Source organism: Triturus cristatus, chromosome 10 (assembly GCF_964204655.1).
Source record: "Triturus cristatus chromosome 10, aTriCri1.1, whole genome shotgun sequence".
NCBI lineage: Eukaryota > Metazoa > Chordata > Amphibia > Caudata > Salamandridae > Triturus > Triturus cristatus.
This window is the reverse complement of record NC_140593.1, coordinates 187,258,449-187,402,627: the sequence shown is the minus strand read 5'-3', so window position 1 is coordinate 187,402,627 and position 144,179 is coordinate 187,258,449.

The window sequence follows — 144,179 nt, the reverse complement described above, 5'->3', positions numbered from 1 at the left end:
TACAGATATCTTTCACTTTCCTTCTATTTTTTCAGCCTTCCTCCTGAGGTCTTAGTGGCATGAGGGTTGTCTTTTTTCCCCAAAATTGTGATTTTTTTTTTGTTTCATTACTCAGGCCTGCACTATGACAGCTTGTGTTTGCTGGGCTACAGGAGGGACCTACATGTCACTTGGCCATGGGGTCCCTGAATGGCATTGGACACGCCTGATACTGCATGGCCGCGGGTGAGTATTGAATTGAAGAGGTCATTTCTAGTTGCTGTGGCACTGCAGTTCCTGGGAATGTGAGAAACTGGTTCTTATTCCCTCAACACAGCACATAATATCATAACCTACTTGGTTCATCGCTGCTCTCCCTTTGCTCCATCCTTCTTCCCCAAACTCCTAAATAAATGCATAATAGCTATGATATTCCTTGTGGACTTTAAGGATTTTTTTTTTGCATTTTCTCCGCATTGTCCCAAAGCATTTTAATGGACAATAAAACATCGAACAGCTTGATGGATGACTGGTTCAATTAAAGGTCTGTTAAATCCTAAATATTTGCAGGAGGTACAGTTCAGCTTCATTCCTGCATTCCTGCATTCCTGTTTTATAAAACTATGCTTTGTTATGTTAATGTCATATTAGACCTTAGACTGAAATGGTTTCTTTGTCGTTTCATATACAGTAAGGACAAGTGAGAGGTGAAATACATGTGCCCCAAAAAAACCTGCAGCTGGTCTTGCCACCAGCTGCTTTCTTCCATTATGTGTAACTGCACACCAATAGTGTAAGGGAGCCCCTTGAAAACAAAAAGTGTCCACACTTACACTTGATGTGTCTTCACAATCTCCACTGGCAGGATCAAAGGACTATGAGATGAACACATCTGACAAAACTTGCACGGTTTGATTCCAATTCTAATAAAGAGTTCCAGAGCCCTTTTAATCATTTGTATATGTATTCATTTGTCAGTAAACAGATTTAAAGTCCCTGGATTAATAGTCAATGCGCTACATATTTTCCAGTATTAAATGGCTGCACGGTCATAAATTTACAACTGAACTCTCACTGAAAGTGCATTTTATTGAACAAATACAATATGGCTCTAACAAAGAGTTGTACCATGTTGGAAGAGTACGCGCATTGTGCCCAGATAATATTTGTAAATGGGATTCCTGTTGTTCAACTCCATACACCAGCAATACAAACACTTGAGAAACTTTGTAAAGCTGTCATCGTTGTCACAACAAACGCTATTGTCCTAGGTCCCTAACTTTATTTTCCTGATACATGGGATTTTTTTTAAATTTGAGATTCAAGTTGTGACCAGCATTCCAAAGCTATGATTGATATTGTGCATTAGGAATATCCTCAATGTAACACAAAAGAAGTGGTTGGTGTGAGTGCCAACTGCCCTTCAATTGACAATCACACAATGGCATGAACAGCCTTCATCATGAAGATGGCTGACTCATGAAGGAGTCTTCCCAGGTCATTCTTTCCATTGTGCTTCTGGGTTTTGTTTTTAACTTCTCTCAGTTTTAAAGCACGCCTACCTCCAGATGCCAGTCACCAACGCGCCCCAGCAAATTATCTTGCAAACAAAGGAACCTATTGTTAGATTACTTCCTTTGTATCTGGCTTTGGGATAAGCATTTTCAGCAATCTTCTAGTTCGTATTTGGGTGTTTCTATAAGAAATACGTTTTGTTTTATTCCCACTTTGATATGTGGCTTCTCAATTCCTCTTTGTCTTCTCGGGTTCTTTAAGACACATAGATTGTGTGTGATATTCTGTGGCACATGCATGACTCCCTTATCAGCCTAAAGAACTCCTAAACTTTCCTTTTAATTACTCCAGGCTTCATTAGTGCACTATTCAACATGATAGATTCTTTCCTACCACATCCCTAAATTTCGAAACCCATGTTTGCCTGTCTTCATTCCTTCCAGATCAAAGGGACTTGAAATCAAGTGGTGGAGTCCAGGTAGATATAGTTGCTTATGTGTGTGTGACTCCTTTGGCCAGACTGCACTAGTACCCTTTGAGTAGACATCTGTGGGGCTCCAGAAGTCCTGCTTTATATGTTTCCTAGTATGACCATCATTTCCAGTGGGGACTGGTTTAAACTTACAAATGAAAATAAATTGCCTCCCTCCTCCCAACCTCTGTGATGATCATTACAGCCGTAGATTTGATGAGATGAGGACACGTTAGGGTCTGCCTCAGTTCAGTGCACATGGAGTGCCCTCGAGACAACTTCTTCATTTAATTGAGTGATGTCAAATGATAGTCATGTTTGATGATATTCCAGTCTTCATTTCAAGTCCTTCCGTATTTCACAGCTGCTTTGTGATATGTCAAGAATTAGCTAGCTACTAATTGTGGACAATGACGTATTTGGCTTGCCATATGGGGCAAATGGTGTTCTAGAAACATTTTAGTATTAATGGCATTCCATTTGCTAGTAGTAGATAAATGTTGATGCATATCAAATCAATAGAATCTTCCAGGTCTGCCAAGATTATTTACCTCCACTGTTTAATGTTTTAAAAAGACTTTCTGAGGATGGAGATTCTGCAGTGTATTATGAGCACGTCTTGGAAGCATTCTCTAATACCCAGATTATCAAGAAGAGATGGGGATAGCTCTGCATTGATTGCAGGTTTCTTGTCACTTTGTTCTGAGTTGCACATTTGCTAATTTTCTCTAACCGTGGGGTTTCTGGACAATAATAGTAAAAATCAAGTTCAAGTAATGCTCAAACTAACTCTCTGGCCATGCATGATATGGTAACTCTGCTAGATTACTTGGCAGTGTATACAGAGAGGTAATTTCTCTCCTCAACCATCTCCCTTTATGTTTAGTGCACTCAGCCTGCGGTTTCTGTACTCAGATTGTTGGCGAGGATGATGTGCCATAAAGCACAAAGGCCCACATGCATCAAAGCAAAAGCCAGTCGCAAACGGGCAGATTCTCAGAATCTGCCCCTTTGTGACTGGGATTTTTGCATTTGGGATGCTTCATCCCAAATGCAAAAATCGCAATTTAAGGAATCTCTAAATTGCGATTCCTTAAATTGCTATTGCATTTAAGGAATCCCAAATTGAGATTCCTTAAATGCAATGCATGAAAGTTTAAAAATTTGCGATTTCGCTAATAGGGGGAGCAAATTACCATGAAGTTGAACCAGTTTAGACAAATAGCAATTATTTATCTTATCAAAACAGGACCAAACCAACAAAAATCCCACATTCAGATACCAAAATATGACCTTTAAAAAGTAAAAACGGTCTGTCCATACAAAACTATGGATGCAACACTTTTAGCATAAAGTACATTAAATGTGCAAACGTACAGCACGAAAACAGGTGCAGGGAAGGTGATGCACCGGTTCCTTACACCCTGGGAAGGTGATGTGCCAATTCCTTGCTCCAGGGGAGGTGATGCGTTGGTTTGTTACATCAATGCAGGGGCAGTGATGTGTCAGTTCCTTACCGGAGAAGAGTTAATGTGTTGGTTTCTTACTGAGAGGGGAGATTATACATCAGTTTCATACTGGAAGCCCAGCATCTATGTAGATTTGGTGCACAGGTGCGATGCGTGAAAAAATCCAGGCGCTACGGGTCTATGCAGCAGCTATCCAGGTTCATTATTTTCCACCGCAGTCAGATGATGCGTCGATTTTCCGGACCCACAGCAGGGCCTGCATCAGAGTCGGAGCGGTAGTTTCAGACTTTGGAGACTCAGTGCTCGGAACTCGGGCTGTGGCAGTTTCTTCGTCCGTGGGCAGGCGTTGCATCAATATTTTCTGCTGCACCTCAGCAATGCATGTGTTTTTCAACCGCACAGCAACTTGCAGCAGGAAAAATAGTGCTGGAAGGGTGATGCATGGAATTTCAGCAATAAGAGCAGCAAAACAACCTCCAAGGGCCCAGAACTGGAGTTGGCACCACAAGGCAGGTCAGAACTCCCGGCAGTGGAGTTCATGGATGCTGCAGGTGAAGGATTTGTGTCCCTGAGACTACTTAACACTAGGCAAGATCTACATCAAGCCCTTGGAGAATCTACTCAAGCAGGATACACAGCAATGTTCAGTCTTTGTCCTCTCAAAAGCAGAAGCGGCAACTGCAGGTCAACCCAGCAAAGCAACACACAGCAAATGGGCAGTACTTCTCCTCACAGCTGTTCTCTTTATCAGACGTTCCTCTTGGTTTAGAAGTGTTCTAAAGTTCTGGGGTCAGGGCCCCACTACTTATACTACTTTCAGCCTTTGGAGTGTACAGGTTTCAAAGAAAGTCTCTCTTGCTTACTAGAATCAGTTCTGTCCTCGCTGGTCCAGGCACACTACAGGAGGTGGAGACAGCATTGTGAAAGGCCCTATTCAGGTGTCAGTGACAACTCCTCCCACCACTCTAGCTCAGAAAGACCCATCAGGATATGCAGGGCACACCTCAGCTCCTTTTGTGAGAGTGTCTGGAGTGAATGCACAAACAGCTTCTGTCAGTCTAAACTAGAAGTTGATTCCAAAAGCAGGCAGAGGCACACACAATTTAAAAACAATCTTCCCTAAAAGATGTATTTTTGAATTCTGAGTTCAGGGAACCTAAACTCCAAATCTCTACCTGTTCCCAATCAAAAGTTGCACTTGTTAAATGTCACAAGGCAGCTTCAATGATAGCCTATGAGAGAGCTACGCCTTGAATAGCAAAAAACGAATTTGGCAGTATTTCACTATCGGACATGTAGAACACACCAGTACATGGCCTACCTTTCACATACACTGCACCCTACCCATGGGGGGCCTTGGGCCTACCTTGGAGGTGACTTAGGGAAGGTTAGGACCTGGCAAGTGGGTGCACTTGCCAGGTCAACGTGGTAGTTTAAAACTGCACTCACAGACACTACAGTGGCAGGGCAGAGACATGTTTACCTGGCTAATTATTTGGATAGAACAACCAGTGCTGCTGGACCACTAGAAGCATTGGATTTACAGGCCCGGGGCACATTTTACTAGTGCTTACCAGTAAATCAAATATGCCAATTATGGATAAACCCATCATGAATACATTTAGACAGGGAGCATATGCACTTTAGCACTGATTAGCAGTGGTTAAGTGCCCAGAGTCCTAAAGTCAACAAAAACAGGGTCAGAAAAATGTGAGGCAAATAGTTTAGGGATAAACCTGCAGAAAGGGCCAGGTCCAACAATTGGGATCTGGGACATCGGGAGTAAAAGGCCTCAACCCCCACAGTTGGGTCCAGTAGCTCCTGCTTGCCTCATGACCCTCTGAAATGGGTTCTGACATGGAGAGATAGTAGTGCTAAATTTCATCAAATGCAATGGATTCATTTTTTCACTAACAGAAACGTTTTCAACATGGCTTAAATGCTGTTACTTTTTTCGTTTATTTTGAAGGTATAAAGAGTTATGAAGTAAATGTTCACATTTTCAGAAAGTTGAATATCATTTTTTACAGCAATTAATCATGGTCAAGGTCAATGACTGAAATCTGCTGGAGATTTTTTACTACCGCAAAACACCATATCAGCAACCAAAGTCTCAACTTACATCTAACCACATTAGGCCCTTTATCATGTGATGACCCCCACGCAACACCCACTTAATACTAGCACTTTTCTCTAGATCACCAATCTTGGAGCCCCCACACTAAGTCCAAACACTGTCCAGCTGAACCAGACCTATTTTGACTCCTATCTATTTGCAAAAATTGGCCTCATTAATACTTATTCAGTCTTAAAGCACAGATTAGTAGTCCATGACTTCTTAACTGACTCCAACTGTGGTGTCTTTGGTCTCACTAAGAATTGTTTCCGAGAAAACTACATTACCTGTCTCAATGAACTAGTCCAACAGTGCACAAAATCACCCTAAAGGAGAGTGAGGGGAGGAGGTGTAGCCCTAGCCCAGGCCACTGACTGACCTGCACTGCTATCCCCAAAAATATATATCTTGTTTGAGTACACAATTGTCCATTAATCCCAACAAGTCTTTCCTCCTGAGCCACAGTCACAACTTTATAGAAGAACGTCTGGAATTGACAGTCCACTGCCAGGACAAATATAAGATCATGGATGATTTCAAATTATGAGTTGACAGAACAGACGTAAAACTGGCAACAGACCTCACCAGGAACATGCAAGAATTTGTTTTCTGGGAAATAGTTAGCAGCCCAAAACATCCAGGGCACAAACTGTGTCTTATCCTTATGTACAACCTTGAAACCTCAAATGTATCCACACCATCACAAACAGAGTCAGACCATTCCTTCATCGGTGCTAACCTCTCCAACCTTACTCAAAACACACAGCTTGAAATTCTAACAACACCTTAAAGCCCCTGCAGGAACTTGAAAAAGTATGAAATTGAAGTATTGAAGTCAATGTTGGGCAAAGTTTAAGCCTTGATACCCATCACATCCCAATCTACATCCCTCCTAAACAATCCATCTTTCTTAGCTATTTTTGCTCCTGCCACATCTGGCACATCCAAAGAAGGCAGCAAAACCATCTACTTGTGGTTCAATGGTGAATATGACAAACTGAAATACAGCAACCCAAACCTTAAATGCTAGTTGCCAAATCTAGGTCTATAGAGCAAAAGACATGTCGCAATATGCAGAGAACGGGCTACTACCAGAGAGCAATCAGAGTAGTCAAAAAGGCCTACCTCATGAAATGTATTACTGAGCCACCAAACAATTTGCAGGAGGTCTGCAACATTAACCACAAATTGGCCAACAGTGAGTTCTGAACTGCCACCCATCTCCCCAGATAAATACTGCAACGGCTTACCTGCGTTCTTTATACATAAAATCTCGAAAATGCAAGCCATCTCCAGCACATATACAACACCTATGTCCCAAATAGGTGCGGAAAACAACTAGTTTCAGGGGACTGGAGAACAACTGTGAAAAGGTAGGATAGGCTGGTAAGTGATTCTCTTTGGCAAGGAGTGGAAGACTGTCCTACTTTGTGGATATAATTTATATCACCGGTATCAATATCAGTCTTTTACAGCCCGGCGAGCAGTGCTCAATTTGAGCCGGTGCTTTCCAGTGCTTGGCACCCGTACTTAATTGTGAACACCAGCACTATGACAGTCTGCCACATTAGAGATGAGCAGAACAACAAGTGTTTATTAATTCAATATACAGGAAAACAAGTAATTCTTAACACCCAAGCCATTCTTATAGCTTTGGGGGCCTGGAATAGTCTAAAAAAGTCACAATTGGTAATGGCATAGGTACCGTCATTGGCAATGCTGGCGAGGCAAGGGGTGGTTAAAGCAGCAGCGGCCTACTGGCGAGGGCCCTGGCACATTTTTTATTACAAATTAAGCACTGCCTGACGAGCTGACCGTAGCCACTCTTGGGAAGGAGTGTTCACATAGCCCGCTCCTCCTGTCTGTGGAGCCCAGTGCTTGGTCTCAATCCATGTACACACATTATTGTTATGTGTGCTAAGATGAGGTCTGAAAAGTCTTCATTTTTCTATTTAAACTCGAGGCAGGAGCACACTCTGCCCAGAGCCGTGCAGGGGTCTTTCTCTGCCACATCAACCCTGCAAGACAGGAGTCCTGTAATACTCGAAAAGGACTTAAAACTGTCATTTACTCTACATTCATGTATTGGTGAAAGGGATTCATCTTCACTTCGTCCTACAGCAGAGAATACTTCATTTTCACATTCACAGCAACAATTCATTACAAATAGAAGTGACATAACAAGGGATGGGCCAAGTCATAAGAATATCCTCTCACATATGCGTAATGTTGCTGATTTTTTTTACTCCATTTCTTTGGTCATCTGATTGAAAATTGTACTTGGCGACATAAATGGCATAAAAATGTATTCAAAATAAAAGTGAGAAACCAGTTTGAGCTGAAAGTGTCAAGCAACTCAGGCACACATTCGTTTCTTTTTTGTGAAAAGCATTTTATTTGCACAGAAACAATTCCTCGCCCATGTATACTTACAGTTGTTATTGTTGGTAAATAAATAATGATAAAATGAAATGCGTGCACTGAGGGTGCTGCAGCCCGCCCAGTGACGAAAGGGTTCTGCAGCCTCTACGGTAACAAAAGTGGGCTTGAGAAATACGAATACTGGATACTGTGCCAGACCCAGAGGCATGAATGCACTTTACAAAATTCATAACTGTCTCTAAACCCTATTGCTTTTAAGCCACCATATTTGGGAAATTGTATTTCAAAATGCATTATTCTCCTTTCTAAATTCTTTGTGCCCTCTTGGAGGCGTCTGTCTGTTCACACAATGAAACCTGGTACTGGTATTAAATGAAACACTTTCTGTAGTTCAGCCCTGGCTTTTCAAGTGTTTGGCTGGACTATTTCACGTGTTAGTAAATGTTCATATACAGTCAAATTATAATAGCACCAGCGCTATGGACCAGGATACAAGAAGAGATGGTTAAAGTGCCCCACAGTTAGCAGCATCCATTTCATTGTTAGCTCGTCGGTGGCTTGCCTGCCCTATGGTAGTGTGGCCAGACTCCATATGGACGCTATTATTGTGCAGGCGAGTGTGTGATGGGAGAATACACGGGCATTATCCCATCATAGAATCATAGATGGACCAGAACGGCATGGATGCGAGGCAGATGGAATCTCTTCAGCACTGCTCTCTGATGAGCTGGAGAGCCCGGGGCGAGTCTGGCGTCCTTGCACGGGCGTTTTGAGCAGCATCCTTGGTAAAGAGGTATCTGAACTGTAGTCTTTGGAGGGAGGGAAACAAGAATATAGTGTGTGCTTTCAGGTATGATGTCTCAGGCGGGCCTGAGGCTGCTAATCACTTAAATCTGCTTTTAATCAGTCTCTCACAGAAGCAACTTGATTGTGAATGACAGAACAATCACTGGGAGAGGACGTGGCGTAACGGCCAGAGCTGATGAGCTTGGAACTAAGGAACCAGGGGGCATATCAGCAAGCTGGCGATGAAAAATTATCGCCGCTTTAGCGTCCGTTTTCGGACGAAAAGCGGCCATAATTTTATCGCTTAATCATCAAGGTCACGCTAAGGCGTGATTCCTTGCTTTAGCTCCCTTTCCCATAACGCCCACCTTTGCATCTCTAATGAGATGCAAAGTGGGCGTTCCGTCCCAAAATAACTGGAGAAATGTCGCTAAGCGACATTTCTCCAATTATCAATGGAATCGCTAACAGGCACAGCGATAGGAAAAGTAGCGCTAACTACAGTTAACGCTAATTTCCTTACGCCTGCTTGCACCCTGACGTTGCCATTATATCCAATGTAAGGTGGATACAATGGCTAAGTATGCCCTGCCTTTTCAGCAAGCGATAATCTCACTTTTGGCTGTTAGTGCGAGGAATTTTATCGCTTTTGAGATAAGCGTTGCTGATAGCACGCTATCTCAGCGATAAAATTCCACGATAGCCGTCGATAATTATCCTAGTGCTAAGTGCGCTTAGCGATAATTATCGCCGGCCCTTGCTGATATGCCCCATAGTTCGAGTCTGGCACCAGCTCAGCATCCTGTGAATCTGGGCAAACTACTTAATCTCTCCATGTCCAGAAATGAACATGCCCTGGTGTAAAGTAACTGGTGCTCATGTAAAGCGCGCCAATACCTTCAGTTCCAGGTCGTGCTGTATAAAACGGCAAAAAAAAATCAAAACGGAGAAAATGAATTTGACCGACAAAATGTGGAACATTCAGCTAATAAAATGTGTTTGGGATTGTTCCAGTATTCTAGTACAGCTGTTCTTAACCCTTTAACGTCTGTGGACCCCGAGTGAAACACTACTGGAACACGGAGATGCCAAACAAAGCAATTTCTTCGATTTCCACTACACAAACAATATACGCCACATGCTCACGTTATGAAGCTTTTATTTTAATTGGCAAGACAATAAAGTACAACAAATCTAATTTTCAGGTTTAATGGGACGTTTGCAGCTTTTCAAAATGTGACTTTATTTCTAAAAGATTAAAGCGACATGCCATATACCAACATATGACTTTGTCTTTTTTGCTGTTAATCGATGCTCTGGTTTCTTTTGGCGCATACCAGTGGTACAAGTGAGGCACCTACCATCCATACTAGATTCAGGTAGCTGTACTTGAGCAGGTCCCATAAATGAAGCTAGTAATGCTCCTCTGCGTCCCTTATCTTGGTGAATCGTTGTGCACAGGTGACTTTGACGAGTATTGAGGAATGTGGGTGTATGGCTTCTCCTGAGATTAAAGTATGTGTTCTTACTAGTGATGATCATGGCACTACATAGGCCACTCCCAAAATCTCAGCTAACAATGAACTCAAGCTTGGGAGCCTGGTTGAAAATATGGTTCCTTACAAAGGGCCTCATTATGATGTCGGTCGGACGAGCGCCCGACTACCATTGTTTCGGGCTAGAGATCATACGACAAGGAGTCAGCAGTCCCGACAGCCCAAATAGGAAATGACTGCCGTGCAGGCGGTCGTAAGCATCCCTTTTTCCAACGCGGCTTGTGTTGCGGCCCGTAAAAGGGCCACAGCACAAGCCACAATAGAAAAAGGGATGTTTTTGAACATCCATGCACCGTACGCCAGGCACACAGTGCATGGATGGTTGGGGTGGCACCGCATGTGCCTAGCAGAGTCTTATGGGGGCCCTGCTAGGGGCCCCTAAAGTCCCTTTCAGACAGCCTTCCCATGGTGGTGGGACTGCCATGAAAAGGCAGACAGAAAGTGACATTGTAATCCCTACGGCGGTGCCTGTGCAGGCTCACACCCCATTGTAGGGACTACGGTCCGACTGACACCCCACTGGGCTCCTTGAGCCTTTCGGAGGGGTCAGTCCTTCCTCTGACCGCTGCGGTCTGACCGACTGCATCATAATGTGGCAGTCAGACCGCAGCCTCAGATGTCGGATGAACCTCCACCGACGGCCTGTCGGTGGCTCTCCGGCAGACATAAATTAGGCCCAAAGTCTGAATGCAAATTATGCACATGACCTTTTAGAGCTAAAGTCTAAATGACATGAAGGAATGACTGATACGTTTTATCTAGGGAATAACACATGGAAGTCGATATAGCCTTTTTTATTGATTAAGGTGGCATAGTGGAGCAGTCCTATGCATTGCGCGCGTGCCCCCAAACCTCCATTAGCTCGTTGTCTTCAGTGCATGTGTGAAGCACGGCCCCCTGATCCACAGAAACGCTGATCTGGCTTTCAGGATGTCCAGGAAACCAGGTGCCCTGGAGCAAAACTTTAATCTCGCAAAGAAGAAAAAAAATAGAAGACTGCAATTTCAAAGCCCTCATTACTGTCTGAGGACCTTCATTATTGTTTTGTTCCCACTGACTTCCTCTGCAAGAAGCCACATGTTCTCCCCCCACCCCAAACACACAGCAGAAGTTTATTAGTCTCTGCAGACGGCTTACTGTGTGAGTAAGATGCTCAAGCAGGACTTCCATGGCAGGAAATGGATGTGGGGCAGACATGTTCTCAACATCAAAGCCAAACCTGGAAACCACTGATAAGCACAAAATACACTTAAGAGTTTCCTGCTAATAAAGAATTGTGAAACCTTTGACAATGTGGAGATAATTGTGCTAAATGATACCCCCCCCCCCCCGCAAACCAGTTTATAAACTTTAAATCATTGGAGGTCAGTACTAAGACATACAAACCATTCTTCCCATTCAAAGTAGTGCTTGATTTCCCATGCTTCAGTTGCCTATCTACAGAGTGGTTTCTACTTAAAAAGTGTTCTTGATTATACTTCAAAGTCTATTAGAAGCCCAAAAATAACACTTATTTAAACATAGAGGGCCCGATTAATTATTTCTTCCACAAAGCAACACAGCATTCAAAGATGCTGTTCTATGTTGCACAAGGAGACGAAAGCAGCATAGAGCCATATTTACTAATACAAATGTCCTGCTGTGGCTCTCCTCCCCAATGCTCTCACGTAAAGAGGCCGCCTAGTGCCCCTCACAACCTGTGCACCCAGGTGCAAAGGTGCATGCACCCTGTATATCAAAGGTTTTATACTGAATGCATACACTTCCACCACAAAATCCTATGCCTAGACAATTTGTGTAAGATTCCATTCATTGGATGCCGTACAGCACATCACATCTGCAATGTCTGGAATTCTTGGAAAAATTCAAGCTTGTCTCTAACTTTGCGCCTGCTTCAAGGAGGCATTATGTTTTTTGCAGTGCCCCTTCCGACTATCTTAGTAGAGAAGGCTTCTTGTCAAAAACCATGGGCGTTTGTACTGATCCGCCCAACAACCACCAATGTTACGTCCCATTGACGCAAAGCGGTGCAATAGCACAGAGGAAATGGCACCTTTGCAGTGCAAAATATCTTTAGTTCACAAAAGTAAAAATCTGTCTCAGACTTTGTGCCACTTTACGGCACTTTACATCACTTTGCGTAGGCGCAAAGTCTTGATAAATCAGCCCCTAAGTGTACCAACAGCTGCACCTAACTTACTGCCTATAACCCGGTGATTTGATGATCGATCTTTTATGAAGTACGAAGGTCTTTGGCATTTCTTCACCTTTATTAACAGATCACTTATGCCTGCGAGTCATCATTGTCAAAATGTTGCAGAAAGTAGCTTTCATAGAGATAGTTTTGTAAAATCTTCCACTGGTCTCTCATTGTGCTCAAGGTTTGTGCTGTTACTTCAGCTGCCCCTAAGAGTTTGTTGTAGGGCTTCATTGATTATTCTGTGGCAGTTGTAAGTCCAAATGGAGTCTTAACATCAATGCTATAATCAATGCATGCTCCACATAGTATTTGTGTCCGCTATGGCTTAGAGGCCTTTGAGTTTGTTGTCATTCTCAAACTTCCATCTGATCCCTTTCCAGACAAAAATGGTCAAAGATGAACTCCAGCCAAGGGATGGAGTAAGTCATCTTCCATGATGGAAGAGGCGTGGATCACCAGCACAGTTGTTGGTGATGGAGGGGAGAGGCTTTCTCCAGGCAGAAACATGAGTTCCCTGCTCCCCCCCCCCTTCCCAGCCCCCTCCCTGCCCCAGGGGACAGTGATATGCTACACAGAACCCCAAAGATTGGGGACAGGATCCTGGATGAATTGCATCTGGCAGTCCAAGTATGACGCCTGGAACCCTGGGCTTGCTCCAGGCTCCCAGACAAGCTACTCAGAATGTCTGTTTACAGCTGGAAAACGGAAAAGTACGTCCAGGGGGAGATGTAAAGCTCCACCCTGATTTTTGTACTTTTTGTTTGTAAATATGTACTTAGATTAATCGCAGGCAATATATTTTATGAAGTCATCTTCAAAATATGGCAGGCATCCGGCCATCCTGAACCCTACGGTGTCAGAGGAAACAGAGAGGCATTTATCAACATATAACTAAATAAATGCATCCTTCATCGAGCACTATACTCGCCAACGCCATTGTATAGCGACACAATATTAATTATATCTCACACCGATCATGTTTCCTTACCATTGCAAAACTCGTACCTCTGTATATTTGTTATTGCTGCAGGTGATACTGAAATTAATAATTATTATTTCATGTATTTCCATCCTCAGCACATGTACATTACATTTATATGTACAGATTGCTTAACGAATAAAGGTTTTTATAAGAAAAATAATGCCGAATGTCTGTAATATAAGGACTAACATGGAGAAAGAGAGACATTTTATTAGAAAGTGACACATTCCTGGTTGTGAAAGAAACTCAGTTCAAGGGCATCTAAACTGTGCATGTGACATGCACAGACACACAAACTGACTGCATCTGCTAATGCAAGAGCCAAACACATCTCTGTTCAGATGTTGCAGCTCAAAGTCAGACCTTGTATCCTTGCAAGTGATGGAATCTTTCCAGATGTTTTCAGGAATGTGTCTGGACATCCACCCCTTGTAATGTTTCAGAAACATCTGGTTTTGTGTGTGTGCAGAACAAATAGGTATCAACAGCGGTAAAAGGTTGACATCATCCTAAACGAACCCTAAATCATGAGTTCTTTATGCACATTGTCCTAAAACATATATCAATAATCCTAATTTCTGAATACCAGATGTTGTTTTGTATAGTTCCTGCACCAGTTCTATCAAAATCAACTAATAGTGTTTCTGTAATATCCACGGTTCGTGGGCAGAGCCAGCTTTAACTCTAGTATCCATCAGAGCTCTGCGGCTGACCAACAGCCTGAAGGAACAGCTGAGGAATGCTTCTGAAAATCATTTTGACAATTTCTATGAGGTAATCAGTTATTGGATTACAAACGACTGGGAGCACACCATGAGAAACATCTACACGGTGTACATATCTAGGGCTTAACTCGCGCTTTACTACAGCTTAGAAATCGCTGAACGATGTGAATTTGAAAACTGAAGGGAAAAAACACTAAGGGAAAAACAAACCTTTTCAAACAGAGAGAAAACAAAAATAACGTCCGGAAAAAGAAGCAAAGAAATAAAGGAGCAAGCAAACAAAGAAGGAAATAAACTACCCACTTAAGCAAAATAAATAGCGGTAGCAAAACACTCTGGCCCCGTTACATTTCGAAGCTGGCGTTAGCTGTGCCGGATATAGACAGGGGCGCAATAAATGAGAAATACCGAGCACAACATGGTTTGTCACCCATTTTTTTTTTTTCTGCATGGTCTAATACAATCAGCTACAAGCTGGTGTTAACTGTCCGTGCAATCAAAACAGCATGTGCTCATTTTATAGCGCACAAAAGTGAGATAAGGACATAAATAAATATAGTTTTTTTTAGCATTTGTGTTCCGATCTAAGGGGCATATTTACAAGACAGGCAATAAAATTATCGCCGCTTTAGCGGCAGAAAACTGCCGCTAAAACGGCGATGATGGGCTTGATAATATGCTCTATGGAATTCCAATTAAAACCCATGTTAGATGTCCTTCACATCTAACATGGGCTTCAATTGGAATTCTATAGAGCATATTATCAAGCCCATTATCGCAGTTTTAGCGGCAGTTTTCTGCCGCTAATGCGGCGATAATTTTATCCCCTGGCTTGTAAATATGCCCCTAAATGACTCTGGAAGCCTTGCTTACAATTAAATGCTGCAATAAAAACAACTTGATAGTGCAAGAACCAATTCTTTACACATACCACATTGTAAAAGTATGATAGGTCATTGCTAAATACAACAGACGTGTCTGAGGATGCACAGGAGCTGCATGTAGCATCTTTGCAGATACAGCAATGATAACATTACAAAGGATGAAGAATTCCTCACTGGAGGGTACCATCTGCACTGGAGGTCTTGTAAAGGAGTCTAAAGGGTAACTAGGGCGAAGTATTACATTATATTTTCTCTCAGAGAAGCAGAACATATCCCGGGGAAAAAAGTAAGGGCAAATACCGTATTCAATCTCTGGGGCAGATTTCCAAGCCCCTTGCGCCACTTTTGCGTCACTTTTGCGTCGCTTTTACGATGTTAAAAGTGACTCAAAAGTGGCGCAAGGAGCTTGTAAATCTCCCCCTCTGTGTTTTGATGACGAATAGGAAACTGTGCCTGTGGGCCCCTAGTCGCCACTAATGTTTATGGGGCAGATCTATATCGGAGATGCGCCACTTTTATGCCGCCGTTGCGTCACTTTTGTGACGCAGCGGCGGTGTAAACCCTGCGCCACGTTGCGCCATATTTACATCGTGACGCATCTATGGAGATGCGTCACGATGTAAAGCACTGCGCCACGTAAAACCTGCGTCAGGTTTCACGTGGGCGTGTCAACAGAGGGGGGGGCGTTCCGTCGCAGGAACGCCCCTGAAAAGTGACTCAGTCAAATCTATAAGATTTGACTGAGTCACTTTCCCAACGCTGATGCGCCAAAACTCTGCGCCTGCTTGAAGCAGGCGTAAGGCTTGACGCACCATGTTAGGGATAGGGTAGGTTGGAACAGTGCTGGAGTTGCGTCGCGCTTGCGACGCAACTGAAGCACTGCGCCAACCTTACGCCATCGGATGCGTCACGTATCTGTTTATTCCTGCGCCATGATGCGCCGCATTGTAAATGCGGCGCATCATGTGTGGCGCAAGGGTAAACTTGCGTGACGCATCATTCCTGGCGCATCCTTGCTGATTTGCAGGGATGCGCCAGGAAACATAAATCTGCCCCAAAGTTTCTCTATTTTGCTTTTAGAGCCTGACCATGATCTGAAATTAAGAAATACCGAAAAGATAGTGGGGTTCCTGAGAAACACTGTTATCAAAAGCAACATATAATCACCTACTGAAAGTACCATATTTAAAGGACTCTGTGGGTCAATTTACACAACATTTTACTCTGGTTATTTCACACCATTGGTGGTAAGGTACAGGAGTGCCTGCTTCAAACACGTTTTACAGCCTCATTGTGAAAGCAGGGTTCGCGAGCTGGTAATGTGTAACAATAATGTGGCAGTTTTTGCACGGCATTTGCTTGTGGTGATTATGTGCTCTGTTTTTTTTATGCTGCTGTATTTTTGTGCTGACTTCTTGCAAGATGATGTGTTGCACTGTGATTTTGATCTTGTGTTCTGATTTTTTTGTTGCGCCGTTATGTTTTAATTGTGCTGTTATTTTGCTTTTTGTGTTACATCCTGTTGTTTACTTTAGTTATGTCAGAGAATACTGCCACATTTCCAGACAAAAAAGCACATACCATTAAAATTCCCCTGATAAACAATCATTTACCACTGTCTAACGTGGAAAAGTAGTGTTGCTCCAGATTTTGAATATTTAAGGCAACAGTCAGCCCAAAACTGTGGCAACACCATGGAAAAGACGACATTTTTTTGTTCCATAAAATTTGAAAAGAAAGGTATGAGAAATACATCCACAGCAGGGCTGAATGTTGAAAGGCCAGTGGCAGGTGGAGAGGTTACAGGAGAAGGTCAAATAAGGTAAACTGATCAAACATTATATAGCAATAAATACATGGGACATATAAACAGTAAAGAAGCTAGCTGTTATGGTATCATTGACATTTTCAAAACAGATCTCATTGGTGGTTGCATTAATTGCTCAGCTGCTGACGCTTTTCCACCCCTAGAGCTGAGCCATGTTGTTTTATGTTTGGGAAACTTCACACCTAAGCTTTCACAGCCTTTTTTACACACAAGGTATCCAGGTAAAATGTGCCTCATCCCCCCCCCCCTCCATTTTGGGGATTCTAACAATACCCAAGGTATGTGTATTGCCTTGGGGGTAACTGAGGCAATTTAGAAGGGGGAGGGTTAAAAATGGGAAAAGGTTTTGCTCCAGAAAGTGTATTTGTTTTCTAAAAGTGGCATCAACAATGGTTTGCTGTGCTAAGATCACCCTCTTCCCAGCATTCAGGAAGCAGCAGTGTTGTCAACAAAAACAATTTTTTCCACAGTTTTTTCATTTTTGGAAGTCGTCATCTTTTGGTATTTTCTGTGCTTTTAACCTACTTGCAGTTTGCTGTGGAATGTGGTGTGAAATCTTTGGTGAATATAGAAAGCTATACATTTCTGAAAACTAGACCACATTCTCACTTCAGCAAAGGATCATTTGTGTAAATCTCTAAAGATTTTCTCATAGCAAGTATTAGTTTGAATGAAAACCTGATTTAAAAAAAATAGGAAAAAAGAAATAGCTGACATTGTTTTTCATCTGTAAATCTTAGCCAATTTACAAAAGTAATATACTATTACATCCGTCAGACGCTTCTCGCCACCGATATATATAGTGTGCTTGTAGTCTAAAAACAGGCTATACCCAGAGCCAACAACTGATGTGCAGCTTATAATGATTGAAGAATAAAAAATAGTGTTGAACGAAGCCCATGCATTTAAAAATATTTTTTTAAATCCCCATTACTTTGAAATATAATATGACTTGCATCAAAAGAATGGTGTGATTCATATGTATGTCCCAGTGGCACTGTCTTTCCAATACCCCTTCCCGAGACAGAACTGACCAATGCCATTGTGCCACTACATCAATCTGCGCCCCAGGAACTTTCCCATCTCCTGTGATTCATCCTTCCTTTTCCTCTAAACCCACACCCTCCTTTTTCTCTTCATGGCCACACATTTCCAGCTTTTCCGCTAATACCCAACACACGTTACCTCCCCTGAATCGTTTCCCTTTCTCTGTCCCAGAAGTAGGACACAACCTCACTCACACCTTGATCAGCTCACCCAGAGTCTAATCATTTCCACTATTCTACACAGCTTAGTCACAGTGTATTGGTTCAGACATGCCACTCTCCCCATCTTACCAGCTCTCATGTATAGCATGAACTTCCTAGATCACAAAAGTGTACCTGTGCAAGCTAAGGTTACTACAGAGAGCAATAATAATTTAAGATCCCCACTGCTACTCAGAAGAATGTGGTCTCTCTTAACCTAAACGGTGTCTCTAGTTTCATACAGCGAAAGAAAGTCTTATATTAGCTAAACATGAAGTACACCAATATTGCGTTTCTGCAGGAAACCTATCCGTCCACATTATAAGTTCTGAAATGTAAGCATGATTGAGTGGGCGGGGTCCAGTACACTTGTTAAGGAGTAGGCTCACAGTAACATCATCACAGGCTACTTAACTGTTCCAAAAGATGTCATGTTGACATCCAAATCAATTTGCTCTCTGCCAATTAAGGTTAAAAAAACCTGGATATATGGAGTGGACCAATATATCTTTGCTAAAATGAAAATTATGACCGCAAACGTCATTCTAGGCATGATTTTTCAAGCTCCTCATGGAATTTGATCACATTAAAACCATCATATGTGGGAACTGAAACATAGTTCTGGACTCATTACTTGGCGAGCAGATAGGGCAAATGCGACCAACAAGCGGGCCTTCATATTGTAATGGCAATTCATAGCCTGCCATGTGACTGATCATGATTACACTTTTTGTCACATGCCCATAGCTCAGTGTATCGGACTGACCACTTCCTGTTACACGTCTGTGTATTATCAGATGTATGCAGCTGCAACATCTTTGAGGGAGGGCTGATGGATCATGCACCTATTCAACTATCATCAGACTTTCTCCTGCTAAGCGCATCTCCAGCACAATGGCAGTTGAGGGTGATAAAGAAAGGGACACCAGACAAAAAAGAACACTTTAATGGACATATATGTGAATGCATAGAAAATAATAGAAATTCCGTCTCCACCACAAAGATTGCATAGTAGGCAGGAATGGTGACATGGAGAGACCAGATAAAGCAAGACTCAGCAATGGCCACATGAAAGCATTGACACAGATTTAAAATAAGAAGCAGACCCCCATCTTGCGGTATACACTACAAGTGGCCAAAACAGCTTTGAATACACTATATTCCCAAGTTGTTGAACCTGCTTTACTGAAATTGGAACTTTGATATTAAGAGAGGTGAGAAGGCTGAGCTCTTGTTAGGAGCACATCTAAAGTAAAGCAAATTTTATCATGAGATACCAGCTATTAGAAAAATAGACAGCACGGATGTGACAAACCCACGTGCCATCACTGAATACTGCACTGACTATATGAAATTCCTCTGCGACTTGAATTGACTTGACACCACTACTATGGAATAAGAATTCCTGCAACAATTGACTACCCTGTAATTATCTGCAGAATGCAGAGCCATAGTTGAGGGAAGAATAACCGTAGACGAAATTGCAGATGCAATATCTACCTGCCCTACTGTCAATCTCCTGGGAAATATGGGTACCCTGAATAATTCTACAAGATCATCAAACCATTATTAGTTCCACTCACATAGGGTCTACAAGGAGGCAAAAGCGTCTGATTACTTGGAATCCATAGCAAAAAAAATTATAATGTCTCTGACACCTAAGCCTGGGAAAGTCCTCTTGAATGCTTGGAATGTCATCAAATTTTTCTTCTAATTGTGGATGAAATCAATCTCAAGAGAAAACTAGTCACAAGACTGAAACATGTAATCCTTGACTTGATGCATGAGTCCCAAGTGTGGTTTATGCTGGTGTGTACATCTAGGAACCATACTGTAGACTATCACACATACTATGGATCACTAGAGACAGCAAAATTAAGCCTTTGCACTCTCATTGGATGAGGAGAAGGCATTTGGCAGGGTGGAATAGGAAGATCTTTACTGCACTCTTGATTGGGTGTGCCTGGGCAGGAGTAGACACAGATATCATTGCAAAAGTTCACAGGCCATATAGGGACCCAACGGCACAGGTGATCAGTAGGAAACATTTGTCACATCCAGATTCACCATAGTACATGGCAAGGCTGCCCTCTGTCACCTCCATTGGTTTTTTTCCACAGAACCTCTGCCTGCCTCTGTCTGTGGAGATCCACGTCTCTCCAGATGATAGTGCTGGCATTGAGACTCCATATGGCTCTATAAAGATGTCTATCTATGTCGATGATATATCGTTAACTATCACATATCTTTAAATTTGCATTTCATTGATAATGTCCCTCATTTGCACATTCATCCAGTTTTATGCGTATAAATTGTACTGTGATAAGCTGAAGCATAGCACCTTAACCAGAAGTGTGATTAAAAACAATATACAGGGTTACCCTATCAAATGGATTCCAAAAAGACTCAAATATCTAGGTTTTGGGTGATCAGGCTTCCTGTACATAATCTTAACCCTTTATTATCCCAGACAAACAACAACTTTACCCAATGGATCCAGTTGAATCTATCACTATGGGTGTGAGTATAGTACCATGCACACTAAAAGTATGACATTCCCCGTCTGTCACTCCAAAAAGTAATACTAAACACAATTGACTCAGACATTAAAATATTTATATGGGGTGAAGCCCAACTCAGATTAAAACCAAGCTCCCTCTAGCCATTCTCCATCAGAGACTTGTGTCTTCCAATATATGACACTATACAACTATGCATTTAATTCATCCTAAGTAGCCTACTTTTTAACCAAACGTTCGACAGTAGCCAGTGTGGCTTACCATGGCGGTCACTCTCCTCCATGTACTGAAGGGAAACTGTCATCGTACAGACCCAATGTCTGACCCATGCATGGTGTGAATCTGACAATTAAAAGCACATCATGCTACCCAATCCATCCTTATTTTGCACACCATGCCGGCTCAGTTTGGACCCAGAGATAAGCAAATCAGCCTTGACCCTGCTCCAATGGGAACAGAGCATGCCCATTAGCCAAGCCAGGTGTCCCTGAACCGGTACACCAGCAACCCAGGAGCAGTTTGGCCCTACTAACCAGGTATAGCTCGGTTCTAGTGACAATCTGTACCGAGCTGAAGAGCTCTACTTTGTGCAAAACTGGTCCCGAGTTGCTTGTGTTTCAGTTCCAGGAAGACCTGGCTTGGCAGTTTGGACTGGACTGTTTCCATTTAGGATGAAGATTGATTTGCATATAGCTGCGTCTAAACCGACGTGGCATGGTGTGCAAAATAACAATGGATTGAGATGTAGCCCTGAGTGATTACCAGTGCCTGAGGTTAATTCAAGCATTTCATCTATCACTTTTTTGTTTACTTTAGTGTGACACCCTAATTGAGACGAGTATGCCCAGACATGAATCCCATGAACACTATGTCACTGAAACCAAGCTATGCCTGTCTGATAAGCTCTAAGTAGAGTGATACCGGTCCTGGGTTGCTTTTTTCTCTGGTTCAGGGAGGACCTGGCTTGGCTGTTCAGGCTGTACTGTACCCATTGGAGCAGGTTCAACACTGATTTGCATATAGCCGGGTGCAAACTGAGGTGGCATATTGCACAAAACAACAATGGATTGGTATGCGACTCAAAATAATTACCAGTGGCTGAGATTAATTCAAGCATTCCATCCATCACTTGCTTGTATACATTCTTGTTTGGGGGCATGGCAAGTGCCTTGGCAGGTCACCCTCACCCTTTTTAAAAACTATTTTTTCCCTGGTGTCTAGGGAATTTTCTGCTCTCCCGACAGAGGATACCCTGCACCAGGAGAGCAGAAACACTGTTTGGCTCATGCTGGGTTGGGGGCATGCCTGGGTGAACTTTTTGCTAAACCCTTTCAGCTTTTTCTTACCATTTTTCCCTGGTGTCTAGTGGGCTTTCTGCACCCCTTAGGGTGGGCAGATTGGGGGTAAATCCTCAATCTTCCCTCAGGTGAGGCAGAAATACTGCTAGGCCTATCCAGGAGTGTGGGCATGGCATGATTTCCCCCTTTTTTCTGACCACTTTCCCTGTCTAGCGAGCATTTCGACACCTTGAGGGGACAGAGTGTGGTAAATATCCCCATACCCCTCACAGGGTGGCAGAAACACCATTAGGGCTCTTTTCGGGTGGTGGCATAGCCTAATGTCAGGTAGGCCTTCCACATACCATCTTTGTTGACAAAAATGTGCTCCCTTGTGGGATTTTTGGTCCCTTGGGTGGAGGTGATGAGGAAAAATACTTCAAACGCCCTCCCCTGATGAACAGAAAGACTGTTCAATATTTTTAATGGGGGGACCACTTGGGGGAGTTACTCCCTTTCCCATAGTCTAAGTGGTGGATCCCTCCTTTGGGACTGTGGTCCAGGCAATCTCCATGCAGGCAACCACTTGGGATAGGTGTCACTGAAAAGAGTACCTTTCCATCAGTTCTTTTTGCACAGAGATCAGTTCTGTGGGGAAGAGTTATGCCCCAAGAAACTACAGAACATTGCTCACTGTCATATTAGCCCACTGTGCTCTCTCCATGTCTCAGTAAACAAAACAATTAAAGAAACTTGGATACGAAGGAACAACTTCCATAGTGTCTGAACTTTCTTTTGAAAAAAGAAAATGCTTCTGGTGCTTACACCAGAAGCAGATTCTCTGGCTGCATCTTGACGAGACATTGTGACATTCTCTGCACTGCAGAAGTGACATAGTGAACACGAACTTCTTCATCCACTGCTCTGAACCGGTTAATTGTGATGCAGTCCGGTAAAAGGCATATGTTTGACATTTAGGGGCTCATTATGATGGCGTAACGATCGCCACCGCTGAGCCGCCGGTGGCGACCGTTACGCCATCGGAACGAGTAATCCCCCCTGCCATATTATAATGGTGGGGGTATCGTGGAGGATGCAAAGTGCATCTGCCGCTTTTACGTTGGTCAGCAATCGTTCCGATTGACGGCTGGGCGGTCTTGGGCCACAATATGGTGACGGTGCCTAGCAGGCATCGCCATCCGTATTAGGATGTGTGCAGTGTAAGGCCTTTCCATGGCAGCGATGCCGCCATGGAAAGGCTGGCGGGGATTTGCTTTGGGGGCCCTTTGCGGGCCACCGGAGGGTGGGGGGTTAGGGGGTGCACTTGGAGAGTACCAATGGTACCCCACTCCATTTCCATGCACAAGGTGGCAGGCACCGCGCGGTGCCTGGCACGTTGTGCATGCAAATGCACAACATGGCAATTTGGCATTGCGGCGGGTGCTGCTGTAAGCAGCACCCGCCGCAATGTTAAACTGCAGAATGCGACTGCCAGGGTGGTGGTCGCATCCTGATTCGCGGTACGGGACCGCCGCATTTCTGGCGGCCGGTCCCAAAACTGCGGGAATGGAGGGTGGCCTCAGGTCCACCCACCATCCTAATTGACCCCATAGTCTCAAAACTCCTTCATGAAAACAGCATTGCATCTTAGCACTCCATTAACTATTATGAGTTAATAACTTTAAAAGTATTTTTACGGGGGCGTGGCCAAGATGGTGCGGTGAGCGGTCGCCTTCTCTGTGAGCTACCGAGACCCTAGGCCCCTAGACCGCGTTTTTTCGCAGAATCTCCCCCTGTTCTGCGGGGAATTCGCGGAAGAGGTGGTGGAGTGCCAGCGGATATCTTTTGGAGCCTGAAGTCCCCGGGAGGCGCCTCTGGAGCCCAGCAGAACGGGCGAGGAAAAGAGCGGAGTGGAGGCGAAGCCGAGAGCCGGGGCCTGCCGGCACAGCCCGGGATCGTCACCTAATTGAGGCCCCGGGCCCAGCAGTACGGGCCGCCGCTGCACGGCGGTGAAGCTTGGAGGAAGGCTGCCGAAGGAACCGAGTGGTGCGGGCCGTCTTGAAGCGGCCGGGGGCGGCATCGGGCCCGGGTGCATACATCGCTCCCCTGCGCTTGGCCGTAGGCGCGGCCGATCCGAGAGGCGGTCTGGAACCCGGATGAAGCCCCGGCGGCTGCTGGTGAGAGACGGGGAACCGGCGGTTGAGCAGCGCCAGGCGGAGGACTCAGCGCGTAGTAGTAGGAGGACGCTGCGACGGACAGAACCTCTCACGAGCACGGAGGCCTTCCCGGAAGGCAGAAGGTGAGGTGGCTGACCGGAGGAACCACGGTCCCGGGTGAACCTCCAGCCCCTAGGGAGCAGCGATACCTCGGAAGAGGGGAGGCAGAAGCGGGGGCGGCGGGGTTCTAGCCCAAGGCGTTGGTGCAGAGCAACAGCGGGGAGAGGGAGCGGTGGTTCCGCGTGCGGACGACCAGGTCTTGGAAACCTGCTGCCTGAAACCGAAGAGGGAGCTTTTGGGAGGGGCAGCCCAGCCGATAGCAGAGAGAGTGGGGGTGGGGGACCCCCCCGGCGGCTGTTCCCCTGACCGACTGGCACCGGAGGGAGAGCGTGGAGTGGACGAGGGCCCTGGGCTCAAGACGAAATAGGGCCTGGTGCGCGTGGATGAAACTGAGGCCTGTGCGTATCCCAGCAGCTGGGCCCGGACACTAGCAGGCGGTCGCTCGGCGGCGCCACCTATAGGGGGCCCGAGGCCGGCCGCGCATGGACCGGAGCAGCTCGCGGGGCCTTAGAAGCTGCGGTGGAAGAGCGGAAGCTGGTCACGGGGACTCGTGCCCTTGAGGGGGACCTGTTGCTTGGCGCGCGGAGCCGCCGGGGACCTGAGGAAGGAGCCGCCGAAGGGTGTAGGAAGTGGACGCCGCCTACGTGGCTTGAGGGCGGCAGAAGAGGAAAGAGGGCCTCGCGGGGTGCCAGTGACGCCGACGGCTCGGGCTGCCTTGCATCCCCACAACAATGGCAGGCAACAAAGGGGGAAAGAAGGGGGAACGCACTCTCCCCGAGCTACTTGGCAGGCACCAACAGAGAGTGGACAGGGGACAGCCGTCGCCATGCTCCTCCAGGGGCTCGCAGGAGGCCGGCGGGGGGGAGCCTCCAGTCACCAGGTCCTTCATGGAGTCCCTCTTTGGCTCCCTCAGGGACGACTTCCAAACATTGAAAAAGGAGGTGGCCGGTGAAGTGCGGGAGATGCGACGAGAGGTAGATGGCCTGGGAGAACGTGTGGCCACCGTGGAAGGTGCAGGCCAGCGGAGAGTCGAAGAAATCGAACAATTGCAGCAGGAGGTGCTGCGCCTCAGGGACCAACAGCTAGACCTCCAGGCGCATAACGAAGATCTCGAAAACAGATCCCGGTGGAATAACATTCGGGTCCAGGGAATTCCGTCCACAGAAGAGGGGACAGACATTGCGGGTTATCTACGGGGCCTGTTTCGGGAGGTCTTGGGGGAGTCAGAGGACTTCCCCATCTGGATCGATAGAGCACACAGAGTGGGGCCGCAGCGAAGGGCATCAGCACCACCCCCGGATATTCTGGCCTTTCTTCCAGACTTTCCGCTCAAAGAGCGCATCCTAGCTGAAGCCCGGAAGCGGCAGCCCTTGACCTTCCGAGGACACCCGGTCGCCCTCTACCAGGACTTATCTGCCATCACGCTTCAGAAACGCAAAGCATTCAAAATCGCTACTGACTTTCTGAGGGAGCATGAGACGCCCTATGCCTGGGGTCACCCTTTTCGACTTATATTTCGGTGGAATGGCACTATGCACCAACTACGCTCCTTGCAAGAGACATGCGGGGTCCTGGGCATCACCGCGATGGAGGACGATGCAACTACGCAGCGACGGAGGCGCTCTACAGGGAATGGCTGGCAGCGGGTGTCAAGGTGACGCTCCCACGAACGCTCCATGAGGCCGGATTCACCCACCATTAGGGCCAGCATGGACAGCGCGGTGCTCGGAGTGGCCAGGGACACTGCCCCCGGCGACGTAGCACTGACGGTGTAAGAACACTCCGGGGGGAGATCATCATAGCCAACTTCATACTGCAGGTTTGGGGGCTCGGGGGGGGGGGTGGGGACGGTGGCTGGATGTCCACTTAAGTAATCTACCACGGACTTGTTCCCTTTGGGACTTGACTTGGACTATGGTGTGCCGGGGTTCGGGGTTGGGGAGGGGAGGGAAGGAGAGGGGGGATCCAGGGTTGTTGGCCTTGTTGGTCTCCTTTCTCAACGGAAGAACACAAAGAGTCCGCCTACCACCGTACAAGTCAGAGGCCACCGAAGTCATCTGCGGCGTCCCTCAAGGATCCTCACTGAGCCCGACTCTCTTCAACGTCTACATGAGCCCTCTCGCGGCCATCGCACGCCAACACAACCTCAACATAATCTCCTACGCCGACGACACCCAGCTGATCCTCTCCCTGACCAACGACGACCCCGCCGCCGCCAGAGCCAACCTGCACGAAGGGATGAGAGAGGTAGCCGAGTGGATGACGACGAGCCGCCTGAAGCTGAACTCAGATAAGACGGAGGTCCTCATCCTGGGCTCCACGCCCTCCGCCTGGGACGACTCCTGGTGGCCCCCCGCCCTGGGCACCGCACCCAAACCGACAGACCACGCACGCAACCTGGGTTTCATCCTGGACTCCTCCCTCTCCATGACCAGGCAAGTCAACGCCGTCTCCTCATCGTGCTTCAACATCCTGCGCATGCTTCGGAAGATCTTCTGGTGGATCCCCACGGAGACCAGGAAGACCGTCACCCAGGCCCTCGTCACCAGCCGACTGGACTACGGCAACGCACTCTACGCCGGAACCACCGCCAAGATCCAGAAGAGACTCCAGCGCATCCAGAACGCCTCAGCCAGACTCATCCTCGACATCCCACGTCACAGCCACATCTCCGGACACCTAAGAGACCTGCACTGGCTCCCGATCAACAAGAGAATCACCTTCCGCCTCCTTACCCACGCACACAAAGCTCTCCACGACCAAGGCCCGAGCTACCTCAACAACCGAATCAACTTCTACGCTCCCAGACGCCACCTCCGATCCGCCAGCCACGCCCTCGCCACCATCCCACGCATCCGCAGAACCACTGCTGGAGGAAGGTCCTTCTCCTACCTGGCCGCCAAGACCTGGAACTCCCTCCCGGCCGACCTGCGCCTGACCCAAGACCACCTCTCCTTCAGGAAGAAGCTCAAGACCTGGCTGTTCGAGCAGTAGCGGCACCCCCCCCCCCCCAAGCGCCTCGAGACCCTACGGGTAGGTAGTGCGCTCTATAAATTTCCTTGATTGATTGATTGATTGATTGGCATGTTGCCGGTGGGTGGGTTGGTTGGTAGTTCGGGGGTTTTACATGGGTTGTTGGGGGGGGAGGAAGGGTGGCCTAGGGGTTGGGTTGGAGTGTGGGGGGGGAACCAGGAAGGGAGGGGGGGTCGTCCAGTGCATAATCGGGGTTCCGGCCGTGGCAGCGGCACTCATGAAACAGACTCTGGGTCTACAGAGGGCCTGCGCTACCCCTACTGTCCTTCCACATGCCGCCCACAACTCTTAAGATTGTGACGCTTAATGTCAGGGGCCTCAACAACCCGGTTAAACGGCGCGCTGTGCTGTCCCTGTTAGAAAGCACCCAAGCGGACATTTGTCTCCTTCAGGTGACTCACCTCTTGCCCCGGGACTGCCTTAGACTACGCTCACACAAATTCCCGACACAATTCTTCTCGTCCTGCAACACTAAGACAGTGGGGGTGGCGATCCTGGTAGCCAGGAGTTTTAGAGGAGAGGTCCTCCACAAACACGTGGAACAGAAAGGCAGGCTGTTAGTCTACAGGTTTAGAGTTGGGGGTCCCCCCTTTACGATAGGGTCCCTCTACAGCCCGAACGACCAACAGGAGCGCTGTCTTTGCTCAGCACTGGGGGATGTCACGGCTACACAGGACAGGCACATTATACTCGGAGGTGATTTCAATATGGTCTTTGTTGGACCCGGCCTCGTGGCGTGGTCCCGAACCCTCCTACCAGACTAGACGGGGCTACCCGAACCCTTCGGGGTCCCCCTGGATTGTACCCCGCTACCCTCCAGCCGTCGTGACGCGACCCGCCTCTGGCCTCGGTCCCCGCGAAGCCCTGACCTCATGGCGCCAAGACCTGACCGGAGGGGGTCGTGTGGCCACTCCACAGCTTCCGGAGGAGGAGAGTTTCGATGGGGCCTCCAGCCGTCCCCCGACGCCTGGTTGCGATCGCCCTCCGGCCTCCCTGGGCGCTGGCTCCACTCCCCGCTGGGTGTCTGGACGCTCTTCTCCCGGCCCCTCCGACCTCCCCAGGTGCGAGGGTCCGGACATCAAAGGGCTCCAGACCTATATCTGGGGCAGCCCAAAACCAGGACGGCAGTTGTATCCTGGAGTCGAGAGCCCTGCTGATCGGATCGCGGCTGACCCTACGGAGAGAGACTCATTGCCTGGAACTTGGAACTCGAGCCCTGCTGACTGCGACGCGGCTCCCCCTTGCTGAGAAGAAGACCCTCACGGAACATCGGAGCCCTGCTGACCTTGTCGCAGCTCGACCTTGCAGAAGTAACCATCGGAGCCCTGCTGACCTCGTCGCGGCTCGATCTCGCAGAAGTAACCATCAGAGCCCTGCTGACCTCGTCGAGGCTCGACCTCGCAGAAGTAACCATCAGAGCCCTGCTGACCTCGTCGCGGCTCTACCTCATCGAGGCAACCCTCCGAGCCCTGCGGACGACGCCCAGGCTCCCGAAAAACCCCCAGCTCAAGGATTGAGAGCTGGGCGCAGGGTGTTCCCGTACCAGGCTGGTACTGAGACTGTCCCGCTACCCCGTCCCTGAACGACCCTGAGACTCTTTGGGATCCCTCAATCCGCCTGTAAATATTGCCACAGAAACCTGCCTTTTAAATACCGATAAAGACTTGTGAGAATTGATACCCTTGTTGTGTCCCTTTGTGGTGGTGGGGTTGCTTGGCTGGTACGATCATAGGAGAAGGACCTCACCCAGGAGGCTTCTCAGCGGCGCTCGGCTACTTTCCTACGGAACGGTGGCTCTCAGGGTGGTCAGTCCGACACCCTCTGACTCCCCAGAGAGCGCCCTTCTAACAGTCTTTGACTCAGCTCTCGACAGATCCGCACATCGCTCACCGCAAGCCGGGGAATTCTCGTCCGGGTGCAAGGCACAGCTGACAGATATGGACCTCCATGACCTTTGGCGTCGCATGCACCCTACTGATAGGGAATATTCTTATTACTCCCACGCACATAAAACTTATGCGAGGATGGACCACTTCCTGGTCACAGCACCGGTGTACACCCTGGCCACTGCGGCAGAGATGGGGGTGGTCTCACTGTCGGATCACGCCCCAGTTACCGCCACACTTTTTTTGCCGCCGATCTCATGCCAACCTCGGGTCTGGCGTCTACGGGACACCTTACTGCACAGAAAAGCGGTGGCCACGCGCGTAACGAATACGATTCGGGAATATCTGTCCCACATTCCCGGGCGACCCAGTGGGCTGCTCTGAAAGCGGTACTCTGGGGGGAATTTATTGCTATCTCCTCAGCGGACAATAAAGAACGGCGGCATAAGCGAGAGGAACTTACCCAGCGGGTCCGTGAACTTGAGCAAATGCATTGCAGGACGGGAGCTCCCCGGATCTGGCGGCAGCTCAAGGAAGCGAGAAAACTCCTGACGGCCTTGGACATGGATCGCGCGGAATACGCGGCTTTGCGTCTGACGCACGCCTACTACACGGGGGGGACAGATGTGGCTGGCTGCTGGCGAACAGGCTCCGGGTGACACGACAACAACAGCTAGTGAGGGCAATCTCCGACCCCACGGGATCGACGGCCACGGAGGATGCCCATATAACTGAGACCTTTCGCAGGTTTTACGCCGACCTCTACGCCGGGGATCCCCCGGATGAACCCGCAACGGTGACGTACCTGGATTCGGTCTCTTCCCCTCCTTGGCACCTTCGCAGGCGGAGGATCTTGACAGGGATATACGAGTCGAGGAAGTGATATCCGACATTGCCAACCTTAAGCATGGCAAATCCCCAGGGCCGGACGGCTATACGCCCCTCTTCTATAAGACGTTTTGTGCGACGCTGGCCCCGCTCCTCATGCGCCTTTTCAACACGTTCTCTGAGCCGGGTGCCATTTCGCCGGACCTGTTGCGAGCTTCTCTTGCGGTTATCCCCAAGCCAGGGAAAGACCGGACGCAGTGCGGTTCTTACAGGCCGATATCTCTTTTAAATATAGACCTCAAGCTATACACCGGGATCCTGGCAGCCCGCTTGGCCCCCCATCTACCGAGACTTATAGACCCGGATCAGGCGGGCTTTGTCCCGGGACGGCAGACAGTGGACAACACCAAGAGGATTACTCATCACATAGAAAAGGCATCGCGGATTCCAGGGGAGAGAATGTTGCTCTCGGTGGACGCAGAAAAGGCGTTTGACCGTGTTCACTGGCCTTATCTGGAACGGGTGCTACTGAAGGTAGGGATAGGGGAGAAGTTCCGCTGTATGATTCTCAACTGCTACAAATTGCCGACGGCGGTGGTGCGGGTGAATGGCTATAGCTCCAGGAGTTTTGACATCGAGAGAGGCACGAGGCAGGGATGCCCGTTGTCGCCTCTACTCTTCGCCCTATACATGGAGCCCTTTGCCCAGAGGATACGTCACAACTCAGCAGTGAAGGGGGTGAGGTTTGGCGGCTTTACTCATGCCATTAGCTTATACGCTGATGACGTTATACTATCATTGGAGGATCCGCTTTATGCCCTTCCGGCCTGTATCGAGGAGTTGACCTCCTTCGCGGCGGTCGCGGGCTTCAAGATGAACAGGGGAAAGTCGGTGGCCTTGGATATGTCTCTTACGCCAGCAACCAGAACCTACTTACAAAGCCTTTTTCCGATAGTCTGGTCGACGGATCTGGTGCCCTATCTGGGGATCCAGCTGGCCCCCACCTTGCCCGCTATGGTGACAGCTAACTATGCCGCCTTAGGCAGAAAGATTCGGAAGGAAATAGGCCGGTGGGACCGCAGCACCCTTTCGTTGTTGGGCAGAATAACGGCCGTTAAAATTACGGTCTTGCCTCAGATTCTGTATTTGTTTAGGGCGCTTCCGCTGCAGCCGCCGGTTGGATGGACTCAGAAGATGCAGTCTGACCTGGCATGCTTTATATGGCAGGGCAAGAAGCCCAGGATGAAGAGGGCACTCTCAATGTTGGCACCGGAAGCCGGGGGACTGGGAATTCCGGATCTCCGTAAGTATTTTCAAGCGGCGCAGTTGCGCTATCTGGTGGAATGGAGCAGGTGGGAGTCTGACAAGCATTGGCTCTTTCAGGATCAGGCGGTGGCGGAAAGGAGGTGCCGTTCCTGCGCAGGGCCCACCGCCCCGCAAACCTATATGCCTCCTTTATCACGAGGGTACCTCTGCGGGTATGGGACACCACCAACGCCACGCACGGCCTGACGACATTCCCTTCGCCTCTAACGCCCCTGGTGGATAATCCTGACTTTACCCCGGGACTGGAAGGGGGGGCCTTTGATCACTGGCGTGAAGCGGGGTGTAGGGCCTTGTGCCATATGTACGACTCGGAAGGGGTCATCCCCTTCACGCGCTTCCGACAAGAATACACGCTCCCGGAGACCGAGAGGTTGCGTTACATGCAAAGTTCGCCATTGGGCGATGCACCCTCAGGTGCGAGAGACGGCTGATAGGAGATTCCTCCCTTATGAACACTGGCTTCTATCTCACACGTCCGATGCAAAGCTAATAACTGACCTTTATCAGTTTCTCCAACCACCCTCTTCACACTTCTATAATCCAGGGAGGGAGCGCTGGGAGAAGGAATTGGGAAGGTCCCCGAGTCATAAAGAATGGGAACAGGTAGCATACAGAGCCAGACACTCGGCATATCACACGGGCCTCACTGAAACCTTCACTAAAGTCTCGACATACTGGTATTATACCCCGGAATGTGTACACGACATGGACCACAGTAAAGATGACACCTGTTGGAGGGGTTGCGGGCGGGTGGGTACGCTGACGCACGTTTTATGGGACTGTCCCCTCCTCGACTCCTACTGGAAAGAGGTGATAGACGATATTGACTCCCATTTTGATACTGAACTGCCACGCCTCCCAGCATATATATTATTAGGTCTCCCGAACAGGTTGATGTATCCTTTAAAATCCCGCAGAGGTAGGCAGATAGCCATTGCGCTGGGATCAGAGATGCAGAACATTCTCGTACACTGGCACTCCACTACACTCCCCACGGTTACGGGCTGGCTCCATAGATTGTGGCATGTGCTAGGAATGGAGAAAATGTCACTTACAGTGGCAGGGGATGCGGAGCAGTTCATCGACCTCTGGCAGCCGTTTCAGTCCTTATTGGTCACAGAATTCAGGGAACTGTTCTGCCCGAGATATCTTCGACTCTTGCGGCTTACCATGCTAGAGGACTCGGCCTCCTGAATAGGCTCGGAGCAGGGATCCCTAGGAGGTGGTGACAGGAAAGGGCGGGGATGATCTGAACTATGCACTGGACGAGGAGAGGGTCGGGGAGGGGGGAGTTCAGAAGTTGGGGTTCCGGAAGGGTGATTTTGGGGGGGGGAATTTGTACTATTGCTTAATCTTTTCTTTCTGAGTGTCATAACGGTCTGATGTTTCAGTGGAATATTCTTTGAAGGGCCTCCCGCCCAGTACAGGGCCTTGACCGCCACGTTCTGACACCTTTTTTGGTTTATATTTTTACATTGCCTGTATTAGTACACCTTCTTAATAAATAAATAATATGTTTTCCATTATTATAACTAAATGCTTAACTGGATATATTTATGGATGCTAATTGTTGATCATTTCAACATTAACAATCCAACTATTCAAAGAGTAGCACAATAATAAAGGCAAAGAAAGACAATGGGATAATGTTTGGAATCACTTTATAAAATATCTGGAAACCTACTGAGTAATCAATACAGCTGACAGAGCAGTTTAAGCTTTCATTTCACAAACGGGATTGTGTTTGTAGCTTCTTTCAAAGTCTTGTTACAAAAAATAGTGAAACATTAACATACCATTCAGAAAAATGCAAAGATTTAACAGATGTGTTGTCTGCAGGTAAAAATGAGCAAATCAGTACTGCACGAGATCTCATGTTCTCAAATAAGAATGAAAAACTCTGTCCATGAGTGTATCAAAATAAAAAGTAAGTCAAGGCAAAGTGCTATAAGTACTGTTGAAGTCTAAGGTCTGCAGCAAATTATTGCTCATGAATCATGTCCATCATGCAAGACATTGGTAATACACAGCATATTGCATTTTGCACACAAATATGTGTGAAACTGCAAAAAACTTTCCCCCTAAAAAAGTTTCCCACCTCAGCTCATTCTTGGAAGGTTTTGGGTGATTTGTCAAACGGGCCCCAAATAAAGGGGGAGGGGGGCAAATTGATTTTTCATGTTCTCGTAGGAAACATCTGTTGCAGATATAGAAAAAGAATGGCTGAACGCAAATATTCTGAATTAAAAAGAAATGTTAGAACTTTACTCAGAAAGCATGCTTTTTGTGATTTGTTGTAAATCTGTTCAGCCGTTTGAGAAATTAGGGGTCTATTACAATGTCGGGTAGATCGACACCGCCCGTATGGCGGTGGCGATCCGCCTTGCATTATACACCCCCCGCCACCCATTTCCCACCCACCTTATTACTATAGCGTGGGACAACGGTGGACGGATAGACCGTCTGCCGGTTTTCCGCAGGTCGACCAGTTGACTGGGCGGAAAAGGGGCTGGATATGAACACTGCTATCCATATTAGCATACAGGCGGATAGGTGCCTTTCCATGGCTGCATTGCTGCCATGGAAAGGCATGCAGTGCATGGCCGTGGGGGCCCGTTGCAGGTCCCCAGGGTGTTGGGGGGTAGGGGGTGCACATGGGGGGTACCTATGGTTCCCCCCTCTATTTGCATGCACAACAAGGCAGGCACTGCGCCAAGCGTGTGTGTGTGTGGTTGTGTGTATGGTTGTATGTGTGTGTGTTTGTGTGTATGGTTGTGCATGTGCATGTGCATGTGCATGTGTGTGTGGTTGTGTGTGTGTTTGTGTGTGTGCTTGTGTGTGTGCTTGTGTGTGTGGTTGTGTGTGGTTGTGTGTGTGGTTGTGTGTGTGGTTGTGGCTGTGTGTGTGGTTGGATGTGGTTGTGTGTGTGTGTGGTTGTGTGAGTGGTTGGGTGTGGTTGTGTGTGTGGTTGTGTGTGTGTGTGGTTGGGTGTGGTTGTGTGTGTGTGTGGTTTTGGTTGTGTGTGTGTGGTTGTGTGGTTGTGTGTGGTGGGGTGTGGTTGTGTGTGTGGTTGTGGTTGTGTGTGTGTGTGGTTGTGTGTGTGGTTGTGGTTGTGTGTGTGTGTTGGACAGGCCACATGAAGGGCTTGCTCCCTCCCCGCATGACAGGGCCCAAGCCCCGGCCCTCCAGGTGTGTGGGGGGGAAGTTACTCGTCTGTACGATCGCTGGAGACGGCTCTCCCCGGAGACCTCTCCCCTTGTCCTCGGCCGACCCTCCCGGTCCGTCTAACATTGGTGGCAGCGGTGGGATCCGAATCAACGCGTAATCGTACAGAGAGTAGCACACCCCACGACAAAACCACAATGTCAACCAAAGAGAGCGGATCCACCGAGAAATTCCAGATGGAGAAATTGGAAGAGTACAGCCATCGTGAATTGAAACAATTCTGCATGGAACTAGGCATTGCTACCACCGGCCTGAGTACCAAAGACGATTTCAAGCACGCCATTGAGTCGTGGGCAGAAACCGGGGCCGCCAGATCCCCGGACCAAAACATTGCAGCATAGGAGAGGAACACCACGGCTCCCGAGGAGCGAAGAACGGGCCTCTCGCAGGAAGAGATCCAAGAGAGAGAAAAAAACAGACTACATGAGTTAGAAATGGCACGGCTCAAAATGGACGGGGAACTAAAATTAGCCGAGCAAAAATTGAACCTAGAGCATCTGCGGCTCCGAGAAGAACGGGAAGAAAAACAGAGGCAGAGAGAGCTCGAAGAAAAGAGATTAGCATACGAACACGAGCGCAAACTGGCAGAAATAGACCTACGGAAGCAGAACAAAGAACCGGAGGTGCCCGAGCGACCGCGCACCCCGGGAGCGACAGAAAAGAAAGTCCACATCCCCAAGGATGTCGTTCGAGAGTATGTCCGAGATGACGACATACAACAGTGGTTCAAGGCCTACGAGATCGCCATGACCTCCCACCGGATCGATCGAAGTGACTGGGGAGCCGGTCTATGGGGGAGGTTCGTCAATGAAGGCCGCGATGCCCTGCTACAGCTCCCAGACCATCAGATGTCATCCTATGACCACATGAAGGCTGCCCTCCTCACCCGATATGGGCTCACACCCGAAATGTACCGCCAGAGGTTCTGAGATTGCACCCGGATCCCGGGTACAACTTGGGTGGAATATGTCAACTATTTCAGCCGAGCCTTCGAGGGTTGGATCAAGGGAAGCCACGTAACGACCTACGAGCAACTTTTTAATCTCATGGTGTGGGAGCACCTCTCTAACAACTGCTTCGTCGAGCTCAGGCAGCACCTCCTCGACAGTAAATTGACTGACCCACGGCAACTCGCCGCCGAAGCTGACCGGTGGGAAAGCACCCGAGTGGGCCGGAGAGGGCCACACGAACAGAACTGGAACAACCAAGGTCAGCACCGTCCCCGAGGAGGAGGAGGAGGCCAGGGACGAGGAAGAGACACCGTCCCAGCCGCTCCCGCTGCCAGCACCCCGCCCCCGGCCAGCCGGGGCAACCCCCCGATGCGCCCGGGGTTCCGAGCCAACGTCACGTGTCACCGATACCAGCGAGTCGGCCACTACGCCAATGACCCGAACTGTCCACAGAACCAAACTCCGAGAGCCCGCCAGGTAGCTGCCGCCGCCCTGGGGGGAGAACAAATCTCCGAAGAACAGGAAGAATACGAGCAGGCACAACAAGAGTGGGAACCGGCCGCCATGGTTCTAGCGTGCCTAGGGGGAAGAGACATGGTCCCGCGGGCTCCCCTACCCGCCAACACCAGAAAATATAGTCAGTGGGTGAACATTAATGGACGCCGGGCCGAAGCACTACGTGACACGGGGGCCAGTGTGACGGCCGTCCGCTGTCACCTGGTAAAACCAGAGCAGATCCTGCCGAACATTCTCTGCCCCGTCCGTTCAGCTGACAATTCGGAGAGTCTATGTCGGATGGCCTGCGTCCCCTTCGAATGGGGAGGAGTCTCCGGCATGTTGAAGGTGACGGTCCGGGATGATGCCCCCGTGGACTGTCTCCTGGGGAATGATCTTGAGAGTTCCCCGTGGGCCGCCGTAGAAAGAAGAGAACATCTGGGGATGTTGGGCCTCCCGGACTGGGCGTGCGTAACCACCCGGTCCATGGCCGCCCGTGCCATCCCCCAACGAGAAGAACCAGAATGGCCAGCACCTCCTCCCCCGATCGCTCCAGTAGAGGACACCGACTATACCGACCCCCCAGAGCAAACCCCCGAAGGGGTCACTCAGCCCCAGGACCTTCCCGACCTGGCTCAGTGGCGTCAAGAAGGGGGGCCCACCCAGGAACAGTTCCGTCAAGAACAGAAGACCTGTCCCTCCCTCGAGGGACTCCGCCAGCAAGCCCTCGCCCAAAGCGCAGGGGGATACCACCGGAGCCCATTGGATCTATTGGGACAACGACCTATTGTACAGTGAACAGAGAATCGCGGAGTTAGGGGCCAGTCGAGTGCTGGTGGTGCCCCTCCGTTTTAGAGACTTCCTGTTAAATTTGGCCCACGATGTCCCTCTGGCTGGACACCTGGGCCAGGACAAAACCTACAGTCGCCTGGTGACCCACTTTTTCTGGCCAAAGATGAGAAACGACGTCCTCAACCACTGCCGGTCCTGCCCCACGTGCCAGGCCAGCGGGAAGAGCGGCTGCAAACTCAAAGCACCTCTGCAACCCTTCCCAGTTGTCACCACCCCGTTCGAGAGGGTGGGAATAGACATTGTGGGGCCCCTGGACCCCCGTACAGCACAAGGACATCGGTTCATCCTGGTACTGGTGGACCACGCCACCCGCTACCCCGAGGCTGTGCCCCTGCGAACTGTGACAGCCCCGGTGGTCGGCCGGGCCTTAATGGGGATCTTCTCCCGGGTGGGCTTCCCCCGAGAAGTCGTCAGCGACAGAGGCACAAACTTTATTTCGAAGTATATGAAGTCCCTCTGGCAACAGTGCGGGGTCACCTACCGATTCACGACCCCCTATCACCCTCAAGGAAACGGACTAGTCGAGCGGTTCAACCGCACGCTCAAGGGAATGATTGGGGGGTTGGAAGAGCCCCTCCGTCGCCAGTGGGATGTACTACTTCCGTGCCTCCTCTTCGCCTATCGAGAAGTTCCCCAGAAGTCCCTTGGCTTTAGCCCTTTCGAACTCTTGTACGGGCACCCTGTGCGAGGGCCCCTCAGCCTAGTCAAAGAAGGTTGGGAGATGGCCCCCCTAAAGACCCCTCCAGACGTCTTCAAGTACCTCCTGACCCTACGCAATCAGACCGGGCGATTCAGAGAAATGGCAAAAGCGAATCTTGAGGCCAGTCAGGAGGACATGAAAAAATGGTACGATCAAAATGCCTCCTCCATCGAATTCGAACCTGGCCAACAAGTGTGGGTGATGTCCCCCACCGAACCATGTGCCTTGCAGGACAAGTGGACGGGGCCCTTCAAAGTGGTCGAACGCAAGAGCCCCGTCACCTATCTCATCGATATGGAATCTCCCCGGAACCCCCTCCGGGTCCTCCACACCAACAGACTCAAACCCCACTTTGTGCGCTCGGAGCTCAGCCTCCTGATGGCTACAGACAGTGGAGCGGAAGAAGACTCCGAGCCTCTCCCTGATCTCCTGAAGACTCGGGAGAAAGATGGTTCCGATGCCCTCACCCCGGAACAGCGCCAAGGCTGCCGGGACCTCCTGCTGCAGTTTGCTACCTTGTTTTCCCTCACCCCAGGGGTCACCCCCTGGTGCTTGCACGACGTGGACACTGGGGACAGTCCCCCTATCAGACACCGGGCATACCGCGTACCAGATCAGGTGCGGGCCTGCATCCAAGAGGAAGTATCAAAGATGCTCACGCTCGGGGTCATCGAGCCCTCGGACAGCCCCTGGGCCAGCCCGGTCGTGCTGGTCCCCAAAGCTGCTGCCCCCGGCACCACTCCTGAGCTCCGATTCTGCGTCGACTATCGGGCTTGAATGCTGTCACCAGAACCGACGCTCATCCCATCCCCCGAGCGGATGAATTGATCGACCGCATGGGGGCTGCCCGCTACCTCAGCATCTTCGACCTGACAGCGGGCTACTGGCAGATCGGTCTCACACCCCGGGCCCAAGAACGATCCGCCTTTTCTACCCCCGATGGCCACTACCACTTCAAAGTCATGCCCTTCGGCATGAAGAATGCCCCAGCTACTTTTCAGCGACTGGTGAACCAGGTCTTGGCGGGGCTCGAGGAGTTCAGCGCCGCCTACCTGGACGATATCGCTGTGTACAGCCGCCACTGGTCCGACCACCTCCACCACCTCCGAGAGGTCCTGCAGGCCCTCCAACGGGCCGGCCTCACAATCAAGGCCAGCAAGTGCCAAATTGGTCAGGGGTCCGTGACCTACCTCGGACACCAGGTGGGAAGCGGTCTGGTGGCCCCTCTGCAACTCAAAATCGCTGCCATCCAGTCCTGGCAGCCCCCAGTCATGCAGACCGAGGTCCGAGCCTTCTTGGGGCTCACCGGCTACTACCGGCGGTTCGTGAGGGACTATGGCAGCATTGTGGGGCCCCTCACGGGACTCACATCCAAAAACCACCGAAGAAGATCAACTGGACCCCAGACTGTCAAGCGGCCTTCGAGAAGCTGAAAGCCGCCATGTGCACTGCCCCTGTGCTCCAGGCCCCCGACTACAGTCGGGAATTCATCGTGCAAACAGATGCCTCCGACCATGGCATCGGGGCGGTCCTCTCCCAGCTGAACTCCGAGGGACTTGACCAACCGGTGGCCTTCATCAGCAGATGCCTCCTGGCCCGAGAACAGCGCTGGAGCACCATCGAGAGGGAGGCCTTCGCAGTGGTGTGGGCCCTCAAAAAGCTCCGGCCCTATCTCTTCGGTACCCACTTACGGGTGCAAACAGATCATCGACCCCTGCAGTGGCTAATGCAGATGCGGGGGGAAAACCCCAAACTATTGCGTTGGTCCATCTCCCTGCAGGGGATGGACTTCACTGTGGAACATCGACCGGGCCAAGACCACGCCAACGCAGATGGCCTGTTACGCTTTTTCCGCCTCGACGAGGAGAGTCCCCAAGAGGATGGGTGACTCTCCCCGCCTTCAGCTGGGGGGACGCATGTTGGACAGGCCACATGAAGGGCTTGCTCCCTCCCCGCATGACAGGACCCAAGCCCCGGCCCTCCAGGTGTTACCCACAGAAACAACCCGCACCCCGTCTCCAGACGGGACTCCTGCCCCCGGACATCTCTGTATCATGGGGCCGAACCACTACCAGCTCCCTCGCCCGGACCGGCCGCCATCTTGGACACTGCACCACGAGGCCGCGTGGCCTCAGCTCGACCCTAACCCTGGGCCTGGCCAGGCCCCGACATCCCGGCACCACCATCCACCCAGGAGGTGAACGGACCACTTGGCAGGTCGATGGGAGAAAAAAGTGTCGATGGCTCTCCCCCGCCAGGTGCCGATCGCCCCCCAGCTCCCCCGGGCACTGGCTCCACCCCCCTGCTGGGTGTCTGGACTCCCTCATCCCGGACCTCCCGACCTCCAAGTGCGAGGGTCCGGACATCAAAGGGCGCCAGACCTATAACTAGGGCAGCTCCAGAGCAGGAAGGCAGTTGTATCCTGGAGTCGAGAGACACCGAGAAGAACTCATCCTTGACGGACTACCGGCGCTGCCGTAGCCCTGCCTTGTGAACTATCGTCCTGCCTGCTGGCGCTGCCGCGGCCTTCTGCATCCTCCATCCTCGTCGGGACCTGCTGGCGCTGCCGCGGACCGTTGTAACTACCACCTTCGTTGGGACCTGCTGGCGCTGCCGCGGTCCGTTGTAACTACCACCTTCGTCGGGACCTGCTGGCGCTGCCGCGGACCGTTGTAACGACCACCTTCCCCGGGACCTGCTGGCGCTGCCGCGGCCCGTCCAGCTAGAACACCGAGCTCGAGGATTGTGAGCTATCCATCATATCATCGCATCTACCAGATTGGTAACCAGACTGTCCCGCTACCCCCTTTCCCCACCAAGAGACTAGAATCGAGGGGACCCCTGAGTCCAGACCTCCTTGTACCATTCTATCGTACCTAAGAGATCTCTTATAAAGAACGGTAAACCTTATCCTTGTGTGGTGTACATCTGTGGGGGGGAAGTTACTCGTCTGTACGATCGCTGGAGACGGCTCTCCCCGGAGACCTCTCCCCTTGTCCTCGGCCGACCCTCCCGGTCCATCTAACAGTGTGGTTGTGTGTATGGTTGTGTGGTTGTGTGTGGTTGTGTGTGTGTGGTTGTGTGTGTGTGTGGTTGTGTGTATGTGTGTGTGTGTGTGTGTGTGTGTGCGTGTGGTTGTGTGTGGTTGTGTGTGGTTGTGTCTGTGGTTGTGTGTGTGGTGTTGGGTATGGTGTTGGGTGTGCTGTTGGGTGTGCTGTTGTGTGTGGTTGTGTGTGGTTGTGTGTGTGTGTGTGGTTGTGTGTATGGTTGTGTGGTTGTGTGTGTGTGTGAGTTTATGTGTGTGGTTGTGCATGTGCTTGTGTGTGTGCTTGTGTGTGTGGTTGTGTGTGTGTGTGGTTGTGTGTGTGGTTGCGTGTGTCATTGTGGTTGTGTGTGGGTGCGGTTGTGGGTGTGGGTGTGGTTGTGGGTGCGGTTGTGGGTACGGTTGTGGGTGCAGTTGTGGGTGCGGGTGTGGATGTGTGGTTGGGTGTGGTTGTGTGCATGGGTGGTTGTGTGTGTGGTTGTGGTTGTGTGTGTGTGTGTGTGTGGTTGTGGTTGTGTGTGGTTGTTTGTGTGTGGTTGTGTGTGTGGCTGTGTGTGTGGTTGTGGGTGTGGCTGTGTGTGTGTGGTTGTGTGTGTGGTTGTGTGTGTGGTTGTGTTTGTGGTTGTGGTTGTGGTTGTGTGTGTGTGGTTGTGTGTGTGGTTGCGTGTGTGGTTGTGTGTGGTTGTGGGTGTTGTTGTTTGGTTGGTTGTGGTCGTGTGGTTGGTTGTGGTTGTGTGTGTGTGTGGTTGTGGGTCCGCTGTCACCTGGTAAAACCAGAGCAGATCCTGCCGAACATTCTCTGCCCCGTCCGTTCAGCTGACAATTCGGAGAGTCTATGTCGGATGGCCTGCGTCCCCTTCGAATGGGGAGGAGTCTCCGGCATGTTGAAGGTGACGGTCCGGGATGATGCCCCCGTGGACTGTCTCCTGGGGAATGATCTTGAGAGTTCCCCGTGGGCCGCCGTAGAAAGAAGAGAACATCTGGGGATGTTGGGCCTCCCGGACTGGGCGTGCGTAACCACCCGGTCCATGGCCGCCCGTGCCATCCCCCAACGAGAAGAACCAGAATGGCCAGCACCTCCTCCCCCGATCGCTCCAGTAGAGGACACCGACTATACCGACCCCCCAGAGCAAACCCCCGAAGGGGTCACTCAGCCCCAGGACCTTCCCGACCTCGGCTCAGTGGCGTCAAGAAGGGGGGCCCACCCAGGAACAGTTCCGTCAAGAACAGAAGACCTGTCCCTCCCTCGAGGGACTCCGCCAGCAAGCCCTCGCCCAAAGCGCAGGGGGATACCACCGGAGCCCATTGGATCTATTGGGACAACGACCTATTGTACAGTGAACAGAGAATCGCGGAGTTAGGGGCCAGTCGAGTGCTGGTGGTGCCCCTCCGTTTTAGAGACTTCCTGTTAAATTTGGCCCACGATGTCCCTCTGGCTGGACACCTGGGCCAGGACAAAACCTACAGTCGCCTGGTGACCCACTTTTTCTGGCCAAAGATGAGAAACGACGTCCTCAACCACTGCCGGTCCTGCCCCACGTGCCAGGCCAGCGGGAAGAGCGGCCGCAAACTCAAAGCACCTCTGCAACCCTTCCCAGTTGTCACCACCCCGTTCGAGAGGGTGGGAATAGACATTGTGGGGCCCCTGGACCCCCGTACAGCACAAGGACATCGGTTCATCCTGGTACTGGTGGACCACGCCACCCGCTACCCCGAGGCTGTGCCCCTGCGAACTGTGACAGCCCCGGTGGTCGGCCGGGCCTTAATGGGGATCTTCTCCCGGGTGGGCTTCCCCCGAGAAGTCGTCAGCGACAGAGGCACAAACTTTATTTCGAAGTATATGAAGTCCCTCTGGCAACAGTGCGGGGTCACCTACCGATTCACGACCCCCTATCACCCTCAAGGAAACGGACTAGTCGAGCGGTTCAACCGCACGCTCAAGGGAATGATTGGGGGGTTGGAAGAGCCCCTCCGTCGCCAGTGGGATGTACTACTTCCGTGCCTCCTCTTCGCCTATCGAGAAGTTCCCCAGAAGTCCCTTGGCTTTAGCCCTTTCGAACTCTTGTACGGGCACCCTGTGCGAGGGCCCCTCAGCCTAGTCAAAGAAGGTTGGGAGATGGCCCCCCTAAAGACCCCTCCAGACGTCTTCAAGTACCTCCTGACCCTACGCAATCAGACCGGGCGATTCAGAGAAATGGCAAAAGCGAATCTTGAGGCCAGTCAGGAGGACATGAAAAAATGGTACGATCAAAATGCCTCCTCCATCGAATTCGAACCTGGCCAACAAGTGTGGGTGATGTCCCCCACCGAACCATGTGCCTTGCAGGACAAGTGGACGGGGCCCTTCAAAGTGGTCGAACGCAAGAGCCCCGTCACCTATCTCATCGATATGGAATCTCCCCGGAACCCCCTCCGGGTCCTCCACACCAACAGACTCAAACCCCACTTTGTGCGCTCGGAGCTCAGCCTCCTGATGGCTACAGACAGTGGAGCGGAAGAAGACTCCGAGCCTCTCCCTGATCTCCTGAAGACTCGGGAGAAAGATGGTTCCGATGCCCTCACCCCGGAACAGCGCCAAGGCTGCCGGGACCTCCTGCTGCAGTTTGCTACCTTGTTTTCCCTCACCCCAGGGGTCACCCCCTGGTGCTTGCACGACGTGGACACTGGGGACAGTCCCCCTATCAGACACCGGGCATACCGCGTACCAGATCAGGTGCGGGCCTGCATCCAAGAGGAAGTATCAAAGATGCTCACGCTCGGGGTCATCGAGCCCTCGGACAGCCCCTGGGCCAGCCCGGTCGTGCTGGTCCCCAAAGCTGCTGCCCCCGGCACCACTCCTGAGCTCCGATTCTGCGTCGACTATCGGGCTTGAATGCTGTCACCAGAACCGACGCTCATCCCATCCCCCGAGCGGATGAATTGATCGACCGCATGGGGGCTGCCCGCTACCTCAGCATCTTCGACCTGACAGCGGGCTACTGGCAGATCGGTCTCACACCCCGGGCCCAAGAACGATCCGCCTTTTCTACCCCCGATGGCCACTACCACTTCAAAGTCATGCCCTTCGGCATGAAGAATGCCCCAGCTACTTTTCAGCGACTGGTGAACCAGGTCTTGGCGGGGCTCGAGGAGTTCAGCGCCGCCTACCTGGACGATATCGCTGTGTACAGCCGCCACTGGTCCGACCACCTCCACCACCTCCGAGAGGTCCTGCAGGCCCTCCAACGGGCCGGCCTCACAATCAAGGCCAGCAAGTGCCAAATTGGTCAGGGGTCCGTGACCTACCTCGGACACCAGGTGGGAAGCGGTCTGGTGGCCCCTCTGCAACTCAAAATCGCTGCCATCCAGTCCTGGCAGCCCCCAGTCACGCAGACCGAGGTCCGAGCCTTCTTGGGGCTCACCGGCTACTACCGGCGGTTCGTGAGGGACTATGGCAGCATTGTGGGGCCCCTCACGGGACTCACATCCAAAAACCACCGAAGAAGATCAACTGGACCCCAGACTGTCAAGCGGCCTTCGAGAAGCTGAAAGCCGCCATGTGCACTGCCCCTGTGCTCCAGGCCCCCGACTACAGTCGGGAATTCATCGTGCAAACAGATGCCTCCGACCATGGCATCGGGGCGGTCCTCTCCCAGCTGAACTCCGAGGGACTTGACCAACCGGTGGCCTTCATCAGCAGATGCCTCCTGGCCCGAGAACAGCGCTGGAGCACCATCGAGAGGGAGGCCTTCGCAGTGGTGTGGGCCCTCAAAAAGCTCCGGCCCTATCTCTTCGGTACCCACTTACGGGTGCAAACAGATCATCGACCCCTGCAGTGGCTAATGCAGATGCGGGGGGAAAACCCCAAACTATTGCGTTGGTCCATCTCCCTGCAGGGGATGGACTTCACTGTGGAACATCGACCGGGCCAAGACCACGCCAACGCAGATGGCCTGTTACGCTTTTTCCGCCTCGACGAGGAGAGTCCCCAAGAGGATGGGTGACTCTCCCCGCCTTCAGCTGGGGGGACGCATGTTGGACAGGCCACATGAAGGGCTTGCTCCCTCCCCGCATGACAGGACCCAAGCCCCGGCCCTCCAGGTGTTACCCACAGAAACAACCCGCACCCCGTCTCCAGACGGGACTCCTGCCCCCGGACATCTCTGTATCATGGGGCCGAACCACTACCAGCTCCCTCGCCCGGACCGGCCGCCATCTTGGACACTGCACCACGAGGCCGCGTGGCCTCAGCTCGACCCTAACCCTGGGCCTGGCCAGGCCCCGACATCCCGGCACCACCATCCACCCAGGAGGTGAACGGACCACTTGGCAGGTCGATGGGAGAAAAAAGTGTCGATGGCTCTCCCCCGCCAGGTGCCGATCGCCCCCCAGCTCCCCCGGGCACTGGCTCCACCCCCCTGCTGGGTGTCTGGACTCCCTCATCCCGGACCTCCCGACCTCCAAGTGCGAGGGTCCGGACATCAAAGGGCGCCAGACCTATAACTAGGGCAGCTCCAGAGCAGGAAGGCAGTTGTATCCTGGAGTCGAGAGACACCGAGAAGAACTCATCCTTGACGGACTACCGGCGCTGCCGTAGCCCTGCCTTGTGAACTATCGTCCTGCCTGCTGGCGCTGCCGCGGCCTTCTGCATCCTCCATCCTCGTCGGGACCTGCTGGCGCTGCCGCGGACCGTTGTAACTACCACCTTCGTTGGGACCTGCTGGCGCTGCCGCGGTCCGTTGTAACTACCACCTTCGTCGGGACCTGCTGGCGCTGCCGCGGACCGTTGTAACGACCACCTTCCCCGGGACCTGCTGGCGCTGCCGCGGCCCGTCCAGCTAGAACACCGAGCTCGAGGATTGTGAGCTATCCATCATATCATCGCATCTACCAGATTGGTAACCAGACTGTCCCGCTACCCCCTTTCCCCACCAAGAGACTAGAATCGAGGGGACCCCTGAGTCCAGACCTCCTTGTACCATTCTATCGTACCTAAGAGATCTCTTATAAAGAACGGTAAACCTTATCCTTGTGTGGTGTACATCTGTGGGGGGGAAGTTACTCGTCTGTACGATCGCTGGAGACGGCTCTCCCCGGAGACCTCTCCCCTTGTCCTCGGCCGACCCTCCCGGTCCATCTAACAGTGTGGTTGTGTGTATGGTTGTGTGGTTGTGTGTGGTTGTGTGTGTGTGGTTGTGTGTGTGTGTGGTTGTGTGTATGTGTGTGTGTGTGTGTGTGTGTGTGCGTGTGTGTGTGTGTGGTTGTGTGTGGTTGTGTCTGTGGTTGTGTGTGTGGTGTTGGGTATGGTGTTGGGTGTGCTGTTGGGTGTGCTGTTGTGTGTGGTTGTGTGTGGTTGTGTGTGTGTGTGTGGTTGTGTGTATGGTTGTGTGGTTGTGTGTGTGTGTGAGTTTATGTGTGTGGTTGTGCATGTGCTTGTGTGTGTGCTTGTGTGTGTGGTTGTGTGTGTGTGTGGTTGTGTGTGTGGTTGCGTGTGTCATTGTGGTTGTGTGTGGGTGCGGTTGTGGGTGTGGGTGTGGTTGTGGGTGCGGTTGTGGGTACGGTTGTGGGTGCAGTTGTGGGTGCGGGTGTGGATGTGTGGTTGGGTGTGGTTGTGTGCATGGGTGGTTGTGTGTGTGGTTGTGGTTGTGTGTGTGTGTGTGTGTGGTTGTGGTTGTGTGTGGTTGTTTGTGTGTGGTTGTGTGTGTGGCTGTGTGTGTGGTTGTGGGTGTGGCTGTGTGTGTGTGGTTGTGTGTGTGGTTGTGTGTGTGGTTGTGTTTGTGGTTGTGGTTGTGTGTGTGTGGTTGTGTGTGTGGTTGCGTGTGTGGTTGTGTGTGGTTGTGGGTGTTGTTGTTTGGTTGGTTGTGGTCGTGTGGTTGGTTGTGGTTGTGTGTGTGTGTGGTTGTGGGTGTGGTTGTGTGGTTGTGTGTGTGGTTGTGGTTGTGTGTGGTTGTGTGTGGATGTGGTTGTGTGGTTGTGTGTGTGTGGTTGTGTGTGTGTGGTTGTGTGTCTGGTTGTGTGGGTGGTTGTGTGTGGTTGTGGCTGTGTGTGTGTGGTTGTGTGTGCTTTGTTGTGTATGTGTGGTTGTGGTTGTTTGGTTGGTTGTGGGTGTGGTTGTATTGGTGTGGTTGTGGGTGTGGTTGTGTTGGTGTGGTTGTGTGTGTGTTTGGGTGTGGTTGTGTGTGTGTGGTTGTGTGTGTGTGGTTGTGGTTGTGTGTGTGGTTGTGTGTGTGAGTGTGGTTGTGTGTGTGGTTGTGTGTGTGTGGTTGTGGTTCTGTGTGTGGTTGTGTGTGTGGTTGTATATTTGGTTGTGTGTGTGGTTGTGTGTGGTTGTGTGTGTGGTTCTGTGTGTGTGGTTCTGTGTGTGGTTGTGGGTGTGTGGTTGTGGGTGTGTGGTTGTGGGTGTGGGTGTGTGTGTGGTTGTGTGTGTGTGTGTGTGGTTGTGTGTGTGGTTGTGGGTGTGGTTGTGGGTGTGGCTGTGGTTGTGTGTGTGGTTGTGTGTGTGTTGGTGTGGTTGATTGTGTGGTTGTGTGTGTGGTTGTGTGTGGTTGTGTGTGTGTGGTTGTGTGTGGTTGTGTGGTTGTGTGTGTGCTTGTGGGTGTGTGTGGTTGTGTGTGGTTGTGGTTGTGTGAGTGATTATGGTTGTGTGTGGGTGCAGTTGTGTGTGTGGTTGTGGTTGCGGTTGTGGGTGTAGTTGTGGGTGCAGTTGTGGGTGCGGGTGTGGATGTGTGGTTGGGTGTGGTTGTGTGCATGTGTGGTTGTGTGTGTGGTTGTGGTTGTGTGTGTGTGTGGTTGTGGTTGTGTGTGGTTGTGTGTGTGTGGTTGTGAGTGTGGTTGTGGGAGTGGTTGTGGGTGTGGTTCTGTGTGTGTGGGTGTGTGTGTGGTTGTGTGTGTGTGTGTGGTTGTGGTTGTGTGTGTGGTTGTGGTTGTGTGTGTGTGGTTGTGTGTGTGTGTGTGGTGGTTGTGTGTGTGGTTGTGTGTGGTTGTGGGTGTGGTTGTGTGGTTGGTTGTGGTTGTGTGTGTGTGGTTGTGGATGTGGTTGTGTAGTTGTGTGTGTGGTTGTGTGTGTGTGGGGTTGTGTGTGGTTGTGGTTGTGTGGTTGTATGTGTGTGGTTGTGTGTGTGTGGTTGTGTGTGTGTGGTTGACTGGTTGGGTGTGGTTGTATGTGTGTGGCTGTGTATGTATTGTGTATGTGTGGGTGTGGTTGTGTGGTTGGTTGTCAGTGTGGTTGTATTGGTGTGGTTGTGGGTGTGGTGTGTGGGTGTGGTTGTGTGTGTGGTTGTGTATGTGGTTGTATATGTAGATGTGTGTGTGTTTGGGTGTGGTTGTGTGTGTGGTTGTGGTTGTGTGTGGTTGTTTGTGTGTGTGTGTGGTTGTTTGTGTGTGTGTGTGTGGTTGTGTGTGTGTGGTTGTGTGTGTGTGGTTGTGTGTCTGGTTGTGTGGGTGGTTGTGTGTGGTTGTGGCTGTGTGTGTGTGGTTGTGTGTGCTTTGTTGTGTATGTGTGGTTGTGGTTGTGTGGTTGGTTGTGGGTGTGGTTGTATTAGTGTGGTTGTGGGTGTGGTTGTGTTGGTGTGGTTGTGTGTGTTTGGGTGTGGTTGTGTGTGTGTGGTTGTGTGTGTGTGGTTGTGGTTGTGTGTGTGGTTGAGTGTTTGGGTGTGGTTGTGTGTGTGTGGCTGTGTGTGTGTGGTTGTGGTTGTGTGTGTGGTTGTGTGTGTGTGTGTGGTTGTGTGTGTGGTTGTGTGTGTGGTTCTGTGTGTGTGGTTCTGTGTGTGGTTGTGGGTGTGTGATTGTGGGTGTGGGTGTGTGTGTGGTTGTGTGTGTGTGTGTGTGGTTGTGTGTGTGGTTGTGGGTGTGGTTGTGGGTGTGGCTGTGGTTGTCTGTGTGGTTGTGTGTGTGTTGGTGTGGTTGATTGTGTGGTTGTGTGTGTGGTTGTGTGTGGTTGTGTGTGTGTGGTTGTGTGTGGTTGTGTGGTTGTGTGTGTGTGCTTGTGGGTGTGTGTGGTTGTGTGTGGTTGTGGTTGTGTGAGTGATTATGGTTGTGTGTGGGTGCAGTTGTGTGTGTGGTTGTGGTTGCGGTTGTGGGTGTAGTTGTGGGTGCAGTTGTGGGTGCGGGTGTGGATGTGTGGTTAGGTGTGGTTGTGTGCATGTGTGGTTGTGTGTGTGGTTGTGGTTGTGTGTGTGTGTGGTTGTGGTTGTGTGTGGTTGTGTGTGTGTGGTTGTGAGTGTGGTTGTGGGAGTGGTTGTGGGTGAGGTTCTGTGAGTGTGGGTGTGTGTGTGGTTGTGTGTGTGGTTGTGGTTGTGTGTGTGGTTGTGGTTGTGTGTGTGTGGTTGTGTGTGTGGGTGTGGTGGTTGTGTGTGTGGTTGTGTGTGGTTGTGGGTGTGGTTGTGTGGTTGGTTGTGGTTGTGTGTGTGTGGTTGTGGATGTGGTTGTGTGGTTGTGTGTGTGGTTGTGTGTGTGTGGGGTTGTGTGTGGTTGTGGTTGTGTGGTTGTATGTGTGTGGTTGTCTGTGTGTGGTTGTGTGTGTGTGGTTGAGTGGTTGGGTGTGGTTGTATGTGTGTGGCTGTGTATGTATTGTGTATGTGTGGGTGTGGTTGTGTGGTTGGTTGTCAGTGTGGTTGTATTGGTGTGGTTGTGGGTGTGGTGTGTGGGTGTGGTTGTGTGTGTGGTTGTGTATGTGGTTGTATATGTAGATGTGTGTGTGTTTGGGTGTGGTTGTGTGTGTGGTTGTGGTTGTGTGTGGTTGTTTGTGTGTGTGTGTGGTTGTGTGTGTGTGGTTGTGTGTGTGTGGTTGTGTGTCTAGTTGTGTGGGTGGTTGTGTGTGGTTGTGGCTGTGTGTGTGTGGTTGTGTGTGCTTTGTTGTGTATGTGTGGTTGTGGTTGTGTGGTTGGTTGTGGGTGTGGTTGTATTAGTGTGGTTGTGGGTGTGGTTGTGTTGGTGTGGTTGTGTGTGTGTTTGGGTGTGGTTGTGTGTGTGTGGTTGTGTGTGTGTGGTTGTGGTTGTGTGTGTGGTTGTGTGTGTGTGTGTGGTTGTGTGTGTGGTTGTGTGTGTGTGGTTGTGGTTGTGTGTGTGGTTGTGTGTGTGGTTGTGTATTTGGTTGTGTGTGTGGTTGTGTGTGGTTGTGTGTGTGGTTCTGTGTGTGTGGTTCTGTGTGTGGTTGTGGGTGTGTGGTTGTGGGTGTGGGTGTGTGTGGTTGTGTATGTGTGTGTGTGGTTGTGTGTGTGGTGGTGGGTGTGGTTGTGGGTGTGGCTGTGGTTGTGTGTGTGGTTGTGTGTGTGTTGGTGTGGTTGATTGTGTGGTTGTGTGTGTGTGGTTGTGTGTGTGGTTGTGTGGTTGTGTGTGTGTGCTTGTGGGTGTGTGTGGTTGTGTGTGGTTGTGGTTGTGTGAGTGATTATGGTTGTGTGTGGGTGCAGTTGTGTGTGTGGTTGTGGTTGCGGTTGTGGGTGTAGTTGTGGGTGCAGTTGTGGGTGCGGGTGTGGGTGTGTGGTTGGGTGTGGTTGTGTGCATGTGTGGTTGTGTGTGTGGTTGTGGTTGTGTGTGTGTGTGGTTGTGGTTGTGTGTGGTTGTGTGTGTGTGGTTGTGAGTGTGGTTGTGGGAGTGGTTGTGGGTGTGGTTCTGTGTGTGTGGGTGTGTGTGTTGAGGAAATATGAATTTTGTGATCAGTTATGTCCCCTATCGTAGACCCCAACGGCTCCATGTGCATGCTATAAGTACATGTATGTTCCCTCCAGTTCCAGTTATGAAGACGCAAATACATGTGCGTCCTCCGTCAACATGTCCTCTTTCAGATCCGCCATGAATGGGTCAGATATTCCATTCCTAAGTATGAAAGGCCACCGACTTTATGTGGTTCACTTTCCACATTTTACAGATTCAGGCGAGTAGGCCCTGAATTCTGCCATCAAGCCTTTTCCTGCCTTCTGCCTCCGAGAGCTCCAGTCTGAGCCCGCATCTGTATCCATGAACTTTGTCCTACTCCCTGCGCGGCTAACGGTGCCTGATATAGCCTGTTGCTTGCCAAAAACTGTATTTCACCTTCAAGATTATCTGCTCCGCTCCTCATCCGATGCATTCCTGTCTAGTAGTTTAGGTAAACATTCTTCCAGCTACCGTGCTAAGGGCCAGGCCTCGCTGTCCTCATGCAAGTAATTCATAGCCCCTGTTACCATGGAAGATTCCTGCCCCCTCGCATCTCATGTAGACACTTAGACGCTTGTACACGCACTAACAGTCAGTATAGAATAGATTTCATCCTAGAGACCTTTCCTAGTGGATAATACAGTTCTTTAAACATAAGATATTAGATATGATTTTGAATTAGGTTGACATGACCCCCCAGACTTCTGTCTCCACATGTAGAGCTAAATGTCAAGTCCCCTTCACCCTCTAGTTGCACGTCAATCACACGTCATGCGGCTGCGCGCGCATCTCTGCCAAATATTTCTGCTGACATTGCAGGATTCTCTTATGGTTCCACCCACTTGTGACATCATGTTTAATGACGTATTTAGTTACGCCTATGTTAACGCCTTTTTTTCATTACGTATGTATATCATATCTGTATTATCAGCTGTTACGCCTCTTGCATCTGTCTTAATGTAATGCTTTCCATATAAATACCATTACTTGTCAATAATGTATTGCCTTCCCTTCCTGAACTTTCGTGGTGATGGAATTTGAAGCCTGCAGTTCGAACTGTAATTCCTTTGTAGAGGAATAAAGCCTTTTAGAACCTCTAATACCACGGATTCTGCCTCTTATATTTACTGAGTTATTCTTACTAGACTTTACCGCATAAAAAATAGTACCGGTAATGAAATATTTACCACATAAATTGGCGCCCGAATAGGGACACTTTCTCATCTCACGCGCCGGAGGTGCGTTGCAGGCCCGGTCTCCTGCCACAGCTGAACGGACAAAAACGCGTACCTGCAGGATTTCCTGTATCTCCCTCCGGCCAAGCGGGGGTGACTGAGGCTGCGATCAACACCCAGACGAGGCGGTGAGAAGTGCGAAGTATCCCGACCAGAGCCTAGCTGAGAGAGCAAGATCCGAGGTATACAGAGGCCCACCAGGTTCCGAAGTTCCGAGTCCAGTCGAGTCGAGTCCAGTCCGGTCCAGTTTCAGTTCAGTTCCGAGGCCTTCCGTTCCGAGCTACCCGGTGAGTACCATTGCCGGGGAGGCATTTAAACGTGCACATAGTCTGTGCCGGTCAAGACGGGTTTGGGTACACAAATCCGGTCTGCACTGTTTCAGCAGTGTATCTGTACTGTTTAGCAGTATATCTAGTATGTCTTGCATATAAATAAGTATTATCTAGTGTCAGTATTATGTCAGTAACTAGTTTTCTATTAGTTATCATCGTTAAATTTAAATGTTAAATGTTTTAATACGTTCTATACATTGTGGTGTGAATGACTGTTCATTATTGTGTTTACTGTATTAAGTGTGTTCAAAATTAAGTAACCAGATCTAAAAATGCCGCTCTTTTCGAAATTAAGACAGATCAAAACTAGAAAAGGGGTACTCGAAGAAGCTGTTCCCATCCCACCTAGGGACACTCCAGGGTACTTTATGTATCATAAACATGGCCTAGATGCCGTATTATTTCTTGATTTATGGGTGGACTACACCAAGGATTTACCAGAGAGTCAGAGATGGCCCGCAGCGGGGACCTGGGATGCAGATTGCATCATGAGAGTAGAAGAAGAATTATGGAAAAAGAAAGCCAGACAGTCACAGAAAGATGCCATTGAATTATGGCGTAAAGAATCATATAGACGTACAGAAAAAGCGCTCAGACAGGAAGAGAAAGGTAGGGAGAATTCAAATAAAGCCCGAGAAAATCTATTAATTGAGGAAGGTACCCGAGTAAAATCAGAACAAGTAGATAGACAAAGAAACACTCTTATGAATGGTATGTATCCTCTTCTGGCCGAAGGGTTACCTAAGGCTACTCCGGAAATATCAAAAGACTTGACTCCTCCATTGCTCCCGATAAAAGCGCATCCCAAAACACATCCTAAAACAGCAAAGGACGTTTTCCTTTCCTCCTATTTAGATGACGTAGCTCCCGAGTATGCTAATACCACAACACACACACCGCTTGCCGATGGTGTCCAACATCAAGAGCATCCGTCTGTATCCCCGCAACAACAAACTCCTACGCCCATTCCCACAGGTCCATCCGTTTCTACTGTTTTTCCCGCATCTACAATTTCTATCTTACGTCCAACGAATCCTTTCTTGCCCAGCACCTCAGATGGTGCTACAGGAGGTACGACAGACATATTTGCCACACCGCCGCGAAATAAACAGACCCTTAGAGATTTAGCACTCCAACGTACACCCCAACTAGCGACATCCGACATGTTTAAAGAACATCTTGTGGATTGTAGATACGATCCAGTGCCAGGTAAACAGGACAGATTACTAATATCATCACTACGTATACGACGAGCTACATTGTATTTAATGACGATACCAGGAATGGTTGAACACCTAGACAATATATATCACTTTGTCCAAACAGGGCGAGGTCCAGAGAGTATTAACGAAGCTATGGAATACCAGAAAGTGGATGTACAAAGACAACTACTACGTTTTTTCATAAATTGCGTGATTAGGAACCAAGACAGGCCTGGGGCAGATCATGATACCATGCAAAAACTTGCCAAATGGGGTCAGAACATATCAGACGAGAAACATGATAAACAGGCGTGTATAATCGCCATGTATCGAAAGATCCGCAAGGAAGTAGAACGAATACATAAAGAAAGACGAGAAGCAGACAGAATTGAATCAGAGGGAGAGGAGGAGCAAGAATCAGAACAATTAGAAACAATAGCTTACGTAGGTAGAGGAAGACCCCATAATAATACTAGAGGCTTTAATGATCCGATACGTCCGATACGTCCAGAATGTAATAGACATTTTCAAACCCCTATGTTAAATACAAGGTCCCCTGAACACCTATTCCAAGCCGCTGATAAATTACTCCGAGATCGAAGGGGGTACCACATGCTCGATTCCATGGACGAACAAGAATTAGCCAGGTCAGCAGTACAATGGGCTGACAGTCCCAGCAAATACAGTGATGATGCACTAGCACACACGTTTCTGAATCTTGCCCCAGACGAACAGCGTTTAGCTAGTATATACATGATTCAACACCTCCTTATATTATATAAAAGCCAACACTCCGATCCTGGACCCTTACCTGACATATTGACAGAACTACTCACGAATAAATGGAGAGGGTCAGGTACTGATTTGATTAAAGAAATTCTAGAATTTCGAAACCAGTATATAGCTTTCGTGTGCCCAGAACACGTTCCAGTTCCCACTATGGGAAGAAAAATGTATCACAGAGATAGACTGAATCCGTTACGCGAAGTACACCCAATCAGAGGTGAAGGTAATAACTTTACACGCGTGTTTGTGTACACGCCTATAACTAAAATTGAATTATTAGAAATGAAGAAAGTAGTACCCAGCCATGACAAGGATCCAGCAGGTTTCCACCGTGAGATAAAAGACATGTTACTCATGGGAGAGTATACCTACCCCGACATTATGAAAATACTGAAAGTGTTAATGCCTGCCGGTGTTTACGAGAAACTAAAAGAAAAGGAATGGGAGGTGGGAGACCAAAAGATAGATTGGACAGCATTAGAAAACGAAGAAAAGGCCCGAGCTGCAGGAGCAGGGCTTGGGGAAAAGACTACAGCACTACCAGGATTACTAGTGCAGGTACTGCCACGTTTATTAACTACGAAAAAGGAAGACTGGGGTGCAATCTCAGCCTGTAAACAAAAGCAAGATGAAGACACTAGTGATTTCTATTCCCGATTTGAAAAATGTTTTGGTATAAATAGTGGCATAAAAGCAAGTAGCGAGTCATATCCACATCTGTTTGTGACAAAATTAGTTGAAAATTCCCTGCCACAAGTTAAGAATAGAGTATTGAAATTCGAGAGTACCTGGCAAGGTAACACCCCGTCACAGATGTTACAGATGTTACAATACCACCACAATAGAATTAGAGAAGAACAAGAACATGAACAAAGACGTATGAAAGATACAAAAATGAAAATACTTGTTGCTCAGTCAGTTCCAGCTGATGGTCATCAAAAGGGTGATTCAACAGGTCCAGTTAAAGGGACATGTAACTATTGTAAACAACAAGGTCATTATATACACGATTGTCCGGTCCTGAAACATAATATTGCCACAGGTAGAACCCAGGAAAGACCACGTCCACCTAGACAGGATCAGAATCAACAACAAATCCCTCAGCATGCACAACCTAGGTCAGCTCCGCAACAACTAGCTCCGCAACAGGCAGCTCCACAACAGACCGTAGCACCACCACAAGCGCAGCCTATTGCTGCAACACAAGCAACAACGCAACAGATGTATCAGTATGCACAAGCAGATTATCCCGATTGTCAGCGATACACATGAAATAGCCTAGAGAGGGAAGTTGGCTTACCCCTTATTGAGGTTCCTGTAGATCAAGAGGGACCTTATGTACATAGTGAACTATTAGGGGAAGACAGAAAGTTTTTACTTGATACAGGGGCAAGCAGAACAACTATACGACGCAGTGAAGTTCCAGGGGCACCCCTCTCAGGCTCACAAAATATTTCCCTTGGATTCTCAGGAAAACCTATAATTAATGAAGTAACGCAACCCCTTCCACTCACGGTTGGTCCATTGACACGAACTACAGATTTATTGCTTACTAAATCATGCCCAGAAAACTTGTTAGGTATAAAAACATTGAAAGCTCTAGGAGCTATAATATGTTGTTCTCCGGAAGGAGTACGACTATTTTTACGTGACTTTAAAGGTCACTACGTGTCCAGAGACATGGATCACCGGCTGCAGAATTTACCTACACATTTGTGGGCACAAGGCCCAACTGATGTTGGTTGCATGAACATTACACCATATCGAGTCACACTAAAAACAGGAGTAGTACTACCACGAATGCGACAATATAAGTTACCACCAGATGCTGTTGTGGCTTTGCTGCAAATCATTGACGAGCTCATTGCACAAGGAGTGGTTGTCGAAACCGACTCCAATGTATGAAATTCCCCGATAATTCCGATTCTTAAAAGAACGGATCCAAAAGCACCACCAGTATATCGATTAGTTATTGATCTGCGCGAATTAAATAAATGTATTGTACCACAATACCCTGTGGTCCCAGATATCTCTTCATTACTAACAGCTATTGACTCTGAAGCAACGTTCTTCACTGTAATTGATCTCAAGAATGCTTTCTTTAGCGTCCCAATAGATCCGGAAAGTCAATATCTGTTCGGATTCTGTTTAAATGGACGAAGTTTTAAATTCACACGCGCACCTCAAGGATTTACAGAAAGCCCCAGCATCTATAGCCAAGCACTGAAACGAGAACTTGACAGTATCCACATGCCAGTTAACATTGCCTTGCTTCAATATGTCGATGATCTGCTGATCACCGCCCGAAGCGAACCTGAATGTGAAACAGCGTCACTGACGGTTTTAAAATTTCTGGCCGATAAGGGGCACAAGGTGTCCCCTTCTAAGCTGCAATTCTGTGTCCAGCGAGTTGTTTACCTTGGGCACTCGCTGTCCAAGGAGGAAAGACAGCTTACACCTGATCGCATCCAGTTAATCGCTAACATGCCACCACCCAAGACACAAAAGGAGGTGCGGGCTTTTATAGGTCTCACTTCATACTGTAGGCAGTGGATCCCTCAATATGCATTTCTAGCAAAACCACTCATCCAGTTGACAACACAGGAGGCAGCCACATCGACTGTCCTCCCTTGGACTCAAGAACATACACATGCTTTTGAAAGCTTAAAGAAAGCTTTATGCCAAGCACCTGTTTTAGCAACACCATGTTACAGTAAGCCTTTTACACTATTTGTTACAGAACGCGAAGGTACTGCCTTGTCAGTACTCACTCAGGAACAAGCAGGATCACACAAACCATGTGCTTATTTCTCTAGTACATTAGATCCAGTAGCTCAGGCTCTTCCTGCGTGCCTGAAATCAGTGGCAGCAACAGCTTTAGCAATCAGACAAAGCAATGCCATAGTGTTAGGACATCAATTGACAGTACAAGAACCACACGCAGTAGAGGTTCTCTTGAACCGCACACAAACACAACACTTGACTATAGCGAGACTCACCGGTTACGAATTGACATTGTTTCAGCCACACATAGAAATCAGACGTTGTAATACATTAAATCCTGCCACACTGTTGCCAGTAAATGGAACAGATCCATTAGCACATGATTGTATTGAAGTCATTACTATCACAACGAAACCCAGACAAGACTTGACAGATATCCCTTTATCAGATCCAGACTTGACATTGTATGTAGATGGTTCATGTATGAGAACAAGTACAGGAGAGTTAGTGGCCGCTTACGCAGTCACAACAGACACTGAAGTCATTGAAACAAATTGTATTAACACTTTGTCAGCTCAGGCAGCAGAGCTCATCGCTCTGACACAAGCCTGTACTCAAGCCAAAGATAAGAAAGTCAACATATACACAGATTCACGTTATGCATTCGGAGTCGTCCATGACTTCGGCGTACTGTGGCGAGAGAGAGGTTATTTAACTTCTCACGGTGCCCACATCCAACACGGACCCCTCATTCAAGCCCTATTAGACGCGATTCATCTACCTACTGCAATATCGATTATGAAATGCAAAGCTCATACAAAAGTTACCGATATCATTTCTCAGGGTAATGACCTAGCTGACAGAACAGCTAAACAGACTGCTCAGAACCAGACTCATACAACTGACGCGACGAAGACAATAGTTCCGACACCAACACATTGCATGACAGTTAAGGATCCCGCCCTTGATATAATTGACATACAGACACATGCTACACCAGAAGAAATAAAGAAATGGACTGAATTAGGAGGGATCCAAACGGATCAAGGATGGATGACGAAGGAAAAATCTATATGGTTTCTTCCCGACTCCATGGTCCAAGTCATCATTAACACAATACATAGTCCAGCGCATCTAGGAGAAAAAGCTATGCTAGACAGCATTCAACACATTTGGTTCAACAAACACTTGCGAGCAGCAGCCAAACAGAAAGTACGTACCTGTATGATATGTTGTCAGTTTAATCCAGGTAAAAGCATCCCCGTAGAGCAGGGTGGATTTCAACCTCCCGATCATGCTTTTGAAGTCCTCCAGATGGATTATATCCAGATGGAACGATGTCGAGGATTCAAATATGTTCTCGTAGTTGTCTGTGCTCTTTCCCGTTGGACAGAAGCCTACCCGGTTTCAGATTACACTGCCCCGACTACTGCCAAACAGTTAGTTCGAGAATTCTTCCCACGGTGTGGTTTGCCACGTGTTGTCTACTCAGATAATGGCCAGCCATTCTCATCCGAACTAATGAAACACGTTTCACTTTTGTTAGGTTACCAATGGAAATTCCACTGTGTCCGACATCCCGAGGCAGCAGGTCTCGTGGAACGCCATAATCAGACTCTGAAAATTAGATTGTCCAAAATATGTAGAGAAAAAGGTGTCGATTGGATAGTAGCCTTACCAGTTGCGCTCTTTTACATGAGAATGGTAGCACATTCTCGAACAGGGCTATCCCCGTACGAGGTGATCTTCGGTAGACCACCAAATATGTGGGGGACGCCTATACCTCGCAAAATCACTGATGTTGACTGTAATATGCTGACAGATTACCTGGCTTCCTTGATGTCTGCACTACAATCTTGTCGTTCACAGGTAGCTGCAGCTTTTCCCGATAACACTGAGGTGAAGCCCCATGACGTGGTTCCAGGTGACCTGGTTCTGGTACGGAATTTCGACCGGAAGACCCAACTGGAGCCTAGGTGGAAATCGCCTAAACTCGTTCTACTAACAACAAGGACAGCCGTGAAGATCGAGGGACGTAAAGGGTGGTTGCACTCGAGTCATATCAAGAAATTTTATGGACTACCGTCCAGTGTGAACACTCAGCCCTGCATTCCCTCACAGACAGACCCAAAGCTCCCCTTGGTTGAACAGACAAAAACTGAACTTTATAAACTGAAATTAAGGTCTAGCAAGTCAGACAATTTGATTGATTAAGTCCTCTCCAAGGTGAATCGGTTGAATTTGTCTCTGACATGTATCCTCTAGACCGGAATAGAGAAAGAAATCGACAGATGCAGCTTAAAAAGCATGCGTATTGCAAATCACTTCGTAGTCATTGCACAGTAACATTATTAATTTTGTTTTTTCTAAGTTTTTTGATCATTATAACTAGTATATTGCTTCATATGTATTACCCTATTTCTAAGCGTGCTTACAATGTTACTGCTGAACATTCTTTTAGCGAATTACCTCCGCATGAGTTGTCCTATAGATTTGCGCTGCACAACAACACATTCATTAGTATGTTACATCATTCCCATCAGACCAGCAATGCTACAAATTGTTGGATATGTGGCCGACTCCCTCCCTATCAGAACTATAAGGGAGTTTTGCCCCTCTTTCCGTATCCGTTCACACACAATGGCTCCTGTGGAGCATGGTTTAGTTTGATTAATTCCCTAGATTCAAATTCAGTAGTTTATCAAGACAACTGGGTATGGGGAAACCTGAACCTAGTTTTGCTTAAAGTCTGCTACCCTAACAAGGAGGGACTTCCCAAAAGAACAGGAACTGATCTAGAAAATGAAGTATATGGATTGGGTAATTTTACACTTAACCTCATGATCCTGAATGTTGAATCCGAAGCTACGCCAATCTTGCCCGCTATGTCAGTATTCCCAGTTAAAGGGGAATTATGTGTAAGAAAGAATGGTTCCATACACATGGGCCATAGTAAATGCACCACTGTAATAAAATTCAGTGATCAAGGCAAGTCTACATTTAGAGCTTCCCGTCATTCCTACTTCATATGTGGCCAGACCGCATATATACGTCTACCTCTAGATTGGGATGGTACCTGTTACATAGCATTCCTCCTGCCACCTGTTTTCCTAGCCCCTCCTGATTATCACAGAAATACCCATTTAGTACACAATAGACAGCAGAGAGATCTCCCGATTGTCGATTACACTGAAACAGCATGGGAGCAATACACAGATTTCAATAAAGGTTTCTTTCCTTATATAGGTACAGTCACTAATAGTAAGCTGATACGTAGATTAACTAGAACCCTTGAAGCAGTAGTGAACGAGACTACTTCCGCCTTAGGCAATTTAACAGAAGAGCAGTCTGCTATGCGGATTGTTGTGCTTCAAAATCGTCTTGTCCTTGACGTCATCCTGGCTGATAGGGGCGGAGCTTGTAGGGTCATCGGATCAAGTTGCTGTGTTTTCATACCAGAAAATTCGCCGTCAGTATATAAAGCCATAACTCGCCTTCATAAGATTATAAGCCAGATACACCAGAGTCCAGGCACCTGGACTTGGTCCGGTTGGTTCTGGAGCGTGTTGTCAGCCTGGGGATGGAGGATCCTATCCTTCCTAGGTATTGGCTTTCTCATACTATTCAGTTGCTGCTTATGTCTACAATGTGGGCCAGCGATTTGTGGTCTGTGTGCCACATCGTGTATCCCGCATCCAAGTTTTCGTTCGAGATCCCGGAAGAAGAAAGAAGAACAAATGATGCTATATGAACAGATCGATGGATTGATGAAGATCGATATCTCCTGAGGGTCCGTAGGGGACAAGGAGGGAATGAGGAAATATGAATTTTGTGATCAGTTATGTCCCCTATCGTAGACCCCAACGGCTCCATGTGCATGCTATAAGTACATGTATGTTCCCTCCAGTTCCAGTTATGAAGACGCAAATACATGTGCGTCCTCCGTCAACATGTCCTCTTTCAGATCCGCCATGAATGGGTCAGATATTCCATTCCTAAGTATGAAAGGCCACCGACTTTATGTGGTTCACTTTCCACATTTTACAGATTCAGGCGAGTAGGCCCTGAATTCTGCCATCAAGCCTTTTCCTGCCTTCTGCCTCCGAGAGCTCCAGTCTGAGCCCGCATCTGTATCCATGAACTTTGTCCTACTCCCTGCGCGGCTAACGGTGCCTGATATAGCCTGTTGCTTGCCAAAAACTGTATTTCACCTTCAAGATTATCTGCTCCGCTCCTCATCCGATGCATTCCTGTCTAGTAGTTTAGGTAAACATTCTTCCAGCTACCGTGCTAAGGGCCAGGCCTCGCTGTCCTCATGCAAGTAATTCATAGCCCCTGTTACCATGGAAGATTTCTGCCCCCTCGCATCTCATGTAGACACTTAGACGCTTGTACACGCACTAACAGTCAGTATAGAATAGATTTCATCCTAGAGACCTTTCCTAGTGGATAATACAGTTCTTTAAACATAAGATATTAGATATGATTTTGGATTAGGTTGACATGACCCCCCAGACTTCTGTCTCCACATGTAGAGCTAAATGTCAAGTCCCCTTCACCCTCTAGTTGCACGTCAATCACACGTCATGCGGCTGCGCGCGCATCTCTGCCAAATATTTCTGCTGACATTGCAGGATTCTCTTATGGTTCCACCCACTTGTGACATCATGTTTAATGACGTATTTAGTTACGCCTATGTTAACGCCTTTTTTTCATTACGTATGTATATCATATCTGTATTATCAGCTGTTACGCCTCTTGCATCTGTCTTAATGTAATGCTTTCCATATAAATACCATTACTTGTCAATAATGTATTGCCTTCCCTTCCTGAACTTTCGTGGTGATGGAATTTGAAGCCTGCAGTTCGAACTGTAATTCCTTTGTAGAGGAATAAAGCCTTTTAGAACCTCTAATACCACGGATTCTGCCTCTTATATTTACTGAGTTATTCTTACTAGACTTTACCGCATAAAAAATAGTACCGGTAATGAAATATTTACCACAGTGTGGTTGTGTGTGTGGTTGTGGTTGTGTGTGTGTGGTTGTGTGTGTGTGTGTGTGGTGGTTGTGTGTGTGGTTGTGTGTGGTTGTGGGTGTGGTTGTGCGGTTGGTTGTGGTTGTGTGTGTGTGGTTGTGGATGTGGTTGTGTGGTTGTGTGTGTGGTTGTGTGTGTGTGGGGTTGTGTGTGGTTGTGGTTGTGTGGTTGTATGTGTGTGGTTGTGTGTGTGTGGTTGTGTGTGTGTGGTTGACTGGTTGGGTGTGGTTGTATGTGTGTGGCTGTGTATGTATTGTGTATGTGTGGGTGTGGTTGTGTGGTTGGTTGTCAGTGTGGTTGTATTGGTGTGGTTGTGGGTGTGGTGTGTGGGTGTGGTTGTGTGTGTGGTTGTGTATGTGGTTGTATATGTAGATGTGTGTGTGTTTGGGTGTGGTTGTGTGTGTGGTTGTGGTTGTGTGTGGTTGTTTGTGTGTGTGTGGTTCGGTGTGTGGTTGTGTGTGTGTGGTTGTGGTTGTATGTGTGGTTGTGTGTATGGTTGTGTATGTGGTTGTGTGTGTGGTTGTGTTTGGTTGTGTGTGTGGTTGTGTGTGTGTGGTTGTGTGTGTGGTTGTGGGTGTGTGGTTGTGGGTGTGTGTGGTTGGGTGTGGTTGTGGGTGTGGTTGTGTTGGTGTGGTTGTGTGTGTGGTTGTGTGTGTGTGGCTGTGGTTGTGTGTATGGTTGTATGTGTGTTGGCGTGGTTGTGTGTGTGGTTGTGTGTGGTTGTGTATGTGTGGTTGTGTGTGTGTGGTTGTGTGTGTGGTTGTATGTGTGGTTGTGTGGTTAGGTGTGGTTGTGGTTGTGTGTGTGGTTGTGTGTGTGTGTGTGGTTGTGAGTGTGTGGTTATGGGTGAGTGTGTGGTTGTGTGTGTGGTTGTTTGTGTGGCTGTGTGTGTGTGGTTGTGGTTGTGTGTGTGGTTGTGATTGTGGTTGTGTGCATTGTTGTGTATGTGGTTGTGTGTGTGGTTGTGTGTGTTTGGTTGTGTGTTTGGTTGTGTGTCTGGATGTGTGTGTGTGGTTGTGTGTGTGTGTGTGTGGTTGTGTGTGGTTGTGGTTGTGTGTGTGTGGTTGTGGGTGTGGTTGTGGGTGTGGTTGTGTTGGTGTGGTTGTGTGTTTGGTTGTGTGTGGTTGTGTGTGTGTGTGGTTGTGGTTGTGTGTGGTTGTGTGTGTGTTGGTGTGGTTGTGTGCGGATGTGTTTGTGTGTGGTTGTGTGTGTGGCTGTGTGTGTGGTTGTGTGTGTGGTTGTGGGTGCGGTTGTGTGTGTTGTTGTGGGTGTGGTTGTGTGTGTGTGGTTGTGGTTGTGTGTGTGGGTGTGGGTGTAGTTGTGTGTGGTTGGGTGTGTGTGTGGTTGTGGGTGTTGTTGGGTGTGGTAGTGTGTGTGGTTGTGTGTGTGGTTGTGTGTGTGGTTATGGTTGTGTGTGGTTGTTTGTGGTTGTGTGTGTGGTTGTGTGTGGTTGTGGTTGTGTGTGTGGTTGTGTGTGGTTGTGGTTGTGTGTGTGTTGTGTGTGTGTGGTTGTGTGTGTTGTGTTTGTGTTGGGTGTGTTGTGTGTATGGTTGTGGGTGTGTGTGTCGTTGTGTGTGTGGTTGTGTGTGTAGTGTTGGGTGTGGTTGTATGTGTGATTGTGTGTGTGTGGTTGTGTGTATGGTTGTGTGGATGTGTGTGTGGGTGTTTGTGTGTGTGGATGTGCATGTGCTTGTGTGTGTGGTTGTATGTATGGTTGTGTGTGTGTAGTTGTGGTTGTGTGTTTTGCTTTGTTGTTGTGTGTGTGGTTGTGGTTGTGTGTGGGTGCAGTTGTGGGTGCAGATGTGGGTGCAGTTGTGGGTGCATGTGTGGATGTGTGGTTGGGTGTGGTTGGGTGTGCTTGTGTGTGTGTGGTTGTGTGTGTGGTTGTGTGTGTGGTTGTGGTTGTGTTTGGGTGGTGTTGTGTGTGGTTGTGGGTGTGGTTGTGGGTGTGGTTGTGTGCGTGTGGTTGTGTGTGTGCGTGTGGTTGTGTGTGTGGTTGTGTGTGTGTGGTTGTGGTTGTGTGTGTGGTTGTATGTGGTTGTGGGTATGGTTGTGTGGTTGGTTGTGGGTGTGGTTGTGTGGTTGTGTGTGTGGTTGTGTGTGTGTGGTTTTGTGTGTGTGTGGTTGTGTGTGGTTGTGGTTGTGTGTGTGTGGTTGTGTATGTGGTTGTGTGTGTGTGGTTGTGGGTGTTGTGTGGCTGTGTATGGTTGTGTTTATGTGTGTGTGTTGTTGTGTGTGTGTGTGGTCGTGCGTGGTTGTGGGTGTGGTTATGTGGTTGGTTATGGGTGTGGTTGTGTTGGTGTGGTTGTGGGTGTGGTTGTGTTGGTGTGGTTGTATGTGTGGTTGTATATGTGATTGTGTATGTGGTTGTGTGTGTGGTTGTGTGTGGTTGTGTGTGTTTGTGTGTGTGGTTGTGTGTGTTTGGTTGTGGGTGTGTGTGTGGTTGTGTGTGGTTGTGGTTGTGTGTGTGTGGTTGTGGGTGTGGTTATGGGTGTGGTTGTGTTGGTGTGGTTGTGTGTGGTTGTATGTGTGATTGTGTGTGGTTGTGTGTGTGGTTGTGGTTGTGTGTGTGGTTGTGTGTGTGGCTGTGAGTGTGTGTGTGGTTGTGTGTGGTTGTGGTTGTGTGTGTGTGGTTGTGGGTGTGGTTGTGGGTGTGGTTGTGTGTGGTTGTGTGTGTGGTTGTTTGTGTGGTTGTGTGTGTGGTTGTATGTATGTGTGTGGTTGTGGTTGTGGTTGTGTATGCGATTGTGGTTGTGTGTGTGGTTGTGGTTGTGTGTGTGCTTGTGTGCGTAGTTGTGTGTGGTTGTGTGTGTGTGGTTGTGTGTGTGGTTGTGTGTATGGTTGTGTGTGTGTTTGAGTGTAGTTGCGTGTGTGTGGTTGTGCGTGTGGTTATGGTTGTGTGTGTGATTGTGTGGTTATGTGTGTGGTTGTGGTTGTGTGTGTGTGTGGTTGTGTGTGTGGTTGTGTGCGTGTGGTTGTGTATGTGGTTGTGGTTGTGTGTGTGTGTGTGGTTATGTGTGTGTGTGGTTGTGTGTGTGGTTGTGTGTTTGTTGTGTGTGTGGTTGTGGCTGTGTGTGTGGTTGTGTGTGTGGTTGTGTGTGTGTGGTTGTATGTGTGGTTCTGAGTGTGTGTTTATGTGTGTGGTTGTGTGTGTGGTTGTATGTGTGGTGTTGGGTGTGATGTTGGGTGTGGTATTGGGTGTGGTGTTGGGTGTGGTTGTGTGTGGTTGTGTATGTGTGCGTGGTTGTGTGTGTGTGTTTGTGTGTGTGATTGTGTTTGTGCTTGTGTGTGTGGTTATGTGTGTGGTTGTGTATGTGTGTGGTTGTGGTTGTGTGTGTGGTTGTGTGTGGTTGTGGTTGTATGTGGGTGCAGTTGTGGGTATGGGTGCGGTTTTGGGAGCCGTTGTGGGTACGGTTGTAGGTGTGGTGGTAGGTGCATGTGTGGATGTGTGGTTGGGTGTGTTTGGGTATGGTTGTGTGCATGTGTGATTGTGTGTGTGGTTGTGGTTGTGTGTGTGTGGTTGTGGTTGTGTGTGGCTGTGTGTGTGGTTGTGTGTGCGGTTGTGTGTGTGGTTGTGGGTGTGTGTGGTTGTTTGTGTGGTTGTTTGTGTGGTTGTGTGAATTTGGTTGTGTGTGTGTGGTTGTGTGTGGTTTTGTGTGTGTGTGGTTGTGTGTGTGTTGTTGTGTGTGTGTGTGGTTGTGTGTGGTTGTGTGGTTGGGTGTGGTTGTGTGTGTGTGGTTGTGTGTGTGGGATTGTGTGTGTGGTTGTATATGTGGTTGTGTGTGTGGTTGTTTGTGTGGCTGTGTGTGTTTGTGTGTGGGGTTGTGTATGGGGTTGTGTGTGGTTGTGTTTGTGTGGTTGTGTGTGTGGTTGTGTGGTTATTGCGTGTGTGTGGTTATGGGTGTGGTTGTGGTTGTGTGTGTGTGTGTGGTTGTGTGTATGTATGTGGTTGTGTGTGTGTGTGTGTGTGTGTGGTTGTATGTGTGTGGTTGTATGTGTGGTTGTGTGTGTGGTTGTGGTTGTGTGTGTGTGGTTGTGTGGTTGTGGTTGTGTGTGTGGTTGTTTGTGTGTGGTTGTGGTTGTGTGTGTGACAGTAATACTAAAAGCATCTCAAAATAAAGGAACAGAAACATTGAGTTTGTGGAAAGAGAAAGCACGTTGTAATTCAAACAGGCGCAGCAAAGCATTTACACAACAACAAAACAAGATCACTTAGCGAAGACTGAGTGCTGATAATGGATACACACAGCCCATCATCTTAAGAGTTCGATTGTAGCCAATGTACACTCAAACCTGCCTCCTCCTTGTGAGTTGCACCCCATATTTCATGAGTTATAACTGCTGCACCCACCATAGCGCTTTGACACAACCACAACCAAAACTGCGCACAACCACACACACAAAACCACACACACAAATACGACCACACACAACCACACAACAACACCCACAACCACACACACACAGAACCACACACCCACAACAACACACACAGAACCACAACCACACACACACACAACCACACACACACAACCACACACACAACCACACCCACAACCACACACACACGACCACAACCAACCACACACCCACAACCACACCCACAACCACATACAACCACAAACACACACACACAACCACACACACACAACCACACCCACACAACCACAACCACACACACAACCACACACACACAACCACACCCACAACCACACCCACAACCCCCCACTCACAACCACAACCATGCACACACAACCACACACACAACCACACACACACAACCGCACCCAACCACACATCCACACATGCATGCACAACTGTACCCACAACTGCACCCACAACCGCACCCACACCCGCATCCACAACCGTACACACACACAACCACAACCGCACACACAACCACAACTACACACACAACCACAACCACACACACACACAACCATACACACAACCACACACACAAGCACATGCACAACCACACACACACACACATACACACAACCACACACACACAACCACACACACAACCACACACAACACCACACACACAACCACACACACAACCACACACATAACCGCAACCCCACACACAACACACACACAACCACACACACACACACAACCACACACACACACAACCACAACCACACAACCACACACACAACCACACACACACACAACCATACACACAAACACACACACAACCACACACACAAACACACACACATACAAACACACAACCATACACACAACCACACACACAACCACACACAACACCACACACACAACCACACACACAACCACAACAACACATACAACACACACACAACACACATATAATACACACACACCCACACACACACAACCACACACAACCACACACACAAGCACAACCACACACAAGCACACACACAACCACAAACAACCACACACACAACCACAACCACACACACAACCACACACAACTACACACACAACCACACACAACAACACACACAACCACACACACAGACAACCACACACAACTACACACACAACCACACACACAACCACAACCACACACACAACCACAACCATAAACACAACCACAACCACACACACACACAACCACATACACACAACCACAACCACACACACAACCACACACAAACACATCCACACACAACCACACACACAACCACATCAACACACACAACCACACACACAACCACACCAACACACACACAACCACACACACAACCGCAACCACACACACACACACACCCACACACAACCACACACACAACCACACCAACACAACCACACCCACAACTACACACACACACACAACCCCAACCACACATAATGGATACACGCAGCCCATCATCTTAAGAGTTCGATTGCAGCCAATGTACACTCAAACCTGCCCCCTCCTTTTGAGTTGCACCCCATATTTCATGAGTTATAACTGCTGCACCCACCATAGCGCTTTGAGATCTAAAGCGCTACATAGGTCTAATTGATTAACCAGTCGCCAATATGCTGTGCTTTTAAAGAGAATGTGCCAAAAGTTTCCCGCTTCCTCATCATGTCCTCATGAAAGCGCCAACGAAAGGACATGAAGCAGCCGCTGCTATCAGAAATAAACACTGTGAACGTTGTCCAGTTTCACAGTAACATTTCCTTAATGTTCTTTAAGTCACAGAACAGTAATACTAAAAGTATCTCAAAATAAAGGAACACAAACATCGAGTTTGTAGAAAGAGAAAGCACATTGTAAGTCAAACGGGTACAGCAAAGCATTAACACAACAACATGTTCTTTGATGTTCTTTGAACAAGCACATCAAAGGGGTGCCGCGAAAGTGATTGCGGGTGAAAGTGAAAGTGATCGCGGGCGCTTAATGAGCATGACGAGGTTTGCCATATGGTGCCTCTGCTCCTAAGCGCACGCCCGCGCAAATGCACTGTAGCTCTAGGCTGGCCATGGTAGCATTTTATGAGCCCTCACTAAAAGTCTCGCCAGGCCAGCGCATGCGCTGGGTCAGGCAAGACCTAAAAAGGGCAGACTCCTACTGTTTTAATTTTGGTGGACAAGGTTCCGGGCGGTTGGCATAACATAATAAATAGTAGGTTGGGAGGGGAGACATGTGTGTCCCCCTATCAAAGCCCATTTCAGCCCCCAAGGCCCCATCTCCCAGGGCTTTCCAGTTGTTAATGAGAAGGGCTATGTTGTGCCCTCCCTGAGATGATTTCATCTCCAGGGACTTCATCCCCGGAGCCTGAAATATAACTGCGTCCGGGAGACCCCATCTCCCGGGACATTGTGCATTTCCTGCACGCCAGATTGTGGGCAGGAAAAACTTCTGTGCTCTCACCTGGTGGGAATGGAAAGGCTCCAGTTGGGTAGGAGAATAATGTTTCTCCCTGCCCGTGCTTTAGTGGACAGGGAAACACAGAATTGCTCCCGCCCAGCAGGAGAAGAAAGGAAAGCTGAGTGAAAGAAAGCCAGTTACTGCCATACTGGGGAAGGGTGCAGGCAGGCAAGAGAGAAGGCAAGGCTAAATGCCTCCTCACAGGGCCCCAAATGCCTCATAATGCTGTACTTGTCATAGGTTGGAGGAGGCACACACCAATAAAAAAGAAAAAGCAGAGCAGTGCAAAAGATGTCTCCTCGCTCTGACTTTATTAAAAAAAAAAGAAAAACAAATAAAGGTGTGGATGCCCCAGGTGGGAATGGAACATCCATATTAAAAAACAATATACAAATAATAAGTTGTGGCCTTGCCAATTCATTTATAAAGCAGTTAATTAAAAGTTCACTGCTCCCTTCCGGGAACACCTCATAATGCCCCGTGTGGGCTTTGATAAGAAATATTTTTCTTGTGGTGGTACCTCAAGAATGAGCAAAGGCACCTCATTATATTTTTACTTTATGTTAAAAAAACTTCAGAGATTCAATGAAAAACAAAGGTTAAAGTGGCGTTATAGTTAGGTCTGTTAATTATATCTTACTTTACATTAAAAAAACATAGAAAGTCACTGAAAAACGTAACATTTTTAACTATAAAAATCATTGACATTAGCCAGTTAAAGTTAATTGGAGTAACTATAACTCGCGCCCTCACCATGCAGTCCTTATGAGCGCACATGTTGCATAACTTATGACATGTTCATAGATAATATCACTGATGATATTTGACTTCACTGATGAAAGCGCTGTGCATGGCGGGAGTGCAAGTTATAGTTACTTCAGTTAACTATAAGTGGTCAATTTCTTTTTTAGAGTTTAAAACATTACTTTTCACCTACCTATAGCATCACTTTAGCCTTTGTTTTTTTCAATGACTATATGTATGTATACAGACACAAATACACACACACACAAACCCACACACACTCACACAAAATCATATCCAAATGAGCAGATAAATCATTAAACCGAAAACAGGATGATTTGTAAAGGTCACAAGTACCTTGGGATGCAATATAGAAACATTACACATGTTCCCCACTTGTATTTGTCATTTGATGAGGGTCAGTCAATTTATGTGATTCTGTTGTTGCAGCTTTCACTGTATTTAATGCATTAAGACTTAAATTCCAGATTTCCCTAAAATGGTTGTTTCTAGCTAAAAAGGATGATCATAATGTTATCAGATAATGTGCCACTTACCCTGTATGTGTGCCACAAAATGTAGATAACTGTTGCACAGTTTGTCCCCCATGCTTCATAATCCTAGATGGCTTGACAATTATAAAGCTATTCAAGAGGACTTAGGGGATGACTTAATGCTCATGAAATTGCATTGCGTGTATTGTTATACCACTGAATTTAAAGCAATAAAAGCGAGCAAAACATATATCAGTCTAGGAATAGGAAAATATGAGTCCAGACATATAAAGGGACTTAGGCAGATTCATAATGGGTCACCAAGATTGGTCATCAATTGATCTCCAAGATGGCTCAAAAGCACTACTAATCAAATACACACTGTTAGACCTGGACCTCCCTGTTGGGTCACCCCCATACTTTTTGACTTCACCCCTCATGCTTTGCTGAATTGTTTTTTTTGTTTGCCTTTAGGACACTGCACAATTTACCAATGCTCTCCAAGTGCTAAAGTGCTTGTGTTCTCTCCTTTGAACACAGCAAAATACACTTACACCCAAATAACACATTGGGCCCGATTCACAGAACTAACTTAAGACAAAATCCTAAACTTACTACCATCTTGGTATTCACAGAAGGCACTTACTCATTTTGGTATTCACAGAAGGCACTTACTCATTTCGGTATTCACAGAAGTTAGGAGTCCTTACTTTAGGACTCCTAAATGCCTTCTGTGAATACCAAAAGTCTTAAAATTAGGATTTTTCGCAGTTTAGTAGTAGTATAGTTAGGACTCCTAACTTTAGGACTCCTAAATGCCTTCTGTGAATACCGAAATTCTTAAAATTAGGATTTTTCTCAATTTAGTAGTCCTAAATCTAAACTTAGGACTACTAAATTAAGAAAAATCCTAATTTTAAGACTTTCGGTATTCACAGAAGGCATTTAGGAGTCCTAAAGTTAGGAGTCCTAACTATACTACTACTAAACTGCGAAAATCCTAATTTTAAGACTTTCGGTATTCACAGAAGGCATTTAGGAGTCCTAAAGTTAGGACTCCTAACTTCTGTGAATACCGAAATGAGTAAGTGCCTTCTGTGAATACCGAAATGAGTAAGTGCCTTCTGTGAATACCAAAATGAGTAAGTGCCTTCTGTGAATACTAAAATGGTAGTAAGTTTAGGATTTTGTCTTAAGTTAGTTCTGTGAATCGGGCCCATTGAATTTACTTATAAGTCACTAGTAAAGAGGTACCTACATGTACTGTAATTTAAATACTACTAGGTGTACTGCTGCAAGGCTTGGGCCAACCACTTAGGTAGTCTTTTGAAACATGTCTCTGGCCTGCCATTGCAAGCTGTATGTGCAGTTGTCAACTTCCATTTAGACCTGACAAAATATGTCTCTTGTCAGTCCTAAACCTTCCTTTTTAATACCTAGGTGTCACCTCAAAGGTAGGCCATAAACAGCCCAGAGGGCAGGGTGCATTATTTCAAAAACACGTTGGACATATGCTTTTGAGGCTTATATGTCCTGATACTGAAAAACTCCCAAATTTGTGTTTCACTGTTACAAGACCTACGTCTCCCAAAGGATGACATTGGGTTACCTTATTACATTTAATAAGCGATAACTTTTGGTTGGGAGCAGGTAAGAATGCCATGTATGGTATCTGCGGAATTGTAATTTAAAACCCCCTTTAATGATAAAGTCAGATTTTAAGTCACAATTCTGGAAATTCCACTGCGGGAAAGTTGCCATTTTCTTGCTTTGTACAATGGATGCCTGCAACCTGTTCTTGGGTCACATGACTAGGTGTTGTTGGCAGTTGGTCTTTGTGTATTCCTCCCAGACAGCCACACAATAGAGTGCCTGGGTGTTGGCTGCATGGGCCATCCTACATTGATGGAGGGTGGTGGAACTGCCACCTACCACACCTGTACTTCAAAGACACTGTTTCAGCTCACAATCTAAGGCCTTAACACTAGCCTATTGTGCCCCCAGACTACGTGGGGCCAGAGCAGGGAGTCAGGAAATTCTAGACACTTGTAAGGGGGAAAAACTCCAGAAATGTCTTCTACTTCAAAATGGGCACCAGTTATAACAAGCATTTGCAATGCAATCGGTCTCGCCTTCGGGACCTTAAATGTATTTAGCTATGCAGCACATTAGCCTGGGTGCTAACTTGGAGGGAAAGTAAGCATCAAACTGTGTGACATGCCAGGTATGGGAACACGTGGAGAGAAATGTTGCCTTTCAGCTGGAAATGGTATAATCCAAAGCTCTGTTTTTAATATAAAAGCAGGGCCTTCGGTGGTCATATCACTGAAAATACAAGATTATAAAAAAAATATTACTGTCTACGGGTGTTTGTGGAAGACAATTTCTATAGACTGGAATCTAGAGAATTCTAAAGTGATTCTGGTATTTTACTGACCTCTGCTGGTCGTTTTCTATCAAGAAAGTTAAATAGAGGCAGTTGCCAGAATTTTTTTTAAAAGAAAGTCCCTCAGCAGAAAGCAATTCTGGTATTTTACTGACCTCTGCTGGTCGTTTTCTATCAAGACAGTTACATAGTGGTAGTTGAACAGAAAAACAATCCCGAAGCAGATGCAGACAAGTCCTAGGGCTGATCTCCAGAGCCCACAAAGTACATACACATATAAGTATATACTAAATTATATAAACTAAAGTATATACTAAAGTATATACAAGAGGTCTCAAATGCTCAACATAAAAAGGAGACCCTCAGACCCACTCTTCAGTACACTCTTGCACCTGTGGATACAGAAGATGAACTGCCATGATACCAGGAGACTACCCTTCTGTTTGAGGTCTGCTCTTCTATCTGAGAAGGAAGACTGGACCAGCACCCTTCATCTCAGAGTCATAACTTGCCTCCTCTTTGGAGCTACAGGGACACAACAAGATCCAAGGGTCTCCCTGCAATTCCCCAGCTGACCTGCTGCACTGGAACTGCCTGGACTTGAAAATGGACTATCCTGAGCCCTGCTGGCCTATTCTGGAGTGAGCTCCTGATTTCAAAGAGGTTCCTTCTAGATCCTGTACCCTGAGTGTGGTATCAGTTGAGCTCCTCCTAAATGTAAAGGAAAAATACTGACGTTTTGGGCTATTCACTACCATGATCCTGCTGTCCATGCCGACCACCAATGCAATGCTCCAGTGAACCCAATTCTCTGTTCTATAGTGACCACCAGAAACAGCTGGCAACTCGAGATCTGCACTTCGCAATACCTTATCGACTGCCAGAGGTGACTGCAAGAATGGCGTTCCAGCAACAACTGTCTACGATATCCAACAGGATCCTTGCACTACAGCGATGACCATCAGTGTCGCCCTGCCTGCTCTTCATGCTACAGCGGCAGAATTCCTCGATGTTCTCTGTGCACCACACAGCCTTCTCCACCATGAATGGAACTTTTTGCACTGGACTTTAGAAGGTAACTTTTGCAGCAGGACTAATCTGATCCCTTTAACAGCCCAGGCTCCATTGTAGCCGGTGAGAACTTGTGACTTTAACCCAGACTTGCACGATCAGATAGCTGTGAGTGGCACTTTTTGGTTTTAGGCGGTATATTTACCTTAAATCTTTGAAATTGCATATCGCCTGTTCTATCAATTGGATTTTTTTCATTCCCTATATTGGTGCAAATAATGTATTAAATTATACTTACCTTTTCTAAATTGGTGTAGGATTTTTCTTGTGTTGTGTTTTTACTTTATTACTGTTACTAGGTTAAGCCTGACTGCTTTTGTGCCAAGCTACCTGAGGGTTAAGCACAGGTTAATTTAGTGACTTTTGTTGGTCATCAACAAGGATTGTGGCTGTTGCCTCAGAAGGGCTTACCCCTCTCTCAACCAACAATCCAATTTCTCACACACACAATCATAAAGTTTCTTCGGCTATGTGGTTGATTTGTTTAGCAGTTTTATGTAGCATGAACCAGACTTCAATAGATAACAGATTACTTTACATGTTGTGAAATCAGGGTTACATGCTAAGGTATTTTGGATTAAAGGATGGTAGGAGATGCTGGGGTGGGCAAAGTGCATTCGCTGCAGTGGGGGGAGAGAGAGAGAGAGAGAGAGAGAGAGAGAGAGAGAGAGATAAGGTACTTAAACAATATTAGACTAAAGTCATTAGCGGTGGTCCGCTATACTGACACCATGAGTTGAATAATGGTGTAAATAGTTATTGACAAGAACTAAAGTTGCTGATTCTCACCATGGTAAGAAAGTGAGACACCTTCTCCCATTTCTTGTAACAGCACCAACAAATACATGCAGCACATAGAAGAGGGGATGGCACGCCTCACACACAATAATGATACATGAATCTAGAGTTATAAATAGGTGAGTGAATACATGGAAAAATATCTGGATATATAGTTAAATGCATGGCTAGATAAATAATTGAGTGATTAAATGACAAAATAGGTATGAGTATGGTGGAGGCACAGTGCTGGAGGAGGCCGCAGTTCTGTTTGTAACAGGAAATTCTTGAAATTCTTCTGCCTACTTGCTCATCTATGCACCTTTGCATTCATTCATCCATCCATGCATTGTAATTATCCCATACATCCATGTCATGAGATCGAGCCATTCATCCATCTATGTGCACCACGTTTGGTCACTCCTCCACTGACTTATTCTCACAATCACACGTTCAACCATCCACACACAAACATAACACTCATGGAAAAAGCAGTTTGATGTATAGAAAATCCAGACCTACGGTCTTTGTCAAAGCGTGTGATCTTTGTTGAGCTTTTGGGGTAGTGGAGATTTTCCTTAAATGTTTTACTCACAAATCATTTTAGGTGCAAAACATGTGCTTAATGCATTTTATACTGGTTAAGGCAGAATATATTGATGTTAACTAAACATCTGGTCGTCAGTGTTTACATTCCCAACAACGAGCAAAAACAAATGATGTGTTGCAGAGAGTCATACTTAGCTCATTGCACACAGTGGCGTTATCAGCCTTCAAGATACTCCCTAGTCTGCCTGCGTCCCCTGGTGAGTTCACCTCTGTTATCATAATCACAGTTTCTGACCATCGGTATCTTCCCCGCAGCCCAAAGTGACTACATTCTCCTTCCAATTAGCCACGGTCCTGGTTTGTTTCACGGAAATACTTTATTGACAGTCTTTTGACAAACTCAGCTAAGATGTAGGTGGAGCTGCACTCTACCTTATTAGCGAGTCAGAGATGACCTGACCCGGCATCTGAGACTGGCCCGCCACCTTTGAACAGCAGGCTTCTGGTTTATGTATTCTTAACACAGACCCAAACTGCAATGGCACTTGTGGGACATGTCTCTCTGTGAATGACCATGAATAATACCCTTGGGCTCTTGCCCTTTGTTCACAGCTCCTTTGCTTCTTTGCTATGATCTCGACATACAAACACCTTCCTGCACAAACACACATACATGAGTGCATTTTGTGAATTGCACACTAAACTCACATGTAAACAATAATAAATGTATAAAATAGCAAAATGACTAAAATTATGCGGAAAAAACTGAAAGAGGAAATATGTGGTTTCTAGCAACAGAAAGCCCAGCTTCACTAGGCCTCCATTTAAAAGGCTTGGATGCAAAACCAGAGAGCAGTACAAAGATCAAAACATATGGTAATACAGCAGCAATTAACCAAATGCCACTGGAGCTAAAAGCACACTGGATATTAGTCAATGGCTTTTTAGCTCATGGCCCATATTATTCGCGCGTTGGATCTTAGGGCATTCTGGCCCACATGCATCACGTGCAATAGTGTTAAAAGTCAACAACTTCAGAAAATACTAAAATTTATATCACAATATGTCTAAGACCTTGCCTGGGGATCTTTTGATTAAAAACGACAGAGGCCGAATTAATCGAACATGCAAACACAGAAGCTTACAAGTAGAAACAGCACATAAACGTGATATACGGTACACAATCCTACAACGTATGCATTTTTTAAAACCAGCAGCGGCATCAGCATTCACTTTTAAATGCACTCTATGCCGGAATAAACAAAAACCTCACCCGCAAGCTACAGAACATCCAAAACGCCGCCGCAAGACTGGTCCTCAACCTGCCAAGAAACTGCCACATCTCCCAGCACCTGCACACACTCCACTGGCTCACCATCGACGCTAGAGTCTCCTTCAAGATGTTAACCCATGCTCACAAGGTCTTCCACGACACCGACCAGCATACCTGAACACCCGACTCAAATTCCACACACCCCAAAGGACCCTACGATCAGCCCAGCTCTCCTACGCCATGGTCCCCAGCACCAGAAAGACTAGATCGGGAGGCCGCTCGTTCTCCTTCCGCGCGGCTGAGCCTGGAACGACTTTCCGCTCCACCTCAGACAGATAACATCGCTCCCCATCTTCACAAGAAACCTCAAAACCTGGCTCTTCGACAGACCCCCTCCTTGATGGACTGGAACCTGCAACACCCCTCCCCCCAGAGCCTTGAGACCCTCACGGGTGAGTAGTCACGCTTAACAAACACCTGATTGATTGATTGACTGACAAAAGTCTTTTCTGAGTATGTAAAGCAGGTGCTGCTGGTAAACTTAGAAAGTGGTGGGGCAAGCAAAGTGCCCATCACTTCCCAAAAAACAAACTACCCCCTTCCTCCAAAAGCTCTTAATAAAAACTCCTCCCTTCAAAAGCCCAAAATAAAATAGCCCCCTCCCAAAGCCCTAATAAAACAACCCCTCCCTTCAAATCCCCTCCAAAAACTACACTAACATTTACAATAAATTACATTTAAATGAAAGGTACTTACCGACTGCAGCACATCCTCCTTGGTGTTCTAAAACTGCAGTCTGCTGTGGAGCTTCCCTAACCAATCCAGACGATGCTGTCATGCTGTTAACCAGCATGAGAGCAGTGCCAGGATAGGATGGAGAGAGCTGGCTAGAAGCTCCTTCAGGCCCTGGAGGCCTGTGCTTGGTCTCCACCAAGCCGTCTAAGACAGCTTGGTAGAGAGCTTTAAAGTGCGCATGTTACTTTGGCCAATCTGACATGCACACTTTGGAGGGTCCAGTTAGCCACTGCTTCAGTCCTCTGCTGCCAATCGTCAGCAGAGTGCACACCCTCATTTCTACTGGTTCGGGGGCAGGCACTGGGGGCTACGGCACTCCACAGTGAAAAATAAAATGGAAATGAAATCATTTTACTTTTCACATTATGCGCAGCAGAGAGCGGGCGATAAAGTGACGCTCCCCCGCCCTAATGAAGAAACCGCCGCTGATGTAAAGTAGTACTCTAGTTGTAATACTTCACACAATTACAAATGCTATTCATAAACCTCTGGTCAGAGATCTTTGCCTCTCTCATCTCTTATGTGCAGGGATCCCTAGTACTGCCACACAGTCTCAATAATGCAGTGGAGTCAGGAAATAACATTTACACTAACACAACATAGGGAGTAATTGGAAATAAATGATTTAAAATATAAATTGTACTAATTTTGTTTTAGCAAATATCAATTGAAAAACTGATCTTTGGTTATTTGATCTAATTCAAAAGTTATACGATTTGAATGTAAAATATAATTGCATTTACATTATTTTACCTCTTACAACTGGTGTACACATTAACATGTATTTATAGTGGTCAAGTAATAAAGTGTACTTCTTATAAACAAGATTCAAAAACATTTAACACACCTGATCCCGCAAGGGGAAGGTAAAGTATTAAAGCATGCAAGCATAATAAATGCATGTAATCTACAAATCTCACATTTTCAAATGGAAAAATAAGTATCGGTAATGTACAACACATATTGCCCCCATGCATCACATACATTTGACACCAGAAAACGCAAGGAGGGTAGGAATTTAAGAGACAATACATTCTCACACTAATCAACACCTGAACGTAATTGGAACATATGTGAGTTGTGTGAGTTTTTGGTCAGGTATGTGGTGTTTCCCTGTACCATTCCATTTGGAATTCTCTGCACAGGGGCAGAGGCTTCCACCCTGGGAGAGGAGAAGTCCTCAAAAAGTTATAAAGTAAATTTTAGAATATTTCAGTTGAAAATGTGTTTGTAGGAGGCTCCAACCCCTCATTTGAGACGGTGGTGACTCAAAACTCTAAACCGTGGTGGGTATGTCCGCACAGAATCAGCGAATGGCATCCATTTTTTTTTTTTTTTTTTAAACAAACTTTATTAGGTCACAGAACACAATGCAGTCAATCAGCGAATGGCATCCATGAGGAGATTTCCACCTGAACTAGCTAGAAATCTTCGTGGCATAGATCTCTGGATGGAAATTTACTTTTGGGAATAGACCCCATTAATCTTCACAAAGCACTGCATGGACAGATTATGTTCTTTGTCCTGAGATTTGTTGGTAAGCGTGCAACTGTATTAAACTAAACTGGCATGCCCTTGACTGATGAAGAACAGTTGTTACAACACTGTCAAACAATGATAACATACATGCCAGATACTGCAAGTACACTTAACATTTCTGTATGACATTCAAAGCAAACACTTCAAATATACATTACAAAGTTGAACAGAAAGAGAAAAATAATAGTTTTGGTAAATTTATAGTAAATATTGGTGCTCCTTAAAAGTTTGGTCCTGCAACCGAGATTTTGAGACCGAAATTGTTAATCCTCATGACTGACACTGGGGGCCCTGGTACTCTCCACTATATACACGTGCAAATCTGGCTTACCTGAGTAAATGGCTGGATTTTCGATTGCATATTATTTTGAACGGCAGAATTTAACTCATGCAATGTTACCACACAATCCAAGAGTGCACATGAGTGGGAATTTAGGGTTGTGATTGTATTAAAAGATTTCAGGGCACCAACAAATGTGAGAGGTTGTGGGTATGCACAACTCTTCTCTGACCTCTCCCATCCTTAAAATGATTGCAAATTTACCTTTGTCAAGGGCAATCCCTTTCCAAGATGGGAAGCGAAAGCACACCCAAAATTTGTGAGTCTAAAGGGCAAGGCATATTTCCCCTATGAGAGGAAAGAATGAAACACAAATTGTCCCAATGCACAAAGGTCCTGACATGTCACCATGCATATTTGTACAATTGTATAATGACATACTGGGGATATGACTTTGCCAAAGCGAAAAAGGAAATTCACAAAACCTTTGCAGTATTACACATGGAAAGCTGCAACTGCTTAAGGTTTTCATGTGTAACCTGGAAAGAAATGAATTCCAGAAAGTCGTTATTCTGTACCCGTGGAATGTAGTAAACCTGCCGGTTCACATTTTCGAATTTCTTTGTGAATTGGGCCTGGGATGTCCCAGGAAAGCTCCTCCTTGCCAATCCCAGACACCATGGTCTTGAGCTTTGTCTCTCAGAATGGCAGCTTTTGCTGGTACCTGGTCATGGCGGCCTTTCATCCAGTTGCAGTCTGGAAAATGAGTAGGGAACATCAAGTTACCAGAATATCAAAGCCAAAATGTTGAGCACCAAAATATCGAGAAGGCAAGGGCATTTAAGTGAGTATAGATTTACTATTGTTATCTTCACATCTACACAACCTGAGAATATATATCATCAAGTACATATATGTGTAGGTAAGTACAGCAATCCTCTGGACAGGGGGGGCTGGTGAAGTGTGAAGGTGTGGGGGGGTGTAAATTAAACATATAGGACTATATGCTTTTTGGGGGGGCTCCCAGTAGTGAGTACAATATAAAAAGGGGGATGTTTACACGAGAAAAAACATTTCCAAAACTGCTAAAATATGCTTTGATTGAAAACTATACAACTCATTCTCTTTTCTCCTGTTTGAGCATGTTATTGTTTTCGCCTGAGGGATTTTTTTCAAGGTATGTGAACAGTCATGTTTTATTAGAAATTGGGCTATTGACATTGGTACAACAAATAATAAAATGTAAAGATAACTTTGGGAGCTGTGACTTTTCTCAATTAGGTTTTGCAAAAAATAATGTCAAGTTGTGTATAAAACACAATGAGCAGAAGACCTGATTAAAACTGGTTCATATTTATTAGAGATATCTTCAGTTTTTAGGGGGAAATGGGCACGCCGGGGTTTGACATTAGCCCACAAACGGTTATTGAACAAGAGTGATGTAAGTGATGCACTACAAGGCACACTGTACCAGTAACATTCAAAAGAGGACGGTTTTAATGTACAACTTTGAAAGTGCTCGGTTATTCTCCCCCAAAGAACTGTGGTTCACGGTGCATTGCGTAAACTGTCATTATAACGAATAGTTTAATGCAAGGGCAAAAGCAATGTGACAAGGAGATTACAAGTCAATATATATATTAAATATAAGGACATTGCGAACGCTGTTGTGGCAATGTGTACTTTATTTGCTGGGGCACTGTGAATGCAAGTGTTGATGACGTATTTGCTACCTCACTCTTCTTCAAAGCTTGAATCTGTGATATCAGGATCCGAAGTCTTTTGGATGAAATGACATAACACATGTTTGTATTTGAAAAACTCACGTTTACCCATTGGGCACATTGACACTGACGGGGCACATTGGCACTGACTGAATAATGTTTATTGATGCCCAAATTAGGGCCGGATTACGAGTTGGTTGGTGTATTCCAAACCCATATGTAAACCCGTTTACGCACTGGCCAGAATTACCAGAGTTGGAAGGTATTTAACTATCCATTAATTATTCGATGCCTTGAATACAGCAACCTCCGTTAAATTTTGACGGGTCATACCTGTCATTTATTCCTTTATTTCGGCCTGTGGCAGGCCATGACAGGGCAAGTAAATACATCTCACAATGTGCAATTATTAAAAACATACAAAAATTACACTCAATCATCATATTTAACATTTTCCGTTGATTTAAATAAAATTTTAAAAATGTATGATATTAAAATAAGATATTGATAAAAAAAAGTCATATCGCATACCTACGTCTAATAATCAATGCACACCTTATGTAATGCTATACTGCATAACATATTTCAGCAGAGCCTAATTGTTGCAGAAGAGCTAAAGCAGGCAGGTAATGTCTAATACTTATTGCCTTTAAAATGGGGAGTATACATTTTTCTTATAAAGATGAATAGATTGCGCAAAATAACATAAAGTTCCCTTGTTTCGGGGGAAATGTTATTACAGGTACATTTCCGGAGCCTCTTAAACCACGATCCGTGAATAGACATTGCACACAAAAATGGATGGCGCTTACTCTAAATCTTGTTAAGTAAAACATGCATTGAGAGATTCATATTAATACAAGGTGTGGCTCTGGCCCAACAGATGTAATCAAATTAGAAAAATGAATAATCGTTTGCATATCTCAAAACCTTCGTTCATGGGCATTTAATGTAAAATCACTAACATTAATTTTTACACATTCTTTAGACAGTGGCGTAATCGTAAATAGATTAATATAAAAATCAGACATACCCAGTTGTTCAAAAACATTCTTAATGTGTTTCAGCCACAGAATCTCCAGGGCTAAACAATCTTTTACTACAAGCCTGGTAAAAGCTGCTATTGGAAAGGTCCGTGTTGGAACCCGGACTCCCCGTCCCACACCACTGTCACCAAATGCAAGACCCGGGACTCCTCCCTCAATGTTAGGCCAAGTAAGGACACCGTTTGAGATAGGCCTGCTCCCCCCCTTAGTAGCTTGGCACGAGCAGGCAGGCCTATCTCCAAGGCACGAGTGTACAGTATGTGCAACCACACCCACAGCAAACCACTGGTGACACCACAAATGGACTCCACACGAGTTTGATAAAATGAGCATACGTTTTATATGAAAATATGTACGATCAGACCACATGATACAAAAGCCAACATAAAATAAAGGGTAATATTCCGGCTGGCTGGTAGGTTAAAATCCCAACCACCGCTTTCCAAATGCTATGCTGGTCGTAATGTTAGAATCACACACGTTGCAATTTTATAAATAACAGTGCACTGTGTAACAATACAATCCTGTGCTTGGCAAAGAAGAAATAATACAATGCTTAATGATACACCGAGGTACCTTGCAATGGGAGAAATAATGCAATGCGTACCACTACAATCATGTACTGCGCAATTAAGGAATAAGGCAATGCGTCCCGCCCCAATCACGTACTTTGCAATGAAGAAATAATGCAATGCGCACCGCTACAATCATGTATTTTGTACTTGAGGAATAATGCAATGCGTAGCTACAATCATGTACTTTGCAAGGGAGAATAATGCAATGTGGGCCACTACAATCCTGTACTTTGCAAGGGGTAAATAATGCAATGCGAAGCGCTACAATCGTGTACTTCAATATGCAGAAATAATGTCAGGCATCATAAGACAGTCCGGCAGTTCGTTAGCAGCAATATTGGCAAGGTGTATTACGACAATCAGCCTCTTCAATAACAGTTGCCTCCACACATATCAGTGATGACATAAAGTACAGCTTCTCACTCTGGCCCCGGTACGGACACTCCTTTGGGCATTACGGGCCCCAATCTGTGCCGAAGCAAAGGCTCACGTTGCCAGAAGGAATGAGAGGCCGAGAGAGTGTCCCTCCAAGCCCACACCCTGCCCAGGTAGTGATTCACTTTACCTGGGGGCGCGAACCCACTCTCCTCTCCTCCTTCAGCAAACTGGGCCTTCCATGTAGAACTTTCTCAATGGGCCTCAGCGGTTCAGCCTGGCAGCTCAGCTCCTCTGGGCACGTACACGTACCCCACGCCCCTGAGATTACGTTACTCCAGGTGCACGTTCACCACAGCACCCTCCGGGTCACCTCTGGCACGAAGCCACCTACACAACGCTGATAAGACTTTATGTCAACTCCAAGTGCACATTCACCAGGCACTTCGTCCTGCGGTCTTATTTAGCACCAAGACACGCACACCGCGCTGCAGAGACTCACTTCCGGTGCACACGATGATCAACCGATCACCTCCACAGTCCCAGGTTGCACTAAAGCATGCACACTGCTTCACTGAGACTTACTCCAACTCCGGTGGCCCGATATCCAGGCGCTCTTCACCAACGCCTTCGGCCGCACCCCGACACGCTCACTGTGTCCGAGCCTCACTTCTCCTCCGGTGAACTCGATGACCAGGCACTCTTCACCAGCGCATCCGGTGCACCATGACATGCACCCTGCGCATCCGAGACTCCTTTCACCTCCGATGCACATGCTGATCAGGTGCTCTACACCAAAGCCTGCGGTGCACCACGACACGCACCCTGCGCATCCGAGTCTCACTTCACCTCTGATGCAAAAGCTGACCAGGCGCTCTTCACCAACGCCTGCGGTGCACCACGACACGCACCCAGTGCGTCCGACATTCGCAACACCTTCGATGCACACGTTGACCAGGTACTCCTCACCAACGCTTCCTGTGCACCTCGACACGCACCCAGTGCGTCTGAGTCTCACCTCTTCTCCGTGTGTCCGAGATCACAGGACACACTTTCTGAGGGTCTCAAGCTGCCACAACACGCGCCCATAGCATCGCTTGACACTTCTCTGAAAACTTTTATGTTTCTGTGTTTCCAAACAGGGAGCCAGCTCACCACGGGCCCTTGGGGTAACAATACACGGCACAAAGCACACTCTTCTTCAAGCAGGGGGACCCAGAGCACAAAACACAGTCCCAAAAGCCTCTTCCTTGGTTACAACAGCAAACTGCAGACCAGCCCCAGATCACGAAGCAAGGGTCATTCCTTCCCCAGCAGTCTCTACAGTTGTTCCTTCCTTAGCAGAGGTTACTCTTGACCACGAAATGGGTCCAAGCCTTTTCAGTGGTGAGCAGTCAAAAGATCGATAGAAAACATATAGCATGCTCATGTGCAAACATGAGGGTGTGTTGAGTGACTTGACGCTTATTCCGGTGATTACAAGGCTAAAAAATCTGAAATCGATAAGTTCTGGTGAACATGCTGTATCTAGGTGTTCAACAGTTTTGGCGGTGACTAAGTGCGATATTTATAAAACCCGTTGATGGTGAAATCATGCCGTTAAATCAGTGCGATGAAAACGGTAAAGTCTAACCTCGAGTAAACAACGGAGGAGTCTGTTTGTTGTGAAAGTTGAACGTGATGTTTAACAAACTGTGCCTGTAAATAAAAATAAAAGCTCTTGTGCCATGCCATACCAGGGGCAACCAAAATAGATCCCACTGGCTCTAGCCCTCAGACACATACAACACACAGAGTCCATCTACCACACTTGCTACAAAATCAATCCACACACACACACTCTCTTTCTCTCTTGCCATGCACATGGAGCATCAGCACAAGGTTCTGGGATTCACAGAACAGAGGAAGCTTACATGAAAGGAGCCAAAAGGCTCACCTCTATTTGACACAAAGAAGGAAGTCTGATCACACTACTGATTCACAAAGGACACTACATTGCACCACTGCTTTATGGGATGAACTCAGATCATGGATAGTAGTCCAATGCCCATCATGAAGGCACGAATTGTGAACCCACCAAATCACAGAACGCGAACTTAACCTTGCATTATCTAGGATCATCCTTGGCCCCTGCACCCATGCTAGATGAGCATGATGTCTGGGCAAAAATATAAGTCAGGATACCACTTTCACTTGCAGTTGGACATTTAGCGCAGAGGTATGCATCTGTTTATGTTGTTGTTATGTTATGTTATTTATATTTATAAAGCGCACAGATGCCACAGCCAAGCGGCGTCCCGGCACTATAAAAGAACGAGCAACATAACACCAAACACATAGTAACCAACCAGGACCATTAAGCCAAAGGAAACAAAAATGTTTTCACAGCCTTTCTGAAAGGCAGCAAATCAGAAATAGAACGAATACTAACAGGCAGTGTGTTCCAAAGGCTGGCTGCCAAGACACCAAATGAACGGCCGCCCACTCTGGCTTTTTTAAAACGGGCAACCTTAGCCAGAAATTGACCCGTTGATCGTAATGCTCTAGCAGGGATGTAATAAGAAATGGTCTGAGCTAAAATAGGAGGAGAGGCAAACTTCAAAATTTTGAAAACCAGGCACAATGCTTTAAACTTTATCCTCTGCCTAACAGGCAGCCAATGAAGATCAGAAATGGAGCGCCTAACTGAACAGAACTTAGGCAGACCAACCAACATTCTGGCAGCCACATTTTGCACACGCTGAAGGCGTGTAAGCTCTGCTTGGTTGGTGCCCAATAAAAGTGCACTGGCATAATCTAATCTATAAAGAATCATAGCCTGGACTATGAGTTGCCTAGTAGAGGCATCAAAAAATTTAAAAATGGGCCTAAGACTCTGAAGGACACCAAAACAGGTACCCGCAACTTTTTTTGTATGAGGGGTAAATGATAAATTGGCATCAAGCCAAACCCCAAGATTCTTCACCTGGGTCACCGGGATAGGGGCTTGGCCAAGCTCTAATGGCCACCAATCGTCTCCCCAAAGGTGAACTTCTTTGCCCAATACCAAAACTTCAGTTTTAGTAGCATTAAGTTGGAGACGGTTATCCGTCATCCAGCTTGCCACCTCCTTAAGGGCTCTCTGAAAATTAGAGGCATCCAACGCAGTATTCCCATTTAGTGCGACCACTAATTGGGTGTCATCAGCGTATGACACCATAGTTAGGCCCCATTTATTGGCAACCCCCATCAGTGGACGCACATACAGGTTGAGCAGGGTCGGACTAGTTGCCGAACCCTGCAGAACTCCTTGGGAGATGTAGCGAGGAGTAGACTCATAGGGAGGTGTGAACACTTTAAAAGTACGCTCAGCCAAAAATGAACGAAACCAGTCTAAAGCAGTACCCTCCACTCCGGCTTCTCTTAATCTCTGAAGCAAAATCGGGTGGGAAACAGTGTCGAAAGCGGCACTAAGATCCAAAAGGATCAGTGCCGCCGTCTGTCCAGAGTCTAACATCCTCCGTAGGTGCTCAACCATAGCCAACAGAGCTGTCTCTGTGCTATGGCCTGCTCTAAAGCCGTTCTGGGAAGGGTGAAGAATGCCTGTTTTTAGAAAATGACCAGATTGAATATTATTAGCATGAGCCTCAGCAATCTTAGAAATCCATGGAAGTAAAGAAATGGGCCGGTAATGTTCTGGTTTTGTTGGGTCTAAAGTAGGCTTTTTCAATATCGGCATAACCATAGCTTGCTTCCATTTTATGGGTACCGTCCCAGAAATAAAAGATAGCCTGATGAGATTGTGAAGAAGCAGGAGACAGATCTCAGCAGATTCCCTAAATTGTGCAGGTCTCAAAGGGTCCACCGGAGAACCCGATTTAACTTTCACAACTAAGGAATCAAACTCTTCCTGAGATGGCACAGGAAGCACTAACAAAGGACTAGAGATTGCATGCATAGATTCTACATTGTTAGTGGATGTAGTAGAGGAGGGAAAAGATCTGTAAATCGCATCCACTTTTTCCACAAAAAAAGATGCTAGCTCTTCACAGTGAGCCAGAGCCCAACACTGCGGTTTTCATGTTTGTTAAATCTTTAAAAACCTTAAAGATTAATTTGGTTGGGTTAGCACAGTTCTTAAATTCTGAGGAGTAGAAAGAAGCCCGTGCTTTACAAATAGCTCGATGATATAACTTAATGCTGGCCTGATATCCCTGTTTAAGAATGGGGTCGTATGCCTTACGCCAGGCTCTTTCTGCCCTTTTACAGGCGACCTTAAGGAGCCTAAGGGATTCATCATACCATGGGCTAGAATGGCCAGGCCTGGTCTTACTCCAACCTGCTGGGATTAAAGTGTCTAAAGCATGGGTCAACCATTTACAAAAGTGGTCATACCCGGAGGTAACATCAGTAGGATGTTCTGGTAGATGTTGTAACAAAAGCTGGTGAAAATCCTCCAGATTCAAATTCCTCCAAGGGCGTTTAAAGACGGCGGGTGTAGTACTTTTAAAGGGAGAGACGTTCGAAGTGATCCGGATTTCAATCAAGTAGTGGTCTGTCCAGATTATCGGCTTAGGCGGCAGTGCCTTTGCATTATCCAGATTCGTCAGGAAGGGGTCCAAAATGTGACCCCCTACATGAGTCTGACAGCTAATTTGCTGATATAGTCGTAACGCCTCAAGATCTGCGAGAAAACTGCTCACCGCAGAGGATTGAGGATCATCCATGTGGAGGTTAAAATCACCTATTATGCTGAAATTTGCTGATCTAAGGGCTAAAGAAGAGACCACCTCTGGAAGGGCCGTTCGAAAGGCAACATCAGGGCCAGGGGGTCTGTAAATAACCAGACCAGAAAAGGTGAATTGAGGGGTCATCGAGATTGCGAAGTGAGCACTTTCGCAACCCGCTATACCTACAGCATTCCATGAACAAGGATAACATGTCCTAACCACGACCGCAATCCCGCCACCTCTCGAATTACGGTGTAGGGTGTGCATAGTATAATCCGTAGGTAAGGCAAGATTTATCGCCGCCGTAGCGTTGTCATGTAACCAAGTTTCCGTTAAAAAAAATATATCCGGTCTTTCATCTGTAAGTAAAGTAAAAACATCTAAATAATGACAGACCAACGATCTCACAGTTAGATGAAATATTTTAAAAGTAGTTTGCCGGCGAGAGACCGCAGAACGATCTACAACATTAATAACACTTGGTGGGGGCTGTAAGGCCCTAATAGGCAAAGACAATGGGAGCTCAAACCTACACCCGGCGCACTGCACAGGGCCAGAGAGAGGGTCAAGGGCCCCATGCACACATCCACTCACCCTGTTCCTGAAACTACATAGATAGTTCGCTGCAAGCATGGTCAGCCTCCTGTGTGGCCTGCCCTAGCCTTGCCGTAGCGCTGACGAGCGCAGACGGGCAGGACTCTGGCGCGACTCAGGCGCAGGGAAGGCGCCCACCACTGCGCGTCACCGCTGCGCGTTCAAATGGCTGGGTTAAATGCACCGTCCGCGCATAGGCTCACGCCTACTCCCCCAATATGGCGCCAGACAATGGCCCAGCAATTCCCCAAGCCAAGATGGCGTCCATAAATCCCCCACGCTTCCCCCCGAGGACAGGACCCGCCAAACAGCGGTGCAAAATCAATTTAGAATGCAGGTAAGAGGACCGCGACTCTGATAAAATCAGGGGTAAGAAAATTATAAAGAAAACAAATATTAAAACAGGAGATTCTAAAATTGCAAAATAGCGCTGCGTTACGCTGTGCGCTGGTGTCTAAGGCAGGTAGTAGCTCTGTTACCTTGTCCAGCTGACCCGTACAATTGCCCGGCTTAAATGCACCATCCGCGCATAGGCTCACGCCTACTCCCCCAATATGGCGCCCGACAATGGCCCAGCAATTCCCCAAGCCAAGATGGCGTCCATAAATCCCCCACGCTTCCCCCCGAGGACAGGACCCGCCAAACAGCGGTGCAAAAACAATTTAGAATGCAGGTAAGAGGACCGCGACTCTGATAAAATCAGGGGTAAGAAAATTATAAAGAAAACAAATATTAAAACAGGAGATTCTAAAATTGCAAAATAGCGCTGCGTTACGCTGTGCGCTGGTGTCTAAGGCAGGTAGTAGCTCTGTTACCTTGTCCAGCTGACCCGTACAATTGCCCGGCTTAAATGCACCGTCCGCGCATAGGCTCACGCCTACTCCCCCAATATGGCGCCCGACAATGGCCCAGCAATTCCCCAAGCCAAGATGGCATCCATAAATCCCCCACGCTTCCCCCCGAGGACAGGACCCGCCAAACAGCGATGCAAAAACAATTTAGAATGCAGGTAAGAGGACCGCGACTCTGATAAAATCAGGGGTAAGAAAATTATAAAGAAAACAAATATTAAAACAGGAGATTCTAAAATTGCAAAATAGCGCTGCGTTACGCTGTGCGCTGGTGTCTAAGGCAGGTAGTAGCTCTGTTACCTTGCTTACTATGCAGGGAACACTCCCGTCCCAAACTTTTAAGCTTGTAACCATATAAATACTTGTGATTAGACACAACTAGCTATTTCTGGTTAAGTACCTTTGCCAAAAGACAAGGAGCACATCTGAATGGCAAGACTATGGTGTGTAATGGGTAATAATAAGCTTGCTGTTATGAAATAATGTGAGTGCCGTCTTGCACAATGGCTCACTGCCTTTTTCACGAAGCTGTTTTTCTATATGCAGAGGCCCTACCCTAGGTATGAATTACTTCTGAATTTCTGGGCCTGATTCACAAAGCCTGGTTGTGTCTTACTAATGAACTTCCAGAAGTAACACATGCTTACAGATGGGGAAAAAGGTGTGTGGAACTAGTTGGAGAGTAGGCATGTGTTACTACTCCTGGAAATCCATGCACAAGGCACACCTGAGGCTGGGGTAAAACAGATCTAATTAAAGAAATTGCTTTGTAGATCAGAACTGAAAATTGAGGAATAATTTGCAACTGTGGCAGGACACAACTATTCACAGAAACGTTTTTGGATACAGGTACCTGTGAGAATGAATTACCTGTGTAGGGTCCGGTCGTTTCCCTGAGCCCACAGTGCTTTGCAACTGGATCTGATCGACCAACAGCGGTCTGTCAAATCAGCTCCTGTGCGGGCCCTGATCTAAAACTACATTGAACGTCTCAGTGAAGGCTGAGGGTACCCCACCACATGTGGGAACTGTAAAACAGAGAAAACAGATGTCCCCAGCTTCAGCAGGGCACCAGCTCAGCAGGAACCGCATTAGTCATTGCAGCCCAAAGTATGTCTGAGTTCAGTCGCGTTTTACAGGGTTCAGAGAAGAAACCTAAAACAGAAACTCTGCTGTCTTCGACTGCCAATGGCAGACGTTCTTCAGTGATTTCACCAAGCTCTGTAATGAACTACACAGATTGCCATGCACACAAACAGGCACGCGCCTACCAAACTGTCTTCCTAGGTTGACAACTCCACACCAACTGCATCTCTTGCACTCATATTGATACTCAAGATGTGCTATGGTTTAGCACAAGGTTTTGAGGATGGAAAGAGGTGGAAACTGCCGCATCAATTAACGTTTGCGCACAGAAGGATTTTAATTCTGAAAGTCTCTGCCGCATGATTTTGTGTTGCATGTATCAAACGTTGGAAAGTTCATGCAAAGTGGGAGTAATGTGACAGGAGCAGTGCCAAGGAATTCACACACTAATCCAGTGCACTTCAGCGATTGTGTGTAGAGATTTCCGATATTTTTTGCTGTTCGCTCAACACAAAACTACAGATTTATATGCATTACTGCATTGCACTATTCTTAGTAAATGTTGTTTCCTGACTTTTGAGCAAAGGCCTGTGGCTCTATGCTCAGCTGCAAACAGAAGCCAACCACTGATGAAGCTTAACTCGCCTTCAAGAAAATCCACCCTCAAAATAATGTTAATGCAACAGACGACCCTTCACGAACATGAAAATCATTTTCAGAATTAGATTTTGTTGAAAACACATAAAATGGAAAGGTTCCAATATAATTATGTGTATCAAAGCCAGAGAGTTCTTTCCAGCCCCCAGCAGAACCCCGGCCTCTCAGCACTCTGGTGATTTAAGGAAGGATATAACAAAGATAGAGACATGGCCAGAGAGAGCAGAGCAGGAGAGCTGGATAGGCCAAGAAGAAGACAGGGTACTCAACTGTAGCCCATTACCCTCCAGAATTGGTATTAGACAGGGCCTAATGTGTTCAGAACTAGTTCAAACCTTACCGCTTGAGGAGTGATACCGACACCATCGATGTAGGTGATAATGGGAAGGATGTGGCAATTTCCATACAAAATCTATTCTCATTTTCCACATAATCAAGTAAGGAATTTACATAGCTCACACATCAGAAAAACACCATCCAAGCATGTTGAGCTGAACCTTGAAATCCATCCACACCATTTACTAATATTGGGATCAATATGAACTCAACAAGATCGGGGTCGAGCAGGTTGAAGAACACTCAACCACACACTCCAGAAGGCACAATGCATCGCATCACCACAATCCAGTGGCTATGGGAGATGTGCATTTTACTCACGTGCTTACTGTTGAGTCTTGACTTTGTAGATTAGGGCTCCTGAGAGATGTTCAATAGTTTTCGGACAAGAGATTAAGCAGGGACTTCAAATGATTTTCTTTATTAACTAAACCTTGCTCAAAGAACCACAATGCCAGACCACCAACGCAATGGCTAGTAAAAGGTATGATGGCACTAAACCATGTAATCTCAAAAAGTGTAAATCATGAGCAAAGTGGAAACTTGAATCTTGTTTGGCTGAAATGTACAATTTCCCAATGATTACATATATAACTTTTCACAAGTGACGCCGACAGCAATTGCTATCAATACTTCTCCTTTAGGAAGTGACTGTACAGAGGGTTCATATATTTTTAGTGTCTTGTGGCCCCCTATGGCCATTGCCTAGGTGCATTTAAATGATCTCTTCACCTGAATCTAATGTCACAGTAAAAATAAATTTGAAAATGTTAGATATTCAATTGGATGTATGATCTGCTGTAGTATGTATGTGTGCATGTGGCATTTGTATACTGTGAACTTACGTGCAAAGGCAGTTGAGTTGAGCACTTGACAGTGTCCAAGGCGAGCTTACAGTCGAGTGACAAGAGAAGCAGCTTGCTAATGGACTGTTACTACATTGTCATTTAGTGTTCTTTAAAGAGGTGTGTCTTGAAATATTTTCTAAATTGGAACAATGTTGGGACAGCCATCATGGATTCAGGCATGTAGTCAGTGGCAGCCACTTTAGTAAAAAAACAGAGCCTCCTTGTCATCAATACAAAGCAGTCAATACATAACAGTCAACGTACCTTTCACACTGCAAGGGTGATAGTGGACAGCACAAATGTGGTCACAATAACTGAGAGAAAAAATAGTTACGTCAAGAGAATTTATTATCAATTTCATACATAAAAACTACAAACACAGTACTGTATATTGTCATATGGCTATTTTGGAAGCAGTGACAGTATAGACATATCAATACACATTAAAAAACATCATCAACAATAGCGAAACAAAAAATATCATAAAATATGAAGTTAGGGACACAATAAAAAGGACAAAAATGGTCCTATTGACAGAGGAAAATCACCAAACCAAAGACTCATTAATTGTGACCCTAGTCAATATTACTTCCTATTCAATATGTCACAAAGAATTATAATCAGAGATGTTGTGTGGTTTCCTCGTATTAGAGCATCGACGCGTTTCGGTGGGCTATTAGTTCTCGGCCAACACCTTCATCAGGAAAGATTAAAATAGAGTCCCAATAGTAGTTACATTAAAATCAACGATCTGAAAAAAACATAACATAACATATTTTTAGTTACTTATAAAGTCTATTTATTCTCTCAATACATAGACACACATACGGCTGTCCAACAACTCATCCCCGCAAACGCATCAAACAGGCCAACAGCCAAACAAATTTAGTATGCAAATCTATTTATGCTTGTAGTGGAAACTCCACTTCGCAGTGCTATACAAGGTCTTTGTTATTAGCACATGGTGCTCATGTGAGCGCTACCAGGTCAAGGTGTTTTCACACAATATTATAAATATACTCGTGGAAACCCAACTTAGCCATACTTTAGATATGCCATCATATTGGTCTTTGAAATCTGTGGTGGCACTGAGTAAGAATCCTTCCATAAGCATCTTGTTAATTAGGTATCTATGCACTAGACTTTAGCTTCAGTACCATTACTTGTATTCTATATCAAGTTGTAATTCATTTACATTCGTAGAGGACCAACTACCTTATTAATATAAGAAGCTGTATCCATGCAAATATCGCCACTGATTCTTTCTGTCTCAATCCGCGGTTAGGATAAGTCATTCACGGTGGGTTTATAAGCACCTAGTAAGTAAAGACATGACAACCTCCAATATTCCGTTTTAAACACAAGTCACACTATAAGGAAAGGTTAGTCCCACTTAGAATTACCTTGGATGTATCTGCAATGAGTCTAAAAAGACTTCACGACACAAAAGTTTTTCTATTTAGGTAATATCCTTATATCTCCCACGCAAACGTTTTGGCACCTATTCAATGAAAATGAGTTCCAAGTTAAATTAGTCCATTATCATACATGTTATAAGTAGTCATATTGCGTACTGTTTAAGTCTCACAGGATTCTTGTGGAAAATTCTTTTTACACATTCTCAGATTCGTAGCCTTTGAGAAACTGGATGCTTCTAAATTATTCAGAACTTTCAGCATTCATATATGGTTCTTTTACGGGTAATTCTATTACTACCCCAACTATATCAAAACCCACAATATTGTCGAGACTTATATGTCTCTCACTACATAAGAATCCCTATCGATAATATCTAACAAAGTCTATCAGATATAGTCAACAGCGACCGCGGGAAATTTTTTTTACATTGTTCATTTACCTTCGGCAGCTTTCTTCTATTTACTCCCTGCTACACCATCCAATGTTGGTAAAAGTTATATTCAAGCCAGGGTTCGGTGCAAAATAACAGCACTACGGAGAAAACAATTATGTTTCAGTTTGAATCGAAGTGAACTTTGCTATAGCGAAACAGATTCTAGCCCTTACTCAAAATTACAGCTAAGGCTACCTCTCGTCAAAGCTTACCTCCGTTTGCCTGTTACGATGCGTACAAATAGCCTTCTGTGCCAATACAGCTAAACTTGATTAAGACTCGAGGAGTATATATACGGTATGGCTCTTAACGAAAACAGGTGGAGGTAAAAACACTACTTCCGGGGCATCACGGACATGTTACCCACTCTGTTCAGACCTTCGTAAATGTCACCGCCATCTTGGAGGTGTCAAAAAAAGGTTCAATGCCCTATTTTTAAAGCGGATGATATCTCTACCAAAACGAAACGGAGACCAATAGACCTGCAATCGCCATCATTTTACAGTAAAAAAAAAAAAAAAAGTTTTTTAACATTGCTCATTTACCTTTGGCAGCTTTCTTCTATTTACTCCCTGCTTCACCATCCAATGTGGTTAAAAATTATTATGTTCAAGCCAGGGTTCGGTGCAAAATAACAGCACTACGGAGAAAACAATTATGTTTCAGTTCGAATCGAAATGAACTTTGCTTTAGCGAAACAAATTCTAGCCCTTACTCAAAATTACAGCTAAGGCTGCCTCTCGTCGAAGCTTACCTCCGTTTGCCTGTTACGGTGCGTACAAACAGCCTTCTGTGCCAATACAGCTAAACTTAATTAAAACTCGAGGAGTATATATATGGTATGGCTCTTAACAAAAACAGGTGGAAGTAAAAACACTACTTCCGGGGCATCACGGACATGTTACCCACTCTGTTCAGACCTTCGTAAATGTCGCCGCCATCTTGGAGGTGTCAAAAAAAGTTTCAGTGCCCTATTTTTAAAGCGGATGATGTCTCTACCAAAACGAAACGGAGACCAATAGACCTGCAATAGCCATCATTTTATAATAAAATGATATTCTTCTTTTAGAGATTGTTGTCATTTATTTCTTGACATATACCAGACCCTATGACTGCTATAGTGTCATTCAAATGCAAGCCATAGGGTACGCGAGAATTGTTGAAATGGCTCATCCTTGATCTTTCATATCTATTCAAGACTTCTAGGATATTGCCAGCGGGAAAAACGTGCCCCAAAGAATTTTATTAGGTCATATTAATTCGGGAACGCAAACCCTCCAAAGTAGCCGCAACAGTGTGTAGCGTAATTACTAGTAAAGCCATTCCTATCTACTCAAAGCCAGCCTAAGCCAGGAATTCAATCCTTTTGGCTTAAAAGTGAGTTAAAAATATGCCATTTGGCCTATGATCTTAGCTCTGAGAGGATATTAAAACATCCCCTATACAAATAATAATACAGACAACAAATTGAAGATGAGCAATTTCTCTTACTCCTATGTCCCTGAACAGCAAGGGAAGTAAGACCAGATGTCTTACCGCAAAACTCTGCATACCGTATGTTAGTTTTATCTTATCTTGTCGCCAGCAAATGTTCCCATTCCTCTCTACAGTTTAATCCTTTATGTGCAGTGTTTAAATGGGAGATATACCATTGTTCACGTGCCTTTCGCTTGTTAGTAATGTTACCACCTCTCCTATCAATTTTAATTTTTTCCAGGATGAACCACATGAAATCGTTTTCTCCGTGTCCATGCTCAAGAAAATGTGGCACCAACGGCGCAGTTATTTTTCTTGTTTTTATCGCTGATCTGTGCTCTTGTAACCTAACCCGTAGTTCTCTGCCTGTCTCTCCCACATATCCAAGCCCACAAGGGCACTGGAGGAAGTAGACCACATTTTTACTCCTACAGTTATTAAGAGTATTGGCTCTGACTGTGTATCCATTGTGCTTCATTTCTTTAGATTGCAGGCACTGGGGGCAAATGTTACAAGTACCACACCTGTAATTGCCACATGCTCGATCGTTTACAATGGTTTGCTGACTATCGGATCTATCTTCACGATAGGTATGCACTAAGATGTCTCGCAGGTTGTTGTTTTTCTTGAACGCAAACAGTGGTTTGTCTAGTTTGACCTCTTCCTCATAATTTAAAATATGCCAGTTTCTGTTGACAATATTTTTAATTTGGTTGCTCATGTTGCAAAATTTACTCACAAAGACCACTTTGCTGGGTAACTCTTTACTTGCTGCAGGTTTGTGAACCAGAGCATCTCGATCATAAAACCTAGCGCGTTTTAGAGAGTGGGTCAAGAGTTTTTTTGGGTATCCTCTATCTCTAAATTTGCGCTTAAGGTCATTGGCATGTTTATAAAAATCTTGTAAGTCCGAACAGTTCCTCCGGAGGCGGAGAAACTGGCTAAAAGGGATACTATCCCTCTGAGATTTGGGGTGAAAGCTTGAGAAATGAAGAAGAGTGTTCTTGGCCATAGGTTTAGTGAACAACTCAACTCCCAAAACCCCATTGACATCTTTAATTGTAATGTCCAGAAAATCAATCTTAGTTCTGCTAAAGTGGAACGTAAATCTTAAATTTGGATCTCCCAGATTAAACCATTCGAGAAATGTTTCCAGATCCTCTGTAGAGCCTTCCCATATAAAGAAAATATCGTCAATGTAGCGGTACCAGCCCGCTACATTTTCGAAGAATGGGGCCATCTCATTGTATATATGCCTGGTTTCAAATTGGCCAACATACAGGCAGGCCAGACTAGGAGCACAGGTGGCCCCCATGCTGGTCCCTTTAAGCTGTTTAAAATACTCGTCTTTGAACAGAAAGATGTTATTTTTCAAAATCAGGTTCACACAGTTGACAATGAAGTCGGCATTGGCTCCCCCTAGGTCTCGGTCAGTCAAAACCTCTCGAATCACATTTACTGTATCATGCTGTGGGATGTTAGTATATAGAGACTCAATGTCTAGGGTGACTAGACATTGAGTCTCCCCACAGAACAGCTTCCCTTCAACGAGAGAAATCATGTGGGCGGAGTCCCTCACATAAGAGCGCAGCCCACAAACAATAGGGCGCAAGAAATGATCAACATATTTGCTGATCGGTTCTAGAAGAGATCCAATACTACTCACTATTGGTCTCATCGGGGGATCCGTACAGTTCTTATGGATCTTTGGCAGACCATAAATGGCAGGGGTCCTTGGTTCCAGATTATTAAGAAATTTGAACTCATCTTCACAAATCCAGGATTTCTCTTTGGCTTCTAAGAGCAGGGCTAGGCACTCTCTAGATATAGTAACTAACTGCCTCTCGTTTGTCCGTACATAGTGTTCCTTAATATTAAGCATTTCTAACATCCTGTGCTCATAGTCCAGGGTGTCGAAAACCACCACCCCACCTCCCTTGTCGGCAGGTTTGATGGTGAGATTTCTGTCTGTTTTAAGGGAATTAAGGGCCTGTCTTTCTGCTCTATTGATGTTATTATGTCCCATAAATTTGTTTGATTTGTTCAGGATTTCATGGATATCACTCTCAACAGCTTTCTCAAAAATTTCAACATTTTTGCCAATCATGGCCAGACTCGGGGTAAATTGGGATTTAGGTTTAAAACCCGAGTGATTAATGCGTTCAAGAGTGTCCCTATTTTCAAAGAATCTCCTCAATCTCACTTTCCTAAAAAAGGCACGCAAGTCCTTTTCTAACTGGAACTTGTCTATTGATGCTGATGGGACAAAGCTAAAACCCTTACTTAGAATACTAATTTCTATTTCATTAAGGGATTTATTGGATAGGTTAATTACTGGTGCTCTGTCTGTCGCCAATATCGTTGGCTCCTGGTGCGCATATATTCCTGTTGTTGAGGAGGACCCCTGTTCATCTGGCCTCTCCCCGGATTCCCATTGTAACGTAGTCCTCTCCTCGGGCGCGAATCTAAAAAAGGCACGTATTCCCTAGTGTTGCCCCTGTTTACAGGTTCATCTATTGGTATACTATCATCTTCACTACTGGAGCCAGACGTGTTAGAGAAGGTGACCTGTTTTCTGCCACCTCTACTATATATTTGTCTATTTGGTGGTTTCTCCCAGGTCATGTCATTTCTCTGTTGAAAATAATTCTCCCTGAGATATGGGTAAATCTTTTCCTGAGAGAACCTATCCATATCCTTTCTCAGTTTGTTAGTTTTTTTATTTAATAGATAGTCTCTGTATCCTTCCACATCTCTGTTAATATCCTCTAACTTTTTTTTCGCTTCTTCTAATGCAGAACAATTATTTAATTCTTGCTCCAGTTTGTCAATGGCCTCTTTCTCAATTATGATAAATTCCTGGGCAGTCTCAATGATCAGAAGCATCCAATCACGGCTGCATCTATTCGAGATCATAGCCCATGTCTCCAAGAACTTTCTGTTTTCTATAAACAGGCCCGGTTCATTGCGAACCTGTAGCCCAATAGGGATTGTGCCTGATTTTACATATTCAATCAAGAATTCGGCATGGGCCTCAGTGCGTATTAATTTTTTCTTTAAATTCAGCAACTTGCCCCAGTTTTCACCTTTCCCTGATATAACAGTGATTTTATTCCCATTTTTTGTGTTGATGATTTTATTTAGTTGGTCATCACTAAAACCAAATGTTCTAAATTGGTCCATATGTGGGCAGAAAGCTCTCACTCGGACTCGTACAATAAAGGGGAATATACCAACGCGAACTCTCCAGCACCAAGGGCTGTACAAAATGTCTCAAAAGAGGAGAGAGGGACCCCAAAGACAAAGGAGAGGGGTACCAAATATGACCTTAGTCAAAAAACAGAGCCTCCTTGTCATCAATACAAAGCAGTCAATACATAACAGTCAACGTACCTTTCACACTGCAAGGGTGATAGTGGACAGCACAAATGTGGTCACAATAACTGAGAGAAAAAATAGTTACGTCAAGAGAATTTATTATCAATTTCATACATAAAAACTACAAACACAGTACTGTATATTGTCATATGGCTATTTAGGAAGCAGTGACAGTATAGACATATCAATACACATTAAAAAACATCATCAACAATAGCGAAACAAAAAATATCATAAAATATGAAGTTAGGGACACAATAAAAAGGACAAAAATGGTCCTATTGACAGAGGAAAATCACCAAACCAAAGACTCATTAATTGTGACCCTAGTCAATATTACTTCCTATTCAATATGTCACAAAGAATTATAATCAGAGATTTTGTGTGGTTTCCTCGTATTAGAGCATCGACGCGTTTCGGTGGGCTATTAGTTCTCGGCCAACACCTTCATCAGGAAAGATTAAAATAGAGTCCCAATAGTAGTTACATTAAAATCAACGATCTGAAAAAAACATAACATAACATATTTTTAGTTACTTATAAAGTCTATTTATTCTCTCAATACATAGACACACATACGGCTGTCCAACAACTCATCCCCGCAAACGCATCAAACAGGCCAACAGCCAAACAAACTTAGTATGCAAATCTATTTATGCTTGTAGTGGAAACTCCACTTCGTAGTGCTATACAAGGTCTTTGTTATTAGCACATGGTGCTCATGTGAGCGCTACCAGGTCAAGGTGTTTTCACACAATATTATAAATATACTCGTGGAAACCCAACTTAGCCATACTTTAGATATGCCATCATATTGGTCTTTGAAATCTGTGGTGGCACTGAGTAAGAATCCTTACATAAGCATCTTGTTAATTAGGTATCTATGCACTAGACCACAAACAAAGGGTGGTGAGGTGGGAGGGGAACGCGTGGGGGCACGGGGGTGTCAAAATATATACAAAATAAAAGAACTTACCTGAAGCCCGGCAGCCCCAGGGATAGACTCCCATCCAATCCCCGCGTTGTTCTCATGCTAGGAGAGCAGCGGGGGCAGTGGCCTGAGCAGGCTGAAAAGACACTTCACTCAGACCAGGAAGTCTGTGGGGGTTTCTCCAGGCGGCTGTTCAATGCAGCTGGGCTGGAGAAACCTAGGTGTGCACGTGTTTTTCAGTCAGCCTGAGACAGCTGGCCAAACACATATGCACACTTAGGGAGTGCACAATCCACTCCTCCTCCTGTGCCCTGCCCCGCCCCTACCTGCACAAACTGGCTCAGAGCCAGCAAAAGAAAAATAAAACAATGCTAGAACATCGTTTTCTTTTTCATTTGCTGGCTCAGAGCCAGACAGTGGAGTGACGCTCCTCCGCCATTGCTGAGGAGGCACTCCCGCATGTAGTTCCAGATCCTGGATGCATAGATGGAAAAGGCCTGCTGCCTTGAATTTTCATCTTTACACTTTTTAGTCTACAATCTGATGGTGTCCTGGCTGCAGCTCTGCTGAGAGCCACCTGTGATCCTGAGCTTGTCTGCAAGATAAGCAGGGGTGCTGATCAAAATGGCTTGCAAATGATGAAGCTGGTTTAGAAGATGGTGCAGGCTGGGAAGGAGAGGTCATAGAGTTCCATCCAGATGGGGAGATGTGATCATATTTTCTTCTGGCCCTGGATTAGATGTGTTGCATCATGTAGGATGCCCTTAAGGGATGCCAGTGTGGAGTCTAGAAGGCCATGGAGCACCATCCGGATGCAAGAGTACACTGGCTGAAGTCATTTGCAGGAAGAAACACTTTCACTTGTTTTTTAGAAGAGATATCTGTTCCCAGGCCATACTAGTTTGTTTGCCAATCTCTTCCTTGAGGGTGAAGTTGGTGTCCAAGGTGAATCCAAGAGATGTTGCATTCAGTGAATCTTGGGGCTCAAAGCCATCAAGGTTCATTTTATTGAGCAAGGCTTGTACTATTTCTTGCTTGTTTTTCATTAGAGCATCAGCTAAGACACTTGACTTCCAGGTCTGGATGAGGATCGTGTTTGAGGAGCTGGATGTCTGAAGCAGAGGAGACTAGCAGTAGGTCAGCAATGCCAATGTCCTTCTTTGCAAGGCAAGGACTGTCTAAGCATGTCCCTTTCTCTAGCACTCATGAAGGCAAAGCAAAATAGAATCAGGACTTCCTCCCATGCCAATGTGCAAATGGCTGTCAAAGTTCATTGACTTGGCTGTATTGTAATGTAAACCATCTGCCATTTTGTGATTTCACATTTGCATTTCACATCTATCACCCATTTCAATTGATTGCATCCCTCTCTTTGTTTAAGACATTTCACCACTGTCCTCAGCTGCATGGAGTGGGCAACGTTCATTCTGTCCTATCAAATTTAAAGCAGCTCAAAAAAACCTCTTCCAGACAACTTGGTGACTGCAGGCATGAAATGTGTTTCAGTTCCATCTGTAATCCCTTAGCAAACTCTTGCTTAATATTTCCATGGACAAACTTAAATGTTCTTGGACCCAATCTCGACCTCAGTGTTTAGAAATTGTGGCCCTAATGCCATGCACAGTTTCAAACCACCAGAAATATCGTTTTTCTAAATGTTGCATTTGAAAATGGTCATTCCTGATTTCTTCGCCATATGTATGGGATTCCAGCTCCATTTTTTGCCCACATGGTTTGCAAAGTTTCCCTATATTTGGCCTTTGTGTAATTTGTGATGTTACCCATATTTCCTTTGCCAATGCAAAGTGTTTTCTCAGCATATCAAGCCGAGTGAGCCACTAGGGCAGTGTCTGGTGGTGGATTAAACAGACATGAGGTGGAATCAAGACTGCCTTCTTGATATTCGGCGCGCTGACATTCAGGAGCGCCAGACGTTTGGCTTTGAACAAATCTTTGGTGCTCGGCTCTTATTCTTTTACAAATTAAGCACTGACTTACTTTTTTCTGCAGACTCATTTTGGAGATTAAACAAAATTTATATTGAACATTATTTGGTGCAAAAATTCTGATTTTCCACAGCTAGGTGGGTAGAAAATCATGATTTTATTAAAGACACGGAGGCTGATATTATGCATATCTCTTTAATTTCCAACTCATCGCAGCAACTACATCACAAATTTAGAACTTAGAATTGGAATGAATAAGGGTTCTAAAACTATATAATCCCCTGTGAGGCAGCCATCTTCCTTCTTTGTTGATGTGAACAACTCAAAACAGTAAGATACGCTGAACTTAACGAAACCCAGCAAAGAAATCCAAACACGAAATCCACGAAAATATAAACTCCTTATATTCTCCTCCTGAAAGAAAAAATATAAACAAATTAAGGGTGAGAATCTAGGGAGGGATAACATCAGCTTCTGTGTGTTGAATAAAATCATGATTTTCTACCCACCTAGCTGTGGAAAATCTGAATTTTATGGCAAGGCACAGAGGCCAATATTATGCATGTTCAAAGCCTTGCCATAATATTCCTAACTGAAGACTCCACAGGCTTAAAATAGAACCTTTTAAAAACTGCATCTGAAGACCAATCAGCTGCAGCTAAAATCCCATCTAGCCTACCACCCAAAAGAGGAGCCTTAGACGCCATAACACCCCTAGAGGATTGTGCTCCAAATGTACCCAAATCAATTTCTGCCTTTCCCATAACTTCTCTAACCCACTGAGACAAGGTATGGGCAGAAACAACTCTATGGGGGTGTTTATAAGAAATTAAAAGCTGAGAATACAAACTGTTCCTCACATTCCTAGTCCTTCTCTCATACTTGTGAATACATCTTACCACACATAATTTCGTGCATTCATCAAGGCTCGGATAGAAAATAGTCCTAGACATAGTTTTAGTTCTCCTAGTGATATTAAAGCGCACGCCTTCTGTAAAAAACCTTCGCCCTGAAATATCTAGCGCCCTCATATCTGAAACCCTTCTAAATGACACAAGACATAATAACATAACCAATTTCAAAGAAAGCTGTTTCAGATTCAAGAATTCATTCTCAGACCAATTCATCAATTCCTTCAGAACAATATCAACATCCCATACAGATGACTACTTTGGAACTGGGGGTACTTTGATTCTAATACTTCTTAAAAGCCTCTTCACAAAATCATGTTGACCTACCGGCAAACTATCAATCAACTCATGCCCAGCTGAAATAGCTAACCTGACAATGTTCACAGTACTATAAGATCTTCCTTCAAGGAAGATTTCTGTTAAATAATTTATCACCTCTACCAGAGGTGCTGATACAGAATCCAAACCGCTCGAAGAACACCAACGAAATCATCTCCCCCATGCCACCTTGTATGCCTTTGAAGTTCCCGGAGACCATGACTCCTTGATGAGTTCTGAAGCCTCCAAAGATAATCCTGACACCTGCCAGATTCTCCCAAAAGATTCCAAGTCATCAACCTTAAATGACCTTGAAGAACCAGCTCGTGGCTTCTCCCCAACACATCTATTAATATTTCCCTAATGTCTGGAAGAAGAAGAGGGTCCGCAACTAAAATCTCCATTACATCCGGAAACCATACCTGAAAACTCCAAAAGGGGGTTATCAAAACTATTCTCTATTGCTTCCATTCTCACTTTCAGAAGAACTCTTTGAATTAATGCAAAAGGCAGGAAAGCATAAGCTTTTAAATTCCCCCAATGTTGTAAAAAGACATCTACTGCCGCTGCTTGAGGGTCCGGCCTTCAACTGAAGAACTTTGGAAGTTGTGCATTCACTCTGTTCGCAAACAGGTCCACCTCCATCGGACACCAAACTGAATTTATCGTAGAGAACAACTCCCTGTTCAAACCCCAATCGCTGAAGTCCTTTCGTTGTCTCCAATTCCAGTCTGCAGCAGAGTTGCTCACCCCGGTAAATGTTGTTCTTGGGTCATGATATTGTTTCTCAGACAAAAATGACCAAAACTCCTTTGCCAGATCCGCAAGAGCTTTTGAACTTGGGTCTCAAAGTTTGTTTACATATCTCATCGCTGACACATTGTCCATCTTCAAAAGGATACAAAACTTCACCTTGTCCCTCACAAAACTCTTCACCACAAAAGACCCTGCCAGTAATTCTAGATAATTGATGGTATCTGTTTCTCCTGACTTGTCCATTCCCCTCCTGTCGTTACTGAACCACACCTTGCTCCCCAACCTTGAAGGCTGGCATCTGACTCTATGTCCAAATCTGCACTCTGACCAAAAATGGCACTTCCATTCCAAGCCTCTATATTCTCCTGCCACAACCTCAATTCCTCTCTTGTCTCCAAATCTGTTTGAACTTTGTCTGAATATCTCATTCCTCTGTTCAAATAAGTCCTCTTCAATCTCTGCAACGCTCAGGGAGCAGGGAAAACAGACTGAATTGAGGCAGACAGCAGTCCCAGAATCTTCGCAATCTGTCTCAAAGTTAACCACTCGCTTACTAAAGCTCTCCGTACCTCTCTGCGGATCTTTTTCACCTTGTCCATCGGCAACCTCAATACACAATCCAAGGTCCAAATCTGAAAACCTAAAAACACCGTCTCCTGACTTGGCTCCAGACAAGACTTTTTCCTGTTCACCACAAAACCCAAATCTTCTATCATATGCACAGAATGTTCTTGGGCTAGTTCTTTGCACTCGGCTATAATGAGGATATCGTCCAAATACAATATCACTTGATTGTTTTCCGGAGGTGGGGCGCGATGGTTGCGCTGGCTTTGTTGAAGACGTGGTGAGGGCAGGGGTCCGCTGGGGATCCGGAGTTGATGGAGTTCATGGTTTTGATGGTGTCTTCGACGCTGACGCTGTACCAGACGGTCAGGTGGTTGGTGCGAGTGGTAGTCGCAGGGGTGGTGGACTCGGTGGCGGGTGCGGGGGGGTCAGAGTTGAAGCTTTCGTGGATGTCGGTGATCTTGTGGTGGAAGAAGGTGGCCAGGGAGTCGCACAGGTCTTGAGATGGCAGGATGTCGTTGGTGTTGGAGCTGGGGTTGGAGAGTTCTTTCACGATGCTGAAGAGCTCTTTGGTGTTGTGTGCGTTGTTGTCTAGGTGGTCCTTGAAGGCGGTCTTCTTGGCGGTCCTGATGAGTTGGTGGTGTCTGCAGGTGGCGCTCTTGAGGGCTGTGTGGTTGTCGGGTGTTCGGTCGTGGAGCCATTTCTTCCCCAGCTTCCGACAGGTGTGCTTGGAGATCCGGAGGTCCTCGGTGAACCAGGTCGCTTTCTTGTTGGTGTGGTTGGTTGTAGAGGTCTTGAGAGGGGCGAGGGTGTTGGCGCAGTCGTTGATCCACTGTGTGAGGTTGGTCGCGGCGGTGTCTGGGTCGGTGGGGTCGGTGGATGGTCTCAGGGCGAGGGCTGTAGTCAGTTGTTCCTCGGTGATCTTGCCCCAGCAGCGGCGTGGTAGCTGTTGGGTGCGGTGGTGTGTGGTGGGTTTTCTGAAGGTGAAGTGGACGCATCTGTGGTCGGTCCAGTGTGCTTCGGTGGTGTGGTTGAAGGAGACGTGGGGGCTTGCGGAGAAGATGGGGTCGAGCGTGTGTCCAGCGGCATGAGTAGGTGTCGTTACAAGCTGTTTGAGTCCGAGGTTGGCGAGGTTGTCGATCAGGGGGGTGGAGTTGGCGTCGTTGTTGTTCTCGATGTGGAAGTTTAGGTCCCCGAGGAGGATGTAGTCCGTGGAAGCGAGGGCGTGGGTGCTGATGAGGTCGGCGATGGTGTCACTGAACAGTGGGCGGGGTCCGGGAGGTCTGTAGATGAGAGTTCCTCTGAGGTTGGTGTTGGGGTCGGTGTGGATCTGGACGTGCATGTGCTCGGCGGTGGTGGGGGCGTCATCGGTGTTCGTTGAGATTTTGATGGAGTCTTTGTGGATGATGGCGATTCCTCCTCACACTCCGTTGGTGCAGTCTCTGCGGGAGATCTTGTAGCCCTGTGGGATGGCTATGGCGATGTCTGGTGCTGAGGTGGCGTTCAGCCAGGTCTCCGTCAGGAAGGTGACGTCGGGGGCGGTGGAGTCTAGGAGGTCCCAGAGTTCGATGGCATGCTTGCGAGCGGAGCGGGTGTTGAGGAGGATGCAGCAGAGGTGGTTGGGTTCTCTGGCTGGTGGTGTGGAGGGTTGGATGCTGGTGAATCTGCAGTTCCGGCAGGTGAAAGGCCCCTGGGTGCGTTTCGGGGTGGCCCGGTAGCAGGGGTGGTCTCGTCTTGTGTTGAGTGCGTGGAGGGTGGTTGCTTCATAGTGCAGTCTGGTGTTGCGGGGGGTACGGGGTCCAGGGGGTCTGGTGCTGGGTGCGGTCCAGGCGCAGACAGGCGCAGACGGGTTTGCCTGCTGCGCGCGTCCACTGCGCGGCCGCTTCGCGGCCTCCATATGAGGGCAGAGGGAGGGAGGAGCAGCTGGGAGGTGGGAGCGGGGTGGCCAATGGGAGTGAAGGGGCGGGGCCTCAGGGGCTCAACGGCGGGGGAAGAACCGGGGACCACGGCGGGAAAAATACGGCGGGAGGGGGACAACAGAGCACAGGGGTACAGAAGGCAAAAACACAGGGGCAGAGAATGCAAAAAAACAAGGTGGCACTGGATGTCAAGCGCAGGGGTACAGAAAGAAAGAGGGAGCGAGCAGTCAGGCGGCAAAAAACGGCAACAGAGGTTCAACCCACAGGGGGCTGCGTGGCGGATGGGGGGAGCGACCTGCCTGGTGACAGGGTCAAAGGTTGCTCTCTACCACTGCTTCGCGGCCTCCATATGAGGGCAGAGGGAGGGAGGAGCAGCTGGGAGGTGGGAGCGGGGTGGCCAATGGGAGTGAAGGAGGCGGGGCCGCAGGGGCTCAGCAGCGGGGGAAGAACCGGGGAAAACGGCGGGAAAAAGACGGCGGGAGGGGGACAACAGAGCACAGGGGTACAGAAGGCCCACAGGGGCAGAGAATGCAAAAAAACAAGGTGGCACTGGATGTCAAGCGCAGGGGTACAGAATGAAAGAGGGAGCGAGCAGTCAGGCGGCAACAAAAAGGCAACAGAGGTTCAACCCACAGGGGGCTGCATGGTGGATGGGGGGAGCGACCTGCCTGGTGACAGGGAGCCTTCAGTTTATCCTTCACGGTGCAGCCATCTGTGAAAGGGAGAACATTGACATATAATACTGCACTTGTATTGTTTCTCCTGGGGTTTATGAACTTGAAGAGCGATGCTAATATTATAGCAGCATTTTGATTACAGGTGTGAAGAACTGTGGAAGGTACAAATGTCCAAGGTGCTTGATTAGTGCGCACTTGCTTGGGTGGCAGGGTTTCCAGAGTATAGGTGGTTATGATCAACCGCAATGGAGCGCACACCGCTAGCCCCTCCTCCGGGTCGCCCCAAGGGAAGCTGGTACATGAAGTTCCCGAGTGGTTCACCCCAGTGGGTGCAAGTAAGTACTTGTTTGATCTCTAGACCCGATACATGTCCCGGGTGTTTAAAATATCGCCCGAGACATGGCTCGGGTTTCGGGATAACTTCCCTCCTCAGTAGAGAAAATAGTTAGGGGTGGAAGAGAGCGCCGCCAAGCAACCGTCAAAGGCCTCAGTGCCCGCACAGGCACGCAGGTGCGTCGTCCAGGAGCTCGTCAGCTTAAAGCTCGAGGGAGCCATTTTTATAAACAACCGCAATGGAGCGCACACCGCTAGCCCCTCCTCCAAGTCGCCCCAAGGGAAGCTGGTACATGAAGTTCCCGAGTGGTTCACCCCAGTGGGTGCAAGTAAGTACTTGTTTGATCTCTAGACCCGATACATGTCCCGGGTTTTAAAATATCGCCCGAGACATGGCTCGGGTTTCGGGATAACTTCCCTCCTCAGTAGAGAAAATAGTTAGGGGTGGAAGAGAGGGCCGCCAAGCAACCGTTAAAGGCCTCAGTGCCCGCACAGGCACGCAGGTGCGTCGTCCAGGAGCTTGTCAGCTCAAAGCTCAAGGGAGCCATTTTTATAAACAACCGCAATGGAGTGCAGACCGCTAGCCCCTCCTCCGGGTCGCCCCAAGGGAAGCTGGTACATGAAGTTGCCGAGTGGTTCACCTCAGTGGGTGCAAGTAAGTACTTGTTTGATCTCTAGACCCGATACATGTCCCGGGTTTTAAAATATCGCCCAAGACATGGCTCCGGTTTCGGGATAACTTCCCTCCTCAGTAGAGAAAATAGTTAGGGGTGGAAGAGAGGGCCACCAAGCAACCGTCAAAGGCCTCAGTGCCCGCACAGGCACGCAGGTGCGTCATCCAGGAGCTCGTCAGTTCAAAGCTCGAGGGAGCCATTTTTATAAACAACCGCAATGGAGCGCACACCGCTAGCCCCTCCTCCGGGTCGCCCCAAGGGAGGCTGGTACATGAAGTTCCCGAGTGGTTCACCCCAGTGGGTGCAAGTAAGTACTTGTTTGATCTCTAGACCCGATACATGTCCCGGGTTTTAAAATATCGCCCGAGACATGGCTCGGGTTTCGGGATAACTTCCCTCCTCAGTAGAGAAAATAGTTAGGGGTGGAAGAGAGGGCCGCCAAGCAACCGTCAAAGGCCTCAGTGCCCGCACAGGCACGCAGGTGCGTCGTCCAGGAGCTCGTCAGCTCAAAGCTCGAGGGAGCCATTTTTATAAACAACCTCAATGGAGCGCACACCGCTAGCCCCTCCTCCGGGTCGCCCCAAGGGAAGCTGGTACATGAAGTTCCCGAGTGGTTCACCCCAGTGGGTGCAAGTAAGTACTTGTTTGATCTCTAGACCCGATACATGTCCCGGGTTTTAAAATATCGCCCGAGACATGGCTCGGGTTTCGGGATAACTTCCCTCCTCAGTAGAGAAAATAGTTAGGGGTGGAAGAGAGGGCCGCCAAGCAACCGTCAAAGGCCTCAGTGCCTGCACAGGCACGCAGGTGCGTCGTCCAGGAGCTCGTCAGCTCAAAGCTCGAGGGAGCCATTTTTATAAACAACCGCAATGGAGCACACACCGCTAGCCCCTCCTCCGGGTCGCCCCAAGGGAAGCTGGTACATGAAGTTCCCGAGTGGTTCACCCCAGTGGGTGCAAGTAAGTACTTGTTTGATCTCTAGACCCGATACATGTCCCGGGTTTTAAAATATCGCCCGAGACATGGCTCGGGTTTCGGGATAACTTCCCTCCTCAGTAGAGAAAATAGTTAGGGGTGGAAGAGAGGGCCGCCAAGCAACCGTCAAAGGCCTCAGTGCCCGCACAGGCACGCAGGTGCGTCGTCCAGGAGCTCATCAGCCCAAAGCTCGAGGGAGCCATTTTTATAAACAACTGCAATGGAGCGCACACCGCTAGCCCCTCCTCCGGGTCGCCCCAAGGGAAGCTGGTACATGAAGTTCCCGAGTGGTTCACCCCAGTGGGTGCAAGTAAGTACTTGTTTGATCTCTAGACCCGATACATGTCCCGGGTTTTAAAATATCGCCCGAGACATGGCTCGGGTTTCGGGATAACTTCCCTCCTCAGTAGAGAAAATAGTTAGGGGTGGAAGAGAGGGCCGTCAAGCAACCGTCAAAGGCCTCAGTGCCCGCACAGGCACGCAGGTGCGTCGTCCAGGAGCTCGTCAGCTCAAAGCTCGAGGGAGCCATTTTTATAAACAACCGCAATGGAGCACACACCGCTAGCCCCTCCTCCGGGTCGTCCCAAGGGAAGCTGGTACATGAAGTTCCCGAGTGGTTCACCCCAGTGGGTGCAAGTAAGTACTTGTTTGATCTCTAGACCCGATACATGTCCCGGGTTTTAAAATATCGCCCGAGACATGGCTCGGGTTTCGGGATAACTTCCCTCCTCAGTAGAGAAAATAGTTAGGGGTGGAAGAGAGGGCCGCCAAGCAACCGTCAAAGGCCTCAGTGCCCGCACAGGCACGCAGGTGCGTCGTCCAGGAGCTCGTCAGCTCAAACCTCGAGGGAGCCATTTTTATAAACACCCGCAATGGAGCGCACACCGCTAGCCCCTCCTCCGGGTCGCCCCAAGGGAAGCTGGTACATGAAGTTCCCGAGTGGTTCACCCCAGTGGGTGCAAGTAAGTACTTGTTTGATCTCTAGACCCGATACATGTCCTGGGTTTTAAAATATCGCCCGAGACATGGCTAGGGTTTCGGGATAACTTCCCTCCTCAGTAGAGAAAATAGTTAGGGGTGGAAGAGAAGGCCGCCAAGTAACCGCCAAAGGCCTCAGTGCCCGCACAGGCACGCAGGTGCGTCGTCCAGGAGCTCGTCAGCTCAAAGCTCGAGGGAGCCATTTTTATAAACAACCGCAATGGAGCGCACACCGCTAGCCCCTCCTCCGGGTCGCCCCAAGGGAAGCTGGTACATGAAGTTCCCGAGTGGTTCACCTCAGTGGGTGCAAGTAAGTACTTGTTTGATCTCTAGACCTGATACATGTCCCGGGTTTTAAAATATCGCCCGAGACATGGCTCGGGTTTCGGGATAACTTCCCTCCTCAGTAGAGAAAATAGTTAGGGGTGGAAGAGAGGGCCGCCAAGCAACCGTCAAAGGCCTCAGTGCCCGCACAGGCACGCAGGTGCGTCGTCCAGGAGCTCGTCAGCTCAAAGCTCGAGGGAGCCATTTTTATAAACAACCGCAATGGAGCGCACACCGCTGGCCCCTCCTCCGGGTCGCCCCAAGGGAAGCTGGTACATGAAGTTCCCGAGTGGTTCACCCCAGTGGGTGCAAGTAAGTACTTGTTTGATCTCTAGACCCGATACATGTCCCGGGTTTTAAAATATCGCCCGAGACATGGCTCGGGTTTCGGGATAACTTCCCTCCTCAGTAGAGAAAATAGTTAGGGGTGGAAGAGAGGGCCGCCAAGCAACCGTCAAAGGCCTCAGTGCCCGCACAGGCACGCAGGTGCGTCGTCCAGGAGCTCGTCAGCTCAAAGCTCGAGGGAGCCATTTTTATAAACAAACGCAATGGAGCGCACACCGCTAGCCCCTCCTCCGGGTCGCCCCAAGGGAAGCTGGTACATGAAGTTCCCGAGTGGTTCACCCCAGTGGGTGCAAGTAAGTACTTGTTTGATCTCTAGACCCGATACATGTCCCGGGTTTTAAAATATCCCCCGAGACATGGCTCGGGTTTCGGGATAACTTCCCTCCTCAGTAGAGAAAATAGTTAGGGGTGGAAGAGAGGGCCGCCAAGCAACCGTCAAAGGCCTCAGTGCCCGCACAGGCACGCAGGTGCGTCGTCCAGGAGCTCGTCAGCTCAAAACTCGAGGGAGCCATTTTTATAAACAACCGCAATGGAGCGCACACCGCTAGCCCCTCCTCCGGGTCGCCCCAAGGGAAGCTGGTACATGAAGTTCCCGAGTGGTTCACCCCAGTGGGTGCAAGTAAGTACTTGTTTGATCTCTAGACCTGATACATGTCCCGGGTTTTAAAATATCGCCCGAGACATGGCTCGGGTTTCGGGATAACTACATTCACCACAGTCCTTTGGGGCAACTTGCTGGTGTGACGAGCAGTGTGCGACCAACTTGTGTTCAAATTATTACGGCTCCCAAGAGCTATCGGGCTGACGAGCCCTGGTTCTGCACCTGCGCGCCAAGAGAGGTATTTGACCTGTTTTAATTACATTTTGGCAGTCCACTCGGCACCCCTTTACATTGTACTGCTCCCTGCTGACGAGAGGCAACTACCTCGAAACACGTGTCCAGGGATGGCTAAATGCAACACATACTTTTTTCTTTTTACACATCGTGGCATAGGCATACCCTCCGTCGCCACTACATTCACCACAGTCCTTTGGGGCAACTTGCTGGTGTGACGAGCAGTGTGCGACCAACTTGTGTTCAAATTATTACGGCTCCCGTGAGCTATCGGGCTGACGAGCCCTGGTTCTGCACCTGCGCGCCATGAGAGGTATTTGACCTGTTTTAATTACATTTTGGCAGTCCACTCGGCACCCCTTTACATTGTCCTGCTCCCTGCTGACGAGAGGCAACTACCTCGAAACACGTGTCCAGGGATGGCTAAATGCAACACATACTTTTTTCTTTTTACACATCGTGGCATAGGCGTACCCGCCGTCGCCACTACTTTCACCACAGTCCTTTGGGGCAACTTGCTGGTGTGACGAGCAGTGTGCGACCAACTTGTGTTCAAAATATAGGTGGTTATGATTCTGGAATAATTTTCAGAGTGGGGACACTGACTCCAATATTACATCACTGAAGTCATAAAGATTGTGAAAAATCCAAGTGTCAAATAAAGAACAAGTTTAGTAAATGAGCTATGACCATTCAGCAGGACAGGATAAAGGGTGTAGTATGTAGCTGGGGGGTGCATTTTAAAGCACATTGTTGCAAATGTATTGCTAAAGCATGATGTGTAAAGCACTTTATTTGCAAACTGAACTATTCCTTTTGAAATGGCCATTAAAATTGCACAGCAATGCAATTTTATTGATAAATCTATGTTGTGTGCAAACGATAATGTGTCTCCTTCCACACCCCTGCTTCCAGTGCATATGATAGATGAGCACTGTGAGATAAAATCTGATGCACTGCTGTGGGTTTCTATAGCCTAAGCAGCAGGGAGCTTGTAGTGCTGGCTTGGGGTGCCCTTCATGTGGCAGAGGTATTGGCTATGAGACCAACAGTGAGGGCACAAATAGTCCCTGGTTTGACTATTCTCTATTGACTACTGCAGAGTGCCTGTATTCACACAGTTATTTTGTGTGTATATTACAATTTAGTTGTAGATGGAGATGGTGTTATTAGCACTGTCCAGGGTATTGTACGCATTTGTTGGTGACACATTGCAGACCACCTGTCATCACTGACAATCATTTGTTCATTACTGTATTCACTCATACACTCTCATTCGTCAGTTCACTCATTCGCCTTCTATGCATAATCATCAACCCATCTCCACATTCTCCTTCACTCAATACATACAGCTGTGCATCAAACCACTCAAATAAGGGCTATGTCATAATTTAATATGCGTTCAAAAATATAGCAAATATGTCAATGCTGATGTATTCACAAGTAAGTAAGTAATCTTTAATGATTTAATTCATAAGAAATGGTACAATAAACAAAAAGATTAAAAAAACACAATTTCATATATAATATACACATGATTTAAAAGTACCAGCATTAAAAGGTTGAAATGTAAGAGCTAGGTATTTTAAAAATCAAAGCTTAAAAAGTATCTTAATGGAGTCCTTAACTTGAGTGTTTTATACTCGCAATACTCTTTACAATTTCATCCCAAAACATTTCCAGGGATATTTAAAGTGTGTTTTTGTAAATGAAACTTCTGGTTGAACCAGCTAGGTGTGGCCAAACTTTTAAAAACCAAACCGGACATATTGACCTGTGATGCTCTCATTTCAGTTTGCCCTGTGACTAGCCTCCAAGGGTCAGTTTTGGGTGCTCTCAAATAGTCACCCAACATTCAGGAAGGTCCCTACATCTCAATATTCAGGACAGCCAACTTCATTTTGTGTTTTTAAAACACATTTCAACCCCTTCGAGGATTGCATGCTGTCATGGCTCAACGTTATTTCCCCCTCACTGGAACCTGCTGCAGCCGGTGCCAGGTCTTGCTCAGCAGCACTCACCTGCACTCCCACATGCTAAAAGAACTACCTTATATATGAGTTTGGTGCTGTGTACATATTAGAAGAATTATTACAGACAGATAAAAGGCTAGTATTTCATTCAGTCACATATAGGGGCATTTTTACAAGGAGTTAATGCCACCAGAACGTCACTTTTTCCGACGTTTTGGTGGCGTTAAGTCCTTTACATTATTTACAAGGTGGCGTTAAGCCACTTAGCATGGCTTAACGCTGCCTTGAAAATTGTGCAGCACTTAGCGTGAAAGGGGTGTGCAATGGGTGTTACAGTGGGCGTTCTGCCACAACACTCATTGATTTTTTAAGCTGCCCATTATTTACAATATCACCAGGGAATGCCTGGTCTTAAGCAGGTGATACGAGGAGAAATGTTTCACTTCTCCTTGTATTTTGCTCTTTACATGTGTGCTGCATTCTGCAGCAAACATAGGAACAGCAAATCACCTGTAAGGATTGTCTATGTGAAGGAAGGTGTCCCTTCCTGCACATAAACAATCGTACCTGCAGCACAGGCACCCTTGCAACATGGTACAAGGTTGCCTGTGCTATGCTGCTTTTTTAGTGCTAGGGGAAATGCAGGGGTCCACTGCATTCTTTTAAATACGGTGCATCCCTGCATTTTGAAACTGACAGAGCGTGGTGCTACCAATTTTGGCGTATCAACACTCTCTGCCAATTTCTGGTAAATATGCCACAGAGTGTCCAACAACCCTCAAGGAAGAGCTAGTGGACATAGGATGCAAGGCAAACATTCTGAGATGTTACCTTACACTGCAGATCGATAGATAAAATCCTCTCTCTATAGTGTTGCTTTTAAGAAGAAATAAATACCAGCACTCATTATGCTTGGTCAACCGACTCAGCTGAAACTTTCCTCTAAGGGACAAGTTCTATCTGCTCCACTATTGTACTGTATTTTGACATCTACAAAATCTTTAAATCTGTTGCAGACCAAAATTGCAAATGCATTGTTTGAACTTAAACCCAATGTTAATCTCTTCTTATGTATTGACTTTCATAGCCCTGGAAAAGGCTATAGAGTTTTTCCTACCCTCCAGTTGTTCGTTTTATTTTTATAGCAGTGTATAGCGGTTTATACTTTTGTCAAGGTTGTAAAGTGTCTGGATTATTCAGATATGTGCTATCCCAGTTTTTGGTGTGTTACATTTTGTAACTTAACTAAAAGTATGTTACAACAAAGAGATATATCAATGCAAACTTCTTTGAACTCAAAGATGTAGGGTTCCACCTACAGATCAATTTCAGATACTGTTTTATCACTGCTTTTCTTCAAGAATTTGTAGATGGATGCCAAGGTGAAGTACCATTTTTTTCTTCTGGCATGTATGCGACAGTTTCTTCCATTGACTGTTGGACTAATTACATTCCTTAGTTCATCTGTTTGCTTTAACTTTTCTCTAGGAACAATTTCAGACAAAATGGCTGTTTTCTATAGCTTCCTGTAGATTTACAGATGACTCTTCGTTTGTTCTTTGTGGTTCTTCTAGTTTCAGTTAGTGAACAGTATTTAATTGTTTCCCCTTTGCTTCTTCAAAATTACACCAGTCTGTTAATCATTGTCATTCGTCTTACACTGGGAATGTCACAGCTTGCTCTGGTTATCTTGTCTGGATTTCGAAGGATCTGTCCATGTTTCTTATTAGTATTAGTAGTGACGCATTCTAGAAGTTTACAATGCACTCCCTTGCTGTGTAATTTATGAAGTCTGGGCACATTACACCTACCACAGTGTTCTCATTCATATTGAAGCTACTCATGGTAAGTCAAAAGAATGTTTTTTAAAGAGAAGTTAGGATTTGTAAGGAAAAATGCTCCTTGTACACAGAAACAGATGCTTTATGATTTTGCAGAAACATTCATGGAAATCATGGCTTAACTGTGTTTTTTGATTTTGCATTTGACCAGTGTAAGATTGCTCTACAGGTTAATGTGCAACAGCATAGAGAAATCAGTATGCTCCTGGTGCTGTAGCCATATGTGTGAACATATGCATGAATGAGTTAATTATGTGAATACAAATTTAGAGTTCTTCAGGGTATTGGAGGAAGGTATCAATGTGGAATTCAGTGAAAGAGAGAATGGAGATTAGAGTTCAGTCAGATAGCATGGGCATATATGCCAATAGACACCATTCAAATGGGAGACTCCCTATTTCTGAAGCCAAAAATAGCTGAAATTACATCTGCTTCAACAGAAGTCAATAGGGAAAATACAGTCTCCTGAAGTTTTTCTCAAAATAACCCCGTTTACTGTTCTAAAATTGTGGCATGTATGCATTTGTACATGGTTAATCACAACCCCTGATTTCTACAGAGTACAATTAAAAAACAAAGTCTAAATAGTTCAGGGTTCAGCAGCTTCCTGAATGACTTGTGCTTAGGTTCAGGTCCCAAGGCAGGGATGCGGGCTTTCCACAATCAGGTACGGTATTCCCAAGGATCTTCCTCAGTGTTTTATCCTCTTGAATGATTGTTATTGGATAGGGTGGGTGGACTATGAAAGGAGGTTTCTGACAGGTGTTTTAATAAGCCATGTTCTGTAGGTATTCTAGGCCTTTGCCCTGATAGGTTTTTTGAACTGATCAGAAAACTTTGAATTTGATCCTTAATTCTGCACAAAGCCAATGGAGAGCTTTTAGGCAAGCTTAATGTGGATGCAGTTTCAAAGCTTTAGGCACATTCTGCATACTTGGTCCTGCAGCATTGTTCTGTAGACGTTGTAGCCTAGTAATGTGATGTCCATGGAGACCATTATAGATGATTTGGCAAGGACTTTTTTCAACTCTGCTGGATGGTCAGTTAGAAAATAATAAGAGGAGGATACTGCCTGATATTGATATTCTTGACCACTGTGTTGATTTGAGTAGAAAATGAAAGTTCGGAATAGAATTATTTCCATTCATTCCTGGAATTTTGGTTGGATGAATAATGAGTTCCGACACCTGGAGGCTACACAATGTGTAGAGAGATGGGTTCAGTTCCCCAATAGGAGAATTTCAGACCTAGCTCCATTCATACTGGGAAAGCTGGCCTTCATCCGATGGAAAATATGGTTGTACCACCAGACAATTTTGGTAGTATTTTATGGTTTATTTTCTAGCCAGGAATGTGCTTGCATTTTGCATATCGTCTGCAAATATTTGAAAATTTACTTGATACCAATTGAGTAGTGGTGTCATGGAATGTATGTAGAAGTTAAATCGGAGGCAAGAGAGAAACGATTCTTGAGGGACTTTACAGACATATAGATGACTCAACTGATCCAATCCATTTTTTTTGTCTGTGGATGATTGAATGTTGGAGAGATAACTATGTATGTCATCCCATTTCCCAAAACATTCTAGAAGTATTGTGGGTCAACAGTGTCAAAGCGAGTTGAGATGTCACGATTTATGAGGTCTGTTTTCTCATCTTTTGCCACTGATAAAAGGAGCCCCTACTAATGTTGACTGAGACTGATTTGGTGCCCCTTAATTGTTTAAATCCAGAATATTGGTGTTGGAGGAGGTTGTATGGTTATATCTACTCTTTGTGCAATCTTAGTACTTATGTCCCCTCAATCTTAAACGGATGGTAAGGATAAAGATGCTCCTTTAGTTGGTCAAGGTGCTTAATTCTCCAGGATATTTTCAGAAGTTGGTTGATGATGATGTGTGTTGGAGAGCCAGGCATGACTGTGAAATTGAGGGATCCAATCACATTTTAGGGGCCGATTACGATGTCGGGCGGAAGGTCAATCGAGGGCCTGTAGGAGGTGGACCATCTGACCGACTCGTTCTCGGATGTGGTTGATCCGACTGGCGCATTATGATGCCCAAAACCTATTGCTTACCTACCGACTCAGTTACTTCGAATCCGGTTGGATAATCCACCCATAAAGCCATTGGAAACGCTGAATGGAGCCGTTCAGAGCCACTTCTGAGTCCGAAACCACCCGCTCTATTACGATGCATATTTCTGATGCACCTAATCTGTTAGGCCAACCACCTCTTCAGAGCAGGAAGAAGGGGAATATTTCAACTCCAAAGCTCATCACAACACACCTCCTGAGACCGATGCTGTGCAGCTATGGAGTCTTTCGCGCTTGTCATCCCTCTACTATACATCTACGATAAATATTACAACCCCAACAGACACGGTCATCATCGCCGGTAAGTTAGACACCTACCCCTATAGATCAACATAACTACCCAGTGAATCAATACAGTAGAAAGTGTTCCGTAGCATGTTGACTATGGCAAATGAGGGAATGTCATCATCGGGTATGTACCGTCAGATCGGAAAATACTGGGAGAAACACACATTTCACGTTGGATACAGATATGCATGTATAACAAAATTAATGCATGAGTACAACACATCACACAACGAAACATCACAGCACAACAGAACTTCAATGTACTCACAAAAGTATGTCCACAATATCTTATGTCATAAGAAGTCATATTGCAGGAAGTGACACAGTTTATCCTAATTACATTGCCATTTCCCAAACACCATAGCAAGAAGCACATTACCAACACTGTATAGCTAGAAATTAAACAGCATGCATAAACCACACAGGAAAATGAAGTCAAAATATGTGGCTGATCTACCAAGTAGCAATACTATACATCCACTTATTCAGATGGAAAGCCTAGAGCTAGCATTTTTACTATCTCACACCTCACTTTACCTGATGCACCAATTGTTGATCAATCAATATATGTCTCCAAATAACAAATTGACTCTTACAGTCCAAACTGTCTTGCCACTCCCCCATCAGCCCAATCCCACAGTCCCACATCCTGTATCCTGATGAGTATAGCAGTGTCTGAGCAGGTATTCACCAAAGCCTACGTTCACCATCATCTCAGCCTCACCTCAGGGCACATATCCAGGTCATCATAGGAAGACACAAACAGAATGGGATGTTGGATATGTCAGGAATAACAACATGTGAAGGATCCAGCACAGATCCAGAGCAGGACTCAGACAGATGAATCCCTTATATACAATTCCTAGCATGCACAAAGGTCTGATAGCAAGCACACCACACTCAAATACTTTGAGACACAACTATCTTGGGCCACACTATGCTTTGCCAGGCCAGATTTACACGCCCCTGGTTGACCCGTGCCAGTCACCCACCACTGTTCACTTAGGCCACCCAGCAGGGCATGGGATGGGATACCTACCTGTACAGTCAGGACATGGTATCAAAATGTCCCACTCAAAAAGGGAAAAAGTCCACACGGAGCAGGCATCAAATTTGCACGTACCCTAAGGATGGCTCATCATCCAAGACCTTGGCAAAGGAAGACACACGTCTCAAAACTAGGACAATTTCTCACATACAAAAGACAGAGACAGGGAAATGCGTTTGCTGGCATATGGCACAATGAATGTCTCTGCACACAAGTCACAAGACACTTCAACATCCAAACCAAAAGCGTACTATCAGCTCATTATCATGTCCTGGACACAAATTGGGATTGATATAAATCATCTTTCATTAATCAGGCAATGCCGATCTGGTCAGATGGCCATAACAAGCATTCATCAATGAGTCAAACATACCACAACAGGAGCATATGGTACAAAATTGAACAACACGATAAACATAACAAGATAGAACAGGACAGAGAGATCATGTGCATTTAGAAGGTCAGCAACCCACATACCTCACAGGCCACATAAAGGGGGTGAGACGGGGGCCTCTAGTATAATAGCCATTGTCAACAGTTGACATTGTAGCATATGTGAACTCTAAAAGACATCCCTACATGTGAACAAAGGAGTAAATGTCATGCAGACAGTCTGCCTCACATGACAGAGCAGCTGCCTCATCTAGCCCTGTCCAGACCACCTCTGCTAGGTCCATGACCTCGTGTCTGTGACCCTCAACCTGCAAAGTCCTACATCCATCCAGTGGCTCTGCATGTAACAAATTGTCCTATAGCTTAGCTAGTGCAATCCTGTAGAGGCACACAACTCACTCCTTGCGCTGTGCAGTAGCCTCAGCCCTACACCATTAGTGAATTTCGTTTCTGCGCCCAAGTGTTGCAGTGTTGGAACTGCAGTGGCCTAACAATGCATGCAAATGGCCTGGCATGCGATGAGCATTTACAAATCCATACTTTCATTGGAAAACTTCAAAAACATAATCTGCAGGAATATCCCTCTCTGCATCCACTCCAATCGAAGGAGGTTGAACCAACCCATCACTGGGCCGAGTACATCTGTAACTCCAGAACACAGATTTGCAGCATACATCCATGTCCAGGACATATGTATTAATTACAAAATAGGTGCATTACGTTGTGTGCACAAACGTTTGTGGTCGGACGGCTGAGGTGAGACATGCCCTGTGCCAGATAGATATCAAATTGAATAGACTAGAGTTTGGCATCATGACCTACTGTACATCGGTAGTGCCTAATCTATTCTCACTCCTTGCCCGTGGACGACTCATAATATATCAGTGTCCCATAGCTAGCAAGCAGGTGACAGTGGATCATTCTTCAAGTGTCCAAACACATCAAGAAATAAGATCACCAGTCTCCGAACTCCACCCATGATGTGCAGGGTGTGGGTTAGGTGCTGATGTGCGGTATCAGTGTCTGTCGCTTTCCACATGTGTCCCAACTCAGCCATTAGTTTTCCGTGTGCCAAGAAATGGACCCCTGCAATGTCAGGCTCTTCCTGCAACTGGACATGGGTAATGTGCTCGCAGACCCCGATTAGGTACCCCACTGAGCTCAATCCTATGTCTCTCAATGCTGTCAGTACTACACAACAATGCTTCCATGGAAATGAGCCAGGACATGCAAAAAAAAAAAACTGAGAGTAGGGGGACATGTCGCTCCGTAGCCACAGGCCCACTAAACCAAAAACACACTTTCACCAGGCTGTCAGCTCCACAGGGGAGCTGTGCTTCATGGAGAAACATTTATCCCGCAATCTCATTTGCCCTGCATTTTGAGAACATGCTCACTTTGTACAACGGACTACCAAACAAACTTTACTCAGGCCATTGCAGGTGTCCTGGCACATATCATTACTTTTAAAATACACAGCCTCAACAGCCTTTGCTTTGGCATATGCAGCCTCCACAGAGCCACATTTATCATGCCACTATTGCAGATCAACCCTCTCAGCCTGGTGTTAAACTCCCTGGAGGTGGCACCAGACACAGCCACCTTATGGTGATGGCAGAAACACAAGATGCAGAGGAGCATTAACTTCTTAGAAAGTGAAATACAGCATTGGTCTGTAACTGGAAGAGTGTTCATAAAAATTATCTGTGGACGTAATGAGGATATGGCTCTGCTAAGATTCACAAAATGAGATACTTTGCATCATCACAGTTACAGATGAATAATTTCCCAAAAAACATGAAGCTTATGTATCACACTCTGCTCATCCTCCATTACCTCTTGTGGAGGATAATCCACACAGAGGGCACAAACGCAACACTTGGCCCAGTTAACACACAAACTCAACACACCATGCAAATCTGATTGTCTCACAGAAATATCTGGAATGTCCCTGCAGATAGACTGAATATAGAGCAGCATGTCGTCTGTATCAATGGATACTACATGTACCTCATCGCCCAGGGGAACTCACTATGATTAACAAACCCTTGAAAAAGTTGCTGCATTACCGGCTACATTGTCAGGGCAAAGAGTTGGGAAAGGAGACAGCCCTGATGAGTCCCCCTGCACAATCTAAAAGAGGGTGACACTTGACTTGGGCAGTTGGCATGAAAAACACATATGTGTTGTAGCAGCTGCCCTGCTATGTCCAGTTTCGTCAGAGTGGCAAACATGTATACACAATCCATGGTACTGTATGCTCTTATCAATTACAACACTAAGCAAGCTACGTAGGGACACCTCCCAGGGACCAGCTACAGTACACAATTTTGCATAAGCATGCTAAGCATCATGGATCTATCAGGGATAGAATCCTTTTGGACACCATGCTCTAGATGCCGTTGGTGTACTAGCAGGCGAGGCGCCACTACTATACTAAGGATTAACAATTCCCTGCAAGCAGGGACAAAGGAGTTTGCGGACATAAGTTCAGCTAGGTCACTGTTGTGTTTTAACAATGTACATCCAAAAAACTGGCACATGGATTGTGGGTGTTTCCAGCCACTCAAGGTGGCCCAAGAGAGATACAGTCACCTGTGTTCAAGTACAAGCTCATAGGCATTATCGAGACTGGGCTGGAGGCTGTCCAACGCATGAATGGTCAACGTGGCAGTGCACATAATCACTCTGAGTATCTCTTGTACCAGCCAATGGGTTTTTGATCACTGCACGCACTGCCAGACCAAGTACTGGTAGATTCAATCCAGTCAGAAATCAGGAAACATCTACCTTGCGTTCAGACTAGGGGGGAATGTATGGGTCACAACATTACACCATGAAGGATTCATGGATTGTTGCCTGGCTATTGGCCTACAGTTGCATGCCACCTGTGTCAAGGTTGTCATTGCCACTAGTCTACCAGATCTATATAAGGCACAGACATGGGTCCACCACTATCAAGTCACATACAAGCATTGTACCATTACTTTTAGTACATGGGTGTGTCCAACGTCACTACCATGTAGTAAAAGTCCATATGCATCCAGGTGTATTGATAAGACCCATTACAATCATATGCAGCATGCTGTTGCAGTTTGAGACACTTGCATTATATTGACATCTGAAAGCATGTGGAATCTGGAAGTGTGAATAAAAAACAAAAAGGTTTGTGACTTCATGTCACAATCATAGACAAAACTAATGTTGACATTTACACCCAGCCGATGTAGGCCCCAAAATCCTGACTACATACAACCAAGTGCTCATTCTCCATGTGCCATATACAATCCATGCCATACTAACATCACTGTATACTTACACTACTAATTACATATGGTTTAAAGTTAACTGAAAAACAAAAAACTATTTTGGGGAGACAGAAATCTGTTAACAAAAATGTTAACCTTCTTTATTCAGCTTGAAAAGTAAAGTTAATATATATCAAAAGGCTAATGGCCAGTGCAAATGTCTCTGCCACATGGGCCAGAAGAGTCATGCCCATCAACTCTTGCCTGTACGAGTTCTGTAAAGGTACACCTCCCCTGGTAGGGACATCTAGGGGGGGCAGGCCAGGCACCAAAGGGACAAAACTAGGGAGGACTGGGTTGGGTTTTGGGGGGGATGGAATCGGGAGTGGGGGGTGGGCCATCTACAGTGGTAAGGTCAGATTGAGGGGGGCGTCAACTGCAGTGGGAGGGTCAGATGGAAGAGGGGTGGGACAACTGCAGTGGGAGGGCTAGATGGAGGGTGGGATGGGCTGGGCTTTACAAGTTTGGAGATTTTGTGTAATTGGCAATGGTGTAACGGGGAACAGGAAGGGGATGTGACTTATTGGGGTGGTTTTTCTTTGGGTGTGGAGGTACTGAGATGGGATGGGGAAGTATGGGTTTCTGGAGGGGGTTGGTACTACGGAGGGATTTTCTTTGGGGGTGATTTTGGGCTTCTTATTTCAGTGGGAGGGGGCAGATGGAGATGGCATGGGGGTGGATTTCCTCTTCTTCTTGAGCAGGGGTTGGTAGGTTTGGGTAGGGAAGAGGTCAAGGGCAAAGAGGTGGAGTGTCTGGTCAGAGGGGGTAAGAGGAGAGGCAAGGGTAGGGGTTGTGGAGGCATAGGGTGTTGAGGTCTGTGATGTGTCTGTCGATGCTGGTGTGGTGTCTGGTGGTATGTCTGTGGGGGTGAGTGTGCTGTCTGATGTTTGAGTGTGCATGCGTGTGGGTTTGTCTTTGTGTCTGTGTGTTTGTGTGCTGCGTGTGGCTGTTAAGGTGGATGCATGCCTATGTTTTCACGTGCTTAGTTTAGGGAGGGTAGTTGGGACTGTGGATGGTGAAGAGGCAGGAGGGGGGTGGATCAGCTGGGACACTGCTGCTGTCAATGTGGAGGCCAGAGCCTGATTGGATCTCTGTAGGGCAGAGTGAATGCCCTCCAGGAATGATACCATTTGTGTAAGATGATTGGGATGCACCTGGAGGACATTCACCACTGCTGTCTGCCCCACAGAGATCTGCCTCAGGATGTCGATGGCCTCCACACTAAGGGCAGCAGGGTAGACAGGGACAGGGGGTGAGGTGCCTGGCATGAAAGACATGCCTCCCCTTCTAGGGGAGTGGCCACGGACACTGGGCTGGGGAGCAGCTGGAAGGGTGGTAATGGAAGGGGTGGTGGTGGACTCAGATGTAGAGGATTCAGTCCCTGGGTCACCCACCACCACATGGGAGTCCTCACTGGAGCTTGAGCTGGTCGGGGATCTGACAGATTTTGCGTCCGTGCCACTGGTTCACTTCTGCTCGGACTCAGAATTGGAACCAGTCTGGCGAGCTGCTTTCTCTTTTTCCCTGGCACTGCCTCCTCCGCTGGCCGGTTCTGATGCTCTGAAAAAGACAGAAAATGAATCACATGAGTCATCAGTATATACTTGACACTTAGGTATCAACACAAATCTTCACAGATCAACTAACTACACCAATTGGACTTATGCAATTATTTTTAATACTGTTCTTTAAATAGCTGATGTTAGTACACAAGTTGGCCTATGCACCCTCACACATGATATTGTCTGCGATATTGGGTGTAGCAATATCAAAATCCACAACCACAATGTCGACTACTTCAATATGTACCAGCTGATGTATTGTTTTCTGCTACTGATGGACTTCTGTCATGACATACCTGTCTCATCTAATGCAAGGGATTTTAAAACTCACAATGGGAGTAGGAGTCACACAACTGAATTGAGACATGGTATCCATGCTGCAATCCCTAGTCATCAATTTGGGAACCATTGGGTCTAATGGTACAGGTCATATAACTTTATTGTCATACATCAAGCTGGCATAGTCATTGCATAAGTCATATCACACAGATAACAGTGATGGTGCTCCTTTGTCCTGTAGCTTAAGTTCTTTCCTGTCAGGTCACACATCTAACTCTAATTGTGGAGACACTAAGGTAGTAGGCATAGCTAGGATGAGAGGTACATGGTCTACAGTCTTGTGACATCAATGCACAGTGCTAGGAAGAAGAAACAGAATGTTGTGCACGTTTGAAACATCTCACCAGTTTCACATGTGAGCAATGGTCAACACACTGCCAAGTCCAATCATTGCATCTTCACAATGATTCAGGTGGATCACTATGCCACTGGGCCGTCTGGGTACATTGTCTGTACAGACTATTAGTAATGAACATCTTGTTTTTAAAAGTTTAGTCAACACTGTGTACCATTCTGTCCAGACTGCAGAAGTACACATCATATTTGTAAAGGCCAAGTCTGAATGTCCCTCTCTTCTTTTTGCCATTGTGCACACTTTGTACAGCTTATATTGCTCTTGTTTACCACCTCATTTTGTTTAATTACTTCCAAATGCTGCACATGTGACATCTCTGAAACTAACAGTGATGCATTGAACCTGTTGTTTATAAACGCATCTAGTATGAATAGTCAAGAGCATTTACACACATGGAAACCGTTGTGAATGTGCATCTACATTCAGACCCTACAATTCCAGCCCTCTTTCTACCAGTGACCACCTTTGTTTGCCACAGAATGGCATGTGTCGTCGCCATTACAGAGTCAGAGACATTGACTCATTCTTTGGAATAGATAGAATGGAATATTACACCCAATCATGGGGAAGGCCAGTGTGACAGGTGACCTGTTTATCAAACCTGTAATTAGTGCATGGGATACAATAGAATACACTAAGCACCAGGGCTGAGACCTAACATTGGCACACTGACCAATCAAAACTCACCAAGGCCTCAACATAGACATTACCTGGTAGCTAGATGTATGGCATGAGCTTTTACACTTGAGTGCTCCAACAACAACATACTTCACAGATTTGGTGTGACCACACAGAGAACAGTTCAGACATTAGTCAATGTACTGACACATGTTGAGGAATCGCAACATTTCTGAAGGTTATCTCCATGCACATGTTGTTAGTAATGCATTCAGACCACATGAGCATGGCACTACTGTCTCTACTCTCAACATATATTCCTCACATGTTCCAGATGAAAGGGGCATAACCAGGCATCTACTTATCCTTGTGCATATGCATCTTTTAACACTGAACAGTGAGTGTGTGTGTCTTACAACCTGTAAACAGAGCCAGCAAGCTAAGATACTTCAACATGCACTATTAAAAATGTTGTGCAAAAAGGCACATACTCACCCCCTCGTTGCTGCTGTTTGGCTTTCAACTTCCCATCCAGGTCAGGGAAGACCACTGCTAGGATGCGAAGCATGTGGTGGCTCAGGGTTCCGCACTCGACCCTCTTGCTTGGAGGTGACAGACCCTGCTGGACTTCACCAATCTACTTTGTCCAGCCTCTCAGGTCCTGCCACCGTTTGCGACAATGGTGACTGCGCATATTGATGACCCTCACGGAGCACACCTTCCAGGCGATGCTCCTCTACAGCTCAGCCTTCTGATGGGAGTTGACCTGTAAGGATGACATGGTGACAGATCCTTAGTTCACATGCAACATGTTTCTCAGTAAAAAACTAGTATACAAAGGTCATGGTTAGATGGGCAACAATGTCTAAGTGGTAGGCAAGTGCGATTATGTGTAGTTCTCCGGTGTTCAATGATGACTCCATCACATGAGAACAGTAATAAGATGTTTACACCAGTACATAAACTTCTACAGCAGTGTACTTGCCCAGAACACTTATCTACTCCCTTTGAAACTTTCAAAAACAACAGTTTACATGCTTGTCTGTGAGATTCCTACTGCTAGTAGTGCATGGTTATTCCACATGTCAAATGACAATGCAGTGTGATCATCACTCACCTGTTCCTCTGGTTTGCCATAGAGCTGTCTGTTCAGAGGCAGGAGGGTGTCCAGCAACATCTGGTTTTCCTCATTGGTGAAGGCCGGGGCCCTGCCTCTGGACATGCCATAGTAGTTCCCAGAGGATGTGGACAGCAGCAGAGAGATGGGAAATTGCAGGAATAATGCAGGTAGTGCCATCAGGTGAAGTCTCCAGGGAACCAACAGACTTATATCTAAACCGCAGAGGTGGTCTTTAGTTCATGCGGCCAAAGCGATAGGTCCGCGTCGGTCGCATTTTCGGAATCGGTCCAATGCATTGCATTATTTGCTGATGATACGCCTACCTTGTGGTTCAAAAAATATAATAGAACCGCGAGTTACTTTGATACATTACCAATGGGAGATGACCACTTCGGTTTCCACCCGTGTCTGTCACCATAACAACTAAAAGCCAATGGCTGCATTCAAATCGGTTATGATGAGCCTACCGCGTCCTTTGAATAATTGGTCAGCAGGGAAATGTTGTACTTTTGTGAAAATACATGGCTGGGGGCAGCTTTTTGCAGGTGAAAAGGACATCTAACTGAAACACTCACACTCCCATGAGGACCTAACCTTGAGGGGCACATGACACACAGACTGGGAGCCTAATACCAACAGGAAAACAAACAATTCCATTTAGCCTCTTAGACTTGTTCACGGTCACAATGCGGTTTTGGAGCAATAAAAGTACAGTCTTTTCCTAGTCACTGCATTAAAGGACAGTGTGACCCAGTGTGCAATTCATGTGATGAGACTGGAAATGTGGTGTATTTTCAAATCCTGGATAAGGCATTTGCCAAGGAATTACTACACCGTGACATTAAGCAGCCGCATAAGCTTTAGGTTTGATATGTGATTTTCTAGTGTATCTTTGTGTCCCACACTTAAGTGGACAGCCACATTATATGGGACTTCGACATAGTTAATGGTTTGTGTATCTGATTGTATGTGTAATGCAGACATGACAGTGCCACCCCAAGATTACCATTGTGAGATGCTGTGTGTATATGGTGTCCTAATCAAAAGCGATATCACCAACAAGTGGGTAGCATCCCCAATCCGCACTCTGATATTCAATGTTCAAATAATTCAAAAGGTAATCTATGTAGCTCAAAGAAACTTCTTATATTTTATTTTCTTTCTGATTTGTTTTTCATTTAAACCTCTAAATTTTACTATTCCTATTTTACAATTCTTCTCAACGCAAATATGCCCAATGCATTTTGGGCTTTGCCCTTCATCAGGGGAAACGTCCTCAATGGTGTGATGGTATGAAATACCATTTAAGTCAAATTTGTCCGTGTTAATGCTTCGCTGTTGCGTGAGGGCGGTTTCTGTGAATAACCCCGGCATGTCTGTCACAGTAACGGTTAGAACCGCTGTAGTGTATATCCCGTTGTTTGGTTTCCCAGTAGGAAACCAAACAACGAGATAGACGCTGCAGATTTGTTTTCCATTGACATCAAGTTTTAGGTGTGGTCATTTTTGATTTGCTGTTTGGAGAAGTGCATGATGGTTGGCGCCCTGTGAACTAACACCGACTGTGTTTACACTCTACACATGGGTATTGCAGACATCCTGCAGTGTACAGGCCCTTTCCAGACCTACAAACAAGGAAGAACGGGACATAATTAAGAAACATAATTTCACAAGGGCAACAATTGATGATTTGTGCCAGCAGTTGCCACCTAAATTGCGGGCTGGTTGCACTTATCCAACAACACTGACCCCCAAGGTGAAGGTGATGGCAGCATTGCATTTCTTTTCCACAGGAACATTCCAGTACAAAGTGACAACATCGGGTGGAATGTCCTTCTGGATGTGTTGCAAGCATTGCTCCATTACCTGGACCCCTACATCAAGTTTCCTAAACCTGGAGAGTTGTCTGACATCAACAGTGCCTTCTATGCCTTCGGATGGATAACCCATGTAATTGGATCTATTGATGGCACACATGTGCGTTGATCCCACCACAGGCCATTGTACAGGTCTATCGCAACTGCAAACATTACCACTCCATCAATTTCCAGGTGGGGTGTTTGGCTGCCAAGTGCATCTCACATGTCTGTGCCCATGTCCCTGGCTCGGCACATGACGCATACATCTTGCGAAAAAGCGGTATCCCACATTTGATGAGTCAACTGCAACCTGATCGGGCCTGGCTTGTAGGTGATATTGTATGTGTATGTAGCAGTGTGTGTTGGTTGTATGTCAGATAGTGATCCGTTGTCAGACAGCTGAAGTATTTTCTGTGTTCTATGTAGGAGACTATGGATACCCCAACCAGCAATGGTTACTGACACCACTGCGTAACCCAGTCACCCAGTAGAAGTGCGCTTTATTGAAGCCCATGGTAGGAGCAGGCGGATAGTGGTGCGGACCTTTGGCCTCCTGAAGACAAGATTCCGCTGTCTGGTTAGGATGAGAGGAGCCCTCCAATATGCCCCATTTAAGGTGTGACAGATCATCGCTGCTTGCTGCATGCCACACAACGTGGCAATACATAAGGGCATACCTCTGATAGTGGATGATGGAGACCTGCAGGTGCCACCGAGCGAGGATCCAGGACTGGGTCATGATGCCAGTGGTGATGATGATGATGGCATGGTATGAGACAACAGCTTATCCCCAACTTTTTCACATGACTTCAAGTATGCAATGAGAGGAGGTGACTAATCCCAATTGTTTGTTGTTGTGTTGCTGGTGGACAATGTGTTTGCATGTTTGTGAGTGTCTGATAACTGTCCTGAGGTTTTTTCTAAGATAGGTCTTTGAAACGGGCATATTAACATGTACAGTGTTACCATGAAGCCTGATATTTTTGTAATTTAGATGACATACTTTGCAGAATTGCGCTACTTTATTCCTGATTTCGTGACTCTGTTCGCCGTTTTGTTCTTACCAGGGTACTTTGCCATGTCATCTACTGAGTGAACTTGCAAGTTGTGACCTCACTAGACACATGGTGCTGTGACAGACTCTGACATGGAACTGTTACTTAACTCCCTGCCACACACTTCCTTCAGACCTGACAGTCAGTTAATTTTCTTTTTAGTGCCTTTCAGTACTGTGTGATGTGATTTGACTTTGTGTTCAGGCACCAGGTTGTACCTGAAGAATAAACCTGTGTTCCATATTGAGGTGTGCCTTGTCTGTTATCACACATCCAAACAGTTTTCAAATCAAAATGTGACCATGATGAGATGGTTTGCTAAAAATAATTGTTGATTGTGCTGGCAAATGGTGATAGTTTTGTAGACAAGTGACGTCCAGTGAATCTGAACCATGTACTACGGTTTGTGTGATAACCTGGTTGTGTATATCTATCATGCTGTGCCAAGGTACATTTAAATATGAGCCCTTAGTTTACCTTTTGAAAGTAATTTGTTACCAATGTTGTTGACACTTTCTTCTTTGTGATTTTGCGAGTGATTACAAGAAGAACATTTGGAAATCAGAGTCACAACATGAACAAGTATTTTGGTGTAAAGTGTTTTATTTTTGTGCATAAAGTGAAAAAAATAAAGCCACACAATGGTGATGTGCTTACAAAGAAAAAACAGATGGTGCAGGTAGGGTTAATAGTGTTGGTAGATGAATTTCTCCAAGGTAAAGCCACAGTTATTTGAGTCCAGAGTCCAAATTTGACCCTTTATCCAATGTGGGACAATTATTGATGCCAGTCAAAAAAGTGAACTCTTGGCACACACTGGACAATATCAAGGGCACATTGTCACTTCCTGGGGGTGGTGTATTGCCACCCGACTCGCACAGATTTTTCTTCGGACGACCCTACCCACGTTTGGCTGGGAGACCCACAGCTATAGGCCCCTGAGGTACTGGGGATTCTCCGCCAGACTTCACTTCCCTCACTGTGGCTTGTGCATATGTTGATGCACCAGATGTTATGGGCACACAGGGAGGTGTGGTCAAGTGAGTTGCAGTTTGGCAGAGGCTGGTACCAATGTCCTGCAGCACCCCAGTCATTTCATCAATTTTTTGATTGAAAGTGTCCAGCCATTGGTTTTGGCCTGCCTGCAGCTGCTGGATGTTACGTCTGATCCCTATTACCTGGCCCATTTCTCCCTGGTAAGCCTGGTAGGTGTTGATCACTCAGGAGAATTTTGGGTGATCATCATCACCAGCTGCTTGATGGCGTAGATCCACACGGACCCTCCCACCACCCCGACCCACCCAAGCAGGCCTAGATGTGCGTGGCACAGTCAACACTGAGCCTCCTTCCTCATTGACGGGGGTGTTGTTGTCGGTCAACTCCCGGATGCCGTGTGTTGGTGTGCTTTTGGCGGTGTCCCAGGCTGCTGTGTCCATCAGGGTAGGGGTAAGCTAGGTATTGTCAGCTGAGGAGGGAGTGGTCACAGTGGATCCTGCTGTAGCTGCTGGTGCTGTGTGCTGAGCCAAACCTGATGGGCCAGATTGGTTCTTGTCGTCCGAGAATGTGTGAGAGTCATCTAAGCCAGAGAGCTCCTGGTGGGCCAGAGTCTGGGACTGGTTGTCCTCTTTTGGTCCATGGGTGTTCTTAGCTCGCCCTGTGGGTACAGAAATGACATAATCATTAATGTGAATGTCCACTGCACCTCAAATCAATACCATTACATAGATGATTGAACCTAACAATAAGTTAATGAAGATAGATTGGCCTCCTTCATCCATGATACTGGCCTATGGTTTTGGAGAACAATGCAATTCTGAAAAGATGTGGATTGGTGATCATGTCCACCCATGTGCATACATTGGCATGTTGTGTTTAATTCTCACTACATGCCCAAAGATATTGACTGGTACCTGACACTCTGTGGATGATACTGGTGAGTTGGTGTTCTCCACATCTGTAGTTTAACAGTGACAACTTAATCTTTAGTTTAATGTTGGAGTTTTTGAAGCCTGTGTGCTGAGCTTAGTCCATGTCTCAGCAGTCACATAGGTGTGGCTGCCTACACACTCACAGTCTGTTACTTTCCCTTGAATTTTGTGGTCATGGTGTGAGTAAGGTGCCTGTTGTTCTCATCACATAACACACAAGTGAATGCCTGTAAGGAGCCAAATGCGCGACTGCTTAGCATTGTGCCTACACAGATCATGTAATTTGACTCCATAGTTAGATGAGATCACAAACTCTGCTTTCTGCTAATTTGTGGCTAATTAATTTCATGAGCTAGGGTTTGAGTGCTGATGGTCAATTTGTGAAATTTACACTTTCCAACCAACCTACCTGGAACTCTGCTTTCCTGACAGTGAGTGGAAATGTGGTAGCAATATGGCTGACACTGGGGATTGGTGTTTGTAGCACAAGACAATTACGCAATAGGAGCTATAGGGGGAAAGAAGGGCCAGGCCGCCCCCCACTCAGTACATTATAAACAATAATTGGCCTGACCCACAATATACCTAATACTCAAACTAAGACGCTAGCGGGGTTTCCAATCCTTTCTAATCCCCTAGAGTGTGTTCACTATCACTACTCTAAGTGTCCTGGTGTATCAAATTTAAGAATATCATCAAACCATCATAACAAATCCCACCCAGAGATGACCAGAAAAAGTCATGCTCTGTGGCGCTTACTGGAGGTACCTAGTGGGCTAGTTTGTTAGTTGGACCCAAGGGACACTAAGGATTTAAGGGGACTTTATCTCCCAAATTAAAATGGCCACAGGGCGCGTTTACACAGTGGTGAAGGGAGGGGATGGGGCCTGAGGTGACGTGTGAAAACCCGCCCTGTGGCGCGTTTTTAGTTGGGGAAATAATTCCCCTTCAATCCTGAGGGACCCTGGGAGCTAACTAGCCCACCAGGTTCTTCCAGCTAGCGCCACTGTGCTGCGTTGCACAGAGGTGGTCCAGGCTGTGCCCTTTTTTACACCTCTCTGCAATGCAGCTCTGTGGCGCTTACTGGAGGTACCTAGTGGGCTCCTTGGACCCTAGGGACCCTCAGGATTCAAGGGGACTTAATATCCCAAATTAAAACAGCCACAGGGCGCGTTTACACAGTGGTGAAGGGAGGGGACGGGGCCTGAGGTGACGTATGCAAACATGCCCTGTGGCGCGTTTCAAGATCGGGAAATAATTCACCTTCAATCCTGAGGGCCCCAGGGGGCCAACTAGTCCACCATGTGCTTCCAGTAAGTGCCACTGCGCTGCCTTGCAGAGAGGTGGTCCAGGCCGTGCCACTTTTTACACCTCTCTGCAACGCAGCTCTGTGGCGCGAACTGGAGATACCTGGTGGGCCAGTTGGACCAAGGGACACTAAGGATTCAAGGGGACTTTATCCCCCAAATTAAAATGGCCACAGGGCATGTTTGCACACATCAGCTCGCCCCCCCCTCTTCACCAGTGTGCAAACACGCCCTGTAGCGCGTTTTAAGAGGTAGTTTTAATCGCCCAGCCCTATTATGTACTAGGGGCTTACAGAGGAGGTCATTCTAATCACAGGGGTACCCCAACGCATAGTGTTCCCTAGTGTATGTAGGTGTTTTAACTGTATTCTTAGTGTCTTTTAGCATAGCACTGGCTCTAGGACTGGTTAGTCAGAGTCAGTTACCACCAGTACCCATCTGAAAAAATTGTAAAAACTGCACCAAAACCCAAACACTTATAAATTCACCCAGGCACTCTCCTTGCAGTACTCTAATCATTAAGTCAGTACCCAAGTACTCATCCAGTGACCCAGGCCTTAGCACATGGACTGCTTCAAACCCCTATCCACTATGCATGCAGTCTTCTAACCATTTACACACTTGTCTTTCACATCTTCAGTTCTCCAGTCAGTATCCATACACTCCAGCAAACACCCTGTCACTCCTCTTGCACTACTCTAGTGACCCATTCAGCACGATGTACTAATACATTCACTTCGCCAAAACCCAACCACTTATGAATTCACCCAGGCACTTTCCTTGCAGTACTCTAATCATTCAGTCAGTACGCAAGTTCTCATGCAGTGAGCCAGGCCTTAGCACATGGACTGCTTCAAACGCCTATCTACCATGAATGCAGTCCTCTAACCACCTACACACTTGTTTGTAACACCTTCAATTCTCCAGTCAGCATGCATACACTTCCAGCAAACACCCTGTCACTCCCCTTGCACTCCTCTAGTGACCCATTCAACACCATGTACAAATTCATTCAATGCGCCAAAACCCAAACACTTATAAATTCATCCAGGCACTCTCCTTGCAGTACTCTAATCATTCAGTCAGTACCCAAGTACTCATGCACTGAGCCAGGCCTTAGCACATGGACTGCTTCAAACGCCTATCCACTATGCATGCAGTCCTGTAACCACCTACACACTTGTCTTTCACACCTTCAATTCCCCAGTAAGTATCCATACACTTCCAGCAAACACCCTGTCACTCCCCTTGCACTCCTCTAGTGACCCATTCAGCACCATGTACTAATCCATTCACTGCACCAAAACCCAAACACTTATAAATTCACCCAGGCACTCTCCTTGCAGTACTCTAATCATTAAGTCAGTACCCAAGTACTCATCCAGTGACCCAGACCTTAGCACATGGACTGCGTCAAACCCCTATCCACTATGCATGCAGTCTTCTAACCACCTACACACCTGTGTTTCACATCTTCAGTTCTCCAGTCAGTATCCATACACTTCCAGCAAACACCCTGTCACTCCTCTTGCACTCCTCTAGTGACCCATTCAGCACCATGTACTAATCCATTCACTGCGCCAAAACCCAAACACTTATAAATTCATCCAGGCACTCTCCTTGCAGTACTCTAATCATTAAGTCAGTACCCAAGTACTCATCCAGTGACCTAGACCGTAGCACATAGACTGTGTCAAACCCCTATCCACTATGCATGCAGTCTTCTACCCACCTACACACCTGTCTTTCACATCTTCAGTTCTCCAGTCAGTATCCATACACTTCCAGCAAACACCCTGTCACTCCTCTTGCACTCCTCTAGTGACCCAATCAGCATCATGTACTAATCCATTCACTGCGCCTAAACCCAAACACTTATAAATTCATCCAGGCACTCTCCTTGCAGTACTCTAATCATTAAGTCAGTACCCAAGTACTCATCCAGTGACCTAGACCTTAGCACATGGACTGTGTCAAACCCCTATCCACTATGCATGCAGTCTTCTAACCACCTACACAGTTGTCTTTCACACCTTCAATTCCCCAGTCAGTATCCATACACTTCCAGCAAACACCCTGTCACTCCCCTTGCACTCCTCTAGTGACCCATTCAACACCATGTACAAATTCATTCAATGCGCCAAAACCCAAACACTTATAAATTCACCCAGGCACTCTCCTTGCAGTACTCTAATCATTCAGTCAGTACCCAAGTACTCATGCACTGAGCCAGGCCTTAGCACATGGACTGCTTCAAACGCCTATTCACTATGCATGCAGTCCTGTAACCACCTACACACTTGTCTTTCACACCTTCAATTCCCCAGTCAGTATCCATACACTTCCAGCAAACACCCTGTCACTCACCTTGCACTCCTCTAGTGACCCATTCAGCACCATGTACTAATCCATTCACTGCACCAAAACCCAAACACTTATAAATTCACCCAGGCACTCTCCTTGCAGTACTCTAATCATTCAGTCAGTACCCAAGTACTCATGCAGTGAGCCAGGCCATAGCACATGGACTGCTTCAAATGCCTATCCACTATGCATGCAGTCATCTAACCACCTACACACTTGTCTTTCACACCTTCAATTCCCCAGTCAGTATCCATACAGATCCAGCAAACACCCTGTCACTCCCCTTGCACTCCTCTAGTGACCCATTCAGCACCATGTACTAATCCATTCACTGCGCCAAAACCCAAACACTTATAAATTCACCCAGGCACTCTCCTTGCAGTACTCTAATCATTAAGTCAGTACCCAAGTACTCATCCAGTGACCCAGACCTTAGCACATGGACTGCGTCAAACCCCTATCCACTATGCATGCAGTCTTCTAACCACCTACACACCTGTGTTTCACATCTTCAGTTCTCCAGTCAGTATCCATACACTTCCAGCAAACACCCTGTCACTCCTCTTGCACTCCTCTAGTGACCCATTCAGCACCATGTACTAATCCATTCACTGCGCCAAAACCCAAACACTTATAAATTCACCCAGGCACTCTCCTTGCAGTACTCTAATCATTAAGTCAGTACCCAAGTACTCATCCAGTGACCCAGACCTTAGCACATGGACTGCGTCAAACCCCTATCCACTATGCATGCAGTCGTCTAACCACCTACACACCTGTGTTTCACATCTTCAGTTCTCCAGTCAGTATCCATACACATCCAGCAAACACCCTGTCACTCCTCTTGCACTCCTCTAGTGACCCATTCAGCACCATGTACTAATCCATTCACTGCGCCAAAACCCAAACACTTATAAATTCATCCAGGCACTCTCCTTGCAGTACTCTAATCATTAAGTCAGTACCCAAGTACTCATCCAGTGACCTAGACCTTAGCACATGGACTGTGTCAAACCCCTATCCACTATGCATGCAGTCTTCTAACCACCTACACAGTTGTCTTTCACACCTTCAATTCCCCAGTCAGTATCCATACACTTCCAGCAAACACCCTGTCACTCCCCTTGCACTCCTCTAGTGATCCATTCAGCACCATGTACAAATTCATTCACTGCGCCAAAACCCAAACACTTATAAACTCACCCAGGCACTCTCCTTGCAGTACTCTAATTATTCTGTCAGTACCCAAGTACTCATGCACTGGGCCAGGCCTTAGCACATGGACTGCTTCAAATGCTTATCCACTATGCATGCAGTCTTCTAACCACCTACACACTTGTCCATCACACTTTCAATTCTCCAGTCAGTATACATACACTTCCAGCAAACACCCTGTCACTCCTCTTGCACTCCTTTAGTGACCCATTCAGCACCATGTTCTAATCCATTCACTGCGCCAAAACCCAAACACTTATAAATTCACCCAGGCACTCTCCTTGCAGTACTCCAATAATTCAGTCAGTACCCAAGTACTCATGCAGTGAGCCAGGCCTTAGCACATGGACTGCTTCAAACCCCTATCCACTATGCATGCAGTCTTCTAACCACCTAAACACTTGTCTTTCACACCTTCAATTCCCCAGTCAGTATCCATACACTTCCAGCAAATACCCTGTCACTCCCCTTGCACTCCTCTAGTGACCCATTCAGCACCATGTACTAATCCATTCATTTCGCCAAAACCCAAACACTTATAAATTCACACAGGCACTCTCCTTGCAGTACTCTAATCATTCCGTCAGTACCCATGTACTCATGCACTGAGCCAGGCCTTAGCACATGGACTGGTTCAACCCCTAACCAATATGCATGCAGTCCCCTAACTAACCAACACACCTATAGTTCTGCACTTATACATTCAACAACAAAAAACAATATTTCAGTTTTAATATTTTAAAAAACATTTTTATTTCCATTTTTATTAAAAATATATAATGTAATAAAAAAAATATGTAAAAATAAACAGTTAAAAAAGTGTAGAAAATTAGTATAAAAAAATACATATAACTATTATTACATTTAAAAATTATCATTTAAAAAACCTTTGAAATTCACTGAAAAAAACATAGGTTTCAGACACGTTATAGTTAGGAATCAGCATTTAAAAAAACCTTAGAAATTCACTTAAACATGCATTTACAATGCAATGGTCTCGGCATTGTTAAAGTTAGAGCTATTGGCATTGCTCATGACATTATTTTTGTTTATGTTTTTGTTTTTAAAACATTTAAAGAAACGGCATTGTTATTTACAATGTCAATAGCTTAATCACTCTCAAATGCGAGACCTATTGCATTTGCACCCACACACAGAGCCACACACCCAAAGCCACCCACACACACAGAGCCACCCACACAGAGCCACTCACATAGAGGAACCCACACACAAATAGAGCCACCCATAGAGCCACCCACAGAGCCACCTACACACACACAGTTACCCACACACAGACAGACCCACCACGCATAGAGCCACCTACAAAAAAAGCCACCCATACACACAGAGCCACACGCACAGAGCCACCCACACACAAACAGACCCTCCCCCACACACACACAGAGCCACCCCCACACACACACAGAGCCACCCCCACACACACACAGAGCCACCCCCACACACACACAGACCCACCCCCCCACACACACACAGAGCCACCCCCCCACACACAGAGCCACACAGTAACCGCAAAATTTGACACATATTTACTTTTTGCAGGATTAACTGACAAACCCCTCAACAGGCTCTATGAAGATTAAGGGAAACCTTCCCCCATCAAGGAGCCCAGGGAACTGGGTTTGAGTCTCGGTAATCACACTGAACAGCGTTCTGATACCTGATTGGATTTGGGTCAAGTTTGCGTTATATAAAATAAAACTCTGCAATATAGGTAATCCAGACAATACATTTTTGAAATCTATACATGCATCTTGCTTTTCTTAGGGTGATAGTTTTATCAGTCATAATATGTTTATTTTTTTTATGGTAACGCTCTAGTACAGTGCAGCTCGTTAAACTATTACAAAATAAGTCAAAAAGTGCCCAATCTAATAAATGGATTTCTATTGATGATAGATGATTAGATGAATAAACTGGGTATAACCTCGGCTAACTGAAAGAGAAAATCAAATTACTTTCAAGTCTATAAATCCGAGTTCCCAGTTATAGCTAACATTTCCGCTGTATTTGCTGGGCCATATATAAACGTATGCAACATCACTCCAAAATCTGCTAATTCAGTATGACAATACCTTACTCCTGCATTCTCGGTCTTTATGTTGTGTCCTGCAGCCTCAAAAAACGGAGCAGTTCGCTGTGATCTCGCAAGTGAAAGCAGCTCCTGGCGTTGAATACAGACCTTAAGAAACCTAGAAATGCCGGTTATGCACATTTCTTATGAGCTGGGAACATAACTACACCTTATATTTACGAAGCTACAAAAGCTTACATGTGGCAGAAAGTACTGGAAAAATATACTATTGTTTGTAAATAAAGCGCACATAACCCAGCCGCAAAGTATGATCTTCTCTATTTAGCCCTAATTACCCATGACGAGGCGTTGTTCCTCAACAGGAATTCCGGCATGGCTGTGGTAGGTTCAGTGGCTAAAACCTGCCACACAGTTGACCCTGCTCCGGACCTCCGTATTCAGAAGTGAACCTGCCGTACAAATTATTCTGCCAAAGCCCACGGCACGTTTAGAAACGCCGGTTTGTGTGTCATCAACTCTGCATCGATGACTCTGACGCACAGGGCTCCAGTGATATGGGGAGGAGGGGGGTCGACAGACTCTGGCCAAAATAACTATTTTTGCTGAGAACTGTGTGTTTTCAGCCCAAAAACGCATGGCACTAAGCCACTCTGTAAATGGCTATTGCTAACATCTTTTATCATTTATATCTGGGGTAGCGGAAGGTGTCAAAAGGGAAGGCACTTCAAATCCCTCACCCCCATTCCTAATAATCACACTGTAGATACTTGTACATGTTAATAAGGCCTGCCAGTCCAGAACAGTATATTTGGCAAGCATGCATTTGAATGCGTTTTTTAAAATGATGATAGAACTTAACTACAATATTTAAATAAGTCTAGACTTATTTGGGGCGCGATGATTTATTTTTCTCACGCATGGGGAGGGGTGCGCATTAAAATGTCTGAAGTGCACTGGTCTGACGTTTCAGAGACTCTGTCACAGCTGATGCGAAAGAATCTGCCCTAATGCAAATGGCTTTTCAAAAAAAGACATCACTCCGTGAAACTAACTCTCCGCGGCCCAGCAGGCCTTTTCAATGTGAGGCCGACACACAGAACGGATTCTGCCAGTCCCGCTGGCCCTTCAGAGGTCCATACTTGGCCGGCACTGTCCTGCCGTGTGACCGCCTCTGCCCTCGTCGCACTGTCCTTTCAGAGGCACTGGCGCGGCGCGGCGTGACTGAACCAGCCCTGAAATCCATCCGAGAGTGACTGTTTGCTCGTGATAAGGGCAGTACTCATCCGGTAAAAGTTGGCACCCTTGCTGAAAAAGGTGCGGGGCCTCTCCCTTTAAAAACACAGGAAATGGCGTGCTCAGCTCTTGCTCATTCAAAGTACCGGCACCTTCCAAACTCGTATGCTCATAACTGACTCTTTACCAGCCCAGTTGGAATTTTAGACATAGTGAGTGGTGCGATTCTCTCTGGCCGTGTCATTCCGCCTCTGCAAAAGATACAATAATTGGTTTCTGGAGCCGACAGCAGGGGGAGAGGACGCCATTAACGCCGCCGCCTTTCTCTGAGGCGAAGCAGAAATGCCTCGGAGAAAGGCAGCGGCGTTTCCGGATTCGGGGCGTGTTTTGCTTTTCTCTCCTCTTGCCATTGGCTGGAGGAGATAATGAAAAAAGTTGAAAAAAACACGCGCCCGAATCCGAAAAGGACGGGGCCTGTTCGGAGTGACGGACCTCTTCTCCAATGGCTGGACAGCATTCAAGAGGCCAGCCAATGGAGAACAGGGGAGAAGAGGGGTGGGTTCAAGCCCCTCTACTCAAAGTCATTATCTCTCGCGAGCGAGACTGCGCAAGCGCAACCTTCGCTAGCCGAGACCTAAAAACCATAGGTTTCAGGGCTGTTATATTTAGCTGGACATTTCACTCGTACAAAACAATTGAAATTCCTCCGTTATAGTTAGTTCTGCTAACTACAACTCGCGTGCCCGCAATCCTCTGCTGATGAGGTCTCATATTACATCATTTATGACATGGTCAGTGACATCACTGATGGCATTCATCAAAAAAAGGAGAAATGTTGAGGGCACCATTACAAGACAAACTGTCTTGGCCCTAAATATCTTCACGCACTCTTTAAGCGATATACTCCTTCTCGAAGTTTAAGATCATCAAAGGCCAATCTGATAAAAACACCTGCTATCAGACTGGCAATGAAGGGAGGAAAATCACTCACAGTGTTAGGCTCAAAGGCTTGGAACAAACTTCCTCCACAGCTTCGCCAGATTACGTCCGAGTTCCATTTTAGAAAAGTCCTAAAAACCTGGATCTTCAGTGCATCTGGCTCTCTTTGCAAAACTCTGATCTGAGGTCCCCCTCAGACTATTAGCAGTCAACCAGAATTCTGATTTCCCCATCTCTGGTTTCCGTTTCCGCACCATGATGCTCCTTGGAGTGACAGTTTGCACTATACAAATGAATTATTACATTACATATTGTTGTTTTTCTTGAGGGGGCTATGGTGTTGGCGCTGTCCGAGATCCATCTATGCAGGGTTCGGGCTGCGGTGTTTGGATCGTCGTTTTCTGCGATGGTTGGGGTCGAGTTGTTGAGTGAGAAGGTGAGCTGGTCGTCGGTGATTTTGGTCCAGTTTCTTTGTGGTAGCAGGTGCTGGTGTCTGTGGATGGTGGGCGTTCTGAAGGTGAGGTCGACGCCACGATGGTCGGTCCATGGGAGTTCAGTGGTGTGGCTGAAGGTGATGGAGTTTCCTGTAGTGAAAAGAGTGTGTCCTGCTGAGTGCATGGGCTCGGTCACGATCTGGCGAAGTCCAATGTTGTGGAGGTTGTCCAGGAGGGATGCGGTGTTGATATCCAGTTGGTTGTCAAGGTGGATGTTGAGGTCTCCTAGCTGGGTGTAGTTGGTGGATGTCATGGCCTGTGGGGAGATTATGTCCTTGATGGAGTTGGCAAAGGGTCCGCAGGGCCCAGGGGGTCGGTAGATGAGGGTTCCTTGGAGTGTGTCGGGGGGCTGGCTAGCATCTTGAAGTGAAGATGTTCCATCAGATCTGTGTGCTCGTCGAGGGGTGTGCTCAGGCGGAGGGTGGATACGTGGATGATGGCGATTCCTCCATCCGGGCGGGTGAGGCGGTCCTTCCTGGAGATCTTGTATCCTTGGGGGATGGGGATGTCCGGTACCAAGGTGGTGTTGCTCCAGGTTTCGGTGAAGAATGCTACGTCCGGGATGGTGCTGTCGAGGAGGTCCCAGATTTCGGTGGCATGTTTGTGAGGGGATCGGGCTTGAGGAGGATGCATTGCAGGGTCTTCGGTTTGGGTGTGTTCTTGCGGTCGGTTGTGCTGGGTCCGTGTTCCTTCCGGTGCTGTAGGTTTGTCAGCAGCGGTGACAGCTGAAGGGTCTGTGGGTGTCCGCTGGTGAGGCTAGCTTGCAGTTGTTGTTGTGGCCTGGGTTGAATCCGTGGACTACTGCTGGGTCGTAGCGTTGGCGGTGCGGAGGTCCAGGATTCCTGGCCGTGGTGGGTTGCGGCGTGCCAGCGGCGCGGCCGCCATTAAAGTAGGGGTCGGGGAGGGCTGGACAGCTGGGAGGTGGGAGCGAGGAGTGGAGCTGGATTGGTCGCGCTGGTCATGCTGAGGGGTAGGGGCCACGGGGGCAGCAGCAGCGGGGAGAGCGGGCAGGAAAGGAGAAAAAAAGGAAGAATAAAGGAAAAGGAAATGGAAATGGAGTGGAAATACTCAGAAAAAGAGCATAAATGCAGAAAAGTGCAGAAAGGAGAATAAAAATGAGGGTAGAAAAACGAGTGAAAAATGAGTGAAACACGAGTGAAAAACGGGGTGGGAGAAAGGAGATAGAGGTCCACTGGACCACCAGGGATGAGGCGCAGGTGAACCTGCGGGTGGAGGAGGGCCTCGAGCACCAAACACTCGAGACTGCAGGGGCAGGCATCACTTAATGGTTTAAGTGGAGCAGCTAGGGAGGGAGAGCAATTTCACTGATAATGAGTCAGTGGTCTTGCACAGAGCTAAAGGCCATGCTTGGTGGAGGGTTGGCTTCATGCGGGTGGGTGCAGGGTGGCAAGGTTGGCATAATCACGTACGGTAATACATTTTTATTTTATGTTTTTAAAAACCCAAGAAATTCACTGAAAACAACAAAGGATAAAGTGATGTGATAGCTTAGTGAATATATCAGGTAAAACGTAACATTTTAAATTATAACTCAAGCCCTACTGGTTATTACTTCACATATTAAATCACTCATGTTCTATAGCATTATTAATAACATCACTGATGACATCTGAAATGACATAATTGATGACATCACTACCCATAACGGGGGCATAAGTTGTAGGTAATTCAGTTAACTATAACCGGGGGATATAAAAACTACGTTCATATGTCAATTTAGCCTTTGTTTTTTCTGTGAATTTCTAAGGCTTTTTAGAGTAAAGTAAGATGTTATTACTGGATGTATGATGATTCAACGTAAACAAACACAACGCACACCACTACATCGCATTCATTACATCGCACACACCGTTACATAGCATACATTCACCACGCAAACCACAACATCGCACGATGCCTTCACACGCATGCAAAAGACATTGACAACGCACACCAAGACCGCGCATTCCAGCACTCCGCCCGACACTCACCGCAAAACAGTACCGTACACTAACATAAACCCTAAGCCCTAACCCTAAAGCCTAAAACACTCCCATATACAACAATTAACCCTAAGCCCTAAAACCTAAACCCCCCCCTCCACTGCACTACCCATAAACTGCCCTAAACCCTAAAACAGCGTCGACCTTACCTGGTTCCAACGTTGAATCCCCTGCCGCCCGTGTACCCGCGCCTGCGTTCTAACAGCGCCCGCGATGCAATGGCACCCGCGATGGAACGTCGTGTGTAGTGAACGCATGCGGCGTAACGTCGCGTGCGTTGTGATGGCATGCGTTGTAAGCGCATGCGATGCGACGCATGCGTTGCGATGGGTGTTCCCCGTTATTACTATACCTAACTATAATATCACTTTAATCTTCATGTTTTTCAGTAAATGTATTTAGTTTGATAAAGAGATAGATAGAGAGATGGACAGATAGATAGAGATAGATAGATAGATAGATAGATAGATAGATAGATAGATAGATAGATAGATAGATAGATAGATAGATAGATAGATAGATAGATAGATAGATAGATAGATAGATAGATAGATAGATAGATAGATATAGATGGCACTTTGAGGCTTGGAAATAAATATTGTAATTTGTTCCTCAATGCAGTTACCGATAATGTATACTACGTTTTGCATTAATTGGCATGTGTGATTTCTTTATGTATTTTGTCATTGTTAATTTTTGTGCATTTTGTTTGTTTTATTTATTTAATAAACACTTTTTAGGTTGTTTAACCCCTTCACTGCGGCGCGTATTCCGCCGCAGCGCTGGGGGGGTTTGGGGGCAGTGCGGTGCCGCTGTGCTCATGACGGAACCACGCCGTCATGAGTCACGGGTGAGCTGTGCTCATGACGGAGTGGTTCCGTCATGACTCCACCCACTTGCGCTAATCGACCGCACAGGCGGGGAATTAGCGCCGCGTGGGCGGAGCGGCCGCCAACGGCCGCAGCATGACGGAACCACTCCGTCATGAGCACACGGCGCCCGTGGCTCATGATGGAGTGGTTCCGTCATGAGCACGGAACGGGTTAATTTGGTGTGGGAATAGTAAATCTGGCCTCTCCTAAAGTCCAACTCTTACCCTATTGAAGTTAGGTTTTGGAGTGGGAATAGTAAAGCTGACCCCGCGCTTGTGCCCAACATTACCCCAATGTGGCTAAGTTGGAAGTGGAAATTGTAAATTTGATCCCCCTAAAGTCCAACACTTGCATGAAATGTGGTTAAGTTTGGAGTGAGAATAGTAAATCTGACTCACCAATGTCCATCACTTTCACCAATGTGGCTAGGTTTGGAGTGGAATAGTGTGGCTAATTTCTTAGTGGGAATCAAAAATGGATGTACTACGAGGCCAACACTTTTCCAAAGTGGCTGTTTTTTGGAGTGGGAATAGTAAATCTGAACTCCATAAATGTTACCATTTGGTAATATTTGTAATGTTGTAGTTTACATAGTTACAATAATGTTTACTATAAAGTATTGTTTATTTACTTATACATTTTCTAAATAAATCTATACATATTTTAATAAGAGTATTCTTTTACTTACATAGAATAAATAGTTTTTATAGTAAACATTTGCATTTTCTTTGTAATAGACTTTTAGAGCACACACGTTTTTATACACAGGTATTCAATTTATATAAGAATGTTTTATGTTAATGTTTTACATAAAACTATTTTTCACTGTTTTATTAACTTTTAATATATTAAAATCGTAAATGCGGTATTTGTAAAGCGCAAACTACTCATCCTTACGGTTCTCAATGCGTTGGGGGCAGTCGTGGAAACTAAGTGAGCTATTGCCCAGAGTCACATGGTGCTGAGCTGATCTGCCACCGGAGCCGGGGATCGAACCGTGAGCCCTGTACTCTGAAGTCAACTGCCCTGGCCGCTGCACCACACCTCTCATCAATAACATTTGGTTTTCAGTATTTTTGATATGTGTATTCTTTTTCCATTTAGCATATTTTATCAACAAAAAATATACATTGTAACATTTTAAAATATTTTTTATAATTTACATACATCAATGAAAAATATACACCTTGTTCTATCCAGTGTTTCCTTTGGGATGTAGGTCCTTTTTATGTTCATTTTTGATGTTCTTTAACCGTTTAACCATTTCCTTGACTTATTAGACTGTCTTCATCATTTTGAGTTGTTTTCAGAATGTGCGGTTGCAGTTTCCGGATTCTGCTCTGCAGTTCAGGCAGGGCCGGCTCTAGGGCGGTGCGACCGGTGCCACCGCACCGGGTGCTGACTCTTCCAGGGGGTGCTGCATTTGGAAGTATTTTATTTATTTATTTATTTATTTATTTATTTATGTGTCTTATATAGCACCTGAATCACCCCGTACGGGGTATCTCTGTCCTGGGACTGCCTGTGGCCCTTCCATAGAGAATTAGAACAGTTCCGTTTTCAAAAGTTTCCTAAAGGCTGGGAAATTTGTAGCTTTTGAACAAGATAGCTGGGGCCCATATTGTGTAAGGATTTAGATACCATACAGCAAACTTTAAACTTGACTCTCTTTTTTATTGGGAGC